The 114,152-nt window shown below is 58.6% G+C and overlaps 7 protein-coding genes and 1 long non-coding RNA gene across 37 annotated transcripts; 5 read left to right on the top strand and 3 right to left on the bottom strand.

Moving 5' to 3' along the window:
• The first annotated feature begins 315 nt into the window (after positions 1-315).
• NRBP2 (nuclear receptor binding protein 2) lies at positions 316-7,842 on the top strand. 3 transcript variants are annotated; one of them, XM_082434162.1, is made up of 18 exons: positions 316-777; positions 1,250-1,372; positions 1,438-1,539; positions 1,637-1,726; positions 1,901-1,941; positions 2,036-2,130; positions 2,274-2,297; positions 2,371-2,454; positions 2,525-2,580; positions 2,676-2,771; positions 3,841-3,973; positions 4,090-4,192; positions 4,301-4,351; positions 4,434-4,569; positions 5,513-5,566; positions 5,655-5,718; positions 5,812-5,867; positions 5,958-7,842. In XM_082434162.1, exons 1-18 carry the CDS (start codon positions 649-651, stop codon positions 6,024-6,026), a joined length of 1,506 nt encoding a protein of 501 aa, XP_082290288.1. In that variant the 5' UTR covers positions 316-648; the 3' UTR covers positions 6,027-7,842. The 3 variants fall into 3 exon arrangements, with proteins under 3 accessions (XP_082290288.1, XP_082290289.1, XP_082290290.1); XM_082434164.1 differs by lacking the exon at positions 316-777 and adding an exon at positions 784-956; XM_082434163.1 differs by lacking the exon at positions 1,637-1,726.
• Positions 7,843-11,352: 3,510 nt separating this feature from the next.
• PUF60 (poly(U) binding splicing factor 60) lies at positions 11,353-23,664 on the top strand. Of its 7 annotated transcripts, none has more exons than XM_082434155.1 (12): positions 11,353-11,507; positions 15,935-16,027; positions 18,271-18,366; positions 18,482-18,571; positions 19,418-19,468; positions 21,505-21,666; positions 21,739-21,831; positions 21,980-22,193; positions 22,272-22,462; positions 22,592-22,727; positions 22,923-23,158; positions 23,238-23,664. In XM_082434155.1, the coding sequence occupies exons 1-12, from the start codon at positions 11,484-11,486 to the stop codon at positions 23,535-23,537; spliced, it is 1,686 nt and encodes a 561-aa protein (XP_082290281.1). In that variant the 5' UTR covers positions 11,353-11,483; the 3' UTR covers positions 23,538-23,664. The 7 variants fall into 7 exon arrangements, with proteins under 7 accessions (XP_082290281.1, XP_082290283.1, XP_082290285.1 ...); XM_082434156.1 differs by having other exon boundaries at positions 11,365-11,507; positions 15,938-16,027; XM_082434161.1 differs by lacking the exon at positions 11,353-11,507 and adding an exon at positions 11,959-11,974.
• Positions 23,665-24,147: 483 nt separating this feature from the next.
• On the top strand, positions 24,148-45,391 carry SCRIB (scribble planar cell polarity protein). 19 transcript variants are annotated; one of them, XM_082434147.1, is made up of 39 exons: positions 24,155-24,830; positions 26,036-26,153; positions 26,262-26,340; positions 26,431-26,520; positions 26,622-26,678; positions 26,779-26,842; positions 26,934-27,008; positions 27,077-27,221; positions 27,625-27,743; positions 27,955-28,154; positions 28,261-28,427; positions 28,502-28,632; positions 28,727-28,861; positions 29,720-29,887; positions 30,378-30,770; positions 31,515-31,577; positions 32,061-32,150; positions 32,594-32,671; positions 33,559-33,882; positions 33,974-34,054; positions 34,138-34,392; positions 34,695-34,805; positions 34,905-35,198; positions 35,302-35,481; positions 41,093-41,203; positions 41,283-41,330; positions 41,492-41,566; positions 41,894-41,974; positions 42,365-42,427; positions 43,016-43,099; positions 43,231-43,338; positions 43,431-43,590; positions 43,683-43,827; positions 43,924-44,109; positions 44,198-44,340; positions 44,418-44,455; positions 44,580-44,654; positions 44,881-44,932; positions 45,011-45,391. In XM_082434147.1, the coding sequence occupies exons 1-39, from the start codon at positions 24,672-24,674 to the stop codon at positions 45,154-45,156; spliced, it is 5,091 nt and encodes a 1,696-aa protein (XP_082290273.1). In that variant the 5' UTR covers positions 24,155-24,671; the 3' UTR covers positions 45,157-45,391. The 19 variants fall into 19 exon arrangements, with proteins under 19 accessions (XP_082290268.1, XP_082290262.1, XP_082290270.1 ...); XM_082434144.1 differs by having other exon boundaries at positions 24,149-24,830; positions 33,974-34,033; positions 44,881-45,391; XM_082434133.1 differs by having other exon boundaries at positions 24,153-24,830; positions 44,881-45,391.
• On the bottom strand, positions 35,488-43,085 carry LOC309647138. Of its 2 annotated transcripts, none has more exons than XR_014255833.1 (3): positions 42,972-43,085; positions 39,609-39,685; positions 35,488-38,990 (listed from the first exon to the last, which is right to left on the bottom strand). It is a non-coding gene; the product is annotated as an uncharacterized lncRNA (long non-coding RNA). The 2 variants fall into 2 exon arrangements; XR_014255834.1 differs by lacking the exon at positions 42,972-43,085 and adding an exon at positions 41,614-41,887.
• Positions 45,363-80,522, bottom strand: IQANK1 (IQ motif and ankyrin repeat containing 1; the record flags this gene model as incomplete). Its single annotated transcript, XM_082433888.1, is given in 20 exon segments — positions 45,363-45,885; positions 45,950-46,029; positions 46,033-46,089; positions 46,092-46,097; positions 46,101-46,258; positions 46,351-46,417; positions 46,421-46,913; positions 46,998-47,137; positions 55,925-56,010; positions 56,013-56,049; positions 56,121-56,190; positions 56,192-56,286; positions 56,354-56,518; positions 57,129-57,264; positions 66,702-66,794; positions 71,232-71,286; positions 71,324-71,575; positions 76,636-76,724; positions 79,507-79,585; positions 80,516-80,522. Coding segments are annotated over 20 exon segments (2,688 nt in total).
• On the top strand, positions 75,198-88,891 carry FAM83H (family with sequence similarity 83 member H). Of its 3 annotated transcripts, XM_082434152.1 has the most exons (6): positions 75,198-75,215; positions 82,443-82,904; positions 83,847-84,011; positions 84,098-84,222; positions 84,444-87,184; positions 88,418-88,891. In XM_082434152.1, the coding sequence occupies exons 2-6, from the start codon at positions 82,458-82,460 to the stop codon at positions 88,420-88,422; spliced, it is 3,483 nt and encodes a 1,160-aa protein (XP_082290278.1). In that variant the 5' UTR covers positions 75,198-75,215; positions 82,443-82,457; the 3' UTR covers positions 88,423-88,891. The 3 variants fall into 3 exon arrangements, with proteins under 3 accessions (XP_082290278.1, XP_082290280.1, XP_082290279.1); XM_082434154.1 differs by lacking the exon at positions 75,198-75,215 and adding an exon at positions 78,519-78,760 and having other exon boundaries at positions 84,444-88,891; XM_082434153.1 differs by lacking the exon at positions 75,198-75,215 and adding an exon at positions 78,661-78,760 and having other exon boundaries at positions 81,799-82,904; positions 84,444-88,891.
• Positions 88,892-90,551: 1,660 nt separating this feature from the next.
• On the bottom strand, positions 90,552-96,803 carry MAPK15 (mitogen-activated protein kinase 15). The gene is given in 17 exon segments (XM_082433460.1): positions 90,552-90,739; positions 90,741-90,812; positions 90,959-91,087; positions 91,176-91,309; positions 91,425-91,602; positions 91,728-91,833; positions 91,999-92,051; positions 92,053-92,185; positions 93,136-93,144; positions 93,146-93,283; positions 93,469-93,591; positions 93,593-93,645; positions 93,647-93,864; positions 94,773-94,863; positions 94,969-94,998; positions 95,252-95,350; positions 96,623-96,803. Coding segments are annotated over 17 exon segments (1,746 nt in total). The 5' UTR covers positions 96,692-96,803; the 3' UTR covers positions 90,552-90,628.
• Positions 96,804-107,772: 10,969 nt separating this feature from the next.
• On the top strand, positions 107,773-109,680 carry CCDC166 (coiled-coil domain containing 166). The gene is given in 2 exon segments (XM_082433955.1): positions 107,773-108,865; positions 108,868-109,680. Coding segments are annotated over 2 exon segments (1,221 nt in total). The 5' UTR covers positions 107,773-108,360; the 3' UTR covers positions 109,584-109,680.
• The last annotated feature ends 4,472 nt before the right edge of the window (positions 109,681-114,152 follow it).

Here is a 114,152-nt window from a genome sequence, read left to right as displayed (position 1 = left end):
ACCAGCGGCTCCCAGGGCTGGGCAGGGCCGGTCGGCGCAGGCCTCTGCGCGCCCGGGGAGGCCCCGACGGACCCGGCTCCGGGCCGCCACGCAAACCCCTGCGCCCGGGCCGCTCGCCTCAAGCTGGTGCCGGGGCAGCCGAGAGCAGCGAGTCCCGGGAGGAGCCTGGCTGGGACCAGGCAGCTTCGCCGGGTGGGGGCCTCGGGAGGGGCGGGGCCTCGGGGCGGGGCCCTAGGCGGGGGCGGGGCCTCTGACGGGGCGGGGTCCGCGAGGCGGGGCCTTCGTGGGTGTGGGCGGGGATCGTGGGCGGGGCCTCGGCCGGGGTGGGACTCCACGCGGTGGGCCCCTGGGCGGGGGACAGGTGGGGTCTCCGCCGGGCGTCGCAAAGTCTCTACCTTCTACGGGGAATCTCCGCTCGGGCTCCGGCCAGGGGAGGCGGCTCCGGCGGGGCAGGCGGGCTTCACCCCCCGGCTGGCCGCGCGCCCGCGCCTCCCAGTTCCCGGAGCCCGACTAGGGGCTCGAGGTGGTGGCGGCGGCGGCTCCGCTCCCAGCTGGGCGTCTGGGCGCGGGGCCAGGACGGGAGGGAGCGGCGGCGGCGGCGCTGGGCGGCGGATAGCGCGGAGGGCGGTGGCCTGGACCCGCCGAGCCATGGCGGCCCCGGAGCCGGTGCCGAGGCGGGGCCGGGAGCGGGAGCGGGAGCGGGAGGACGAGAGTGAGGACGAGAGCGACATCCTGGAAGAGAGCCCGTGCGGCCGCTGGCAGAAGCGGCGGGAGCAGGTGGGCACGGCGGGGAGGGGCGGGTCGCCACCCACCTCCGGCGGAGGGGCCCTTGAGACCACGCGGGGCCGTGCGGACTCTCGGAGAGCCAGAAAGCCGGAAACCTCTCCGAAGCGTCGCGCAGGCGGCCCCCTTCTTGATGGGCCCTTGCACTCCTTTAGCCTGGCGTCCACGCCCTGGTGAGGAACCCCCGATTCCCTAAGTCTCCTCCCGAGACCACCTCCCCATGCCTCTGGGACCAGCTGTTAGTCCTCTGGGGACCAGCCTCAAAAACACCCGGAGCATGCCCCAGATCCCCTCAGCCCAGCCCAGGATACCAAGCCTCTGCTCCTGGGTGCCCAGCTTCCCCCCAGAGCAGGCCAGCGCCTGCCTCACATGCTCGGGCTGCTGGAAAGGAGTTGAGCGGAGACCTAGCCCGCACCCTCTTCCTCTCCCCCACGCACCAGCTCACTCGTGCCCCCCCCCCCACCAGGTGAACCAGGGGAACATGCCCGGCGTCCAGAGCACCTTCCTGGCCATGGACACGGAGGAGGGGGTGGAGGTGGTGTGGAACGAGCTGCACTTCGCTGACAGGAAGGCCTTTTCGGCCCACGAGGTAAGACCTGCTGCCCCCCACCCCGCCCACCCCTCCCCAGCCTGGTGACCGCCCCCCCTTCCCAGGAGAAGATCCAGATCATGTTTGAGCAGCTGGTGCTGGTGGACCACCCCAACATTGTCAAGCTGCACAAGTACTGGCTGGACGCCTCGGAGGCCCGAGCACGGGTGAGCCCTGGGCACACCACGGGGAGGGGGCCGCCAGTGGGTGGGGCGGCTGTGGGCACCCACCGTTGGTGGAGCCCGTGAGCCTGCCGCCTCGCAGGTCATCTTCATCACAGAGTACGTGTCATCGGGCAGCCTCAAGCAGTTCCTCAAAAAGACCAAGAAGAACCACAAGGCCATGAATGCCAGGGTACAGGGAGTGGGCTGGGTCAGCATCAGGGACAGGGTGGGGTCGGGGTGCACTGGGGACAGAGGTGGTGAGGGGGTGCTGGGCGGCCCTGGGCACAGGAGCGGGGCTGGGCCGGGGCACCTCGGGCCCAGCTGCCTTTCCTGCGCTCATCCCACGGAGTCCGTCCGCCGCCAGGCCTGGAAGCGCTGGTGCACGCAGATCCTGTCCGCGCTCAGGTGAGGGCCTGGGCTTGCCCGAGCACCTGCCCTCGGCGCCCCCACCTCCCTGGCACCCCTGACCCAGCTCCGCCTGCTCTCTCCTCCTCCCCAGCTTTCTGCATGCCTGCAGTCCCCCCATCATCCACGGGAACCTGACCAGCGACACCATCTTCATACAGCACAACGGCCTCATCAAGATCGGCTCTGGTGCTGGTGGAGCGGGGCTGGGCAGGGGCGGGGGGTGGGGGGCGGGGGGCGGGGCTGGGGGACCTGTCTGGGCCGGGGATGGACGACGCCCAGTGCCCCATCACGCTGACGCCTGCTCTTTCTCCCCGCGGTGACCGGCTCAGTGTGGCACCGGATCTTCTCCAATGGTGAGTGGGGACCCTGGGGGGGACGGAGCGTGGGAGAGAGGTCCGGTCTGCTCATCCCGCGCTCTCGCCATAGCGCTCCCAGACGATCTTCGAAGCCCCATCCGTGCTGAGCGGGAGGAACCTCGGAACCTGCACTTCTTCCCGCCAGAGTACGGAGGTGAGTCTGGGAGGTCCCCCCTCACCCCCGGCATCCGCCTTACCTGCCCTGACCTGCTCTCCCCTTTCAGAGGTTGCCGATGGCACTGCCGTGGACATCTTCTCTTTTGGGATGTGTGCACTGGAGGTACTAACCCCGTGGTCTCTGGGCCCCTCCCAGCTAACTCCTCCCATCCCACCTGCACTGTCCCTTCCCCATGCCTGACCTTGCCCTGCCCCCAGATGGCTGTGCTGGAGATCCAGGCCAACGGGGACACCCGGGTCACAGAGGAGGCCATCGCTCGCGCCAGGCATTCTCTGAGTGACCCCAACATGCGGGTAAGCAGCTGGCCCTGCCCCAACCGGCTGGCTCTCAGTGTTCCAAGGAGGGCCGGTGCGGTGATTTGGGCAGGCCTGGAGGTGCAGCAGGTCAGGGCCAGGCCCGCTGCGCAAGCCTCCACCCCACCACCCCCGCAAGGAGGGCTTTACTGGGCGTGCATGTTGAGTTGCAGACGTGAAGGCTCTGAGGGCACATTCTCAGCACAGAGAGACCGGAGAGATACTTCCCGTGTGGGCACAATTTTTATGCCTATTTTATAGATAAAGAAACAGGTTTAGAGAGGCTTTAGAGCGAGTGGTGGAGCCGATGTTTGCATCCAGGTCTGCCCGATTCCACATCCCCGCCTGTAAGCCTTCAGGAGACCAGTTAGAAAGGACGCGGTCCTAGCCTGTGTTGGGGGCAAGGTGGGTGGGGAGCCGGCAAAGGGCATGCGGACAGACGGAAGCTGCAGCCACAATCTCTCTGGCCAGAGTCTGGTGACTGTCTGGCTTCAGCGCATGACCTCTGGGGATGGGGGAGGGAAGTGACGGGGCCTGGACAGGACTGACGAGGAGGTGGAGCCAGGATGGACCGGAGAGGCAGTGGAGGGCATGGATGTGGGGCAGGGCAGGGACACTTCAAGGTCATCTCCGGAATCGGGCCTGACCTGAGGCAACCAGAAGAGGGGCAGGCTGTAGGTAGGCGGGCTCTGGCTGGGCTGCACTGACCTCGAGGCCCGCGCTGATCTTTCAGCACTCTGCCCAGCCCCAGGGCTGCGAGGCGGGGGCTGGTGTCCTCCCCGAGCAGTGCAGCTTCACCTGTGAATTGGGGACGACAGTGCCAACCCGCCACGAGTTTTGTGAGGGGAGCTGGAAGTAGAGCACGGGCAGTTCTGGGCCCGGGGCAGACTCAACTGCCCTGTTTGAAGAATCAGGTCCTGGCTTGGCTGCTAACGGGCTGCCTCTACTCTGTGCACGTTGCTCCATGAAGGCTCCCACGGGGTTGGACCCTGCAGGGGCCCCTTCTCCTCACACAGTGGGGCCAGAGTGGAGGGGCTCCACCGACTGCAGCCCCCTCTCCACACCCCAGGAGTTCATCCTCTCCTGCCTGGCCCGGGACCCTGCCCGCCGGCCCTCCGCCCACAGCCTCCTCTTCCACCGTGTGCTGTTTGAGGTGCACTCGCTGAAGCTCCTGGCCGCTCACTGCTTCATCCAGCACCAGTGTGAGGGGCAGGCCGGCCTGGGGGTGGGCCAGGGCCTGGGGTCGGGATGCAGAAGGAGGCCCCGCAGGACCTCGTGCTTCAGGGCCCACTGCCCTGTGTGCTCCCACGGCCCGCAGACCTCATGCCTGAGAACATGGTGGAGGAGAAGACCAAGGCGACGGACCCGCACACGGTCCTGGCAGAGATCCCCCGGCCGCCCCGGCCCCCGTTGCAGTGGCGGTGAGCGGCCTGCAGCCCGGAAGCCTCCCCTCTCCTCCCGGCCACGCCCCCCCAGCCCTGCCCCCCCGCAGGACCGCCGCCCTCATGTTCTCTTCACACCCATACTAGGTACTCAGAGGTCTCCTGCTTGGAGCTTGACAAGTTCCTGGAGGATGTCAGGTGAGGGCTGGAGTGAGGCTGGGGAGTGGGCAGCTGTCAGGCCTGAGCCCTCAGCTGCCACCACCCCGCACTGTGTCCCTAGAAATGGGATCTACCCACTGATGAACTTCGCTGCTGCTCGGCCCCTGGGGTTGCCCCGTGTGCTGGCCCCACCCCCCGAGGAAGCCCCAAAGGCCAAGACCCCGACGCCAGAACCCTTTGACTCAGAGACCAGAAGGGTAAGCCTCTGGCCTCCGCAGGCCTGCCCGCTGCCCAGACGGCTGCCCTTATCAGGGGTTTCAAGTCCCCCAGCCCGGCTCTCCTCCAGGCTGCCAGGAGAGACCAGGTCCTGGCTGACCCCCTTTGTGGGGCTTGGGGGGCAGTCGTACAAGCTGGGATACCCCCTTTCCCAGAGGCTCCACAGGGGAAGACCCCTGCAGGCCCCTGTCCCATACACGCTGCCTCTCGGATCCCACCTCCTTGGCTTGATGATTTGCTGACATCTGTGACCTGGTGTTTCCGCCAAGGCCCCCAGGCCCTGTATTTCCCCCGTCCCCTCCTCCTGCTAGGCTCCCCACTGGCCAGGGGCCTCCCCGGCCACCCTCTCCCTTTCCTTGTCCACACCCACTGGGCTCCAGAGCCTCCGGCTTTGGCCTTGGGTGTGTCTCCATGGTTACCTCCCTGATCTGGGCCCCCTCTGTTCCCCACTTGGATGCTGCACCAGCCCCCAGCCTGGCCGCCTTCCCCGGCTTCCCAACCAGAATTTATGTTCTAATAGCCACAGCTGGGGGTCCTCAGCGCACGCCCCCAACCCCCCCCTGCCCAGCACGCTGAGGCCTGGTTTTGCTGGCATCCTGTGCTTCTGCTGTCATATCCCTGCACACCTCGCTCCTCCCCCAACCCCTTCCCACAGCTCTCTCTTTGTTCAGGTGTTCTCTTCACCTGTGAAAACTCCTATTCATCCTTCAGTACCCAGCTTCAATGTCTACTCTGGAAGTTTCCTTCAACTCGCCAGGCTCCTAGCAGTGAGATGTGCTTCCTAGGCTCCCCTTGGAGACCGTCCTCATTTCCGGTCTTTACGACCCCTTTGTGTCTGGGCCCCTTCGACACAGCATCTGCTTTTGCTGCCCAGTTGCTGAGTTCCAGCCTTCGTGGGTGACCTTGGCCTCCCCCTTCCCCCAGGTGATCCAAATGCAGTGTAACCTGGAGAGAAGCGAGGACCAGGCGCGCTGGCATGTGAGGGGGGGCGCCGCCCACAGAGGCGCGGGGGCGCGGGAGGGGCGGGGCCGACTCCCGAGCCCACCTCGCCCTCCCGCCTCCCCAGCTCACTCTGCTCCTGGTGCTGGAGGACAGGCTGCACCGGCAGCTCACCTACGACCTGCTCCCAAGTAGGCCGCCGGGCGGGACCCTGGGCGGGCGCGCGGCGGGCACGAGCGGGCGGCGCTGCGGCCTCACGCCCGGTTCCCACGCCCCTGCCGCAGCCGACAGTGCCCAGGACCTGGCCGCCGAGCTGGTGCACTACGGCTTTGTCCACGAGGTGAGGTGCGCAGCCGGGTACGGCCAGCCTGGGAGGGCCGCAGGGTGGGCCGCGCCCCACCATGCCCCATGCCTCCCTCCCGCCCTGCAGGACGATCGGCCGAAGCTGGCCGCCTTCCTGGACAGCACCTTCCTCAAGTACCGTGGAGCTCAGCCGTGACCCTGATCCCGCCTCAGCGCTCCAGCTCCCCAGCCCCCCGGAACCAGACCTGGTGGCTCCCGTGGGGAAGCTCGGCATTGGCCCCGGCGTCTGGGTGGGGGACCAGGGGCCCCCTCGGCCTGTGTGCCTGCTAGTGAGGACCCTCCCCCTTCCACAGCTCCCAGCAACCCTGCGGTGGGGCTGAGGGTGGTGGGGCCAGGCCCGTCAGGGGCGAGGGAGCCAGGGCGGGGCTGGGGGGCTGGTTAGGCCCCGCATGTCCTCAGGGTCAGGATCCCCCCCCATCGGCCAGCTTCCACAACTCAGCATCCCTCCTGTACCCTTCATTTCCACCCCCGACGCCGTCTGGTCATGAGGGGCTGCCCTGCAGGGAAACGCGGCACAGTGCTGGGGGGCTGAGGGGCGGGGGTCGGCCCTGGACAGATGTGTGCCCAGGGAAGCGCTCCATTCCAAGTTGCTACCGCAGAGCCACACGAGGAACCGGAATCGCCGCCTTAAACCCATGGTAAACCACCTGCAGGTGTCAGGCGTGGTGCTGGGCACTGGGCAGGGCCACGGCCCTGCAGCTCCATGTGGCTCTCGCACCCCGCCCCCCGGCCAGTGCAGACCCTCCAAAGGGCTATTTTCTGTCCTTGTTCCCTGGCCTCGAGTGGTCAGGGTCAGGCACCCTCCCTGCTCCTCCCAAGCTCACCACCCCTCCTGCTACCTCTCTTACCTCCTCCTGTGGCAGCTGCCTTCCTGGGTCCTAAGGCTACCAGCCCTGGCTCCCTGTCTCCTCCACCCCTACCCCCCATAACCCTAGCCTCCGTTCACTTGGACCACCTCCCTTCATTTTCAAATGTAGTTGATCACTCTTAAAGATTTTAAAATGCATGTATAAATTTAGCACATTCAGGTTTCTAAGCATCTCAAATGTCAAACAAGAAAAGCTCACCACTGTGTTAGTTCTCTGTTGCTGCTGTCAGGGTTTACCACAAACTCAGTGGCTTAAACCAGCACACTTAGATAGTTCTGTAGCTCAGAAGTCTGGCACAGATCCCACCAGACTAAAATCAAGGTGTTAACAAGACTGCGTGTCTTTCTGGAGGTTCTAGGGCAGAATCCATTTCCTGCTTCTTCAGGTTGTTGGCCTGCAGGTGTCAGGCGCGGCGCTGGGCACAGGGCACGGATTCATTTCCTCGCAGTGATGGGGCCGAGGTCCCCACTTCCTTGCCTGCTGTAAACTGAAGGCCACTCTCAGCTTCTAGAGGCAGCCACCTCCATTGGCTCACGGCCCCGTCCTCTGTCTTCAAAGTCAGAAACTTCGGGGGGAGTCTGTCTCATGAACTGTGTGTCTGGTTTTCTGCAGCCGGGAAAGCTTCGTGTGACTAGGTTGGGTCCACCCGGATAATCCAGGATGATCTCCCCATCTCAAGGTCCTTCATCCTAATCACATGTGCAAAATACCTTTCACCAAGTAAAGTAATATTCACAGGTTCTGGGGGTTGGGACACGGACATCTTTGCAAGGGGCAGGGGGCGGGTGTCATTATCCCACCTACCACATCACCCTAGCCAAAACCCTAAACCAAAACACCTTACCAAGATGTATCAAATGAAATAAATGCACCAATACAGTGAATCTCAAGTTATCTTAAACATTCCAATACTCTTTACAAAATTATTCAAGTTCTCACACCTTTCAATTTAAAATTACAATCTAAAATAACTTACACATCTAGTTGGAAACGCTGATGCTGTCTGATTCTGCGTCATCTTAAACAGTTTGAGTGTCCAATGCATAACAGATTGTACCAGTGATTAAACTGAACTCAAAAGGATCAATACTATCATTGCTTCATTTAATGCCTATATTGAGGTTTTCATTTTAACTTTTATCTTTTCAAAGTTATATACACATTATTTTAAAAGTGGAATTTTTTTAGGCCAATAATAAATAATAAATACTGTCTCTAACCCTGACCCTTTCCAAATTCAACTCTCTTAGCTGTTTCTTCAGGCATTTAAAATGCATGTTTCACAAAATCGAACGCATGGTTTTACTGTCTTTTTATTGGTTTTTGACATCACATGTCACCTGCTGGTGTCCTCTGGAGGGAAGGGGACCACTGGCCTCAATCCCCTGACCCAGCATCATCCCCGTGTGATGGGTAGTATTACCACTTCATTCCCACAGGTCTCAGCAGAGAACAAGGTGTCCTAGGATTATATTTGCTTTCTTGCACAACTTTTTGTTTCCCCTGGAGTTAATCATTGCCTTTTGGGGGGCTTAGTTTTCTACGTGTCTCATTCATTCCTCCCTAGATTCTCCCGCAGAAGCGTGCACCTACTCTCAGTCTTGAGATTTGTTGCAGAGCTGGCTGCTGTGTCATCTTTTCCTGGAGCCCCCAGCCTGCCCACTCTCTGCCCCAGGCTACTTGTTCTTGGGTTTGTGACCCAGCTGTCAGCATGGGCTACGCCTTCACCAGCACCTCCCTCCTCTGGTCTCTGGAACCCATGCTTTCTTCTTCCTTCATTCACCCTCTGTTTGAGGAGGAACGTCCTGAGCGAGGATGCATGGAGAGTCACGGAGTCGTTCCTGTTTGCCCTCACTATTCTCACATCTGCTTGTTCGTGCAGCTAGGGACAGTGTTGGGCTGGTGGAAGATTACTTCTTGCCAGGACTTTGAGGGTATCCTGTCATTTTCTTCCAGTCCCAAGAACTCCCATGCCTTTCTGAGTTCTGACCCTTTGTGATTTCTTCTCTCTCTCTCTCAGGATCTTCTCTTTACCCAAGTGCTTTGGAAATTCTCAACGATGTGTCCTGATGTAGACCTCTTTCTTTTATTTTGTTATTTTTAATTGAAGTTAGTTGATTTACAATGTTGTGTTAATTACTGCTGTACAGCAATTTCCATTATGGTTTATCATAGTATATTGAATATAGTTCTCTGTGCTATACAGTAGGACCTTGTTGTTTTGTTTTTTAAATATTCATTTATTTATTTGGTTGCGCCAGGTGTTAGCTGCAGCTTGAGGGCTCCTTACTTGTGGCATGCGAACTCTTAGTTGCAGCATGCATGCAGGCTCTAGCTCCCTGACCAGGGATCGAACCCGGGCCCCCTGCATTGGGAGTGCAGAGCCTTACCCACTGTGCCACCAGGGAAGTCCCTGGACCTTGTTGTTTATGACCTCTTTCATCTATTGTCCAGAGATCCCAACCCTTCAGTTCTAGGAAATTTTCTTTGCTTTTCTGGTGATTTCTCCCCTCTCCTTTTCTGGAATGCTTACTTAGATGTTGGACTTATTTTTTGACAGGTGCAATATGTGCTGGTTAAGAGCATAGGCTCTGGAGCCATTCTGCTGCTTCCTGCTGTGTGACAGTGGTCTGTGACACCACTTTCTCACCTGTAAAGAAGGGGATAATAATGGTCCCCACTTCATGGGGTGGTTGTGAGATCGCACAAGTTAACTGTGAAAAGTAACGAGAACAGTGCCCAGCACGCAAGCACTCTGAACGCAGCAATGCCAGATTTTCACAGGGGAAGCTGCCACCAGGGGGTGGTGCTTTTGCCCCCCACAATGGTGGTGGCAAGTCCCAGCCCATCCACCCCTTTATCCACCCCCTCTGTTATGGAGGCCTCTAAGGCGCCCAGCCAGCTCTAGCACTGGGGAGCGCTGACAAGTGTGACAGTGACTCCATTGTCTGCTTTCTAGCTATATGGTTTTGTTGTTGTCATACATTCTGGAAAATTACAGCTTTATCTTTCAACCTTTCTGTTTAACTGTTCGTTTTCCTCTCATGCTTTTCATTTATAAGTGCTCTTTCTCGTTTGCTGAATGTTCTTTCTTTATGGCCTCTTGTTCATGTTTTCGGATGCAACAGCCTCTCTAATCTCCCTGAGGATACGGTTTTAGCTTTGCTTTTTTCCTCCTTCTTCTGCTCGCTTTATTGGCTGTGTTCCTTCTGAGTCCCTTTTCCTTTTGCTTTTTTGTTTTTTCCTCTCCCTCAGCTGTCTGGTGATCCTGGGTTGCCCAGTTGCATTTAATCTTAGTGGCTGGGGCTTATTGCCTGGTGAGCTTTGAGATCAAGGATCGAGCCAGGCCATTCTCCTGGCCACCTCCCAACTGCCAGGCTTTTCTTCTGTGTTGGGAGCTACTGCAGAGATGAGCTCTTCTCTCTGAGGATTGTGGGTGCCACGTGCTTGGGGCCGGACTCGGAGCCAGGGGTGGAGGTGGCAGAAAGGCGGGAATCTCACGTATTCCCCCACTTTCAGAACAGGACCCTGCCCCCGACGGCCAACCCAACGGAGAGCACCTCTGCTGGAGCTCACCTCCCAGCCACAGCCGGTAGGGGCTGAGCCCTGGAGTCTCTCTTCCTTTTCACAGTTGCACTTGCGTGAACGATCTCCTGGACCCCGACCTCCAAGATGTGAAAGCAGCTGCCGCTGTCCACCTTTCTTTAGCTCCACAACATTCCACCCCTTTGTCTTCATGGGTTGCTTCCTTTATAAAATCCTTTTCCTATCATTTTAGAGGGAAGGGAAATGAGGCAAATATTGTTGGGTTTAACCAGGGTGTCTGTATTTCATGTCAAACTCTCCCAGGATGGAGAAGAGACCTGCCTAGTTGGGGAAGACACCTTGCTGCCTCAGGCAGGCTGAAGTTGCTAAGCTGACAACCTCAGGGCCTGAGCCTCACTGAGTGAGGGTCTTGGGACCGGGTGGGCATGCAGCAAGCGTCCAGGGTAGTTCAGCACCAGGGATGGACACCAGGAGCCTTTAAGAAACAGTTCAGAACTAAGGGGACTCTGAGTGCATACCCTTCCCACGGGATTGGTTCAGAAGCCTGTCTCTTGGGTTGCAGTTCTACCGACTGTATGTCAGTGACTCTACGACGCCACCAGCGCAAAAGATGCACTGTTTCATGGATCAGTAGGAAAGAGAAAATGCGGCCATTAGGTGACAGCACACCATGCATTGGTAGGCGCATTCAGAGATGTTATGACGCAAAGATGCATCTCGAAATCTGAGTCCGAAATACAGCGATTCTTTGTCACTGCTTTCAACCGCAGCCCTGGAGAGGATCGGGCCGTCTGTGCCCTGCCTCGGGTTTTCCTGCAAAGCAGGCAGAAAACCGACCAGAGGCCGGAGGGCGGCAAAGGACGAAGCGAGCTGTGGACTGGGACACACAGAGGCCGGCGGAAGGCGGGGCTGGCGGCGAGCGGAGGCCGGGCGGCAGCGCGCGCGCCCCCAACACGCCCCCGGCCCCGCCCCTTCTGTCCGCCCCTCCCGGAGCGTTAACTGTTTCTCCCCTCACCGGAAGCGCACTCCTTTTTCCTTCCACGTCGCCGGGGGAAAGGGTCTTAATCGCGAGAGTTCCGTCCTCTTGAGAGTTCCTCCGCCGGCACCCAGATCGCGCGAGACCGCGGAAGGAGCCGAAGCGTGCGGCGCGCGCGCGCGGCGGCCGCGACGGGCGCAAGATGGCGACGGCGACCATAGCTCTAGTAAGTGAGCACCCCGTGACCGCGGGCCGCCGCTCAGATGGCGAGAGCGGGTTGTCGGCCCGGCCAGGGCGCCGAGGGTCCCCCGGGGATGTGGCGGTCGCTACGGGGCCCCGCGCGAGCTCCCGCGTCCTTTGGTCGCGCGAGGCGGGGGCGGGGCGGGCGCGAGGCGGGGGCCGGCCTGCGGCCGCAGCTTCCGGCCCGCAGATTGCAGCTTCCGGCGGCCGGCGCGGTAGGGCCTGGCGCGGTGGGGGCCCGGGGCGCAGCTGGGGGCCGTGCCGCGCGCCGAGCCGGGTCCCTTCGCGGTGAGGCCGGTCGGGCCCCGGCGGCGGTCATCCTTTTCTGTCGATGGGGTGCGCCTGTGTCCCCGACTTGAAGGCGGGGCTCCTGGGAACCGTGGCGTTTCTTCTCCCGCTAGTGTGAAAGGGGCCGCTGGGCGTGCGGGGGCCTGTAGGAAGCGATCGGGCCCGGTGAGGAGGGAGGCCTTGGCTTCTTGCGTACACAGCTGTGAATTTGCTCTCCGCTGATGCTCAGCGGGGAAGAGGTTTCCAGCCAACAGGGACTCCGTCTTGCTATCCCCACTCAGGAAGGGAAGACGGGGTCTCTCATTGCATGTTTCCTGAGCAATCACATTGTCCCAAGGGCTGTGCGAGGACTTGGGGGAACAGTGGGGAACCAGAGGCAGTCTTGCCCTTTTCCGGGGTCTGGTGGGCACTGGAGACCAGTACCCACCCAGGGTGCCTGAAGTGCTAGGGGGGTGCGGGCACCTAGACGAAGGAACTCCTCCTGCCCTGCTTAGTGCTCGCCTCCGTCAGCCACGTGGAGCAGTTAGCATAGATGGACAACCCCTCCTCACACAGCATTTCCGTGGTGAAGTCTCCCTTCACTCTTCTTCCTCCCAGGCGTGTGCGACTGACTCCCCTCCGGGACCCTTCACACTGCGCATCCCTTTCTTTACCTGCCACTCTCCCCCGACCTGTACTCAGACTGATGTGGTGAGGTCTGTCTAAGAAGGCAGCTTTTGCAGGTAGATGGAGGCTGGACTGATAGGGGAGATGTCTGAGGGTCAGGGGGTGTACTTAGACTGCCTTGGCCATGCTCTCAGCTGGGGGCTGATGCCCAGAGAGGGGACCGAACCTGTCGCACTGGGGAAGAAACTGACCCCTAGTGAGAGAGAGGCCCCAGGCTATGAAGGGGGCCCAGTGTGTGATTCTCAGGCCTAGCTAGCTTCACTGTCCTCTTTCTGCCATGTCCTGCTTCCTGTTGAAGCCATGAGAGCAACTACTTTTGTGAGAGGGACGTTAGAGAGAAAAGAGGTGAAGGTGGAGGCTTGGAGGCCACCAAAACTCCTGGGAAGGTGTAGGAGCAGGAGAGGCCAGTGAGAGTCATGTCCCCAAGCGTCCACAGACCTGCGTCAACACCATGCCCCAGCCTTGCTCAGGGGGACTCAGCTCTGCTGTGGCACAGGGCCAGACACAGGTGGTGTCATAGTAGAGGTGGGTGGGGGCACTGAGTCTAAACCCTGTAAGCTGAGGTTTTCGATAAGGGTCTTCACGGGCCGTCTGACTCCTTTCGAGAGGTTAATATATGTATGTTAATAGGTGTATGTAAACCGTAAAGGCCCAGGCTTACCTCATCAGCTTGTGGGAGTGAAGTCCAGCTTGTGGTCCAATACCTTCCTCTTCCTACCTTTTGAATGGATAGGTTTCTAGAAGGGTTACCTGTTTCCCTGCTGTCCTTTTGGGGCATATTGAGAGCTTGGTCTCTGTCTTCTGGTCCATGCATGCTGAGCAGTGCTGGTTTGCTGTCCTAAGCTGTGGCTTCAGCTCTTGTGGGAGGTGGAGTGGAGTGGCACAGTGATTTCGTGGGGAAGGACCCAGGAAGATACAGCAGTGCCTCTTCTGACTTGGGAGTGCCTTCCACCTGGTGGCTGCAGAAACGGGCCATAGCCCCTTCCTCTGACACTCGGACTCACTCCCACTTGGGACCAGCATCCTTGGGTTCCATCTGGCAGGAGCGCTGGGACCCTCTCCCCTCCCCGGGGCACAGTTGCGTTTTTTCTCCTTCTGTGGGTCCCAGCCTGCATGTCAGTTCACAGAGAGGCCTTTTCCCTGGATGCTATGGCCCAGTGTGCCTCATGGCCCCTCTCTTCCCGCCCTGTGCTTGGTGTTCTTCTTAGCACTTGTTAACTGCAGAAATAATCTCACGTAGGTGCTGGTTGGCATGTCTCTTGTCTTGTTTTGCTGCATCTGCAGTGCCCTGCACAGAGCCTGGCCATGCAGTGGACAGCATGGCACCATGTGAAGGGGACTGAGCGGAAGGCAGGCAGTGTCCTGCAGTGGCCCTGCTGTGGTGACTTGGCTCTGGATGTTGTAATAATACTAATGGTCATTGAAACCTGTGGATTGCTTGCCATGTGCAGATGGATTGCCTTAAGTACTTTATATGGAACCACTCACTGAATCTTCCTGCCAGCCCCAGGAGACAGGCCTGAAGAGCCTGAAGCCTGGAGATGTTAAGTAATTATGTAACTTTTTTTTTTCTAGTGGAAATAATCCTTTTGCCCTGGGCTGTTGATCACTGGCAGTGCTGGGGTTTGGGTCCCAGAATCATGGGGCAGCACTGCACCCCACCCCACCATACACACACACCTGCCAGAGGGGGATTTGCACCCCTCAAGGCACTGCTGCCTGGTGGGGGCGGGGTGGGGGGCTTTGTGAGCGCAGGGCGTGCTGCATTCATTGCCAGAGGATGACAGCATGGGACTGGCTGTAATGATAAATGACAGTTTCCTTTAAGCTCTCTTAGCATCGGCTTAGAACAGAACCCTAGGCTCCGTGGGACTGGAAACTTTGTTTCTGCCATGAATGGGGTAGGATGTGCTTCCTAGAGTTCCTGGTGAACTGACTTTTCCTGAGAAGTCTCTTCTGAGCTGTGCTCTGATCTCAGCCCTGTCCTGGTTCCTGTGCTGGCTATTACAGTGATTTGGGGGAGTGGTTTGTAAGTGTGCCCTCACGTCGACGCTGCTCACAGGGGTCTAAAGGTTGGCTTGTATCCCCAGACCTAAGTGGTCTCTTGCTGTGGGTCTTAAGAGGCAGCCTCTGCTCTGGGTGTGTTCTGGGGGCTGCCAGGGAACTTGGGGCAAAGCCAGACTCTAACCCTGTCCCCAGGTGCCATGTACCCACTGGGTGGGGCCTGTGTCAGCAGGTCCCCCCTTTCCTTTGTCTCTCTCTGGGGCACAGTTTCTAAGCAGCAGTGGTGCCGAGTTCAGAGGGTTTCCAGGGAGGCAGCAGGGCTGGGTCGGCCACAGCTTCTGTGCCCACTGGCCACGTCTCTAGTGCAGTCAGGTTTGGGCTGCTGTCTCTCCTTTGAGGCTGGAACTCCTGAGACATGCTCTGGCCAGGTCGGCCCAGCCTTTGGCTTTGTTTGTGCACGGACCCTCGAGGGTGGGCATGGCTGTCGCCTGTGTTCAAGATATCTGTGGGTCTCGTCCTTGATCTGGGAGCGGGTTCCTGCTGTGTGGCATCTGAGAAGGTGGGGAAGTCTCAGGGCCCTTCCACTAAGACCCTCACCCCTGTGACGTTGCCCACCTTCTGCCCTTGGCCTGCCACCCTTCTAAGCCTGGTCGGGAGCTTCTCCTTCCATTGGGCTGGCTCTGCACGGCAGTGCTTCTCGGCCCCTCTAGGCGTGGCCAAGCTCTCATCTGCCCCGAGTTAGACAGCCGTGGACAGTTTGCTGGGGGAGGGAGGCTTACACTTACACATGCAGACCCCCTGCCCGGCCCTGCCACTCAGAGGGCAGCCCTCCTCAGAGCTGTCTTCAGGAGGGGCCTGGGACCTGCCCCAGGGGCTTGGCCAGAGACTGTTGAAGGCATTGGGGCTGATGCTGAGCTGTGGGCTGGCCCAGGCATGTGTACAGGGTGCTAAAGAGGTGCCTCTGTTTGCCTCAGGAGGGAGACGGCCATCTGTGCTCCTTGTCGTCTTGTCCTGCGCGGCCTGGCCCAGCCTGCCAGTAGGAAAGGAAGTGATCTTTAGGACCTCAGCTGTGTGGCCAGAGGGCAGCTCTCGACCCACTCCTGCCTTTTGTTGGCCTGGGGCAGGAGCACAGCTCAGCTCTCTGCCGTGTCTCTTTCTGGGGACTCGTTGCCAGCTCGGGGCTGCCCCAGATTCTGCTCTGGTTTCTGCCAGGCCAGCACCTTGTGCTGGGCTCTGGGCAGCTGCAGGTGTGCTGGAGGAGTGGGCAGGGTGAGGTGCAGTGAGGCAGTGTCAGGGGTGTTCAGGGGTCATGTCACAGCTGGCTCCTTCCTGGGCCCCTGCCAGCCTCCCTTCCTGGTCCGTGCGGAGCTCAGCTCTTAACCAGGAAAGACGAGAGAGGGCCTGGGTGGCTGGGTCTTGTGAATGTCCGTCACATCGTCTCCTTCCTGCCTGCAGCAGGTCAATGGCCAGCAAGGAGGGGGGTCCGAGCCGGCGGCGGCGGCGGCGGCGGCAGTGGTGGCAGCGGGAGACAAATGGAAACCTTCACAGGTACTGACCTTAAGCATCCTCGCCCTCAGGCCCGCCTGCCCGCCCGCCCGCCCGCCTGCCTGCCTGCCTTCTCGTCCCTGGGCCCAGAGAGACCTGGCAGGGGGTGGGGCGGGAGGAGCCCGAGGGACTCTTCTCTGCCTTCTGGGCAGAGATGCCTGTCCTGCCCTCTCGCCACCCAGCCTCCAGCCTGGCTCTAGCCTCCTCCTCCCTGCCTCTACTTGGCGTCCTCCCTGCTTCTGTGGTGGGTTGAAGCCTCATGTGTCGTCAGACACCAGGCAGATGGTGGCTGTGGTCAGGTGGGGTGTGAACCTCAGCCGGTGGGAGCCCTTCGCCGTCGGGGTCATACAGAAGGGCAAACGTGTTGTTCCAGAACGTGCAGAGTATTCTTAAGAGCCAGAGATACAGAGTTTCACTTCAGATCTCTGATTTAAGTAAAACGTGAAAGCAGAACCACGTGTAAGTCAAAGTACAAGTCTGGGGGCCTCGGGCAGGGCTTCAGGGTAGGCGTGGGAGATCTGGCCAGTTCTGGTCGCCGAGCTGGTGGGAGTGTGGGAGGGGGAGCCGGGTAAGAAGTTTCTTCACGCTTCTCCACGGCAGCGCCTGCGTCCAGAGGGTTGGGGGGCTGTTCGGCTGGGCCCCCAGCACGCTCGGGGGAGGGCCATGGCACGCAGCCTGGACCCTAGGAAGTTACGGGGACTGAAGCTGGTGGGCCCCTCTAGCCAGCCCTCCCCGACCCTGGCTGGCTGTCTAGCCAGCCATTGGTTGGTAGGAGAAGGGCTTTTTGTTTATCAAGACAAAGAGGAGATTGAAAAGTTTCTAAGGGGCTGAAAGGGGGTAGCATTGGTTACCATGGTGACAGCCTGCTCTGGAGTCATAGCCCCAGGCTCTCGGTCCTCTCTCCCACTATGGAGAACTGGGCTTGGAGCCAGCGGGAAGGAGGACAGCCTCGCGGGGGCCAGACTCGGTCGCCAGGGGAGGGGCTTCCAGGGCTTCCTGCCCTTTGACCCTGTGCTGGAAACCCCGCATTCCAGCTGGTCAGGATGGTGGTTCTTGGGGTTTGGGTCATCCAGCCCCTTCCTGCCCCCTTTGTACCTCTGTCCTTGCTCGTCACTCCTGTGCTGGCGACCTGCCTCTCTTCTCTGCTGTCCCTCCCGAGGCTTCATGCTGGGGGCTGCAGAATACCCCCTCTGGAGCGGTTGCTGGCCACCCAGCAACTGGTGGATAGGCAGGTGTGTTCTAACTCCCGACACACATGCTCTTCTGGGTCTGGTGGCCGTGCTTCTCTTCCAGCTTACACAACTGTTTTCTTCCCCCTGCAAACAGCTTAGAAATGAGTTTTGATAGAGGGCATGTAAACAATCGTAGTAGCATCCACTGTGGTCTGCAGCAGGCTGGGACACCGCCACCGCCACCAAAGCGTCTCCTCGTCCCTGTGCTCGCCTAGGGTGCTGGTGGGTGTCCGCTTCTGTCCCCCTGTGGCTGGCCTGCTTCTGGCTTCTCTTGCCAGGGTGCTATGCACAGCCCAGGGAGGAGTTTGGTGGAGGCGGGTTGGAGCCCTCCTCGGGGCTGCGGTGGCCTGGGAGAACAACTCCGGGCTCTCCGGGCAGTGTGCACAGCGTGCAGGGATGGGTTACCGCCTGGAGCTGTGCTGGGAGGGAGCCCTTGCCCATACTTGCTCTTTGAGTGGCCCCTGGATCTCGTCCCGAGCAGGGAGGCCGAGTCTGTGGCCGTGGCTGGGGCCATGAGAAAGTGTGGGTGCCAGGCAGTCTGGGAGCGAGGAGTCCCAGGACCTCCAGAGAGCCCTGGTCCCTCCCCTTGTCTTAGAGGACAGCTGAGGCCGGCTCTCTTGTGCAGCATGGGACGGGGGTTCTGGGGTCAGGCTTGCCATGAGGGCTGGGCCCTTCTTACTACTTGCTACCTGTCTCGGTGACTCCTGCACGCCTGGGTCCTGCAGCTGCTCTGGGTTGGCCAAGGGCCCCCAAGGTGTCTGTCTGCCTCGGTGTGTGTCCTCCCGGTGGGTCCTGGAGGAGACCGGCCTGGGACAGGCATAGGGATATCAGGTGGGCAGACCCACGTCCAGGCCAGGCGGGAGACAGTCTGTGTGAGGACCTGTCTGCCCCTGGGAGCGGGCTGAGCTGCAGGCCACGTGCGGTTGTCGGAGCAGAAGGTGGGGTGGGCTCCTGGGGCCGTGTGAGGGAGGTCTTGAACTCGTTCTTAATGATTTCCCTGCTCCCCATCACCAGGGGACAGACTCCATCAAGATGGAGAACGGGCAGAGCACAGCCGCAAAGCTGGGACTGCCTCCCCTGACGCCTGAGCAGCAAGAGGCCCTCCAGAAGGTGAGCGTGTGCGTCCTTCCCCGGGGCGCTGCGGCAGGGGAAGCCGCTGGGCGGGGGAAGGCCCGTCTCCCCGCGGGCCGGGCGCCCCCGTGCTCCTCAGCACCTTCTCCCGCAGGCCAAGAAGTACGCCATGGAGCAGAGCATCAAGAGCGTGCTGGTGAAGCAGACCATCGCCCACCAGCAGCAGCAGCTCACCAACCTGCAGGTGAGCTGCCCCCCCTCCGCCGCCGCCTCTGCCTTCTCTTCCTCCTCTCGTGCCTGCGGCTGTCCCCGCAGGGTGGCGTGCTGCTCGGTTTCTCAAGGACTCCTTGGGACACCCAGGTTCCTCCCTGAGGCACGAGTGGCCCAGCCTGACCCACCTGTTGAGAGCCCAAGGCCCCCCCCCCGAACCCTCCTCTGCGCCCCACCGCCCTTCCCGAATCGGCTCCTCTTCTTGGACTTCAGACTGTGGCCCTGAGCCCGTGTGCCCCCAGGCGGCGTGGCTGGTGTTGCAGCCCCTAGGAATGTTCCTCCCGCCCCCATGGCCTCGGATGAGAGCAGTCAGGGCCCCCTGCAGGGAGTTCAGTCCTCGGCTTGGGGCCCAGGACTGAGAGGACAGGCTGGGGACGCCTCCACGGGGCCCTGCTCTAGGCCTGCGGCCAGAGGCTACCTCGGCTCTGGGGAAGAGGACAGGGTGAGGCTGACAGGTGCCTGGGCCTCGAGCCCCCCCCGCCCCCTCAGATGTTCACGCTGCCAGGAGACGCCCTGGCTCTTCACTGTGCGCCATCCGTTCCTCCCCTCCCCCCCCCCCTCCTCCTCCTCCTCCTCCTCCTTCTCCTCCTCCCCCCCTTCCTTCTGCCCCGCCAGCCAGGCTGCGGGGCGGGGCACCTGGGGCTCTGAGGCCCCCCTGGGCAGGTGCCGGCGGCTGGCCGCTTGGCCGGCAGTGTGGGAAGGCAGGCGGGCCTCCTGGCAGGGCGGGGACTCCGGGCCTTGCCGCTGTCTGCGTGAGGTGTGACGAGAGCGGAGACTGCTCGGCTCCAACAGACTGAACTCTGTCTTTACTGTCTTTCAGATGGCAGCAGTGACAATGGGCTTTGGAGATCCTCTCTCACCTTTGCAATCGGTCAATAGACATGCTCACTTCTTCCGGGGCTCATGTCCTTAGTCAGGGCTAGAGGGGGGCAGTGCGGCCTGCGTGCTGGGGACCTTGCTCCCCGTAGCCGGCCCTGCCCGCCAGCTCGGGACGAGCGCAACAGAGCGCCAGGCGTGGCGGGGCCAGTGGTGTGGGGGGCACCCACCCCGGGACCGCCCCTGGGGAGGCCTACATCTGCTCTGAGGGCCCGCCTTAAAACTAACCGGCCAGGTAACTGCGGAGGGCAGCCGGCCAGGAGGGTAGCTGCCCACGCCAGGCCCGCCTGTACCCATGCCGCCTGCACGCACGGGGTGCACCGCCGGGCCTCCAGCTCCGCCGGTCTCCAGGCTGCTCGGGCTCCTGGCTTGGGGTCAGGCCCCCGAGGAGAGAAGGCTCTTAACTCATGGCCCCATCAAACCCTGGAGGGAGGACGGATGGATGGGGTGGGGGGCTGGGGGGACCCAAGCGAATGAGAGAGGGAAGGACAAGGACCGGGCCTCGGGCCTGGCTGTCAGCAGGGGGCGGAGGCCACGCGGCCGGGTAGCAGGCAGAGGCGGTGGCCGTGGCCCTGGCTGCTATCAGCAGGAGTCTGGGAAGGAGAAGCCCCTCCATTGCCCAGAGGCAGGCTGAGGAGGAGGCCAGGCCCCTCTGGGGAGTCTGAGGGGGAAACGCGGCCTTCTCTGGGGGTCATCCCTGGGCGTGCCGCTCTCGCAGGGGAGACGCAGTCCTGAGCTCGGGGGCCAGACAGTCTCTGTGTCCTCTCTAGGAAGCGTCTGTCTGTGGGGACAGGTCAGGGAGAGGGCTCTTGGCACACCTGCTGTTGGGGAGCCCGCACTGAAGAGGAGACGTGCTCCTATCTTGGAGAACTTTGACCTGAGGGGCAGCTGGTTTCATGTCTGGGGCGCCTGGTGCGAGAGGGGACATAATTCTACTTTTTTGGGGGGGGGGGGTCCTTGGTCTCAGCAGGGAGCCTGAGGCCTGTTTGTTGAGAGCATAGTTTGAGGAGGGGAGTCCCATTTGGGGGGGGAATTCTAGTCTGGGGGAGATGTGGACCTCATTTGTAGGCCCCTTTCTGAGGGACGGGGGGTCTGGCCTGTTCTAGGCCAGTTGATGTATCTAAAAGAAGCTGGCCTCTGCTTATGGGGAACCTCGTGAAGGTGTGGGGCTCCCCTGTTGAGGGGCTAGAGCCAGGGCCCCGTCTCCTTTGCCTGCCCTGGGCCTGTGGTCTCCTCCCTGGGCCCAGCTCCTCCCAGTGGCCCATGGCGTGTGGCGCTAGGACCCTTCCTACCAGGCATGTCATATGTGAGGTGGCAGGGGGGGAGCTGTCTCCTTGCGGGAATGGGGAGGTCCCCCGGCACAACTGCCAGGCTCGCCCCAGCGTGGAGACGGTGTGTCTGCCCAAGCAGAGCCCAGGGGCTTCTCCTTTCGGCGGCTCTGCCACCTCTTGCTGTTCCCGGGGAGTAGCAGCCCTTTTTTGTGAGGGTTCAGGCCCTGGGGCCCTGCGCGAGCGGCTGCTGGTCGTCTTCTCTCCGGGGAGCCCCGTCTGGGCTCCTCACCTCCTCCCCGGGGGCTCTTCTGGGCGGTAGCTGCCCTGTCTTCTGTCCCCTCTCTCGCCTCCACACCAGTGGGTCCCTGCAGCCTGGCGGCTCCCCCTTCCCCCTCTGTCGGAGTGCACGGCCAGGACCCTGGGAGGACCTCTCAGCCCACCCGGGTGCCCGGCCCCAGACTGGAGGGCTTGCGGCCCTGCCTTGCGACCACCTGTCAGCTTCGCTGTCAGTCTGCCCGGGACCTGGGTGGGCCGGGGTGCGTCCGTTTCCTGCCTCCAGGCCTGCCTTTCCTTCCTGGGGGTGGGGTCCTGCTGACCCCCACCACCCTGACTGCAGGGGCTGAGCCTGCACCACGCTGCCGTGTGGGGAGCCCTCCCCAAGCGGAGCCGGGTGGGTGGACCAGGAGGGGAATGGGCTGCCTAGCCTCCCACCACCCCCTCACAAGCCAGTGGCTCTCTCTCCCCTTGTGTCCTGCTCCAGATGGCAGCTCAGCGACAGCGGGCACTGGCCATCATGTGCCGCGTCTACGTGGGCTCCATCTACTACGAGCTGGGGGAGGACACCATTCGCCAGGCCTTTGCCCCCTTCGGGCCCATCAAGAGCATTGACATGTCCTGGGACTCCGTCACCATGAAGCACAAGGTGAGGTTCCATCTGCCCTGCCTTGCCCCACCCCCGGGCTCTCCAGGCCTAACAGCGTGTTCCTGCGTCCAGGGCTTTGCATTTGTGGAGTACGAGGTCCCAGAGGCCGCCCAGCTGGCCTTGGAGCAGATGAACTCTGTGATGCTGGGAGGCAGGAACATCAAGGTGAGGCCGGGGGTGGACCCTGGGGTCAGCGTGTGGCACGGGTGTGCTCTGTGCTCAGTCCCCCTGAGATGCAGAGCAGCCCCTCCAGGAGCCTGCAGCGACCCGGCCTAGGCTGACTGGGCACTCTTCATCCCTGCCTCTCCCCCAGGTGGGCAGACCCAGCAACATAGGGCAGGCCCAGCCTATCATAGACCAGCTGGCCGAGGAGGCGCGAGCCTTCAACCGCATCTACGTGGCTTCTGTGCACCAGGACCTCTCGGATGACGACATCAAGAGTGTGTTTGAGGCCTTCGGCAAGATCAAATCTTGCACACTGGCTCGGGACCCCACGACTGGCAAGCACAAGGGCTATGGCTTCATTGGTGAGCTTGGGGAGGCGGGGTGGTGGTGAAGCCCACCCGACACCGTGGCTGGCCCTCACTGCCGCTCCTGCTCTGCAGAATATGAGAAGGCCCAGTCGTCCCAGGATGCCGTGTCTTCCATGAACCTTTTTGACCTGGGTGGCCAGTACTTGCGGGTGGGCAAGGCTGTCACACCCCCTATGCCCCTGCTTACACCTGCCACACCTGGAGGCCTCCCGCCTGCTGCTGCTGTGGCCGCAGCTGCAGCCACAGCCAAGATTACGGCTCAGGTAAGGGCTGGTGGAATTGTGTGGGTTTGGTGGTGGGCACCAGGCCCCCCTGATCCTGTGCGGACTGGCTCTTTGGTCTTGAGTGGAGGCAGCCAGACCGGGGACTAAGCACAGTGGCCTTGGTTGCAGGAAGCAGTGGCTGGAGCAGCGGTACTGGGTACTCTAGCCACACCTGGACTGGTGTCCCCTGCCCTGACTCTGGCCCAGCCCCTGGGGGCGCTACCCCAGGCTGTCATGGCCGCCCAGGCCCCGGGAGTTATCACAGGTGAGCCTGGGTGGGTCGAGGTTTCCCTCCTTCCCCTGCCCCCTCCTCTGGGCTTGATGCCTTCAGCTGCCCTTAATGAGCTTCCTTAGTCCCCTGTGCCCCGGGCAGTTCAGCCATGCTCAGCGGTGCTGTGCTCCTTCCTGGGAATGGTGGAGGTGGGGGGAGTGACTGCTGGACCTGGTGGGTTTGCTGCAGGTGTGACCCCGGCCCGGCCTCCCATTCCGGTCACCATCCCCTCTGTGGGAGTGGTGAACCCCATCCTGGCCAGCCCTCCGACACTCGGTCTCCTGGAGCCCAAGAAAGAGAAGGAGGAGGAGGAGCTGTTTCCCGAGTCGGAGCGGCCAGAGATGCTGAGCGAGCAGGAGCACATGAGCATCTCTGGCAGCAGCGCCCGCCACATGGTGATGCAGAAGCTGCTCCGCAAACAGGAGGTGGGCAGCCGGGACCGGCGGGGCGGGGCGGGGCGGGGCGGGCCAGCCAGCCACAGCTCTCAGCTGTCCCCCCCCACAGTCCACAGTGATGGTTCTGCGCAACATGGTGGACCCCAAGGACATCGATGACGACCTGGAGGGGGAGGTGACCGAGGAGTGTGGCAAGTTTGGTGCTGTCAACCGTGTCATCATCTACCAGGAGAAGCAGGGCGAGGAGGAGGATGCGGAGATCATTGTCAAGATTTTTGTGGAGTTTTCCGTAGCCTCAGAGACTCACAAGGCCATCCAGGCCCTCAATGGGCGCTGGTTTGCTGGCCGCAAGGTGGTGGCTGAAGTGTATGACCAGGAGCGTTTTGATAACAGTGACCTCTCCGCGTGACCTTAGACCCACTCCCTGGACTTGCACTTTCTCCTTGTTTCCTCTGGGTTTTATAGAGTGATTCGGTGGTATCTTGGGCCCAGCCGCCCAGCCTGTGGATAAAGGTGCAGATGCTGCTGGCCCTGAACGTTCCCGTCTGACAGTGGTCTTGTGCTTATTGGCTCCCGTTGGGGCGCGGGCGCGGGCGCGGCTCAGGGCAAGCACCTGGGCCGTGCGGAGGCACTGGGCCTTGACGGCCGAGACCTGAGTGTCGGGAGGAGGGCATTCGCCGGGGTCAGCAGGGGCTGCTTGGTTACTTGGTGCCCGCATGGGGCCGCGGAGGAACGTGGGGGTGGCTTTCCTGCTCTGTGGGGCTTCAGTGTCACCTGCGCAGGCAGTGCTACGAGAAGGCTGGCCCAGAGCCCCTGAAGTCCCGGGACACGTTTAGTCTGTCAGGCAAATGAGCGCCGCCTTGGCCCGGCGCCCTACCCTGCGGGAGCCCACGTCCCTGTGAGAGGGGCGGCGGGCAGGATCGTGGGGTCTTGAAGCCAAGCCCGGGGAGGGGGCCTGGCGGGCGGGAGGGGCGGCAGGGAGCCTCGGTCCCGGGAACGGTTGGGGCGCTGGCGTGCGGGAGCTCAGGCTTTGAACGGACTTCAGCTCCCACCATGCCTTGCGACAGGGGGAGGGACCCGAGCTTCCCGACAGACCGTGCGTGGTGTCGCTACGAGTCTTCGAAGGCACCGGCGCCGCGAGGCCTTGTGGGGGTTGCAGTTCGGGGCGGCGAGGAGCGGTGAGGGCGGGCCTCGGCTTCCCGGCGGGCTGCGCGGCTGCCGGCGGTTGTCGGCGGGGCAGTCCGGCGGGTAGTGGCGGCGGTTCCGGCTGCGGCACAGCGGCGGGCAAGCGGACGGGTCGGGTCAAGTGGGCCGGGCGGGATGCGGGGCCGCCGCCGCCTCCTGAGAGTCTGAGCGTCGGCCGGGCCGCGCCCCCCGCCCAGGCCGCCGCGGTCCGAGCGTTCCGAGCGCGGGCCGGGCCCAGCGCCGCCGCCGCCGCCGCCCCGGGCCGCCCCCGGCTCCTCCCCCGCCCGGGCCGGCCCGGCGCTCATGCGGGCCGAGCCCCGCCCCCCGCCCGCCGCCTGAGCCCGCGCCCGCCCGCACCATGCTCAAGTGCATCCCGCTGTGGCGCTGCAACCGGCACGTGGAGTCGGTGGACAAGCGGCACTGCTCGCTGCAGGCCGTGCCCGAGGAGATCTACCGCTACAGCCGCAGCCTGGAGGAGCTGCTCCTCGACGCCAACCAACTGCGTGAGCTGCCCAAGGTGAGTGGCCGCTGGACCTGCCGCCGGCCCAGCCCTCGCATCGGGTCGGCGGGGTCGGCTTGGCTGCGACAGCCCGCTCCTCTGAGCCCTCAGCAGGCGCTGGCCCGGGCGGGACACCGCAGTCTCCAGTCGGCCCTGATGGTTCTTACTGGCCAGAGCCCCACCCCGGCCAGCCCCACCCTCCTCACCCACCGCCGGCGCTGGCACCAGGTGGCAGCGGTCATCAGGTGCCTGCCTGGGGGCGGGGATGGTCACAGCCTAGAGGAGGAGCTGCAGATTGAAAGCCGTGGGGGAAGGTGGATGGGGTTGGAGTGCATCAGGGTGGAAGGTGAACCCGGCGTGACTGACGGATAGGAACTTGCTGGACTGCTCTGGAGGTGGGGAGGCCAACTTTCTGTCCGGACTGCTCTTCTCTTCCTCCTGGGTGCTGGGGTGGGGTCGGGGGCAGTCGTCTTGAGGTGCTTGTTCCTGGCAGGTCTGTAGTGCGTCTACTTCCCGCTGCCTTGTTCTTTCTGGACAACTTATTTTTCTCCTCTTAAGGCCACTTGGGAGAGGAGGTTAAAGGAAGCAGGCCACAGAAGGATTTCCGTTTTGGAGATGGGGTGCAAAGTGGCCTAATGCTTGGGGGCTGCGTGCCACAAAGGGTGTGGCTCCACTCTGGGCTTGGACCAGGGCTCCTCACGGTCATCTCCAGGTCCCACCACACGTTGCCTACAGCCCCTGCACGCATGCGACCCGTATCTGTGGCCCTCTCCTATTTTCATTATACTTTGTTTTGGTAGTTGCCAAATTCTTGTCACGGGCTCAGGCTGGGGTGGTTGCTGGGGTGCAGTAGCAGAAACCACCACAGGCCTTGGAGGGCCCACTTGCTGGGTGGGTGGAAGAGGTGATTCAGGTGGTGGGTGGAGCCTTGAGGGAACACAGGGAACAGGGACTCATCAGGTCAGAAAAAAAAAGTGACTTTCCACCTAAGACTTGAACGCGTAAGGTAAGTCACGTGGCGGCGTTGTATGGGGGAGGATGACTGTGAGGTGACACAAGTCAGAAGTGCGGGAAGATGTGTGTGTATCTGTTTTTGTTTCCTTGCATTTCTCACTGCAGACCAGGGTGATGGGACAGGACCCGGGGTTCCTGTGTGGCCTGGAGCAGGGAGGGGTCTTCTGCTACAGGGCCCATCACCCCTGACCCTACCCCCTTGCCCACAGCCCTTTTTTCGGCTGCTGAACCTGCGCAAGCTGGGCCTGAGTGACAACGAGATCCAGCGGTTGCCCCCTGAGGTGGCCAACTTCATGCAACTGGTGGAGCTGGACGTGTCTCGGAATGGTGTGGAGCCTGGGGCGGGTCTGGGGTGGAATCTGAGGGTGGCAGGAAGGGCTTTGAGCTCCTGGAGACTGTGGGCATCTCTCCATGGTGACGCCTCTCTCCTCACAGACATCCCTGAGATCCCCGAGAGCATCAAGTTCTGCAAAGCCCTGGAGATTGCAGACTTCAGTGGGAATCCTTTGTCCAGGTGGGTGGTGGCCGTGGCAGGGGTGGTAGTGGGGCTTGGGAGGTCCTGCAGCCTCTGCCTGGGCATCTGAGGACCCCTTGCTCCACTTAGGCTCCCCGAAGGTTTCACTCAGCTGCGCAGCCTGGCTCATCTGGCCCTGAATGATGTGTCCTTGCAGGCGCTACCTGGGGACGTGGGCAAGTGAGTGCATTCTTGGGGGGTGGGGGGGCTCAGTAGAGCCCTGTTCCTGCACCTCTCCCCACCGTCCTGCCTTTCTCATGTCCCGCCCTGATCTTTTTCAGTCTCGCCAACCTGGTGACCTTGGAGCTCCGGGAGAATCTGCTCAAGTCCTTGCCTGCGTGAGTGGGCTTGGCCCTGCCAGCGGCCGGCCTAGGCCTCTTGGCCCCAGGGACCACGGGCCGTGTGGCCACGACAGAACTTGCTCTGTTTTCTCTGCAGGTCCTTGTCTTTCCTGGTCAAGCTGGAACAGCTGGATCTGGGAGGCAACGATCTGGAAGTGCTGGTGTGGAGAGGGCGGGGCTGTCGTGGGTGGGGCGGGGCCAGGCAGGGTAAGTGAGCCTTGGCCGTCACTCTGTCCCTGTCTCTTCTTGCAGCCTGACACCCTGGGGGCCCTGCCCAACCTGCGTGAGCTGTGGCTGGACCGGAACCAGCTGTCGGCCCTGCCCCCGGTGAGTGAGGGTGTGGCTGCGCCCGCATCACGCTTGTCCGTCCCCTGACTCTCTGCACCTCCCTCCAGGAACTCGGGAATCTGCGGCGCCTGGTGTGCCTGGATGTGTCAGAGAACCGGCTGGAGGAGCTGCCTGCGGAACTCGGGGGGCTGGTGCTGCTCACCGACCTGCTGCTCTCCCAGAACTTGCTGCAGCGGCTTCCTGACGGCATTGGTTAGTGCTGGGAGGGGTGTGGCTGGTGGTGAACCCAGGTCTAGAGAGGGGTCCTGGGGTAAGGACCCTGATTTTGCTGGGTCTTGGGACACAGCCCTGAGGAGGGGGAGACTGGCCTGAGGCCGGAGTGGGATGGCTGGTGCTGTTCCTGAGAAGCCGAGGCAGTTTGTGGTGGCAAGTGGGGATGGTGAGCTCGTGAGGGCACGATGGCAGGTCGGGGGCAGCGGGTGCGTGGGAGCTGGTGGGCGTGGTCAGGTTGGCAGCAGGATGGCAAGGGTTGGGGGGTGAGCTCTCAGTGTTCTCGAGGCACAGGAGGCAGGGTGAGGGGCAGGCTGTTTCAGTCGTGTGGGTGGCTGGGCTCCCTGCCTCACTGAGCCCCGTCACCGTGTTTTCCTAATGCCAGGTCAGCTGAAGCAGCTGTCCATCTTGAAGGTAGACCAGAATCGCCTCTGCGAGGTGACGGAGGCCATTGGGGACTGTGAGAACTTGTCAGAGCTGATCCTCACGGAGAACCTGCTGACGGTGGGGCCCAGCCCCGCTGGTGGCTGGTTTCAGAGTTAGCATGGGATGCAGAGGCGGGGACGTCTGGAGGCGTGCAGAGTGGCGGAGACCAGCGGCTGGAGGGGTCGGGGCCCCAGAGCAGGGGCAGAGACCGCCCCGTGAGAGCATTCATCTCCCTCCTCACGCTACCTGGGGGCTTCTGCTATCTCTGACCCTCCCTCCTCCCGGCCAGGCCCTGCCCCGCTCCTTGGGGAAGCTGAGCAAGCTGACCAACCTCAACGTGGACCGGAACCGCCTGGAGGCACTGCCGCCTGAGATTGGGGGCTGCGTGGCACTCAGCGTCCTCTCTTTGAGGGATAACCGCCTGGCTGTCCTGCCGCCGGAGCTCGCCCACACGGCCGAGCTGCATGTGCTGGATGTGGCCGGGAACCGGTGAGTAGCCCCCATGCCCGCCCGGCCTGGCTCCCACTGAGCTGACCGTGCCCGCTGTGCCCCCCCACCTCCCCCACCCGGAGCTAACCGTGCCCCCGGCCCCCAGTCTGCAGAGTCTGCCGTTCGCACTCACGCACCTCAACCTGAAGGCCCTGTGGCTGGCGGAGAACCAGGCGCAGCCCATGCTTCGGTTCCAGACTGAGGACGATGCCCAGACGGGCGAGAAGGTGCTCACCTGCTACCTGCTGCCCCAGCAGCCCCTGCCCAGCCTCGGTAGGTTGCTGGGGGGCGGGATGGGGCGTGGCTTCGGGCGGGGCGGGGCTTCCCCTTGATGCGCGCTTCCGCAGAGGACCCGGGGCCTCGGAGCAGCCCTTCGGAGAGCTGGGGTGACGCCCCGCTCAGCCGCGTCAGCGTCATCCAGTTCCTGGAGGCCCCCGCGGGCGACGAGGACGCAGAGGAAGCCGCTGCCGAGAAACGGGTATGGGGGGGGTGGGGTCCCCGGGGGGCTCCCTCCTCCCCACCCCCGCCTGACCCCGGCCCCGCCCCGCCCCTCACCCCTGTGCCCACTGCAGGGCCTGCAGCGTCGGGCTACGCCTCACCCCAGCGAGCTCAAGGTGATGAAGAGGGGTGTGGAGCGTCGAAGCGAAGCCGCCTCCTGCAGGCCCGACTCCGCACAGCGCTCACCCTCACCCCCGCCCTCGGAGGAGGTGCCTGGGGGGACCCGCGGGGCGCGGGAGGGATGCCCGCCTTACGGGCTTTCCTGCTCGGGAGCCCCAGGCTGGGTGCAGGGTTCCGGGTCCCGGTGTGGGCATGGGGAACCGGCCAGGAGAGGCTCCAGGTTGCAGTGGGGCGGCTCAGGGCCAAGCGCCCACACCCTCCCGCAGAGCAGGCCGCCTCCACCGAGGGCTGCCGGGCAGACACGGGGGGTCGTGTGGCGTGGACGTGCGGGCAGCTACAAGAGAGGAGCCAGAGGCAGCTGGGTCCTTGGCAGAGGGGACCGAGTAGTGGGCCCATTCCCTGTGGCGTCTTTCTTGGGCGCCTATGTTGTCAGCTTTTGTGAAGGAGGCTGGGGCCAGAACCAGGCAGGCCTAACTCCACTCATTCAGGAGTTTTGGTAGCAGGGTCAGGGGAGGCTTCAGGGCCCCTGGGGTACAGCAGGGCAGCTGGTGCCTGGGGGACAAGTGGCAGGGCCTGTGTCTGTGACACAGAGCCTTCCCCCCTGGGAAGCTGCCGCGGCTCGTCTGCAGAGGCGCGCTCACGTGGGGGTGCCTGCCCTTCCCCGTGCTGGTGTCATCGTGGGTACTCGCAAGACCTTCGAGGGTCCGCAACACAGAACAGTGCCTTTGTGTGCCCATAGCTGTTTGGTGGAGCTTGGCTTCCCTGGGGGTGGGACAGTGGGCACCCCAGAGGGCTGAGCACAGATTCCACTCCCTGCAGGGTAGGGGCAGCTGGGAGGGGGAGCCCACGAGGTGCTGTGGTCAGGCAGCAGGGAGCCCCGGGGTGAGTGGCCTGCACTGTGGAGTCCCCCGGTAGGCGGCCTGACCCACCACCTGACCCCGCCACAGGAGAAGAGGCTGAGCACCGAGTCTGGCCTGAGTGCGGACTCGCACCTGTCTGCCAGCACAGCCTCCCAGGGTGAGCCCGAGGGCCCGCTGGCCGAGGTGGAGGGGCCGAGCCAGCAGGAATCCACGCCAACCACCCAGGAGGAGGTCGTAGAGGAGATCTATGAGGAGGTGAGACTGGTCTTGGAGACTGCTTGCCCAGGGGTGGGCCTGCCTCCCCCTGCCCCTCCTCCTTCCCAAGCAGGTTGCTGTCAGGACCAGTCAAGGTGCAGGTGGGTCCCGCAGGTGTGCTCTTTCCTATGTGGAGCCCAGCAGGAGCCATGCTACCCCAGGCAGGGTGAGGGCCTGGGGATGAGGGCCTCCACCCCATGGCCAAGTTTGGCATGGGCCCTGCCCTCCCACATCCGTCACCGCCTCACATCCCCCTTTTGGGTTGTTCCCAGACCCCCGAGGGACCTTTATCGTGGCCCTGACGGGAACCCCAGCATCAGGCTGCTGAGAGCACAGTGCACGGGGTGGGCAGAGCCTCCTGGCGCCCCGATCCCCATCCTTCTCTGATCCGAGCGGCGGGGAGCCTCTCAGAGCCCCTGTCTGCTGCCACCTTCCCTGGGCCCGAGTGGGGTTGGGCCAGACCGACGTCCTCTCGCTCGGCCTCTCGCAGCCCACAGTGCGCTTCGCGGAGGACACGCTGCTCCTGCCCAGGGAGGATGGCGAGAGCGAGGAGGGGCAGCTGGAGGCCCCCTGGCCCCTGCCGGGTGAGAGACAGAGGCTTATCCGCAAGGACACGCCCCACTACAAGAAGCACTTCAAGATCTCCAAGCTGCCCCAGCCCGAGGCCGTGGTGGCCCTGCTGCAGGGGACACAGCCAGATAGTGAGGGCCCAGTAGGGTCTGGGGGCTGGCACAATGGCCCCCACGTGCCCTGGGCTCCTCGAGCCGAGGAGGAGGAGGAAGAGGAAGACGAGGAGGAGGAGGAAGCAGCGGCAGGAGCCGAGGAGGCGGACGAGGAGGAGGAGGAGAGGGAGGAGGCCGTGGCCTCTGCACCCTCTGTCAAGGTGGGTCTAACCCCATGCGCCAGCCCAAGCCGGGCCGGCCAGGCCCCTCGGTCCACGCTGGCGGGATCTCAGGTGACACTCGAGGCCCGTGTCTTGAAACCAGCTGGTGAGGGAGGTGCCTGTCCCCACCTGCCCGCCCTCCTCCCCAGGCTGGCTGCTGACTCCACCCAGAGCTCCCTGCTGGCCTCGCAGCCCCATCCCAGGGCTCTGGAGGCCACTCCTTCTCTGCCCGGGCTCCTCTGCCTTCCCTGGCTCTCCTGAGGGCTGGCCTTCAGGCCAGCCGTGGGGCCCTCACCCGCCTCCTTGTCCTGGTCCTCAGGTGGCTCTCACGGGGCTCCTGGGGTCCGGTCTCCTCCGTGGGCTGCCCCTCTCCCGCAGCGCCCCTGTGTCTGCGGCGTCAGCGATTCTGCCCTGAGCACGGCGGCACGATGCCGTGACAGCCGAGGGGGCCTTGGACAGTCAAAACCGGGACAGCCAGGCCTAGGCTCAGCCCGCGGTGGTGCCCCCCTGTGACCCCGTTTGGCAGGTTGGCAGAAGCAGCCAGGCCTCCAGACTGGAGGGGACCCCGCGCCTGGGGGCAGCGCCAGGCACAGGCACAGGCACAGGCAGGAAGGGCCCGGCACTCAGGCTGTGGGAGCTTGGTGTGGTCTTTTCTCTCTTTCCTGCTCGTGGTGGGGCCGGGCGAGGCGGTGGCGGGGCTGGGCGTGGCTGACCTGCATGCCCTTGCTGGTCCTGTCCTGACAGGGGGTGTCGTTTGACCAGGCCAATAACCTGCTGATAGAGCCCGCTCGCGTTGAGGAAGAAGAGGTCTGTACTCGCTTGCCGCTCTGTGCTCTGTACCCCAGGCTGCCGCTGGCCTCGCTTCCCGGGCTGCGGGCTCTGCGTCTCCTTGCCCCGCTCCTGCGCAGGCCTCCTCCTGCCACCTCAGAGCCAGGGCCTGGGGCGCCTGACGGCCCTCTGGCACAGATGGGGGGGACAGGGCGCTGGCCTCCAGGTGAGGGTGGCCGATCTCGGGGGGGTGCTGGGCGTCTCCCACCTCCCTGCCTGCGGCACCCCGGCCCTGGCACTGTTAGGCAGCCTCGTCACCCTCAGGCGAGGGCTCTCTCCGGGTTGTACTCCCTCAAGCCCCGGCATCACCCGCCCCGTCCAGCTCCTCTGTGGCCCGAGCCAGCCCTGGGAGAGGTGGTCGGTGGCCGGAGGGGACTGGGCCCTCCCCGCCTCCCGCTGAGTCCACCGGCAGCCCCGCTCCCTCGGCCCTCTTTGGACACCGTGTGTCTGTTCTGCTTCCAGCTGACGCTCACCATTGTGCGGCAGACGGGGGGCCTGGGCATCAGCATCGCGGGCGGCAAGGGCTCCACCCCCTACAAGGGCGACGACGAGGTGAGGAGCCGCTGCTGCCCTGCCCACTCCGTCCTGCTTGCGCCGCTTGGTGGTCCTGAGGACTCTGGGGTCCCCGTCCCCCAGAGAACGAACGGGGATCTGGAGGTCGGGGCTGCCCCGTCTGCCCGCAGTCTTCTTCAGCCTTGCCTTCTTTCGCTAGTTGCCGCTGTGCTAGGCATGGGGTCAAAATTGTCTGGAAGCTTTTGACCGGCACCTTCTCGCTCCCTGACACCCGGGACCTCGCGACGGCCCGCGCCCAGCCCCTCTGACCACCCCAGGCCCACTTCTGCTTCTCCCGCACCCTTGGGCGTCTCTGCAGCCCAGATTGGGGGGCCTCTGGGCCTCGCAAAGCTGCCAAGGGCCCCTCCCCCAGAAGGGCAGGGTGGAGGCCCCTCCGTGGTCTCTGCCTATGCGCTCGGGCTCAGTTCTTGTTTATTCTCCAGGGCATATTCATCTCCCGGGTATCTGAGGAGGGCCCTGCGGCTCAGGCTGGGGTCCGAGTAGGCGACAAGCTCCTCGAGGTGAGTTGGCAGCCCCCGGCCCCTGTCTGAGTGAAGCACTGGGCTCTCGGGGCCTCACATCCTGGCTGTCGGGTGCTCGGCTGCTTCTCCCGCAGCCAGCTCTTCTCCTGAGAGCCCCAAGCACAGGACCCTTGGTGAGGCGTGCAGCTCATTAGCCAGAGCTTCAGGGGGCCCAGATGCCAGCCCCTGAGGCAGAGACCCCCGTCTGGGCGGGAGGCCTGGTGGGGTGGGGCTCTGGCCATGCCAGGAGCAGAGATCTCAAGGAGGAATCCGCTCCTGAGGGCTGGTCTAGGAGGGGCTCAGACTTCTAACACGTCTGGGTGGCGGGTTGGTTCCTGCCCTGGAGCCCCTGCCTGTGCACCTGGCCACCCAGCCCTGGCAGGTGAGCTCATCATGGGAGGCCACGTGCCGGTGCTCACAGCTGCCACGACAGGGCAGGGTCTGGGGGCAGCGTGCCTGGCCCACGGGGCAGGGGGGCCAGTGGACAGAAGGCTGCAGGGCCAGGCGGGGCTGCTCCTACACCCGAATTTTATGGAGGAACTGCTGTACCCCGATGTCTGGGAGAGCCTGAGTCAGGGTCAGGGTGGAAGCAAGGGGCCAGAAGCCCAGAAAGCACGGGCACGCTTGGCTGTGGGATTGCTCAGATGAGAACGTGGCAGGGGTTTCCAGATCTGGGAAGCCAGGTGTGGACCAGCAGGAGGGGCCTCCGCCTGCTCTTCTCGGCCTGCTGGTGCCCTGGCCCTGGGCTTGCACAGGTGGTGGGCTCGTAGATAGCCAGTGCCCGCAAGCAGGGGCAGTGACGGCCCACCACTTGCCTTGTGGCCTGTCCCCTGCTCTGCCTGCCCACCCGTAGAGGGGCCTGCCCTGACGAGCGCTGTGGCCTGCAGGTGAACGGCGTGGCCTTGCAGGACGCCGAGCACCAGCAGGCCGTGGAGGCGCTGCGTGGGGCGGGCACCACGGTGCACATGCGGCTGTGGCGGGAGCGTATGGTGGAGCCCGAGAACGCGGTCACCGTCACGCCTCTGCGGCCTGAGGACGACTACAGCCCCCGGGAGCGGTGGGGAGGCGGCCTGCGCCTGCCCCTGCTCCAGCCCGAGCCCCCCGGGCCCCTCCGCCAGCGCCACGTGGCCTGCCTCGTGCGCAGCGAGAAGGGGTTGGGCTTCAGCATCGCTGGGGGGAAAGGCTCCACACCCTACCGGGCTGGAGACCCGGTGAGGCGGGTGGGCGGGGCCAGGGAGGGGTGCTGGGGGGCAGGACCAGGCCAGACTGCGGTAAAGAGCTCTCCTTCCCTCTCTCCTGCAGGGTATCTTCATCTCCCGAATTGCTGAGGGGGGCGCCGCCCACCGGGCGGGCACCCTGCAGGTCGGCGATCGCGTCCTCTCCGTGAGTGGGGGCAGAGGGGCCCTCCCATTACCCAGCTGCCTCACTCACCCCATGGGGCCCCCTGACTGGCCACACTCTTGCAGATCAACGGGGTGGACATGACGGAGGCCAGGCACGACCACGCTGTCTCCCTGCTGACCGCTGCCTCTCCCACCATCGCCCTGCTGCTGGAACGGGAGGCCGGGGGGCCACTTGCCCCCGGTCCTCCACCACACTCCCCCCCACCCCCTGCTGCTACCACCACCACCGTGGCCACTGCCACCCCTGGGGAGCCTGGGCCGCTAAGGCTGGCCCCCAGTTTGCTGGCCGCTGCCCTGGAGGGGCCGTACCCAGTGGAGGTGAGACCCCAGTCCCCACCCTTAACCACCCCCCGGCCCCCTCCTCCACGTCCACACGGCTTTAGGTATGGGGTGCTAGCCGCACCGGTGGGAAAGCAAGTACTTACACCCTCTGCGGCTCCAGGACACCGGGGCATCGTTCAGTAGCGGGTCTCCTCATCCTGTGGTCTCTTGTGCACCGCAAAACGGCCTCCCTGCAGTGGAGCGCCCTGATCCCACACACTCTCTGGGCTTGGAAAGCGCCCCTTTGGTACTTTGCCAGGCCTGTTCCAGCCACTCCTCCCACCCCTCCATGTCCCCAGGAGATCTGTCTGCCGAGAGCTGGGGGCCCCTTGGGGCTCAGCATTGTCGGGGGCTCTGACCACTCCAGCCACCCATTTGGTGTCCAGGAGCCCGGCGTGTTCATCTCTAAGGTAGAGCGGATCCCGCAGGCATCTTTGTGCACAGGGGGCCCAGCCCAAGCACAGGGCAGCCAGAGCCCCAGCCCACTGCGCACCACCCTCCCCCAACAGGTGCTCCCCCGGGGCCTGGCTGCACGCAGTGGCCTGCGGGTTGGGGACCGCATCCTGGGAGTGAATGGGCAGGATGTGCGGGACGCCACCCACCAGGAAGCGGTCAGCGCCCTGCTCCGGCCCTGCCTGGAGCTGGTCCTGCTCGTGCGGAGGGACCCGCCGCCCCCGGGCATGCGGGAGCTCTGTATCCAGAAGGCCCCTGGAGAGAAGCTGGGCATCAGCATCCGTGGGGGCGCCAAGGGCCACGCAGGGAACCCCTATGACCCCACGGACGAGGGCATCTTCATCTCCAAGGTGAGCGCCCCGCCTCGTCGGCCCCGCTCCACTGCATTCCTCGGGGCAGAAGGGGGCTCCGGCATGGGCTGGTCCTGAGCTCTGGGGCCGGGTCTCCCCACAGGTGAGCCCCACAGGAGCAGCCGGGCGAGATGGCCGCCTGCGGGTGGGGCTGCGGCTGCTGGAGGTGAACCAGCAGAGCTTGCTGGGCCTGACGCACGGCGAAGCCGTGCAGCTGCTACGCAGCGTGGGCGACACCCTGACTGTGCTTGTCTGTGATGGCTTCGACACCAGCGCCCCCGAGGTCAGTGCCCCCGCCCGGCCGGTGCTCTGCCACGGGGACTGGGTCCTTCCCTGGAGGGGTCCTGGTGACCTGACCCTGTGCGGGCCGGGAGAGCTGACCCTTTCCGCCTCCAAGCCTGGGAAGCGCTCGGCCATCGTGAGTCAGCCCCAGGGGTGACCAGGGCGGTGCCGGGCCCTGGTCTTGGCCACCGCTCATGGCCTGTGGAGGCTCTGGCCCAGGTTGGACGAAGCATGTGCACAGACGGCCTGGTCGTGTCTTGAAAGAAAAGGCTGAGTCACCTGCCTCCAGGTGAGCAGTACCTGTACCGTGTGGCCGCTGGGCCAGGGCAGGATGGCGCAGAGCCGGGCACACGGCCTCCCTGCAGACTCGCACAGGACCCCATCCTGCTGGCCCAGGCGCCGTCCTGCTCTTCCTGGCAGCGCCTCAGCAGGGAGCTCGGCGCCCAGGATCCCCCCATCCCAGGTGGGCCTGTGGCGGAACCCAGCTGTCCTCCCTCCTAGCCCCCTGGAGAGTGTCTGGGCTCTGGAGGCCTGGTGCCTGGCCCGGTCTGTGTCCTGGACAGGCCTGGCTTCCGAGCCTCAGCGTCCCCTCTGCTCGGGAGGGTCCCGCTGTCCTGCTCTTTTCCGTTTTGTTTTCTCCACGTCTGTCCCCGGGCCCCCGGCATAAGCTGATGCCCGCCCGGGCCTCCGAAGGCTCGTCACCTGCAGTGGCTGCCAGCTCCACCCTGAGGGTGCCCTTGCTGGCACAACCTCTGCGATGGGGCAGTCACCTTGGTTTGGCCTGCAGTGGATCTTTGGGATGGTGACTTACTGCCCCACTTTCCCTGCGCTGCCGGGGAGGGGTCACCCTCGTTCTGTGTGTTGTCTCCTGCACGGGGAAGGACTCTGCATTCGTGTTCTTTGCTCCAGGGCTGGATGCTGGGCTGGAGGCCCCACTCCCGGGGTTCTGGGGCTACCCTCTGCTGGCTTCCGTGCCCACATCTCTTGTGTAGTCACTGGAACCCTGTCGTTTCTGGGGAGCAGTCTCTCTCAGGTTTCCAGAGAAGGCTTTGCCTTCCATTTACTTAATTAAAACGTGTATTTAAGTGTTTTAGTCCATACGTTTACTTATTTTAAAGCTTTTTGTACAAAGAAAGAGAATAAATACAGCTTCATGGTAAAGGGTAGGGGCTGGTGTGTTCCAGACTTTACAGGGGGCCTTCACTGTGTTCTGCTGGTTGTTCTTTGACTTCCTGCATCTGGCCTTCTCTCCAGTGTTGCTGTATCTGTGCTGTGTTACCAGCCAGAGCGCCCAGGAGCCCATCTTTATGCTTCGGGGGGAGTTTCTGCAGGAAAGAGTCCTGGAAGAGTGGGTGCTGGGCCAGAGGCCACAGGCTTGCCCTGTCTCCCACCCCCTCCCAGCCTCAGGCAGCACCAGCTTCTGTTTCTGTGGGATCTGGCAGGCAGTGCCATCTCGTTTTCTCGTCCTTTTCCTTTTGGGAGTTTGTCTTTAGTCACTAATTCATGTAACTCCTGTAACTTGCAGTTGCTCCTTTGTGTTGTAAGTTTCAGTCTTTTATTACATAGGGCATGAGTGGTTTTGTCTTTTGCTGTTTAGGAATGGCCTCTCTGGGGTTACAGAAATGGAGACTTCTATGAATTAAGTCTTCCAAACTTCTTTATGATCTCTGGGTTTGGTTTTTGCTTAGGAAAATCTTCTCTGTTGCAAGATTGTCAAAGCACTTTTTTAGGAAACATACAGCTCTGTAATCCACCTGGAATTGCTTTTCAAGCAAATAGATCTTTTGTCCCAATGGTATGCACTAAAACGTCTGTCATTCTCCCACTGATTTGGGGAAATCTGACTTCCTTGTGGGTCAGATCCGCATTCCTGTGGCCCAGGATGGGGCCCTGGGGAGCCGGACGCGCTCTTGGGCCAATGCTGCTGTCCTCAGTATAGCCACTTTAGACTGTGTTTCAAGACCTAACCGGTGAAGTCACCCACTTTTTTTTCTTCTTTTGAAAAGTTTTAGTCTGTTTTCATGTGTTTCCTAAATGGACCTGCCAAGTTCCCTAACAAAAGTTGGTTGGAACTCAGGGATTAGCTTTGATCTCTGACTGTGTAAGTTTTCCCCAAGCACATTCATAGGTTGCTCGTTTCCTTATTCTCGTCAGTGACTTTCTTTCATCCCCTAGCGGAAGCCCTGCGTGCGGCCCGATTGGTGGCTGCGGGTCCCCTTTTCCTGGGAGGTCAGGCCCCTCCGTCCCCCCGGGACCCGGTGGTGGTGGTGGCCAGTGGCCTTCCCTTGTGCCGACTTCCAGGCTGTAGTTTATATAACATTTTTTTTTAATATGGAGGGCTGTTTCCATTTATAACCTGTAAGAATTATTCTCTGAAGTGGGTGTTGAGTTTTCTGAAGTCCCTTCATTGATGGTTTTTACAGCCCTGTGCCAACTGGGGTTGAGGCTCAGCGCACAGGTTTCCTCTGGCTGGCTTGGTGCATGAAAGGAAAAGGGGTAACACCATTCGTCCCCCCACCCCCATTTCTCTTAACCTCGGCCCACCTGACTCATCTGCATTGACCCGTTCGACCCCTGTAGGAATCAGAGTTTGCAGCCATTTCCCCGAACTTTGATTGGATTCTGCAGACCCACCTTCGTGCCAGCCCGCGCCCTGCCCCTCCTCCGCGGCGCTCTGCACGGTGTGGGGCGGACTCTCGTCAGTACCTGCCTGTCTTGCTCTTGGGCCGCAGCCCCTGGGGGCTCCTGTACAGCGGACAGCCCTGGTGGCCGGTCTCCGGCTGCAGGGCCTCGGGGGCCGCTGTGCGCTTTCCAGGACGCCTCCTCGCTGTAGTGCTCGGCACGTTGGTGCAGGGTCGGGGATGTTCTCTCTCCTCCGCCTCTTCTCTTCTGTGGTCCTGTCACCTTTTTGATCTGATTTCTGTTGCCTCTTCCTTTTCATCATACTCACCAAAGTCCTGTGTATTTGAACGGACTTTTCAAGTAACCAGCTTTAGGATTTTGATCAAGACTGTCTTTCTTTTTCAGTATTTCCTCGATTACTGCTCTAAGGAAGAATGCTTCAGTTACTCCTTCTATGTCTGTTGCTTTTAGTTATTCTACTGACCTTTCTGTAAGGAAGAAATTTTCTTTATCAGCTATTTTTTTAATCCTAAAATAAGATTTTATACAGGAGAGGTGTGATAAATACTTTGATTCTTTCCTTTCATTTGTTGATTTTTTAAATAACAAGCTGGTGCCTTGGAAAACCCCAAAGATGCCTACAGAGGTGTTTTTCTGTCTTTGTTTTTAGGGTCTGTGTATTCTCGGTGTGCCGTCCTCGTTGGGCAGTGTGGCTCCCGTGTCCTTTGAGTGTGACACCTGTCGTTCGTTAGCGTCCTGCTCTCTGGTGTGACCAGGTGTCCATGTATTTCCTGCCCCAGCCCTGGGCGTGGGGTTCAGAGCTGTCACTGGCCTGGTGCTTGTGGCTCTGAGCTGTCGTTGCTTCTGGGCCTCTGCGGCACATGAATCCTGGGAAGTGGATATTTTTGGAAGGAGAAAAATCATGAATTTGTACTGTTACTTTCAATTCATATTTAAGGTTACAGCGTTTTGACTTTTTTGATTTTATATTTGTATTTTTCTCATCTTAAAAACTGTTTCAGTAAATTAAATAACATTACCATAATTATAATTTCAAAAAGCAATATCAATATTATTGCTAATAATGAAACCATTAATAGCATCTTTTTTTTTAAAATTTATTTGGCTACACCGGGTCTCAGTTGAAGTTGCATGTGGGATCTTCATTGTGGAACGCAGGCTCTTAGTTGCAGCATGCGGGATCTAGTTCCCTGACCAGGGGTGGAACCTGGGCCCCCTGCATTAGGAGCATGGAGTCCCAACCACTGGACCGCCAGGGAAGTCCCCATTAATAGCATCTTACATTTCTTCATGTCCTTAGGGTTTATCCACCGAGGAGGCACAGTCAAAATACTGTGTGTTTAAGTCACTTTAAATAATTCTCTGAATTGTTCTACTGCCAACTTGACATACAGTTAGGCTTACTTGTTTTCCGTTTTTAGAGATGACTTTAAAAGATGTTTCTAAGTCTTATGTGGCCCCAAAGCCAAAACTATGGACACGCACCTTGAGGAATCAGTCCCGTCTCCGCCCCACAGGCCATCATCTGCCTTAGTGTTGCTTTCTCCTGCCATTCTTTATTTCTGAAAGATAAGCAAGTATATAAAATAATTTTAAAGTTGTAGGAAAGCGTCAAGAACACTCACTCAGAGGCCCCATGTGCGTCCCACCAGCGGTCTTGGGGCAACGCCAAAGGCCACGGTCGGGGGCATGCGGGTGTCTGGTTGCCACGCCTGCTCACGTCTCCCTGACTCTGGCCTTGAACTTCGGACGAGCACAGGCCACCACTGTGTGGAACAGCCCTCGCTGTGGGTCTGTCCAGTGTTTCCTCAGGACGGGCTTCAGTGGATGCCTTTTTGGCAGGGTTATCACAGAGGTGACACTGTCTTCAAGGGCCTCCCACCAGGACGCATGGATGGTGGTGTCCCGTCAGTGACCCTCTCCACGGGGGCGTCTCCGGGTTGCTCCACCGCAAAGTGACTCTTTCCCCTTGAAATTAACAGGTGCTTTGTGGGGAGGCGCTGTGAGACTGTGTAACTGCCCTGCTCTTCGCTGGGCCCCCCCCAAGTATCAGCCCCGCTGCTGTCCATGCCTCGGTCCCTGGTGGTAGCTCGTGCGCCGTCCCCGTTGTTCCTTCCACATGTATTGGGCGGCTTCCTGCCCTGACGAGGGGTTTTCCCTTCTTCCTTAGCATAGATTTGCCAGTTTCCATTTTACTTCACGGGTGATAGTTTGTCACTACTGCTGTTGATTTTGCTGCTCAAGCCACCCCAGACTTGGCTGATGAGAGAGGCTTCTGGCTGGCCCTGGCCCTGTTAGCATGACCCACCTTCCTTTAAGCAGCTTACTTTCTGGCACAAGATGTCTGGGGTCATTTCATACTTTCCCACCCAGGAGCACTGGCTCCTTTAGTGGGAAGTGATACTTAGAAGCCAGAATCTGGGCCCTGGGCATGCCCACGGCTGTCGGGGTGTCATGGTCTCAGGACCTCTCAGTGGCTGGAATCACACCTGTGAATGTAGGCACGTTTGCATCCGCGATTATCTCTGTAGTTCTGGAAAAGCGTGTGTTCCCATCATGCCTTTATCACTCATTCCAGTCAACACCACGGATCAGCTCTTCCATATTCGAACAGACTTTTCTGGTGTGAGAACCAGTGTTGGCCTCCTTGCCGCCTGGACTTCCGCCTCAGTCCCTCTCTGTGCCGTCAGCCACACCCCCGCCATCTTGTTGTCGGTTCTTTGCTCCCCGGGCTGATTGTTACGTGGCCAGCCTTTTCCGCCCCATGGCCCAGCGTCACCGCCTGGGAATCCTGCCCCGCATCAGAACATCCTCTGGTGCACGCAGTGTACAGACGTGACCTGTGGGTGCCCCGAGTCACAGACAGGATGATGGCATGGCGTCCTGAGTGGGCGGCGGCGCTGCTCACAGAGCCCGCCCCCAGAGGCCACCTCAGGTACGTGTGGTCACTCAGCCCGCTCCTCCCGCAGGTGTCCCCAGGCGTCATCGCCAACCCCTTTGCAGCGGGCATTGGCCGCCGGAACAGCCTGGAAAGCATCTCCTCCATCGACCGGGAGCTGAGCCCCGAGGGCCCCGGCAAGGTCAGAACCGCCTGCAGCCAGCAGCCCCAGGGCTCGGGAGCCTAAGGCCGTCAGTGCTGACCACTGTCTCTGCTCACAGGAGAAGGAGCTGCCTGGACAGACCCCACAGAGGGGGCCGGAGGCCGTGGTGAGTGTCCGGGTTGTCCCTGCCCTGCACGGTGGGCTTCTCCGCACGTGGGCCCGTGGCTCCGAGCTCTGGCTGCCCACCCCGCCCCCCTCGCAGCTGCGCGTCCCACACTCGGCGGCAGGCACAGCCCCTGGTAGCCCTGTGTCCACTCTGCTCCCCAGGGTCGGAGCCTGGAGAGCCTGAAGCTGGACTGCCGTGCCCTGGCCGCCACACCCAGCGCCGGCAATGTGCAGAGGGTCAGTCCCTGATTGTCACACCCCTGTCCTGGCCTCTGTCTGCTTACCTGTCCGTCAGTCCTGCCCCCGTCTTAACCTCCTTCCCTCCGCCTGAGACCCTTGCAGGGCAGGGGCAGCTTGAGGCCACCGGAGTGGTCAGGGTGGGATCGGGCCCCAGCCACGGTGGGGAGGACGGGCTGGAGCAGCTGCCGGAGCCCCGGAGACCGTGGCTGGCGAGGAGGCCCAGCGCTCCCAGCTGGGGGTGGGGACGCCGGACGGGAGGCGTGTGCTTCTCATTCCTCTCCCAAAAGCTAGAAATAACCCCTCCCGGAGGGTGTGCCCCACCAGCTGCTGCTGGGAGACCCCGCAGGACCGACCGTGAGTGGTCGGGAGGAGGCTCCAGGAGTTGCAGTGGGGAGGCTGCGCTGGGTGAGAGGCCGGGTGGGGCCTGGGGGCTGAGGGAGCCCGCTCAGGGGCTTTGTGAAGACCCTCCCTCCCTTGGCCACAAACAGGCAAGAGCAGGAAGTCCCCAGGATGGGTGGGAGCCCAGTGTCCTCTGACCAAGAAGGGGCACAGCTGCAGGGGCGGCTGGCAGCAGTCGGGGCCTCCCTGGCTCATGGATCTCTGCGGCTCACGGGGAGGGTGGGTGGCCCCGCCGTGGGGAAAGCCCGCCTGTCTCGGGATGTTCCCTGGGCTGGTCAGGTCAGGGAGCTGAGGACCAGCCTCTGCTGCCAAAGCAAGCACCCCACCCCCCAGGTCCTCCTTGTGGGGCCCCAGCCCTGCCCAGCCCTCATCCCACCCACCACTCGGCTCCTCCAGGTGCCGTCTGGGGCAAGCGGCGGGAAGATGACTGAGGCCCCCTGTTCCCCTGGCCACCAGCAGGTGAGTGCACACGGGGTGGGAGGGTGGAGGACTCCAGAGGGGTGCTGCCTGCAGAGCCCCCTCCTCTGGGAAGGGGGTTGCCAGGGGACAGCGCCTCCCCCCAGCTGCCATCCGTCACTCTTGAGGACACAACCTGTGGGCCCCTTCCTGGCAGAGCTGGGTGGCGTGGGGCTGGGGAGCTCCTGTGGCTTCCCTGGGCAGATGGGCTGTGGGTGGTCAGGGTGGCCTCACCCCCATCCGTCCTCCCGTCTGGGAGCCCCTGGGGGCCAGCTTGGCCCTGCCCCCATCCCCACCTGCTTGCAGAGGCTCCCCGGTTCTGCTGTATGGGGAGGGCCAGGCCGTGGGCACCCCCCTCTCGCCTGGTGGCAGGGTCGGGGTGGGGACTGGAAGTGCCAGCTTGGAGCCCAGCTCCCAGCCTCTGCCCCTTCCCGACACGGCAGATGGGTGAGTGTTGGCCTCACACCCTGGACACCCACCCAGCCGCCCACCTTGGCTCCATCTCTCTTTTTTCCCCGCCCTCCCCTCCATCCTCACATCCCCTCACCTGAACCGATTCCTCCTTCTGGCCCCTGCATCTGCCCTTTGCAGACAAAGCCTGGGGTGATCCAGCCAGTGGCTCAGGCCTGGCCAAGGGGCTCCCCAGCCCTCAGGGGCAGAGGTGATCCCCAATCCGTGAGTGCCCTGACCCCTGGGGGCGGGGGGCGGGAGGGGAGGCAGTCAGCAAGGACAGCTGGTGGTGGGACGGGTGGTGGCTGCAGCCGGGACAGCTGCCACCACACAGCTCACTGTGCCCCGTCCGCCAGCCCCCCTCCCCGCCCTCCCCTGACGAGCTGCCCGCCAACGTGAAGCAGGCGTACAGGACCTTCGCTGCCGTGCCCGGCCTGCACCCGCCCCTGGAGGCCCCTGCCCAGGTAGGTGGTGAGCGGCCCACCGGTCCCCTGCTGCATGTTCCTGCCGGGGTGCGAGACCCGAGGGACCGGCTCTCAGGGCGCGCTCTCCCCAGCCCCCCACGCCTGGGCCCACGGCCTCCCCGGAGCAGCTGTCCTTCCGCGAGCGGCAGAAGTACTTCGAGCTGGAGGTGCGGGTGCCCCACACGGGGGGTCCCCCTAAGCGCGTGTCGCTGGTGGGTGCCGACGACCTGCGGAAGATGCAGGAGGAGGAAGGTGAGCAGCCGACTGGGTGGGGGGGGGGGTCGGGGAGGGGAGCACCGGCTCGCGGCCTGACCCGCCCCTCCCCTACCCCCCCCCCCCCCAAGCCCGAAAGCTGCAACAGAAGAGGACGCAGATGCTGCGCGAGGCGGCGGGGGACGCGGCGGACGCGGGGCGCACGGAAGGCGAGGCCCCCGAGGACGAGGAGCCCGAGGAGGAGCTGCCCTGGGCCGGCCGGGGCCCCGCCGCAGGGTGAGCGGGGGGAGGGGCCGCCCCCCAGCGTCGCCCCCTCCCCGCTCTCCGCCCGCGCGGCGCCCCTCCACCCGGCTCTCCTGTCGCCCGGCCCAGGCTTGGCCCCGCGTCCCCCCCGCCGCAGGGAGGCGGCGCTCCGGTGCGGACGGCCAAGGCCGAGCGGCGCCACCAGGAGCGGCTGCGCGTGCAGAGCCCGGAGCTGCCGGCGCCTGAGCGGACCCTGTCCCCGGCGGAGCGCCGCGCCCTGGAGGCCGAGAAGCGCGCGCTGTGGAGGGCGGCCAGGTGAGGCCCCGCCCCGCGCTGCTCCCGCCCCGCCCCCTTCCCCGCCCTCCGACCCTGCCCAGCCCGCCCTCCGCTCCCCTGCCTGCAGGATGAAGTCTCTGGAACAGGACGCCCTCCGCGCACAGATGGTCCTCAGCAAGTCTCAGGAGGGCCGAAGCAAGCGGGGGCCTCTGGAGCGCCTGGCCGAGGCCCCCTCGCCCGCGCCCACCCCGTCACCCACCCCCTTGGAAGGTCTGTGCGTCGTGGGGAGGCGGGGGGCTCAGCCTGCGGCGCGGACCTCTCCCGACGTCCACTTCTTGTCCCTCCAGACCTCGGCCTCCAGACCGGCACCTCCCCGGGACGCTTGGTGAGGAACCAATGGCTGTCACCCTTCCCTGCACTCCTCCCCTGGTGGGGGGCAGGGACCCAGACTCCCCCACCCCTCTTTCTTCTGACGCTCTGTACCTCTCTCCGCACGCTGTCCTTTCAAGGCCTTGTCTGGGAGGAAGTTTGACTACAGGGTGTTTGCAGCCCTCCCCTCTTCCAGACCTGTCTTTGACATGCAGGTACCGGGCCCTCCTGGCCCTTCTGCAAGACAGCCCAACCAGCTCCTGCCACCTTTCTGCTGTGCCTGTCACCCAGCCCTGTCCCCTCCTCTGGCACCCTCCCTGTCTCTCTGTGGCCCACCCCCCATCCTCCAGCCAGGGCTCAGCAGGGACCCACCCAGGCTCAGGTGGGTGGTTTCAGGCAGGTCCGGGGCGGAGCCCTGAGCAGCCCTTCTCCCCATGACAGTCCCCAGATTTTGCTGAGGAGCTGAGGTCCTTGGAACCGTCTCCGAGCCCTGGTGAGTCGGCAGGCGCGGCCCCGGGTGCTCCCAGGGTGCCCAGGGCCCATCAGCTCACTCCCTGCCCCCGTCGGCCAGGTCTGCCAGAGGAGGACGGAGAGGTGGCCATGGTGCTTCTGGGCAGGCCTTCTCCAGGCGCCGCGGGCCCCGAGGAGGTGGCCCTGTGCAGCAGCCGCCGCGCCGTCCGGCCGGGGCGCCGGGGCCTGGGCCCGGTGCCCTCCTAGAGGGTCAGGGTACTTCCCCCGACTTGGGGTGGGGGCCCTGCCAGCTCCAACACCACCCTTGCCTCGAGTCTTTTAACCTGGCCATTAGCATTTTAAAGAGGTCCCCCTCAGGAGTTCTGGCCGCTAACTGCCCCCTCCCCAGCCGGGACCTCCTGGCGAGACTGTAACTAGTGATGTTTGTACAACCAAAGACTCTATTTTGTGGTTTAAGGAGAATAAAATTGACTACGTTTTACCTCTAGTCTGTCTGTCTGTCCACCCGCCGGCACAACCAACGCCCACCCCTTCTGCTCCTCCAAATGTGGGGCCGGTGCGGGGACCACGAACGCCCACGTCGCCCCGACTGTGCACTGCCTCACAGCGGGAGGAACTGATTGGGCCCGCCGGCCGGGTACCCCAGCTGGGGCTCCCGGCCGGCCCCCTCCCCTGCACGGCGCACGCCCAGAGCCCTGATGCGGACGCGTGCACGTTCGCGGACCCGGCGCCCTGGGGCGCAGCGGCCACCGAACCTTGGTGCCAGAGAAGAGGCGGAAGTGCCCCAGGCGCGCCTCCTGGCACTGGCTGGGGCTGTACTCGGGCCGGTCGGTCGGCGACAGGTTCCTCTCCCGCTCCAGCAGCCCGAGGCCCAGCAGCTCCTGCGCCAGGCCCAGCTGCACCGCCTCCAGCTGCCGCTGCGCCGCCGGGAACAGGTCCACTTCACGCAGGTCGGACACCCGCGGCTTCCCGAACCTGCGGGGAGGGCGGGGGGCGGGGGCGGGGAGGGCCGGGGCGCCCCGCCTTCCGCCAGCCTCACCCGAGCGCCCCGAGCAGCGCCAGCCTGATCCTCTCCGGCCTCAGGTGGTCTGGGTTCACGGTGTCCACATAGTTGGTGTCCTAGTAGCGCAGGAAGGTGGCCGCCTGGCCCGAAGGGTCGATGACAAGAGGCCACCTGGGGGTGGCCGCTAGGTCACCGCCGTCGGCCCGAAGCCTCGGCTCACCCTTCGCCCCTCGCCGACCGGGACCAATGCCCTGCCGTCAGCGCGGATGCGATCACCCACGTCCTTCAACAGCACGTCGTGGAGCTCGGTGACCTGACACTTCAGCCCGGGCACCTCCTCCTCCCCTGTGGGGATGTAAGTGGGGGGCCAACCGGAGGGCTCGGCGCCCAATCCCCCTCCCCGGGCCCCTCTGGCCCCCAGCCCGAGCCCCGCCCACCCTCCTGGGCCCGCCCCCCGCACTCCAGCCTGGCCAGGGCCGGGGTCTCCTCCGCCTTTTGGGACTCCTACCGGAGCCTGTCCACTCGGGCCTCCGCGTCCTTGACGGCCTGGAGGAGGGGCCCTACGCTCCGCTCAGGGCAAGGCCGGACCCCCACCCCCGCCTGCCGGGCGCAGCCGGGACCCCTAAGGAAGGGGCTGGGAGGGGGGCCGCCCCGCCCCCGCCACGCGGCTGCGGGAAGGTGACACCCTGGGTTTGGGAGTCTGGGCCGAGGGGGAGTAGCCAACCTGCCGAGTGAGCTCAGCCATGCCCGCGCCCCTCCGTTAACCCTTGTTGTGCTCCTCGATCCTCGATCCTCGATCCTCGGGTTGAGCTCGCGGTAGGCCTGCTGCTGGTTGGGGGGGGGGGGGGGGGGGCGGGGCCGGCTGAAGCCCTCCGGACAAGGTTGGGGGCTCGAGGGGCGCCTCTCAGCACCCAGCTCTCCCTCCTCCCACCGGCTCCTTCCGGGGGGCTGGCTGCACACGTGTTGGTGACACTTGCTGCTCCTTGGGCAGCTGTTGCACTTTGAGGTTCATGCTGGGGTGGGGGGAGGCGGGTCAGAGGAGCTCCTGGCCGCCTCCCCCCACCCCCACCCCCCTCTTCAGCACCACTTGGCCTCCGCCCCCCTGTGCTGCTTGGTCTCCTGGCCCCGGCGCTGCCGCTGGGCCTCCATGTTCTGGAGCATGGCATCTGTGAGGCTCGGGTCCCAGCACTGCAGCATGCTGACCACCGCGTCCAGCGAGGCCACCTAGCGACAGAGGACAGTGGTCAAAAGCCCAGGGTGTGTTCTGTGTCCTGCCTGACCTGGGGAGATGCTGTCACACTCCCATTTCAGAGAAAAGGACACGGACTCACAGAAACGTGGCCCTCACAGCTGGCCAGGGATGAGCCCCGAGGCGCTGACCATCATGGCGCCGCGCCCCCCAAAGCCAAGCCCCCGAGGTCCTTGCAGTCCCCCTGCCAAGGCCACACAGGCCTCCACCTTCCTCTCCTGCCCTCCTCCCTCCACACCCCTGCCACCGGCCCCCGGGGCTCCCTGCTTGTGTCCACTGCATGCAGGTCCCGGGCTGCAGTTCCCTGCCTTCGCGGTCTCCCTACAGACCTCAATCTGCAGGACACAGCCCTTGGGGCCACACTTATCTCAAATCTCACCACTCCTGTTCCTCTGAAGTCCCCCCACCCCGGAGTGATAAAGGGGCCACAGGAAGCAGGGTTCTCAGCAGGGAGGGGATAGGGTTCTCCAATATTTTATTTCTTGACTCAGGAGGTTAATCCAGGAGTATTTCCTTTGTCATTTAATCGAGCCACACAACTTTGATTTGTACAATGTTCAGTATGTGGTTTGTATTTTAGAAAGGAAAGTTCAAAGATGTGTAAAATCAAGGATGAGAGAGGAATGGATGGATGGAGCAGATAAATGAATGGAAGAGTGAACATAGGAATGGGTCCATGAATTATTAACTTAAGGAACTGTGAATACCTACTTAAAAGAATAACAGCTACCATTTATTGAGCACTGTGTGCCAGGAATTGTGCTAAAGAATTCCATTCATTGTTTCATTCGTCTTCAAAATATAGGAACTGTTATTAGCCCCATTTATGAATATATGGAAGCTGATATTCAAATAAGTTTAAAAACCTGCCAAAGGTTAGTTTGCAAGTAGAAGAACTGGAATAAATGGAAAACTAAATGAGTGAACAGATAAAATAATAATGTAATGGGTGAATTTATGAATGAGTTAATGAATGGACAAATAATGAGTAGATGAATAAGTTGATGAATGAATTAAATGATAAAAGAATGAAGGATTCTTGGATTAATTGAATGAATGGATGAAATATGAATTGATACATGAAAAATTAATAGATGAAGGGATTTAATGGATGAATAACTTAGATAAGTAGATGGTTGGTTGAGCAAATGGATAGATGAATTGATGGGTGAGTTCAATCATTCACAACTTTTGAGTGCCTTTCATGTGACAACCAAAATGTATGACATTGGAGAATACAACTGTGGAGTGAACTAACATAGTCCCTGCTTTCTCAAAATTTTTTCTCAAGTAAACAGCATGAAATGTGTGTATGAATGCACGGATGAAGAGATGTGTGAATTAACAGTAGTTAAATAAATGAATACATGAGGATGACTTAAGATGGTAGTAAGGCTAAAGTGGATACAGTAATGAGGGGATAGACTGGCAAGTTTATCAATAAATGATTCATAAGTTAATGAGAAAATGTGTGAACTGATGAAACAGTAAGTCAAGTACTGGGAAAAAAGATTGTATTCAATGGATAAACTTATGAAAACAATGATAGATGGGTAGATGAACGATAAAGGGATGATGGAGGGAGGGACAGATAATGATTGGTAGTTATTTAATTCTTCTACATCATTTCTGATTTTTCTGTCTACTTGTTTCACCAATTATTGAGATAGGGATGTTGAAATCTGCTACTATCATTGTGGGGTTAGTTCTCTTTGTAGTTCTATCAGTTTTTGCTTCATGTATTTGGAAGCTCTGTTAGTAGCTGCAAAAACATTTAGGATTCTTACGTCCTCTTGATGAAATGATCCCTTTGTCCTTATGAAATGATTCTTTTATTCTCAGTAATATTCTTTGTTCTGAAGTCTACTTTTTCAGATGTTAATATAGTCATTTCAGCTTTCTTATATTTAGTATTATACTGGCATATTTGTTCTATCCTTTTAATTTTCACCTATCTGCATCTATTTTATTTTTTTTTAACTTTTTGGCCACATTGCACGGCACGTGGGATCTTAGTTCTCCGACCAGGGATCGAACCCATGCCCCCTGCAGTGGAAGCACAGAGTCTTAGCTGCTGGACCGCCAGGGAAGTCCCATATTTTAAGTTTGTTTCTTATAGGCAGAATATAGTTGGATTTTTAAAAAATTTATCTTTATTTTTTTTGGCTGCGTCGGGTCTTAGTTGCAGCACGCAGGATCTTTCATTGAGGCACGTGGGATCTTTTTCATTGTGGTGCATGGGCTCTTTGCTGCAGCACTCGGGCTTCCCTCTAGTTGTGGCCTGCAGGTTTTCTCTCTCTAGTTGTGGCATGCAGGCTCCAAGGTGCATGGGCTCTGTAGTTTGCGGCTCTGCGGGCTCTCTTGTTGAGGCGCGTGGGCTTAGTTGCCCTGCGGCCTGTGGGATCTTAGTTCCCCAACCAGGGATGGAACCTGCGTCCCCTGCACTGGAAGGTGGATTCTTTACCACTGGACCACCGAGTAAGTCCCTATAGTTGGACTTTTTAAATCCGAATGACAATCTCTGCCTTTTAATTGGGGTGTTTAGACCATCTACATTTAATGAGATTATTGATATAGTTGAGTTAAAAATTACCCTTTGCTATTGTTTTCTACTGGTTCCATCTGTTCTTTTTTTCTTTTCTTTTTTTTTTAAAATATTTATTTATTTATTTATTTGGCTGTGCCAGGTCTTAGTTGCAGCACGTGGGATCTTCGTTGCCATGTTCGGGATCTCTGTTGTGGCATGCAGGATCTTTAGTTGCAGCATACAGGATCTTTAGTTGTAGCATGCAGGATCTTTAGTTGTGGCATGTGGGATCTTTTAGCTGTGGCATGCAGGATCTTTAGTTGTGGCATGTGGGATCTTTTAGCTGTGGCATGCAGGATCTAGTTCCCTGACCACGGATCAATCTGGGGCCCCCTGCACTGGGAGCATGGAGTCTTAACCACTGGACCACCAGGGAAGTCCCTGTTCTTTATTTTCCTTTTCTTCTTTTTTTGCCTCCTTTCTGACTGCATATTTTTTAGAATTCCATTGTATCTTCTTTATTATCTTATTAACTGTAACTGTTGATATTTAGTGCTTACTTTAGGGTTTACAGTACATATACACCTATAACTTATTACAATCTACTTTCAGATGATATTGTACCACTTCACATATAGTATAAGAACCTTCCATAGTATATTTCCATTTCCCCCTGCCAACCTTTATAATATTTTTGTCACACATTTGAGCCAAACAACTATAATTTGTGCAGTTTTCAGTATGTGTATCTACATGTGTTATAAAATCCCATGACATATTGCCATTATTTTTGTTTCTTCAATTACCTTTTCAATAAATTTAAGTAATAAGTCCCTATCTCATATATTTACCTAGGTAGTTACCCTTTCTGGTGGTCCTCACGTCTTTTGAGTGGATCCATATTTACATCTGGCTTCCCTTTCCTTCTATCGGTAGGGCTTCCATTAACATTTCTTATAGTGTGAGTCTGCTGGTGGTTGATTCAGCTTTTGTATGTCTGGAAGGGTATGTCTTTATTTTGCCTTCAGTTATGAAAGATATATGCACTGGGTATAGAACTCAAGGTTGACAAGATTTTTTTCCCCCTTCAGTACCATTAAAGGTGCTCTCCACTGTCTCCTCACTTGCATTGTTTCCAACAGGAAATCTGCCATAATCCTTATCTTTGTTCTTCTGTCTGTAACATGTCTTTTTTTCCTCTGGCTGCTCTTAAGATTTTCTCTTTATCACTGGCTTTGAGAAATTTTATCAAATTGTGCCTTAGCCTGATATTTCTTCCTGCTTCTTGCTGAAATTTGATGTTTGTTGAGATTTTGGGAATGTGGTTTATACTTTTCATCAAATTTGGAAACCTTAAGGTTATTATTTCTTCAAATATATATTTTTTCTGTTTCCTTTTTTTAAAAAATAAATTTTATTTTCAGCTGCATTGGGCCTTCATTGCGGTGCACGGGCTTCTCATCGCGGTGGTTTCTCTTGCTGCGGAGCACGGGCTCTAGGCGCACAGGCTTCAGTAGTTGTGGTGCATGGGCTCAGTAGTTGTGGTTCACAGGCTCTAGAGCACAGGCTCAGTAGTTGTGGTGCATAGGCTTGGTTGTTCCACGGCATGTGGGATCTTCCCGGACCAGAGCTCGAACCCGTGTCCCCTGCATTGGCAGGCAGATTCTTAACCACAGCACCACCAGGGAAGTCCGTCCTTTCTTTCTTCTCTCCTTTGGAGACTCCAATTACATATATATGAGGCCTCTTGAAATTGTCCCACAGCTCGTTGATCCTCTTTTCGTTTGGAGGAATTCCTTTTTCTCTGTGTAGTTTTATTTGGAGTAGTTTCTATTGTTTAGCCTTCAAATTCACTAATCTTTACCTCTGTTCTGTCTAATCTGACATTAATCCCATCCATAGTTTTGTTTGTTTTTCGTCTCAGACACTGTCATTTTTACCTCTAGAATTTAAGTTTTTTATACCTTCCATGTCTCTATTCAATTTTTCAAGCATCTGGAATACAGTTATAATAGCTGTTTAAATGTCTTTTATGCTAATTCTAATATCCACATCAGTTCTGGGTTTGTCTTGATTGGTTGAGTATCTCGTTATGGTCATATTTGTATACATCTTTGTATGTCTGGTAATATTTAATTGGATGCCAGACAATGTACATTTTGCCTTGTTAGGAGCTGTATATTTTGTATCTCTATATGTATTCTTGAATTTTGTTTTGGGATACAGTTAAATTACTTGGAAAGTTTTATCCTTTGGGTCTTGCTTTAAGGTGAGGCTGTACCAGAGTGGCATTTACTCTAGGACTAATTATTCCTCTGAGGCAAGGTCCTTCTAAGTGCCCTACCCAGTGCCACACGGATTGTGAGGTTTCCTGCTTGGGCTGGTGGGAAAAGGCTAGGCACTGCTTCCTTCCCTCCTGACGGATGGCTCTGTCCCCAACCTTGAGACATTCCGTCACACACATGAGCCATTGAGTACTCACCTGAATCCCCAAAGGGGTCCCTACACACCTCTGGAATGCTCTTTATCTTTTTTTTTTTTTTTTAATTTTATTGGAGTATAGTTGATTTACAATGTTGTGTTACTTTTATGTGTATAGCAAAGTACATCAGTTATACATATACATATAACCACTCTTTTCCATTACAGAGTATTGAGTAGAGTTCCCTGTGCTATACAGCAGGTCCTTATTAGTTATCTATTTTATATATAGCAGTGTGTATATGTCCATCCCAATCTCCCACTTTATTCCTCCCCCCATTTCCTCGCTGGTAACCATAAGAAGTTCGTTGAATACATCTGTGACTCTATTTCTGTGTTGTAAATAAGTTCATTTGTACTATTTTTTTAGATTCCACATATCATATATTTGTCTTTCTCTGTCTGACTTACTTCACTCTGTGACAATCTCTAGGTCCATCCATGTTGCTGCAAATGGCATTATTTCTGAAACGGTTTCCCTTTGCAGCTCTCTTCTCTCTGGCACTTGCAGTCTGACTGCCTTGGAATCCCTGGACTCTGAACCCTGTCTCCTTAACTCAGGGAATTGACCAGGCTCTGCCTGGATTCCCCCTTCCTGCACCACAGCCTGGAAGTGCTCTCAAGGTGGTTAGCTGGGCAATCAAAGGGCTCACGTAGTTTATTTCCAGCCTCTTGGGGATCACTGATTATTCCCTGATGCCCAGTGTCTTGACAACCATTGTTTCATGTATTCTGTCTGGGTTTTGTTGTCGTATTTCAGGTGGAAGGATAAATCAGGTTGCATTTACTCCATCCTAGAAGCAGAAATCTCTGTTCATTTTTTTTCAACCTTCTTTCTGTGTTTCATTTTGGGTAATTTCTATTTCTATGTCTTCTAATTAACTAATTTTTCTTTCAATGTCTAATCAGCCATTAATCACATCCAGTGTGTTTTTCACCTCCAACACTGCAGTTTTCAGTTTAAGAGTATGTACAAAAAAATAGAGACAGATGGATGTAGAGGTGTGCTGTGTGAGATACAGCTGTAAGTTTTAATGCCCTTGTCCACTTATTCTGTGATCTGTGTCATTTCTGAGTCAGTTTTGATTGATTTTGCTCTTCACTATGGGTTATATTTTCCTGTTTCCTTGCATGACTGGTAATTTTATTAAACTTTTATTTGCAAACAATTACAGATTTACAGGAATTTGCACGTACCCTTAACAAGTTTTCCCCAATGATGGCATCTTATACAACTATAGTGCAATATACAAAGCAGGATATGGACATAGTACAATCCACAGACCCCACTTACTTTGTTTCAACAATTTTACATGTATCCCTTTGTATGTCTACAGTTACATGCAGTTTTATCGTACGTGTAGATTTGTGTACCCGCCACCACAGTCAAGATGCGACCTGTTCCATCACCACAACGCTCCTCTGTGTCACCACTTCTAGTCACATCACCTCTCTCCCCTTTCCTTCCCTGCCCCTATTCCCACCCCGCAAAGCACTGATCTGGCCTCCGTCTCCATAATTTCATCGTTTTGAAAATGTTATGTGAATGGAATCAGAGAGTTTGTAACCCTGTGAGATGCGCTCTTTTTTCACTTGGCAAAAGGCCCTTGAGACCCGTCCAGGTGTTGCTGTATCACTAGTTCCTTCCTTCTCACAGCTGAGGAGTGTTCTGAGGTGTGGACTGGCCTGAGTTGGCTTAACCTTTCACCTACTGAAGAACATCCAGGCTGCTTCCAGTTTGGGGCTGTTACAAGCAGAGCTGCTGTGAACATGCGTGTGCACACTTTTATGTGGACACAGTCCTCATTTTGCTGGAACAGAATGCCCAGCAGTGTGTGCTGAGTCCCATGGGAAATGTATGTGCAGTTTCTTAAGACACAGCCCCACTGTGTTCCAGGGCAGCTGCACGCCTTTACGTTCCCACGAGCACTGGGTGAGATCTGGCTTCTCTGCACCCTGTGCCATCCTCGGTGGTTTCCATTTCAGCATTTCTACCAGGTGTGATGGTGTTGAACAGCTTGTGTTTATTGGCATCATTATATCCTCTTCAGTGAAATTTCTCTCCATGCCCATTGCTCACTTTATAACTGGATCGTATCACTTACCATTGAGTTTTGAGAGTTGTTTGTATATTATAAATATGGGTCCTCTGTCAGATATGTGGTCTGCAAGGATTTTCTCCCTCTCTGTGGCTTGTCTTTTCATCCTGTTAACAGGGGCTTCAGCAGAGCAAAAGTTTTACATTTTTAGGAAGTTCAATTTGTTGGGTTTCTTTTTTTTTCTTTTATCGATTGATTGTGCTTTTTGTCTAAGAACCCTTTACCAAGCCATAGGTCCCAAAGATTTTCTCCTGTGTTCTTCTAAAGGTGTTACAGTTTACATTTTGCATTTAAATCCTAATCCATTTTGAGTTCGTTTTTTATAGGGTGTGAGGTTTAGGTGAAGGTTCATTCCTTCGCCTGTGGACGTCCAATTGCTCCAGCACCAGACTGTCCCTCCTGCAGCCAGTGGCCTCCCGCCCCCCCCGCCCCGCCATCAGTTGCTGTCCTCTCAGTGCCCCCTGCCCCCTGCCCCACCCTCAGGCACCGGCGGGCTGGACATCCTCCTCAGCACCCCTCAGAAGGCCACCTGCATGCTTCTCCAGCCTCCATGCCCCGTGCCCACCGCCCGGGCCTGCCCCAACACGACCCGCGGAGAGGTGGGCCTCCCTGTGCCCCATCCTCGCTCCAGCCCCTCTGAGGCCATGGCCAGGCCCTTTGGTCCTCCTAGCCTCACATTTTGCTCCTTTGAGGAGGAAGCAGGAGGAGTTTGAAGCCAAAGGCTCTGCTGGTCTTTTAAAACTTGCCCTGTTGCTTATTAAAGAGGAGAAGCCAAGAAGAGCAGAGGGGATGCCTTCCAGGACAAGGGGGCAGCACCCTGAGGAGGCAGCTGGGGGTGAAGGTGGCGCCCGGGACACGGGGTCCCCAGGTGGCAAAGGCCCTGGCACCCCACAGGTGGAAGCAGGGGCTCAGCAGCAGACCTGGGCCAGTCCCACATGTTCCAGCCAACACCTCGGCTCTACAGGCTGGGGTGGAAGGACACACGGCTGAGATGGGCGAGGGCCTGAGATTCCAGCCAGACTCATTTAAAGAAATTAAGGCCGTGGCATTAGGTGATCCAGCTCCATGGCTGCTCCCACAGGCCCTGGGTCAGCCTCATCTGACCTGGCCTCCTGCGCCGGGGAGAAGGCCAAGCGCCCGTGTCCCCAGCCTGGCCCAGGACCTGGGAAAAGGCCCCTTGACATCGTTCCCAGGCGCCACGGAGGAGCTGCCAGGCCGAGCCGCCTTGCAGGGTCATGGCTCCGAGCCCTAGGGCTCAATTTTCTCAGAGACGTGGAAATTCTGAGTGAGGGGCCAGGTGGGCGGGCCTAGTGCTGCCCTCAATGCCCCAGAGCTCCCGCGCTGGCTCCGGAGGAGCCAGTCTGTTTCTCCACCTCCCATGGTAACACTGCTTCCAAGGTGGGCTGAGGGTCCAGGGACGTGAGTAGAACCCCGGCCACAGGAGGCCCCCAGAAACCGGGAGCTGTGGTCTTGATCGCATGTGCCCGGTAAGGCTCATAGCGAGGACTTCGGGAAGGGAAGGGCCTGCAAAGGCCTTGCAGGTGGTTCTGGGTCGTGGAAGGTTCGGGATCAGCCGGGGCGGGGCCCCCAGGCTCCTGACAGCTTTGGGGGTGAGGGAGCAAGCGCCCCGGGGGCTTCTGCCCACGCCCGCGCACCTGCTCGGGGGTGCTTCCGTCGTCCGCATACACCCGGGGGTCAGCTCCGAGCTTCAGAAGCACCTCCACGGCTTCCAGGTGGCCCCGAAGGCCGCTCGGTACAGCGGCGTCCGGCCGAAGGCGCCCTGCTGGACGCGCTCACTGAGCACGGCCCGCCCGGGCGAGGCGCGGCCCCCAGTCCTCGCCCGGCGCCCACCTTGCTGTTGCGACTGGCGCCCTGCTCGGCTAGCAGCTGGATGGCCAGGGACTGCCCGCCCGCCGCCGCTGTCCTCGAAGTCCACCAGGGCCAGGCGCCGCTGCAGCCGCCGCGCCGCCCGCGCCGCGTCGCAGTTCACGCCCTCGCGGTTCAGCAGCGCGTCCACCTGCGTCGGGCGGCAGTCAGCGGCGCCGCGAGCTCAGGGCCCACCGCCCCGCCGCCCCGCCGCCCACCTCCCGCAGGATCGCCTGGATCTCGCCCAGGTTCCCGTCGAAGGCCGCCTCCAGCAGGCGCGCCCCGCGCTGCCGCTCCTCCTGCCGCCGCCGCTCGGCCGCCGCCGCTTCTTCCCACTGCCGCCGGGCCGCCTCCTGCTCCCGCCGCAACAGGGCCACGAAGGCCTAAGGGCGGCCCAATGCGGTCACCGCCCCAGCCCTGAGCCCCCAGCCCCGGTCCAGACCCGGGAGCCCTGCAGTTCCCGCCCCCGAGCCCTCCTTCCCCGCCCCCAGCCCTGCGTCCCCCCGCCCTAACCCTCCGTCCCCGCCCCCAGCTCTGCGTCCCCGCCCCCAAACCTGCAGTTCCCGCCCCCGAGCCCTGCAGTTTCCGCCCCCAGCCCTGAGTCCCCGCCCCCAACCCTGCAGTTCCCGCCCCCGAGCCCTCCTTCCCCGCCCCCAGCCCTGCGTCCCCGCCCACAGCCTTGCGTCCCCCACAGCGCTGCGTCCCCCCCCCGCCCTAGCCCTGCGTCCCCGCCCACAGCCCTACGTCCCCGCCCACAGCCTTGCAGTTTCCGCCCCCCAGCCCTCCTTCCTCGCTCCCAGCCCTGAGTCCCCGCCCCCAACTCTGCAGTTTCCGCCCCCGAGTCCTCCTTCCCCGCCCCCAGCCCTGCGTCCCCGCCCCCAGCCTTGCGTCCCCCCCAGCGCTGCGTCCCCTCCTCCCCGCCCTAGCCCTGCGTCCCCGCCCCCAGCCCTGCAGTCCTGACCCCACTCCGACACCCACCCCCGTAGACCTCACCTCCCTCTGCAGCTTCTCCATCAGCTCCAGGTAGTCCTGGTGGTCCTGATCACGTGGGCCTGCTCCTTTCTCGCCAGGAGCTTCGGGATGGCTCACTGGATGGTGGTGGCTGCTTGGTCCCCCGCGGCTGGCCCTGCTAGTGGGGAGAGGGCTAATGGATCACAGCGCTCCCCTCCACGCTGCGGTCCACGCGGCTGCAGGACCAACACCAGGTGTGCCCGAGCTCCAGGTTAACAAGGCGAGCGGAGCAGGCGCACTCCCTCCTGACCTGACGAAAGGATCAAAAATGTTCTAAAATCCACAAACACGACTAAACCAGAGTAATCCACCGGCGGAGAGCAAGTGAGGAGGTACAAGGAGTGGCAGCCGAGAGCGGAGAGAGGAGCTGGGTCTCGGCACAAAGTCTCCTGCCCTTCCCCACCCCAGATACAGCTGGGACCCTGCGAATACCTTCTGAGCCCCCAGCCTGGGAAGATGGTCTGGAGATGTTGGTGGGAAACCCGAGGAAGTCTGAGAAAAAAGGCTTCTGGCAGAGAAGCCCCTTGTGGATCCCCACAAGACCCCTTCCCTCTGAAAGCCAGAAGGACCTCTTCCGAATTCAGGCACCCTCATCCATAGGCGGGGCTGACTGGGCTGAAGTGGGGGTGTCTCAACCCACAAGCCCACAGGAACTCAGAATAGGGAGCCCAAGGCCCCTGAGAGCTGTGATCCACTGGCGGCACACGCGGCCTCGCTCCAGCAGCGCCCTTGGCTACAGGGAGGGTCCGAACGCCTGCCCTAGGAGAGACGTCCACACCCACCTGCCACTCTCTGCCCACGTGATGAGGCGACCAGTTAGCCTCTCTGGGCCTCAGTGTCCCTTTCTCTAAAATGGGGTGATGGTAGGTACACCCCACAGGGATTTCCAACACTCCAATAATAGAACACTGTGAGTCCTGAAAGTAACTGCTCAACCTATGTTTCCGTAATTGAGACTCCAAGCAGAGGAGAGCCAGACCCAGTGGCCATGCTCACCGTGAAAGAACTGGCAGGCGAGAAGGTGCAGACATGCCATAGGGAAGGGATGACACGGCTTTCAGAAGACGCTGGAAGAAAACAAGCAGAAAAGCCAGCTGTCCAAAAGCACCGCAAGCTAGGGAGGAACTTAATAAAAACAGAAATTCAGTAGAACAAGGGATCAAAGACAAGATGGGAAAAACAGAATGAGGAGGTAAAAGAGTCATCACAGAAAAGAAGACAAATGGAAAACAATACTCAGTTCTGCAGACCAACAACTAAAGCAGGACCAGCTGAAAATAGAGCCGATGTGGTGCAGAGTGGAGCTCGGGGCAGGAGAGAAGGGTTTGGGAGGGTCACAGTGAATGCTAGCAAGGAGATGGAAACCGGAAGGAGGAGACACAGATGATGACGATAAAACGTGACAATAATTAGTGTCTCTAGAATGCGGAGACTAGTGATGCGGAAAGTATTTAGAGATAAAATACAAAAAAATTTTCCTGAAATGAATCTTAAGACAAAAGGGACAAAGAATATACCAGGAAACAAAACAACTGGCAGGTTGTTTTTAAGGTTGCTGACTCTTAAAAAAAAAAAGTTTTGGGGATTTCCCTGGTGGTCCAGTGGTTAAGACTCTGTGCTCCCAATGCAGGGGGCCCGGGTTCAATCCCTGGTCAGGGAACTAGATCCGGCATGCCACAACTAAGAACCTGCTTGCCACAACTAAAAAAGATCCCACATGCGGAAACGAAGATCTCACATGAAGCAATGAAGACCCCGCGTGCTGCAGCTAAGACTCGGCACAGCCAAATAAATAAATAAATATTATATATATATATATAAAGTTACTCGAGGACCCAAGCAGAAAAGAAATCAAACTATGCTCTCCTAGGACTTGTTTTTTTTTGATAAATTTATTTATTTATTTATTGGCTGTGTGGGGTCTTCGTTGCTGCGCGCGGGCTTTCTCTAGTTGTGGCGAGCAGGGGCTACTCTTCGTTGTAGCATGTGGGCTTCTCATTGTGGTGGCTTCTCTTATTGTGGAGCACGGACTCTAGGCATGTGGGCTTCAGTAGTTGTGGCACACAGGCTCAGTAGTTGTGCCTCGCGGGCTCTAGAGCGCAGGCTCAATAGTTGTGGCGCACGGGCTTAGTTGCTCCGTGGCATGTGGGATCTTCCTGGACCAGGGCTGGAACCTGTGTCCCCGGCATTGGCAGGTGGATTCTTAACAACTGCACCACCAGGGAAGTCCCTCTCCTAGGGCTTTTTATAGCAGCATCAAATGTAGAAGTCGATGAATCAGTACTCACAGAATTCCAAAGGGAAAAGAGTAGCTCCAGAAGTTCCTGCACGTGGTTCTGCTTCTGCCATGTCAATGAAGGAGGTTAGGACCAGTCTTCCCAATGACAGCAATAGAAAAGACGGACAGAATGAATATGCTGTAAAACGTGTCTGAAGGCACTGCAAAGACGAAGGAGGTGAGCTCAGGGCAGGAGAGCGCAGGAGTGGCCCCAGACCAGCAGACAGGCTTCCCCTGGCAGCAGCCACCAGCACCAGAAGCACAGCGCCAGGGGGAGGGCAGGGGCACAATGTGAGCAGGGCTTCTGCAGGTCTCAGCAACAAGGGGACAAAATCTGTATTCCAGAGCACTGGGTAAGGGCTTAGGGTTGCCAGGTTTAGCTAATAAAAATACAGAACATAATCCTGAGGACATACAGTAAGAAAGGATTTATTGTTTATCTGAAATTCAAATTTAAATGAGTGTCCTGTATTTTATCTGGCAATTCTATTGAGTAAGAATCCTGAAGAACTCCATCCTTTTGGAAATAAAGCAACCCTCGTGGGAACGGAATCCTCAGCTTCAAATCACTCAACCCCCTGACTAGATTAAGGTAATCTGAGTTGCCTCTAGCCTTGGTGCCTAACAGAAACTAAATAAGTCTCCTCTGGAGGAAGATGTCATTGTCCAGGACTTTAGCATACCTCCAACATTTTTAATAGGCAATGTACAGCAACCAAAAAATATCAGGCTAATGAGGAACCAAGATATGAGTGAAAAACAAGAAAAATGATGAACAATAGAAACAGACCCAGATGCAGCCAATAATGGAGTTCTTGGACATAGACTTTAAAATAATTATGAGTGATATATTCAAGGAATTAAAAGACAAGACTGAAAAGTTTGGGCAGAGAACTGGAAACAATAATAAAGAACCAAATGGAAATTCTAGAATGTAAAAATACAAAACATAAATTGAGAGTTCAATGGCTAAGTTCAACAGCATAATAGACATAGCTGGAAATAGAATTAGTAACCTGGAATACAGTACAAATGAAAATATCCAGATTAAAGACAGAGAGACAAAAGGAAAGGTCTGACGCCGATGTCATGGGAGTTGCAGGCATGAGGGAAAGAGGATGGTAGCAACGTTCAAAGAGAATTTTTCAGAACAAACAAGAGATCAAGTCAGAGCTTTGATACGCATGAAGAATCCCAAGCAGGATGAGTACAAAAACAAGCAAGCACACACAAACACCAGAGCACACCATAGTATAATTGCCAAAACCTAATGAAATGAGAACAATCTTCTTTACCCCTTCAAAGGGGTAAAAAAACAGTTTTTAATGCAAAATAAACACACCTTTGGACAAACAAAACTTTAGGAGGATTCAGTAGCAGCAGACCAACAATGAAGAGAAAGACAAAAGAGAAAGAAAAAAGGCAGAAGAGACAAAGCCAAATGGGACATGGAGGTGCAGGTAGGGAGGGTGCATTGGAAAGAATACACATAAGAGTTGTGCAGAACAGTAGCACCAACATCACAGATATATGAGCTAAAACACACACAAAATAATAGCATATCTATTGGAAGAGGGTAAGTGTAGTTAAAAGGGCTAAGATTCTTGCATTGTCAGAAAAGTAGAGAGTTATAGTAGACTTGAGAATTCGAAGATATGTTGTAAACTCTAGGGTAACTACTAAAGATTAGTAAGAGAACGTTGTGGCAGACACACACTAAGGTAATGCCCTGTGGCTTATGCCCTGTGTGAGCCCTCTCCTTGAGTGTGGGTAGAATCTGTGAAGTAGCTTTAATCAGGCAAAGGTGATAGGCTGTCACTCCCATGGTTATGTTACATTCTGGAAGATTCCATCTTAGCAACTGACTCTCCTGCTGGCCTTAAAGAAGCAAATGGCTGTGTTGAGAGCTGGCTGCAGAGGGGCCATGTTATGGGGAGCTGTGGGCGGCCTCCAGGCCTGCAGAGCACCTCCAGCCAATGGCCAGAGAGAAGCCAGGACCCAGTCCTCCAAGTAGACAGATACTGCCAACAACCCAAATGAACTTGGAGGTGGAGTCTTCCCCACTCAAGCCTCCAGTGAGACCACAGCCCCAGCTGACACCTCGACTGCAGCCTGTGAGGTCCTGAGGGGCACCAGGTGGGTCACCCTTAGATGCCCGACCCATGGAAACAGTGAGATAGTAAATATGTGTTGTTTTAAGGTGCTAAGTTTGTGGTAATTTGTTATGCAGCACAGAAAATACAAATTTATACCTAACTGCTAAGAGTAGAAAAAATTGGAATAATAAAACATTTTAACAGATTAAAAGAAGTCCAAGAAGGAGAGTAAAAAGGGACACCAAGTAAATTGAAAATTATGAAGTAAACACTAAGATGAGATTTAAACACACATATGTAATTGATTACATTACATGTATTGGGTTGGCCAAAAAGTTTGTTCTGGTTCAATATCTGCAAAGCAATCAATGTGCTACACCACATTAACAAATTGAAGAATAAAGATCATATGCTCATCTCAATAATGCAGAAAAAGCTTTTGACAAAATTCAACATACATTTATGACAAAAACTCTCCACAAAGTGGGTATAGAGGGAAGATACCTCGACATAATAAAGGCCACATATGATAAGCCCACATCATACTCAATGGTGAAAAATTGAAAGTGTTTCCTCTAAGATCAGGATCAAGACAAGGATGCCCACTCTCACCACTTCTATTTAACATAGTTTTGGAAGTCCTAGCCACAGTAATCAGATAAGAAAAAGAAATAAAAGGAATCTAAATTGGAAAGGAAGAACTATCACTATTTGCAGATGACATGGTAATGTATGACTTTAGGATAGAAAATCCTAAAGATGCCACCAGAAAACTACTAGAGCTCATCATTGAATTTGGTAAAGTTGCAGGATATGAAATCAATATACAGAAATCCATTGCATTTCTATACATTAACAATGAACTACTGGAAAAAGAAATTAAGGAAACAATCCCATTTACCATTGCATCAAAAATAATAAAATACCTAGGAATAAACTTACTAAGGAATTAAAAGAACTGTACTAGGAAAACGATAAGACACTGATAAAAAAAAAATTGAAGATGACACAAACAGATGGAAAGATATACTGTGTTCCTGAATTGGAAGAACTGAAATTATTAAAATGACCATACTACCCAAAGCAATCTGTAGATTCAATGTAATGCCTATCAAAATACCATGGATATTTTTCACCAAACTAGAACAAATAATTTTAAAATTTGTATGGAAACACAAAAGACCCCAAATAGCCAAAGCAATCTTGAGAAAGAAGAACAAAATTGGAAGAATCACACTCCCTGACTTCAGACTATACTACAAAGCTACAGTAATCAAAACAGTATGGTACTGACACAAAAACAGAAGTGGAGATCAATGGAACAGGATAGAAAGCCCAGAAATAAACCCATGCACCTGCAGTTAATTAATCTATGACAAAGGAGGCAAGAATATACAATGGAGACAAGACAGTTTCTTTAATAAGTGGTGTGGGAAAACTGGACAGCTACATGTAAAACAATGAAATTAGAACATTCTCTAACACCATCTACAAAAATAAACTCAAATGGATTAAAGACCTAAATGTAAGACCGGATACCATAAAACTCCTAGAGGAAAACATAAGCAGAACACTCTTTGACATAAATCACAGCAATATCTTTTTTGAATCTGTCTCCTAAAGCAAAGGAAATAAAAGCAAAAATAAATAAATGGGACCTAATTAGACTTAGAAGCTTTTGCACAGCAAAGGAAACCATCAACAAAACATAAAAACAGCTTACAGAATGGGAGAAAGTATTTGCTAATGATATGACCAATAAGGGGTTAATATCCAAAATATAATAAACAGGTCATACAACATCAAAAAAATTTTAAAATGGGCAGAGAACCTGAATAGACATTTTTCCAAAGAAGATATACAGATAGCCAAGAGGCACATGAAAAGATGCACACTATTGTTAATCATCAGAGAAATGCAAATTAAAACCACAATGAGATATCACCTAACACCTGTCAGAATGGCTATCATCAAAAAGACCACAAATAACAAATGTTGGTGAGCATGTGGAGAAAAGGGAACCCTGGTCCACTGTTAGTGGGAATGTAAGTTGGTGCAGCCACTGTGGAAAACATTATGGCAGTTTCTCAAATAACTAAAAACAGAACTACCACATGACCCAGCAATTTCACTCCTGGGTATATATCTGAAAAAAATGAAAACACTAATTGGAAAAGATACATGCACCCCTATCTTCAGAGCAGCATTATTTACGATTGCCAAGATATGGAAACAACCTAAGTGTCTATCAACAGATGAATGGATAAAGAAGATGTTCATCTATATATATAACAATGGAGCAATACTTAGCCATTAAAAAAGAATGAAACTTCATAATTTACCACAAAAAGGTTGGACATGTCCAGTATTATGCTTAGTGAAATAAATCAGAGAGAGAAAGACAAATGCTCTATGTTATCACTCATATTCAGGATCAAAAAAAATAAAACAAAGAAATGAATATAGCAAAACAGAAAAAGATGAACAGATATAGAGAACTAGTAGTTACCAGTGGGGAGAGAGAAGGGGAGGAACAAGATAGGAGTAGGGAATTAAGAGGTAAAAACTACTGTGTATAAAATAAATAAGCTACAAGGCTATATTGTACAACACAGGGAATACGGTCAACATTTTATAACTATAAATGTTTTACGGGACTTCCCTGGTGGTGCAGTGGTTAAGAATCCGCCTGCCAATGAAGGGGACACGGGTTCCAGCCCTGGTCCAGGAAGATCCCACATGCCGCGGAGCAACTAAGCCCGTGTGCCACAACTACTGAGCCTGCGCTGTAGAGCCCGCAAGCCACAACTACTGAGCCCACGTGCCACAACTACCGAGCCTGCTCGCCTAGAGCCCGTGCTCCGCAACAAGAGAAGCGACCGCAATGAGAAGCCTGCGCACCGCAACGAAGAGTAGCTCCCACTCGCCGCAACTAAAGAAAGCCCGTGCGCAGCGACAAAGAGCCAACACAGCCAAAAATAAAAATAATTAATTAATTAAAATAAATCAATAAATAAAAATAAATGTTTTATAATCTATAAAAATTGTGGGGCTTCCCTGGTGGCGCAGTGGTTGAGAGTCTGCCTGCTAATGCAGGGGACACGGGTTCGAGCCCTGGTCTGGGAAGATCCCACATGCCAAGGAGCAAATGGGCCCGTGAGCCACAACTACTGAGCCTGCGCATCTGGAGCTTGTGCTCCGCAACGGGGGAGGCCGCGATAGTGAGAGGCCCGCGCACCGCGATGAAGAGTGGCCCCCGCTTGCTGCAACTGGAGAAGGCCCTTGCACAGAAACGAAGACCCAACACAGCCAAAAATAAATAAATAAATAAATAAATAAATAAATAAATAAATAATAAAAATAAAGGAATTCCTTTAAAAAAAAAATTGTGAATCACTGTTATACACTTGAAAGTAATATAAATATTGTAAATCAACTATACCTCAATTAATTTTTTAATTAATTAAATTTTTTAATTTAAAAATAAATAAAATAAAAATGCAAAACTATGTACCTCCTACAAATGTTATTTATTTATTTATTGCCATGCCCCACGGCATGTGGGATCTTAGTTCCCTGGCCAAGGATCAAACCCAGGCCCCCAGCAGTGGAGGCGGGGAGTCTTAACCACTGGACCACCAGGGAAGTCCCCCTCCTTGCAAAATTTAAAGTTGACATCTAAGATTTTTCATAATAAGTTTAAATAGTTGCAAAAGATCAAATTTGTGGTATATGATAAAAATTTAAAATAAAACTCTTACTTTGTCAATGGATTACATATACCATAACCATTTCATACCCCTCATCACCCTTTTTAAAATATACACAAGCAACTTCTTTTATAATTAGAAATGGCACCTAGTGACTTTCTCCTTGAAATTTTATATCTATCCCACTTTCTTCAAAGATTTATATCCTAATATATTTCATGCCTTTTACTGATAATCCTGTAATATTTCCTATAATATATAGCCATAATAAATTCTTTTGAAATTCAGTTTTAAAGTTTTCCCTGTAAGTACAAGGCTCTACATTAAAAAAAAAAAAAAATTCTCCTGTACTGAGTTGTCATTACTGTTAGTGTTAGCACACAATTGTTCAAAATGACTAATATATTACAAAATTTGGCTGTGTAATCATTGAACATAAAGAATGAAAGCTGTGCAGGAAAGGCATACTGTAGTGAAACGGGGGGGATTTGTATCCGACGCACCTAGCAGCCCGGCCGCCCCCTCGCTCCTGCCTGCGCCCCTCTGCGCCCCCTTCCTGCTCCCTGACTCCCCGCTTGGCGCGGACACCTGTCAATCACGCTCGGACTGCTGAGCCCACGTGGCTCCGGGCAGCTCCCACGGCCGTGACGTCCACCTGCCCTCTGGCTCTGCGCGACCCCACCTCTGCGCTCTGCTCGTGCGCCCACCGCCCCTTCACCGTCAGGCACCTGCCCTTCTGGACCGTGCCCGGACGGCTCAGGAGAGGTCAGGCCCCCGGCGACCCGTCCTCTCTGCCCGCTCGGAGGTCAGAACAGCCGGGTGAAGTCCCAGCAGCCCGGGCTGCGCTGAGCTGACCGCCCTTCAGAGCACGTTCCCGGCCCCCACGGGCTCCCCGACAAGCTTCTGGATTCTGATCTCCCCAACAGCTTCTCTTTCTTCCCGTGGTAAAGGAGATAGCTGTTTCTGCAAGGGTCCCTGTGCCTCTGTGTCCCCTTCTTGGTTTTTTTAGACTTCCAACAGCTGTTCAGCCAACTTTCATATTAAAATCCGTCTTTTAAATTTCGTTAGTCTCTTGTTTTCCTGACTGCACTCTGACAGGTACCAGAAGGTGCCAGGAAACAGACCCTAAGAGGTATTAGCATGCAATCTACTCAGTCATGTTTTTGTCCTTGACCTGGCGCCGAGCTCCCTACCAATGGGAAATGAGATGCCCGTAATCCAGGCGAGAAGTGGTAGATGTCACAGCAAACCAAATTCGCACCTGCATCCTTCCGGGAGGGAGCCCACAACCCACCCCGGTGTGAACAGATCTGCCTCCCAGCCTCCCACAGGGCCCTGTCCACTTGCTAGAGTGACCATGCCCTGGAGGAAGGGCAACAGCCAGACTTCTCAGGGACTAACCTCCGGTTCTGAATCAATTCCAGGGGCCCCCAAACACCACTGTGGTCCACTGGTCAAAGTGGGGACTTACCATGCACAGGAGAAAATGGAATTTGGCTCCAAGTTCACATTGTATTGGTCCTGGTAGTTCTGCAGACCCACCCTATGGTTGTTTCCCCGGTTCCTAAATGTGTAAGTAAAAGATACATTGTCAGATGCCCTCTGGAGAGGCCCACGTAACAAGACCGAAAGCCAGCAAGAAACTGAGTCCCTCATCCAAGGTCCCCAAGGGAGCGAACCCTTCCCCAGTCAAGCCCCGAGGTGAGACCACAGCCCCAGCCAACGCCTGGTAGCAGCCTGTGAGACACTGAACAGAGGGCCCCGCTGAGCTGTGCCTGGATTCCTGACCCACAGAGACCACGCGGTAACACAACAGCCACTAAATCTGTGATCTGTGAAGCAGCGCTAGGTAACTGACACTGGTGCTCCCCCAGCCGAAGGACTTGCCAGGAGCCAGCAGGCAGAGCAGAAGCGGCTTCTCTCGCTGTTACGTCTAATGACCCACTGAAGGTATTTTTGTTTCCTCTGTCCATGACTCTGAGGTCTGCTGGTTGAGAAGTCTTAGTTCCCAGGATAGGAACACTTCCACCAGGTGACATGAGGATGGTTTGAATTGAACACTGAGACCTCTGCCTGACCACTAAATTAGCAAAGAAGGGAGTCACTGCGCTGACTGGGGTAATAGATTCTGACTACGCAGGAAGGTCAGTTCACTGCCCCTCACGCGGGTAAGGAGGACTGTCTGGAACCCAAGGTATTCCCTGGGGAGCCTGTCACTCACACATCTGATAGTAGACGTCAACGCAAAACTAAAGCAACTGAAAACAAACAAACAAATAAGCACCGATGACGATTCAAATCCTTCAGGTAAAGAGCCCAGACCAGCAGGTGTCCTAGCTGAGGGCAAAGGGCACATGGAATGGGCAGTGGAGGGAGGGAGCCCATGGTCAGTTACGGAGATGAGAACAGCAGTGGCTGTGTCTGTTTGTTCCATGTATTTGTATATATTGACTAATTTCCTTTTCCACTCTGTTTTATTCTCCTATATTTTATGTCAGGTTTGTTGGTGTTGGTAAGCTTTACAATTTTGTGTTTAAGTTTCAGGAAATCCAGGTTCCAGGTGAGACGTGAATGAATTTAAGGCGCAATTAATATCACCCAGGGATGTAGAGGCCCCAGGGACACTGTTTTCACTTTTTGAAAAGACAGTGAGACCATCTTCATCCACACCCAGGACAGTTGCACCCTGTCAGGCAGAAGCACACGCTGCCGCATGGAAGCTCACACGCGTGGGAAGGGCGTGTGTGGAGGTCACAGCCCAGGGCCGAGAGCGTCGGTCAGCTCGCCTTCCCTCTCAGCATCAAGCCCACCCTTCCATGGTCCGCTTTGTGCTGCTGGGGCCACAGCAAACCACGCAGCTCCTGTGCCAGCAGGGGGCACGAGAGGGGACCTGCAGGCAGGAGGTAGCAGAAGGACTCCGCTCTTCTGTCTCCTTGACGCTCTCATGCTGCCCCGGCAGTGGCCACGCTCGCCAGCGTTAGCTGCTGGCTCCGCACCAGAAAACATCTCCTGACCCTTTGCCAGAGGAGAGAGGTCTTTGTGAACCACGATGACCTTGCCTGAAGTCCCTAGGTCCCCCTTTGCTGCACGCAGGCCAGCAGTCAGTCAGGGGTCGGAGCAGGTGGAGTGGGGAAGTGCAGGTCGGCTGCAGAAAGAGGTGGACTACTTCCAAACAACGTTTGTTTGTTTGTTCTTACAGGAAATGGCTAATGTTAGCCTTGAAGCTTCCACCTGACTAGGACCCCTGGGAAGGTTCAGAGGGCACCCCTTCATCAAAACAATGAAAAAACACACCCGTGAGCTCAGTGGTGGCTCTCCTCTGGAGGCTGGGCTGGTACTGGGGAGGCCAGATTCACTGCCCGAACATCAATGGGGTGACGGGATTCCAGAACAGAAGAGGCTAAGCAGCAGCACTGAACTCTCGGAGGTAAGATGGTATCGCGATAGGCAGCAGGCAGGGTGGCAGTCAGGAGGCCTTGACCCGGGGCGAGATGCAGGGCAGTCTACGGGATATTGCTCAGTTTGTGTAGTCAGAGAAACACCAGGCTCTGCCAACCAGAAATCTGACATCAGCCACTAGTGTCTAGTTCCCAGACATAAGTCAAGGTTAAAGATTCACAGCTCCTAGATTGAAGAAGATGCCAGATGCCCTTGGAGAAGGACCGTGCGATGCTTCTACAAGTGCTCTCCCAATGATGACTATTCTCCCAAGCCTTCCCTGGAGGGGTCGGTGGCCTCTGCCAGCATTCACTGTGCACTGGGAGATTGGGATTGACATATATACACTATTGATACTATGTATAAAATAGATAACTAATGAAAACCTGCTGTATGGCACGGCGAACTCTACTCAATGCTCTGTGGTGACCTAAATGGGAAGGAAAGACAAAAAAGAGGGGGTATATGTATTCATATAACCGATTCACTTTGCTGTCCAGTAGAAACTAACACAACGTTGTAAAGCAACTACACTCCAATAAAAATAAAAATAAAAAGTCCATTAGAAGTATTAAAGAACAAATAAAAATAGTAAGGAATTCCTGGGACAACATCTAGGATAAGGCAGAACCCAAAGAGATAAGCCCAACATTCAAAGTTGCTTAATCCTAAGGGCATTTGCCAAATATCAAGCAAAAGCTATAAATCCAAAAAAAAAAAAAAAAAGAAGAAACAATTGATAAGCGGGACTTCATTAAAATTAAAAGTTTCAGGACTTCCCTGGTGGCGCAGTGGTTAAGAATCCGCCTGCCAATGCAGGGGACACGGGTTCGAGCCCTGGTCCGGGAAGATCCCACATGCCGCGGAGCAACTAAGCCCGTGCGCCACAACTACTGAGCCTGCACTCTAGAGCCCGGGAGCCACAACTACCGAAGCCCGCGTGCCTAGAGCCCGTGCTCCGCAACAAGAGAAGCCACCGAAATGAGAAGCCCGCGCACCACAACGAAGAGTAGCCCCCGCTTGCTGCAACTAGAGAAAGCCCACGAGCAGCAACGAAGACCCAACGCGGCCATAAATAAATAAATAAATAAATTTATTTAAAAAAAAAATTAAAAATTTCTGCTCCGCGAAAAGACTGGGAGAAAACATTTGCAAAAGATACAAATGATAAAGGACTGTTATCTGAAATATACAAAGAACTCTTAAAGCCCAACAGGAAGAAAACAACCTGATTTTAAAACGGGACAAACACCTGAACAGACACCTCACCAGAGAACATACACCGATGGCACATAAGCATATGAAAGCTGCTCCATGTCATCTGTCATCAGGGAAATGCAAATTAAATCAACAGCGAGACACCACTCCACACCTATTCCAGACACTTAGGACGCCAGATGCAGGTGAGGGTGTGGAGCCGCAGGAACTTGCATTCATTGCTGGCGGGAACGCAGGGTGGTGCAGCCACTTTGGAAGACAGGCAGTTTCTTACAAAACTTAATATACTCTAATGATTCGGCAGTTGTGCTCCTTGGTATTTACCGAAAGGAGCTGAAATTTTATGTTCACATCAAATCCAACACACGGATGTTTATAGCAGCTTTATTCATAATTGCCAAAACTTGGAAGCGACCAAGATGTCCTTCAGTAGGTGAATGGATAAATAAACTGTAGTCCATCCAGACAATGGAATGTTATTTAGCACTAAAAAGAAATGAGCTATCAAGACACAAAAAGACATGGAGGAACCTTAAATGCAGATTACTAAGTGAAAGAAGCCAATTTGAGAAGGCTATAATACTGTATGATTCCAACTATTTCACATTCTGGAAAAGGCAAAACTATGGAGACAATAAAAAGATTGGTGGGGACTTCCCTGGTGGTGCAGTGGTTAAGAATCCGCCTGCCAGTGCAGGGGACACAGGTTCGATCCCTGGTCCGGGAAGATCCCACATGCCACGGAGCAACTAAGCCCGTGTGCCACAACTACTGAGCCTGCGTTGTAGAGCCTGCGAGCCACAACTACTGAAGCCCACGCGCCTAGAGCCCGTGCTCCGCAACAAGAGAAGCCACTGCAATGAGAAGCCCACACACAGCAACAAAGACCCAACACAGCCATAAATAAATTAATTAATTAATTAAAAAAAAAAAGATTGGTGGTTGTGAGGGATTGAAGTGGGTAGGAGGAATAGACAGAACACGGGGGAATTTTAGGGCAGTGAAAATACTCTGATACCACAGTGAGGGATACATGTCATTATACATTTGTCCAGATCCACAGAATGTACGACACCGAGAGCCCTAATGTAAACTATGGACTCTGGGTGATGACGGTGTGTCTGTGTAGGCTCATTACTTGTCACCAGTGTCCCACTCTGGTGAGGGATGTTGATAATGGGGGAGGCTATGCATGTGTGGGGACTGGGTATCTATGGGAAAGCTCTGTGCCTTCCCCTCAATTTTGCTCTAAAAAAATAAAGCCTAAATTTAAAAAAACGAAGAAAAAAAAAAGATTTGAGGAAAACAGGTGTGGTGGGGCCCATCACATCTCCATTAAACTCACCTGTCTGGCCTTCGTGAGAAACAAATAACCGTGGAAGATGGTGGATGACAGGAAACTTACACAGGCAGCAGAAGCAATCAGGGCTGCCAGGCTGGAAGTGGCGTCTCCACTGCAGCAGATCCACACAGCCTCTGGCACTGTGGCGTGTAACGGCTGACTGGCCATGGCTTTCTCCTCCTGTCCGTGCCTGCAGAGCGTCCAAGCAGCGGGCCTTCCCTGTCCTGTCTCAGGACCACGGTTACTCTCTGGCTTCCTGTCACAATATAGTTCATAGGGACCGCGGTGGGCAGAATGGCAGCCCCCCGACGACATCCTTGTCCTGTTCCTGGGAGCCGGTGAATCCACTGTGTTACATGGCAAAAGGCAATCAAGATTGGAGATGGAACTAAGGTTGCCAATCAGCTGACCTTAAGATAGGGAAACCCCCCGGGATTATCTGAGTAGGTGCAATGTGATCACAAGGGACCTTACAAGTGGAAGAGGGGGACGGGGGAGACGCAGAGGGAGCTGTGACTTTGGAAGAAGGTTGCTGACTTTGAAGGTGGTGGAAGAAGCCACCAGCCAAGGAATGCGGGCGCCTCTAGGAGCTTGCAAAGACACAGATGGTCCTCTAGAGCCTGCAGGAAGCATGGCCGGCTTGCTGAGACCTCGATTTTAGCCCACTGAAGCCCACGTCGGACTTCTAACCCACAGACCCGCAAGATAATACATTTGTGCTCTTATAAGACACAAAATGTGCGTTCATTGTTCTTATAGCAGCTACAGGAACTAATACAGGAACCTGGGCCATCCTGACAGTTCACTGATCCGGAAGTTCCAGAGGGTGGGAGATAAAGCCACGCTAATGAAGTTTTTAGGGTTCATAGATCTGGGACATGCCAGGGCACCTTAAAGGAAAAGATAAATTGCTACGCCTTGGACCTCCTTCTGTCAAGAAAGAGGCCCAGCGCTTGGCAGGCCTCTCAAGACTCTGGAGCAGCAAGTGCCGTATTTGGGAATAGCACCCCACCCACATCCTGGGAGACCCAGAAGGCTAACGCTCAAGCCCAGAGGTCATGGCAGAGGCGTGGGCTGCCAGGCTGCCGGGCCAAGTGGCCAGCAGGTCTGATAAGCTGGAGGTATTTGTGGGGAGAAGGATGCCGTGTGGGACCTCCGGCCAACCCGGTTGGAGGGCCGCGGTGCAGACTTCAGGCTCCAGAGCAAAGCTGTGCCTTCCCTGGTAGAACCCAGTTCTGGGTCTGGAGAACAGCTCCCGGGATGCCATCGGCCCCAGTGGAGCCTGGAAGTCCAAGGGAGGCACCGGAGGCGGTTCGGAGCCAGGGTCAGCGGCCAGCAAGGCGGGAGGGAGAGAAGGAAGCCGGAGCACAGAGAGCCGTCCCTGGGGGTGGGGGCTTGGGCACAGGCTCAGCAGGGAGCAGTCGCGGGAGACTAGGCACGCGAGAGGAAGGCCGCGACGGGTGTGCGCTTTGGATGCGCTGTGGAGCTTGAGGACACCCAGGGGAGGGCTGGGATGCGCCTGAATGTGGGTCTGAGCCGCAGGAGGAAAGACTTGGGTAAAGATTTTTGGGTAAAGATTCGGCTCTGGAGGCCGCTGCCGAGAGGCCACAGCGGAGGCTGCGCGCTGAGAGGACAGGGCCTGGGACGGAGGGTGCCCACCGCCGTCCCCGGGGTGCCCGCGCCCCGAGGTTGGCTCCCGCCACGGCACGCAGAGCGGCCGGCGGGGCGGACCGGGCGATCACCCGGAGCTGGAGGCGTCGGGGAGAGGGGCTCCGCACACACGGCCCGGGCGCCCCCTCCCGCCGGCCGGCCCGAGAGCGCAGCCGGGGCCCGCGGGCTCTCACCTGTCGGGGCCTCGGGGCGCTCCTGGGGTGCGGGCCCCGTCGCCAGCTGGCGCCTCTCTCCCGGCTTCCCGGGGGCAGGGGGGCGGTCAGCGCGGCCGAGGTGCGGACGTGTACGGGCCACCGGAAGAGGGGCCGCGTCCCGGCTGTGCAGGAGCGGCCGCCCGCAGCCGCATCGCGAAGCCACCCCGACGGGGCCACGGCCTCCGCAGCAAACACGGCCTCCGCGGGGCGCCGCAGGGGGCGCCCGCGAGCGCCCGCGGGCAGGACCGCCCCTCACCTGGGGCCCGAAGCCCAGGCTCGCGAGCTGAGGTGTGGAGAGGCCTCCGGTGGGCGGACCCTCTGCCCCCCCCACGTGCCACTCCCTTGCGGGGCGCCCACCCTGCTCCCCGGGGATGCTGGCTGTCGACCTCCCCGCCAAGCCTCTGGGGAAAGGGCTGAGCGGGAGGGGCTGCAGCAGGCAGGGCTGGGCCAGGCAAACCAGTCGAGCCAGTGTGACAGAGCTGGCTGGGATGGGGCCCTGGGCGTGGGTGTGAGTCAGCGGCCCCGGGCTGGGGAAATGCTGGGGAGGAGTCGGTCCCAAGCCTCCCTCCCACCAGGAAGCGGGAGGTGGGGGGCACCAGCACTCAGGCTGGCCCTGCCCCTCCTCCCCCACTTGCGTCCCCAGGGCTCCAAAGGCTGGCCGGGTGGGGTCTCCTTGGGCCCCTGCGGGCTGAGCAGCCGGACCCCCCAACCAGGGCGTCCCCACGAGCCCTGCCCCACCTCAGGGCAGGCCGGCTCTTCCTACCCCCCCATCTCAGTCCACAAAATGCCACCTGGGCCTTTCAGGGTCCAGTTTCTTCCACCAGCCCCCGGCGCAGCCTGGCCCCCAGCAGGAGTCCACCACGAGGGGGCGAGGGGGTCCATCAACACCACAGAACGCCCCAGACTAGCTTGGGCGCCCCAGGCTCCTCCGAGCACGCTGGCTGGGGGCTGAGGTGCTCAGTGTGGGCTGGGCCAGGGGCTCCTGTGGTAGTTGGGTTAGGATTGTCTGTGGCTGGTGAGCGTCTTGTCTGGATGGCCAGTGAGGCTGGGAGGCGGCTCCTAGCCCTGTGGGCTGCAGTTGGAGTTTCCTGCGACCGGGGGTGGACGGGGTGGGACAGGGGTGGTGGGGCACTGGTGCCCGCCCAGGGCAAGACCAGACTCGTCGCTACACACAGCCGGCGGTCTGGCTGCCGAGAGTCACCTCCTCCAGTTTCTCGCAGTCTCCCTCCCAGTCTGGCCAAAGAGGCCCGTGCCCATACAGTCCTGCGCTGTGTCAGCCCATCAGTCAGCCTTCACGCCGGGTGAGCCACCGCGACGCTGAGTCCCTATAAACTGTCTGGCGTGGCCCAGCCTGCGTGCAGAGTGGGGCTGTGAGGCCCACAGACAGATCCCAGGCCAGAGCCTCGGCGCTGTGGGCACCAGCCAAGGGGAAGGGCAGACACGAGGGGCTGCAGGAGCAGAGGGCCCACCGTCGTGGCCTCCCAGGGATGCCCTCTGAGCCCGCCTGATTGAGGCCAGCCAGCCGATGAGCCTGGGCCCCCGGGGAGCAGACACCTGGTAACACAGGCGCCAGATCAGGGCCATGTCTGGCAGACGAAGTCGAGCTCGCAAACCCCGGGCCAGGAGGACGGGCAGGGCACAGAAGACCACGGGCCAGCAGGGCCCTGAGGCCAAGCCGCCACCCCCTGCCCCAAGGGGCCCTCGGGACGAGGCAGGGGTGGCCCCTGCGGGGCACATGACCGGCAGCAAGCTGGCTCCCCAGGGACACACCAGAGTGGCCAGACCAGAGCGGCCACAGGTAGCCAAGAGGCCGGAGAAGGCCACCGCTCTGGGGTCCGAGCTGGTGCCGGTCCCCGCTGCGGACGTGGAAGGCTGCAGGGCGGGCGGCCTCACACCGGGCTGGGGCCCCGAGCCGCTGAGGCTCCGCGAGGTCCAGCTGTGCCTGGCCCAGGAGCAGCTGCTGCTGGAGGACCGGCGGCGGCGGGTCCAGCTGCAGATGCAGCTGTGGCCGCAGCAGCTCCGGGAGGAGCAGGCCTGGGTGCAAGTGGAGGGGCTGGAGCTGGCCATGGCCTTGGAGCAACTGCGGAGCGAGGGCCTTGAGGCGCTTCGGACCCAGGACCGGGTAAGGCCTGGAGGGGGTGTGAAGGTGCGGGAGGCTCCGGACAAGCCCCAGGGGCGTGGTGACCCTGAGGGCCACCTACAGGTCCTGCAGGGCTCCAGGAGGCCGCAGCCCAGTGGATGTGTGCCGCGGCACACCTGTGGGCCCGCTTTCACGTCTGCGCCGTGAGGCTGGTGCCCACCACACAGGGCATGGCAAAGACCACTGCACGGGAAGCCCTCTCGGGCTGGCCCAATGCTTGACAGGTAGAGGGAGCCCAAGGAGGGAGCTTGTTTAGGGAAACTGAGGCAGAGGTGTCTCTGTAGAGAACCCAGGCATCCTGGCCAGGTGGGCCGGGGCGGGAGCTACCCAGCACAGTGCTCGGAATGTGTGGGGTGAGGGCTGGGTCCAGGGCCCAGGTGGACAGTCAGCAGGTAGCAGAACTGAGGTCCGTCATCCCCCCTCCCTCCCCGACACAGTTTCCTGGCCCACCGGCCCGGCCTCCTGTCTACTGCAGAGCCTGTTCCTAGGGCTTGAGATGGCGGAAGCCGCACGTGGCGCCTGAGCCTGTCATATTCGTTCCTGGACAGCTGCCGCCTCAGATGCGGCTGGGGCTATTTTGGGGAGCTAGGGGCTAATCTGGCTTGGTGTGAAGAGCAGTCGCCACCCTCCCTCCAGATCTTGGGATCTGGGAGGCCTCTGGGGTCCAGGCCCACTCCAAGCAGAGGGGCTGCAGCAGAGCAACAGGGTGTGGGGCTCTCTTAGCAAGCACAGACCCCAGTACAGGCCTGGGCGCTGGGAGGACCTGGAGCCGCAGCCTGGAAGGTGCTGGCAGCTTAGCAAAGAACTCAGATGAGTGTCGTGATGGAGAAGAAATGGGACTCAGAGAAGAAGAGTAACAATGGGTAGGAATGGACATGGGACAAGATGCCCTTCCTGGCCCATAGCAGGACCAGGAGGCCAAGGACAAGCTGTCACGTTTCAGCCTGGAAGTGGCTAAAGAAAGGATGGCCTGAGGGAGCGGCAGCAGACAAGAAAAAGCACAGGATAGCCTAGGTGGAGCAGAGGGTCAGAGTGGACCACATGCTTAGTCTGAGAATTCCCAACATGAACTCAAGCCCTGCCCTGTTTCAGAACCTATATTCAGTCCACACGGGCCTGCTTCCCATCTCCATGTGTCCTAAAGCCACGTTCCTCTGAACACTGTCCCTGGGACCCCAACCCCAGTCCCAGCCCCAGGGGTACAAGACTCAGGGTCAGGGTCTGGAATGGACATCTGAGCTCTGAATTCTCAGTCCACCACACTCAAGCCTGACTCAGAGATCCCCTGAAGGCCATTCTCAGAGAGAAAGGTCTTCCCGGAAGGACTGTCCCTGGGTGGCTGATAGCATGTGTCACAAGTCAGAGTTTGAGCAGGGTTGGACGTTAGAGGGCTCACACTCACCAGCAGCGGCTCTTGGCTTGGCTCTGTGGAGGGACGTCTGCCACTTCCCTGACGCAGCTTTGGGTCCCCGCTTCTTACTGCTCCTTCTCCTGGGGGTGAGTAGGAAAGGTCAGGGAGGGGGTGGTCAGAGTGGCAGCGGCTGTAGGGCCAGCATCACACACTGGCTTGGACCTGTGTGGACGGACAGCAGGTGCCGAACTGGGGAACACAGGATCACCCCGACAACACAGCTTCCTGCCGGCTTCCTGGCCCACCCGCCTGCCCCTGGTTCTTGGGGTGTGTGTGCCCAGCAGCCTGAGTGGGAATGCCTGGCAAGAACATCTGGCCACAGCTTGTCCCCCTTGCCCTCATTCCCCTGGCCCCTCCACCCTGGCTCACCCATCCTCACCCCAGGGTCGATGTCGGGTACCCATCTCCCTGCTCCAAACTACTGGGCTGCCAGCTGGACCAGCTTCATCCTAAACACAAGCCTGAGCCAACCCTGCCTTGCTGAAGCCTCCATGCCCCCACTGTCCCCAGCACCGCCGCCAGACACTGACAAACACCCCCCCCCCCCCCGCCCACACCGGGCATGCCCAACCCTCTCTCGTCTTGGCCTCAGCAGGTGGTGTTGTCAGGGCCTGGAAGCAACACCCCTCTCCCTAGTCCACTCAGTTGACCCCAGAATTCATTTCCTCGGGAGGCCAGCCCCAGGCGGTGGGTTCTGAGTAGGGATCTGAAGTGTTTGCGGGGGACGCTGGGGGGACCGAGGCACCTAGGGGCAGCTGAGGGCTTCCGTGTGTGTCTGTGCATGTGTGTGCACACATGCACACGGAAGGAGCATGTGGGGCTCAGAGTGCTTGCAGGGTCCCACGTCTGTGTGGGGGTCGGTAATGCAGGGTCCCCGGTTCGTGAAGGACTCTCAGTGCTCATGTAGTGTCCTGTATGTTGCAGGGTTCTGTGGGGGTCAGTGCATGAGGGACGCCCCGTGCATGCAGAGCGTCCTGTATGTGTGGAAACTGGCATGTGCCCGAGTATGGCAGGCGCAGGACTTGGTGTGCTTGTAGGGTCCTGTATGGATGCAGGGTTCTATGTGCACGGGGGGTCCTATGTATGTAGGCGCTCAGTGTGCGTGTGGCATCCCTTGTGTGTGCAGGTCACTGTGTGCCTGTAGAGTCCCCTGCCCACAGGTGTGTGCAGAGGACCCCGTGCAGTCAGTGTCTGTTACGCGTGAGCGTGGGCGTGCCAGTGGGGTCCAATTATGTGGAGGGGGCTCGGTGCCGGGACTGGTCTGGGAGGGGACTGGTGTGGGGTGGTGTCCACACGTGTGGGAAGGAAGGTCCCTTGGGTGCAGTGCTTTTCCTATACGTGTGTGAGGTCGGCGTGTGTCGGGGATCTGCGGTCAGGGTCCCTTTGTGCCCGGGGCGGGTCCCAGGTACTTATGGGCATCCGAGTATGGGGGCGTGTCTGCGCGGGCGTCGGGGTGGGGGACGTCCGGGTATGGTGCGGGGCCCCTGTGCTCACAGGTCCCCAGGCCCTGCCCTGCCCGGGGCTCGGCGCCGCCTCCACCGTCTCACCTGCTTCACCTGCCTTCCGCAGCCAGTAGGCGAGGCCAGAAGCGCCGCCCCCCGCGTGGGGCTGGCCCGTTTCCTAGCGACGGAGCCGGAACTTCCGAGTCACCCTGACTTCCGGGGCGAGGGTTCAGGGGTCGGGCTCAGGGACCTTAAGCCTTCGGCGAACAGATGGGCGCCTGGGGGCGCGGGGCCCTGGAAGTCGGGGCCTTAGCGGTCGCCGGGGGTAGCGGGCCGGGGTGCCGGGGTGCGCCGCCGGGGGGCACGGCCAGGTCCGGGGCGCGGGCGGGGGTCCGGGGGAGCCGGGGCGCGGGCGGGGGTCCCGGGGACGGCGGCGGGCGGGCGGCCGGCGGAGGAATGCGGGCGCGCCGCGGGTGGGGCCGCTCCGCCCCCAGGTGCTGCCCGGGCAGGCAGACAGCAGGGACGGCGGGCGGGGCGGGGGCGGGAGCGTGAATCAGGCCGCGCGGCGGGCGGACCGCGGCAGGGAGTGGCTGCCGGACCGACCGGACCGCGAGGCCGCTGGGCGGCGGTCGGCTCCTGCTGCCCTTGTCCCGAGACCCCGCGCACCTGGCCAGGTAGGGCCCCCTCCCCGGGCTCCAGCCGGGCGGGGCGCGCGGGAGGGGGAGGCCGCGGCCGGGCCGGCAGGGTGGGGCGGGGTCGGCGCCACCGGCGCCCCCCCGCGCGGCCTCACCTGGGCGGCCCGCCGGCCCGCACCTGGGCCGGGTCCTCACAACCCAGAGCGGGGCGGTGGGAGCGCAAGCGCGGCTGTGTGCACGGGGGTCGGGCGGGTCTGCCCGAGCTGGGGGCGAGGGGGCGCCGCGGCCGCGTGTGCCGGTGTGGACGCGGGCGCTCTCGCTCGACGCCGGCCCAGGAGGAGCTGAGCGGGGAAGAGGCGCCGGGCCCCGGTCGAGCCAGCCCCGGCTGTCCCGACTTGCTCCCGCCCTCGCGGCCTAGCTGGAGTCTGGAGAGTCTGCCGGGCCTGGCCTGGACCCTTCCCTGGGGCGCCCCTTCTAGGCCGCCATGGCCTGTGGGTGGCCCGAGTGGCCAGGGCTCGGTCTGGTTCACACCGTAGGGTGCAGGGGAGAGCGGAAGGCCCCGATTCCCTGGCGCCCAAGTCCCTGGACTGGGGTGGGTGGATGGGACACCCGGCCCAGTCAGCCTAACTCCCTGGGGTTCAGTAACCCCCTTTGGCCCTGCAGTGTGCACCGGAAAACTGCAGCTCTCCCACTTCCAGACCATGAGCCTCCCCTGCCAGGATCTCACCCGCATCCTCCTCCCCTCAGCCTAATGCCTCTGTCTCCCTGGCGCAGGGTCCGTTCACCTTGTGCGCTCGCCCCAGATCCTTCCCTCCGGATGAAACCCCAGGCCTGCCCTGTGGGAAAGACTTCCGGTGGAGGCCCCTGGTAAGGGAGCCCACTAGAGCCCTGAGGGCCGTGCCTGGAGGCTTTGACGCTGTGTCAGAGGTCAGAGGTCAGCTGCCAAAGCGCGGGATTCCTGCTGAGTCATCGGCCTGGGTGGGATAAGCGCCCCTCCCTCCCTTAGGGCAGGCATTTGGTAGGCAAATGTGAGGGGAGGCACGCTGGTGGCTTCTCCACAGCTGGCTGGGAGTGGCCACTGCCCGGTCCACAGTTCAGGGGTGTGCAGACCCATGAAAGGAAACAGGCAAAGGAATAAAGTCTTCGGGATCATGGGTATAGCTGTGTGGGCCAGGGCAGGGCCACCTGGCGGGCTCACTCACGACGGGCGCCCCTTCCTGACCAGTCCTGTCGGATGAGAAGGTTCCTTGCCCACCCTGGGATCCCCTGTCCCCCCACTGCATGCAGCCTGGGCAGTTCGTGTTGATTCCCTTCCCCAGTGAAGTAGGAGGGGATGACCTCCCTTCTAGCAGGTCTCCCCGGCTTGGGAAGCGGCACCCTCAAAGGCTGTCAGCGGGATAGCGCCTCCCCCGCCAGTCACATACAGTTGGAGATCACACGCACACCCTGCTGTCAGATACGGGGGTCCCCCGCAGTGTGGGGGGGGGTGGGAGGAATTGGGAGTTTGGGATTGACACATATACACTACTGATGCTATGTATAAAATAGAAAACTGATGGGAACATATCTATAGCACAGGGAGCGCTGCCTAACGCACTGTAGTGTCCTAAATGGAGGGGATATATGTATACGTGTGGCTGGTTCATTTTGCTGTGCAGTAGAAGCTAACACAACATAGTAAAGCAACTATACTCCAATAAAAATTAAATTTTAAAAAAAGACAGTGTAAGACACCCCCCCCCCCGAAAAAGTGTCATCAGGTACAGGGTGAAAACCTAGTACAAACAGGCCCACACCTCATACCCGCGTGTGCTCAGCCGCAGTCTGGTCCTGGTACAATGAGGCCGTGTGTAACCAGATACAGTCAGGGGACGGTGCCCCCTCTTAAGAATGGCAGAGCAGCTTTTCCTCAGACAGTCAGACCAAGTAGCATCTCCGCCAGGTGTGACTGAATGACACACGGGTATGCCCCATCCCCACCTCCATGTCACATGCAGTAGCCTGTCACCTCCCAGGGAAGGCAGGCAGGAGAGGTTCCCCAGGTCATCCTGACCCCCCAACTTTATCAGGCAACAGTTTCCAGTGGGCTATGGACCCCATCCAGTCAGCTTCGTCCAGCGGCACCTGCAGGGCGCGGGGGGGCGGGGGGCACTCTGGGTTGTCTGGCAGAACCGCCTCCCCAGCCAGGACCGACGTTCAGGGAGCCACAGGCTAGGCAGGATCGGCTGCCCGCGGACCCTCCTTCCGGGCCAGGGGGAGGAGCATCCGGGTAGTTCAGGGATCCTGGGGAGATGGGCCCTGGGGGCCAAATAAAGACACGCACCTGGCCTTCCAGGACCGATGACCGCTTTTACCCAGGCCAGGGCCCCATGCAGGCCCTTTGGAGGCAGGTGGGCTGGAGTGGAGCCAGTGGGGCGTGGCTGATGTGAAGTTGAGGTGAGCGGTGAAGGTGGAAAGGCACCTTTGGAGCCCAGGACGAGCCCAGTGGCCACAGCAAAGGGCTCTGACTTCCTCCGGAGTGCAGCAGGGAGCCAGGCAGTGACCAGAAACTTGGAAAGGTTGCTGCTGCCACACAGGGCCGGGCTTGGCAGGGACAGGCCTCTAAGCTCCTGCCAGGATTACAGGCCTCGGGGAGGGCTGGTCCCTGGGGTGTGGCCCAGGGAGGTGTCTGAGATGGGATGGTGGACAGGGGCAGAGAGCAGGGGTCAGGGTTCGGAGGGCTGAGAGGTCAGCAAGTGGATTGTGGGGCTCAGAGTGTGTGACCCTGTAGGGCAGGTGCAGGAGTGGCCAGGGTCTGTGGATGGGGCTTAACGCTGCGTCCCAGGACAAGCTCTGTGTCCTGGGCCAGGTGTGCTATCAGGTCAACCCTGACAGCTGCATTGAAAAAAAAATGTTTTAATACAATTTTTAAAGGTTACACTCCACTTACAGTTACTACAAAATATTGGCTCTATTCCCCCTGTTGTACGAGGCATCCTTGGGCCCATCTTACACCCAATACTTTGTACCTCCCCCTCCCCCACATCTGAGTCTGCTTCTTTTTTATTATATTCACTAGTGTGTTGTATTTCTTTTAGGTTCTACATACAAGTGATATCATACAGTATTTGTTTTTCTCTGACTTGCATTTTACAGTGGAGGTAGCAGGCCAGAGAGGCACAGGGCGCAGCCCAGGTTCCCCCGGCACTGGGGGCAGAGACACACAGGCAGCGGCCCAGCTTGTCCAGCACTCACAGTGCCAGGGGCCACGAAAATGCATTCAGGTCATAAAATCAGAAGAAAAAAGTAAATTTAACAGTAAAGCCTGGATTATATTTTCTTTATTCCAACTATCATTACTGTTTTCTTTTTTTTTAATGGAGGAAGGGGTCCACAGAGGCCATAAAGTGACCTGAGTGGGGTTTGTGTGGAGCCAGAGCCCCTGGCAGGAAGCTGGGGCACCAGATGCTCCCCGGCTCCTGGTGAAAGCAGGGGCCTGGCCAGTACAGCCCGAGCGACGAGACAGCTGGAATGCCTGTGTCGGGGCGTTCTTCTGATGTTCCCCCAGCTAGGGGGCATGCTAGGTTCTGGGGGTGCCCTGGAAGACCTCCAGGCACGGGCTGAACTCCACAGCCCACGCAAGGTCACTGACAGCCCCTTCTATGATGCGTATCCACGTGTGTGTGTGTGGGGGGGCCCAGAGCCCCTGCCCCTGTAACGCGTCTCCCTGCCCTTCCCCCAGCTCCCTGGCCCCGACATGGCCCGTCGCTCCCAGAGCTCCTCGCAGGGGGATAACCCCCTGGCACCCGGGTACCTGCCACCCCACTACAAAGAATATTACCGCCTGGCAGTGGACGCACTGGCTGAGGGCGGGCCAGAGGCCTATAGCCGCTTCCTAGCGTCCGAGGGAGCACCTGCCTTCCTGTGCCCTGAGGAGCTGGAGCACGTGAGCCGCCACCTGCGGGCCCCGCAGCACGTTGCCCTCGAGCCCCCCGAAGGCAGCCCTCCCAACATGGACTTCGATGGCTCCTCGGGCACCTACTGGCCTGTGAACTCAGACCAGGCAGTGCCTGAACTCGACCTGGGCTGGCCCCTGACCTTCGGCTTCCAGGGCACTGAGGTTACCACACTGGTGCAGCCGCCGCCACCTGACAGCCCCTGCATCAAGGATGAGGCTCGAAGGATGATCCGCTCTGCCCAGCAGGTGTGCTGTCAGGCTCCGCGGGCAGTGGGGAAGGGCAGCCTGAGCTGGACCTTGAAGCATGAGTAGGAGTGTGAGGGTGAAGGAGAAATAGCATGCCCAGCTTAGGAGGCAAGGGTGGGGCCAGGGCTGGCTGGCCAGGCCTCTCCAGGCTTCACGCTGCAATGAGGGCTCCCTGGCAGACTTCCCGGGTCACCAGGGGTTTGATTATTGCAAGCTGCAGACTGCACAGGTTTGGTTGCCCAGGGTCATGGCCAGTGCCCAGAAACTCAGGGGCTCTGGGGTGGTTGGGGTCCCTCCTTGCCTGGCTTTACTGTTCAGAGAATTCTCTCTAGTTCTGCCCTTGACCTAGCTGATGGCTTCTTACCCCTGTGCCCTCAGCACCCCAAACAGTTGGCAAATAGCAATGGGAGCCTGTTAAACCATGGACCCTAAGGCAGCAGGTTTAGATGCTAAAGACCCCTGCCTCTGCCCACTGCCCCCCGCCCCCCCCGTGGGAACCCTCTCCCAGGGGCAGAAATGGATCCTGGGGCTCAGCCCCGATACCTGCCCTGGGATCCTGGGAGCTCAGCCGTCTGTAAGGCAGGGGGGTTTTGGGGGCCTCATCTGCCTTGCCCCCTGCGCCATCAGGGCTCTCTGCCCTGGGCTGAACACGCACCCCTAGCTGAAGGACAGCCCACCCCTAATAAGCTGCAGGCCCTGTGCCTGCCTCAGGCTCCATCATGGGCCACCTAGCAGACCAGCAGCCCCATATCACCTCTGACAGCCCCCTTCCTTCTGACCCCCAGTCCATGACAGGGCCCCACTCTCCCCTGGGATGGGCTAGTGGCCATTGTTGACATCCAGAGACAACCTGCCCTGGGGGCGGGGGCGTGGAGGTATGGCTAGAGAATGGTGGGGACCGTGGAGGGGTCTGTCCTCCGTCCCTGATTCAACCCCCCGCAGGTGGTGGCCGTGGTGATGGACATGTTCACCGACGTGGACCTTCTCAGTGAAGTGCTGGAGGCCGCTGCGCGCCGCGTCCCGGTCTACATCCTCCTAGATGAGATGAACGCACAGCACTTCCTGGACATGGCCGACAAGTGCCACATCAACCTGCACCACGTGGACGTGAGTGACCGGAGGGCGGGGAGGGGATGGCTGGGAGGGAAGGGGTAAAATCCCTCTTCAGAGACGTAACGCCTCTCCTGCCCCAGTTCCTACGCGTGCGCACTGTGGCGGGCCCCACCTACTACTGCCGTACTGGGAAGTCCTTCAAGGGCCACGTGAAGGAGAAGTTCCTCCTAGTGGATTGTGCCGTGGTGATGAGTGGGAGCTACAGGTGCGCCCAGCCCCGTTGCCCCCCCCCCCCAGCCCCAGCACCTCCCCATTAAAGGGCCTCCTCTCCAGAAGTCCTCCTCCTGGAGCCCCTGACACAGCTCCACCCGGTCCTGCCGGGCCTGGGTCATTACTCGGCCCCGCCCCTTCCCCCTAACCCTGGCCCCGCCCTTTCCCCTGACTGGTCACGCCCCCTCCCTCTGACTGGCCCCACCCTACTCCCAGCTTTATGTGGTCCTTCGAGAAGATCCACCGGAGCCTGGCACACGTGTTCCAGGGCGAGCTGGTCTCCAGCTTCGATGAGGAATTCCGCATCCTCTTCGCACAGTCCGAGCCGCTGGTACCCTCCGCCGGGGCCCTAGCCCGCATGGACGCCTACGCCCTGGCTCCATACGCGGGGGCTGGGCCCCTCATGGGTGGCCACGTGACCGGGGCGTCGACCCCTTTCTCCTTACCCAAACGAACCCACCTCCTGTTCCCACCGCCTCGGGAAGAAGGCCTGGGCTTCCCCTCATTCCTCGACCCCGACCGCCACTTCCTGTCGGCTCTCCGTCGAGAGGAGTCACCGCGGATGCCAGGGGGCGCCCTGGAGCCGCACGCGGGGCTGTGGCCACTGTCGCGGCATCTGGACGCCGAGGCCGGACCAGGCGGGGAGCTCTTGGGCCCGCGGGGCTTCTTTCAGGCGCGGCACCCAGAGATGGACGCCTTCAAAAGGCACAGCTACGCGGCCGCCGACGGCGCGGGAGCCGTGGAGAATTTCGCCGCTGCGCGACAGGTGTCGCGGCAGACGTTCCTCAGCCACGGCGATGACTTCCGCTTGCAGACCAGCCACTTCCACCGCGACCAGCTCTACCAGCAGCGCTACCAGTGGGATCCGCAGCTTGCACCGGCGCGCCCACAGGGCCTGTTCGAGAAGCTGCGCGCCGGCCGCCCTGGCTTCGCGGACCATGACGACTTCGCGCCGGGCGCCGGGCAACGCTTTCCGGAGCTCGGCCCGGACGGACACCAGCGGCTGGACTACGTGCCATCCAGTGCCTCACGGGAGGTGCGCCATGGCTCGGACCCTGCCCTCGGGCCCGGGCCCCGCGCTCTGGAACCGGCCGGGGCCCCACGCCCCAACCTGGGCCAGCGCTTCCCTTGCCAAGCGGTGACGAGGCTAGGCCCAGAGACTGTGCCCAAGCCAGAGCCCGAGCGCAGAGGCCGGCCCGAGGGGCGGGCGGGACTGCGGCACTGGCGCCTCGCCTCCTACCTGAGCGGCTGTCACGGTGAGGACGCTGGCGACGAGGGCCTGCCCGCACCCATGGAGGCCGAGGCCTATGAAGACGATGTGTTGGTTTCTGGGGGCCGGGTGGCCGCCGGGGACCTGCTGACCTCGAGCTTCCGTGCGCCCGCGTCCTTCCCGAGCTCCGGCAGCGGTGGTGGCGACGGCCCCGAGCCCGAGGGCCTGGAGGCAGGCCTGGCCAAGCAGGACTCTTTCCGCTTGCGCCCGAACCCGTTGATCCAGCGCAGCTCGCGGTTGCGCTCCTCGCTCATCTTCAGCGCGTCCCAGGCGGAGGGCACGGGCGGAGCCGCTGCGGCCACCACGGAGAAGGGGCAGCTGCCGCCCAAGGAGCAGGTGGCGAGCGAGATGCCGGCGTCCGGTGGCGAGGCCGTGCGCTCTGCTGTCTCCACCAAGGTGGCCGAGCTCCTGGAGAAATACAAGGGCCCGACTCGAGACGCTGGCGGCGTGGGGGCAGCAGTCACGGTCGCCAGCCACAGCAAGGCTGTCCTGTCCCAGGCGTGGCGGGAGGAGGTGTCGGCCCCTGGGGGCGGTGGCAGCGAGCGCCGCAGCCTCGAAAGCTGCCTGCTAGACCTGCGCGACTCCTTCACGCAGCAGCTGCACCAGGAGGTGGAGCGGCAGCCGGGAGCCGCCGCTCTCACCGCCACGCAGCTGCTGGACACACTGGGCGCGAGCAGCGGCGGCGCTGAGCGGCTGCCCTCCCTCTTCCCCTCCGCCCGGGGCCGCTCCGCCTCCCCGCGAGGGCGGGACAGCCCCCCACCCGAGCGGCCCGGGGCGCACCAGACGCCCCACTCTGAGCCAAAAGGGAACCCCACCTCAGCTTATCCCGAGCGGAAGGGAAGTCCCACGGCTGGGCTTCCCGGCCGCAGAGACAGGCCCACCACGGGATTCACCGAGCAGAAGGGAAGTCCCGCTTCCGCCTGCCCTGAGCGCAGGGGGAGCCCGGGGCCCCCGGGGCCCCCTGTGCCGGAGCGCATGGGCAGCCTCACCCTCCCCTTCTCCGGGGAGTCTCCAAAGACCGGGCCCACGGAGGAGGCACCTGGTGGCCCCATGGAGATCCTACGCAAGGGCTCTGCGCGGCTGCGGCAGCTGCTGAGCCCCAAGGGTGAGCGGCGCACAGAGGATGAGGGCAGCTTCCCGGTGCCACAGGAGAACGGGCAACCTGAGAGCCCCCGGCGGCCATCGCCAAGCCGGGCTGACAGCACCGAGGCTGCCACAGGAGATGAGCGGGGCCCGCAGGCGCGTGTGGCCTCGGCCACGGCCAATGCCTTGTATAGCAGCAACCTGCGGGATGATACGAAAGCCATTCTGGAGCAGATCAGCGCCCACGGCCAGAAGCATCGCGGAGTCCCCGCGCCAACCCTGACCCAGAGCAGCCCTGAGCTGGGCCACCCACCAGCTGCCGGCGGCCTGGCCCCTGACATGTCCGAGAAGAACAAATGTTCTGCCATCATCCTTTCAGACAGCCTGGAGACCCAAGGCCGGCTGAACCGCGCGCTGCCAGCCAGCGCGGAGGAGCGCGACCGACTGCTGCGCCGCATGGAGAGCATGCGCAAAGAGAAGCGCGTCTACAGCCGCTTCGAGGTCTTCTGCAAAAAGGAGGAGCCCGGGGGCCCGGGGGCCGGGGAGGGCCCGGCAGAGGACACCAGGGACAGCAAGGTGGGCAAGTTCATGCCCAAGCTCCTGGGTACGTTCAAAAGCAAGAAGTGAGTCTCCTGGCCCACCAGCCCGGGTCGGGGTGCTGGCATCACGGTCAGGCAGAACACCTGGTCCTCAGCCAAAGCCTTCGGAACCTGGCTGAGCACAGCCAGAGCTTGGCTCCACTTGAGGCTCACCTGGTGGTCCTCCCTGCCTCTTGCCCCTTGGCCTCTCCTCCCCAGGGGCTCCAGCCCCTAGCTGCCCCCTGCCCTACTTCCCCAGTTCCCGCTCTTCTCACACCTCAGTCTCTGGACCCTCAGCGCCACCCGCCCTTCTTCTGCATCTGACTCCACCATTTCTTTGGGCTTCAGGTCCCCTTTGGATCACCTCAGGGACCCATCTCTCTGTGCCTCAGTCCCCCAACTTTCTGGGGGCCCGCCTCTGTGCCTCAGTCCCCCATCTTTCAGGGGGCCCTCCTCTGTGCCTCAGTCCCCCGTTCTCTGGGGTCCTTGTGTCTCAGGGTGTCTGTGTCTCAGGGGTCCCTTCTGCTCATGGCCTTCTGGCTGTGCTGCGGCCTCTCCTCTGTGCCTGGCAGCCCCATCCTCTCTCAAGGCCTCCCACCTTCTCAGGACCTGTCTTCCCCACCTGCATCCTAGGTCGCCGGGTTCACTTCCTGCCCTGCCCCTCTCCACCCTCCTGGCACCTTTCCTGGCGGCCCATCCCTTCAGCGTGGGGAGGGGGGCCCCTGAGGGGCTGCCCTGTCGAGGACCATGGCGCTGCTCCCACAGGGCGCCGGCGAGGAGCAAGCGCGCCAGGCTTTGCGGCACAGTAGTCAGGTGGGTGCTACCCTCACAAAAGGTGCCTGGCAGACGCGTGTTCACAGGTGCCATCCCCAGCCGTGCCGCAGAAAGGGGCTGGATGCGGAGCTCTTGTTCTATGAGGGCAGAGGACAAGGTGCAGTGGCACCTGAGCCCCAGCCCACCGCTCCGAGGGGTCTCCATGCCACGTGAGGTGGGAGTGGTCCTTGCCCTGCAGGTGCCCAGCAGACCCAAACTCCACCTTGTTCTGCATTCTTTCCACCTTTGTCACCAACCCCCCAAAAATCTGTCCAAGGTTCCCCACTTAGCTTTCTTGTATCTTTTTTTTTATCTCCGGACAGTAGATCTGGAATGACACATTTGGGCACCAAATGCTTAGAAAGACTCCCACAGTAGGTGCTAGTACTGTTAAATTAGTGTTTGCGCTATTTCTTTTTAAATAGTTTTTTTTTTTTTTTTTTAAGTATAAGGAACCCCAATTGCTCTGGCTGGGAAAGGATTTAAGAAACAAGACTGCTGAATGAGGCAGCAGTTCTGACTGAGCAGCTGGAAAAGGGAGGGGAGGTGGGGTAGGGGGACACCTGCTCCCTGGCGGCTCGCAGTCCGGTTACCAAAGCCACCACCCAGGAACCACAGCAGAGACTTTGGTTCGAATGGAAAAGGTCACTGGGGAGCCGGACAAGCTGGAGCATTTCTGGGCCTTGACGTGCTTGTTGACGAGTTTGGTTTTACCTGGCCTGGTGCACAGCTGTTCTCAGCAGACCTGGCCGGGCCTATCGCTGAGGGAGAACCTCGCAGGAAGTGGAGGTTCTGCCCAGGGAGAGGCCAGAGGCCTTCAGAGCCTCCCGTCTGCATCCTCCACATCGTGCTCAATAAGACATCTCCTCAAATGTGATTCTGCACATTTTGGTGTTAATAATAAAACAATGCACAAAATATTCCAGCATGTTCCCAAATATATGTGTGTGTGTGTGTATGTATATAATTATATGTATACAATCACCCAGTTATATATTGCCAACTTTAGCCTTATGAACTTCTCAGATTCCCTCTGGACACCACCACCCATCCCTGTGGAGTGTACTAAAGACCCCTCCCCCTCTATACTGCCATACCTCTACCCGCATCTTCTAACCAACACAGACCCCTTCCACCTCTCAGCCCCTTCCTGTGCAGGCCTCACTTCACTGCCACACTTAGCTGCCTACTGCCCATCCTCGCCGCCGCCTGGCCCTCTGTGTAGGCACAGCCCCTGGTTGCCTAGCCCAGTAGACACTTCCCAGCCTCGTCTCGAAGCTCCCGTTGACCTGGGGCTTCCGCTGGCCTGGGTGCCAAGCAGCCACTTGCCCAGCTGTTTGGGCCTCCCTAGCGCTCCAGTCCCAGCAGCATGGCCTCTGCGCTCAGGGCTGGACTTCTTGGGCCCCCTGCCCCTTTCTGGGCAGTGGCACTCATCCTACAGTCTCATTTGTCCCCCTTGTTTATCACTTGGGGCTATGCCTCAGGCTCTAGAAATGCAAACAACTGCCCCTTGGGCAGTCCCCATCTCGTGAATAGCTCACCTCCAAGCCAGAACTGTGGTGGCCCCATCCTTGGCCTTCCCCCAAGCCCTGTTCTCTCTGCCTTTGAATCTCTCTTGTAGCTGCCAGGTCTGGGTCCACCCTCTGCCCAGCTCTCCTTGCCCAAGCCTCGCCCTTCCTCCTCAGCAGCCCGTGTCTTTTACAGTAGGGCAGAGCTTCCTGCTCCTGGCTTCACCGCACAGGCCAAAACCCTTAGGCTGTGAGCTCCTCCTGCCAGGCAGCCGAGAAGTGGCCTCCCTGTGTCCTGACCGCTACCCAGGGTCAGATGCGGTGTGAGGCATGCATGGGACCAGGAGACACCTCAGCGCCCGCTGGGCCCCTCTCACCTCCTTGCCCCCCACCCCCACCCCCTCCCCGGCCTGGGCTCACACCAGGCCCTTTGCCTGGTGATGACCAGAGGAGGGAGCCTTGAGCCCCGCAAGACATTTCCAGCTGTTCTTCCCCTCCCCCAACCAAGGCCTGGAGACAAACTGGGTGCCAGTCACTGTGTTGCTGGGGCACGGGCTGGGCTCGCTGACAGTGACTCCAGTCAGGGCCGCTGCCCCATCTTGTCCCTTTTCCCGCTCTGGCTCAAGGCCACAAATGTGGTCACACGGTAGCTTGCACCCAGGCAACAGATGCACTGCACAAGACCCTCTCCTGCCAGGACCACCCTGGGCACAGCCTGCAGCAGCCCCAGCTGGGATCTGATGTGCTCAAGCACCAGGCAGGCCTGCTGGGGACAAAGGTGACCAGACAGGAGCCCAGGGTGACAGCATACGGTGCCCACAAAGCTTCTCAAGGGCTCTGTCCTCGGAAAGGGGTGGGCTGCAGGGAGCCGAGGAGGAGAGTTGGGTAGGCAGGCTGGCACAGACCATACTTTATCGGAGAAGGTGATTGAGGTTGGAGTGCGAGCCTCATCTACTTCCCCAGAGGCCTGGACAAGCTCCAGAACTCAAACGTGGCCAGGAGAGGGCGGGTTGGGGAAAAGGTGGGTGGAGAGCACTGGGGTCTCGGGCGGGTTGGGGGCGGCGGCCTGGAGGAGGGGCAATCCAGGGACTGGGGGAGGGGCGCGAGGCTGGGCTCCGGGGATGGCCAGTTGAAGACCCGTAAGGCGGCTCAGGCGCGGGGTCCGGGGAGCAGAGGCAGGCAGCCCAGCGCCGAGTGGCAGACGGTCCCGTAGGCTTGGGAGTAGCCCCCGAGCACGGCCCGCGCGGCCCCCTGGCCCCCTGGCCCCCTGCGAGGCCGAGGCGCTGAACATCCTCCGGCCGGGCCGGGCCTCCCAGGGAGGCCGGGTAGGAACCTGCAAGCAGACGAGGATCCTCGTAGGAGGCGTGGAGGGAGCGCCCTGAGGCGAGGGAAGCGGACGGGGGAGGGGGAAGGAAGGGGGAAGGGGGAAGGGGGGGAAGGGAGGGAAGGGAGGGGAGGGCGGGAGGGGCGCGGGCTCACCGGTCGCGCGCCGGCCGCGTTGCCACCACGGCCCGGGTTCCGGTCACTCCGGATCAAGGCCTGGACGGCCACCTGGGCGGCGGCCTGCGAGGTCAAGGAGGGCGCCGCCCCCCTCCCGCTGGGCTTCACCTGGGAAGGGGCGTGTCGCAGGATCACTGGCACCGTCGCGAAGGATCTGCGGGAGGGGTCCTCCCGTGCCCCCCTTCCCACGACCTACCCAGCAGGATGCCGAGGGGAGCCCTGCCGTCGCCCAGCGGGGCCCTTTCCCTCTCCCAAGACCTCCTGGGGGCGGAGGCTGGTGCAGGCGGGCCGAGCTCTGCCTGGGAGGGTCCTTGGCTCCGCCGGGGACATCTGTGGGGTCGGAAGATCAAGTCCCGGAGTTAGGGGTCCCGCGCTGCTGACGGTTGGTGGTTCCACACAGCAGGGACCCCAGCAGCTCCGCGCGGGCGGCCGCCAGACCACACACCGTGCGCGGGGCCGTGACCGGGGTTACTTCGAGGCCGGCGTCCGGGCTTCCGCGCAGGCGAGCCCGAGGGCAGCTTGGCCGCGGCTCTGTGTTTGAGCGGGGCCGCCGGGGGCGGGGGGACGCCGCCCAGGCCCGTCTCCCTCGGGACGCGGCCGTTACCCCTGCGCTCCAGGATCATCTGCGAGAGGCGAGGGGGCGCTCGGAGGTGCGCGGGGTGGGCGTCAGGGGGTTGGGGGTCACTGGGGCAGGGGAGGCTTCGAGGGTGCGTGCACGGGGGATGATGGGGGTCGCGGGCCGGAGCACCTGACAGAGGCGGCTGCGATACTCGGTGGCCGAGACCTGGGCTCCTTCGTGCACCGGGGGCCGCACGTCCGCCTCCAGGGCGCACTCCCGGGCCGGGCAGTGGAACCTAAGGGGGGCCGGCTCCAGGGCGCACTCCCGGGCCGGGCAGTGGAACCTAAGGGGGGCCGGCGAGGCGGGTGCTGGGGAGGTGAGACCTGGGCTGCCGGCGGGCGAGCCCCTGCGACCTCTCCGGCCCACGGCAACCCCTGCCCGGCCGCCGGGCCTCCCCTACCTCTGCACGTAGGGGTGCTGCCGGGCCTGGGCCGCGCTGAGCCGCTTGTCGGGGGGCAAACACCAGGAGTCGCTTGCGGAGGTCCAGGGCCTCCGCGGGGGTGTCGGGCGGCAGGAGGGCGTCCAGTGTCTGCCCCGGCCTGTGGGCAGCCGGCCTATCCGCCGCTCCAGGGTCCGCCCCCCCCTTCCTGCTCCGTGCTCCCTCCCAAGCACCACCCTCAGGCAGCGGGCAGGTTCGTCAGACCCCTGCTTCCCTTCAGGTCCCCTCCTCTCCAAGGCCTGGTGCAGCTCCTGCCGCCGGCCCAGGGCGAGCTGCGCCCACACTGGGGCCTCCTCGTTTTTAGCCTGACCAACAGCTTCTGGGCTGGGGAGCCTGAAGGTTGCGGGAAGGGCGCTGGGGCCGGCTCCGAAGTCCCCGCACTCACCGGGACCCCAGGCGCTGCACAGCCTCGGCTCTCTGGCAGGGCTCAAACCCCGAATACCGGGTCGTGCGCCGCCACTCGTGCATAAGCACACCCACACGTGCGCCAGTCCTTACACACTCCTGCACCCTCCGTAGGCTGCACGCTCACACGTGCACACGCGTCCCCCATACCCTGTGCTCCCACCTCCACAGGGGAGCCCCTTGCCTTCTCCATCAGCGCAGAAACCCGGGGAGAGGACAGGGCTCCTTCAACGCTGTCCTTCGTCCCCCTCCCCCAGGGAGAAGGAAGGACCCCTGCGGCGCCCCCCCCCCAGCCGCCTCCCTCCACCTCTTTGCCAACATCCCTGTCTGGCTTCCAGCACAGTGTGGGTCGCCCCTGTCACCCCTCCGCAGAGCTAGTGCCCTTGTCCTGACCCGGATGGACCCTTCATGAGCACTCTTTGACCCTCGTGGACCCTGTGGCCCTGGTGGACTCTGTCCAGTTGCTCCCCGAAGCCCCCAGCAGCTCCTCTCTGGGCCCACCCTCGGCAGGGCCTGCCCTTTCCATTCTTCCCAAGGCTTCCGGACGCTCCCCGTCCCTCCACCTTCACGTTCCCACCCCCATCCCCTCCCGGCTGTCCTGCATTCTCAGTCCTGGTCCGGCAGGTGCTGTCCCTCCCACAGCTGTGTGCTCTGACCCTCAGTGTCCCTGGTGCCCGGCGGACCCCCGCACACATGCTAACCCTCCTTGGAGGGTGGTGGGATGGCCTCCAGAATCAGCTCCAGCTGGTGGAGCGTGGAGGCGCCGGGGAACAGGGGCCGCCCCGCTAGCATCTCCCCCGGGATGCAGCCCAGACTCCACATGTCCACCCCGGGGGTGTACCTGGGGCAGGGAGGGGTGGAGCTGTGGGGGGAGCCCCAGAGGCAGAGGTGGGGGTGGGAGGAGGTACTTCTGGGGGGTCTCGGACACTGGGGGCATAAGAAGGCCCAAGGGCCCTGGCGGGGCAGGAGAGCACAGGGGGACTTGCAGGGGGAGGTGGCGGCGGGGTGGGGGTAGGTCACCGTTACCAGCTCGAAGACAGCAACACCTCCAGAGCCCGGTACCATCGCGTGGCCACGTACTCCATCAGGTCATGGCCCTCGGGCCCCTCAGGGAGGCCGCTGAGGGAGTGGGCGAGGCCAAGGTCACAGCTTCACCAAACAGCTGGCGTCCAGGAGAACGTTGGATGGCTGGGGAAAAGAGGTGGGCTGAGGGCTGACATGGGTGGCGGCTTGAGGACCCTGGAGTAGGGGTGCGGGCCGTGGAGCTCAGTGGACGGGGCTTGGGCGGCACCTTCTGGTCCCGGTGGATAACTCGTCCTGAATGAATGAACTTGGTGGCCCGCAGGAGCTGGTAGAAGATGTAGCGCTTGTGGGTGTCCTTTAGCAATGTGCCCTTGCAGATGATGGCATTCAGGTCAGTGTCTGGGGGTGTGTGCAGGTCAGTCTGGTGGGCCTGGGGAGAGCGGGCCAGTCTGGCCCACTTTGAGCCCTCATGGGGGCGCCTCAGCCTGACCAATGCCCACAGACCCCAGGTCCCACTGGCCAACCTCAGAGCCGTGTCCTGGATGTGTGCACTGCCCAGGAGCCCCTGATGGCTTCTCAAGCTTGCCCACTGTCTTTGTTGGCACAGCAATAAAAGTTTGTGGAATTATTTTTATACTTTATTTCATGTTGCCTTTGCTTTATCAAATGAGTAGAAAAAAGAAAATGCAGGGCTTCCCTGGTGGTGCAGTGGTTAAGAATCCGCCTGCCAATGCAGGGGACACGGGTTCGAGCCCTGGTCCGGGAAGATCCCTCATGCCGCGGAGCAACTAAGCCCGTGCGCCACAACTACTGACCCAGCGCTCTAGAGCCCACGAGCCACAACTACTGAGCCCGTGTGCCACAACTACTGAAGCCCGCACGCCTAGAGCCCGTGCTCTGCAACAAGAGAAGCCACCGCGATGAGAAGCCCGCGCACCGCAACAAAGGGTAGCCCCCGCTCGCCGCAACTAGAGAAAGCCCGCGTGCAGCAGCAAAGACCCGATGCGGCCAGAAGTTAAATAAATGAATAAAAATTTTTTTTGATTAAAAAAAGAAAAGAAAATGTAGCTGCAAACAGTGGACAAAGCAGAAGCCTCATAGACAGGGTTCAAGATATTTGCCACCAGGCCTTGGGGGCTGACACTCCCCAGCTCCACAGGGACATTGCCCAAGCTGAGTGCACTGGCTACCGCAGGGACCCAAGCAGCAAAGGAACACACAGAGGGAGCCAGGCCACTGGGATGTGGGTGGGGGGATCCTGGGCCAGGACAAAGGTGGGGCTGGGGTCTGAGGGAGGCCTCACTCACCCATAGACTCAAACAGCAGGTAAATGTCCCTGCCATTCTCTGCCCGGATCACATCCAGGAGGTGGACGATGTTGGGATGGTCCCCAAATTCCTGGGGAGAGAGCGGGGGCTGTGCCCTGGGGGTCAAGGGGCCAGACTTCCCCTTATTTGGAGAGACTACACCTGGAGAAGCAGGCAGACGGCCTTGGCCACTCACCTGGAGCAGCATGATTTCCCGGAACGTCCTCTGGAAGGAGACAGAAACGTGAGTGTGGGTGCAGAGCAAGAAGGAAGCCCGTGTCTGGAGAGGATGTGAAGGGACTGACGCTCGCCACCTGCACACCCGCTGGACCATGAGGTCGCAGGGGGCGGTGCTCTGAGAAATGCCAGAAACCTGCTGTGATTGGGCTTCAAGTTGTGCCTTCCAGACACAAGGCAGCAGGGGGGCCACCCCACAACCCTGCCTCATCCTTTCCCACACCGCTTTCCTACTCACTTACTTGGGCATCCATCTTATCCTTGAAGGCATCAAAGATTTTCTTGATGGCCACAACCTCGCCACTCCTCTGACCCACCGCCTTCCACACGATGCCGTAGGCCTGGGGAGGAGGGCGGTCAGCCTGCTGGGCACAGGGCCATCCCCTGCCCGCCAGACCGCCCCCTGCAGGCATGAGCCTCCTCCTTCCTGCTCTGGTTCGGGGGAAGGGATGCTGTGTGGTGAGGGGCGAGGCCCCCGAAGCTGCAGGCCTCCAGAGGAGGCTGATAGGAACAAAGGGCGGTTGGAGGCCAGAGAGCATCTGGGGAGGCCCCAGGAGGATATGAGGCCACAGATGGGAGGGAGCTCCTGGGCAGGATCTGAAGCCTGTCCCTTCTCCGACAGTCTTTCATCCTTTCAGTCACCCTGAGCCCTCTCTCGTATACCCCATCCAGCCTGTCAGCAAATCCTGTTGGTTCCACCTTCAGGATTCATCAGAATCCGAAGACTTTCTACCATCTCTGCTGCCCCCGCCCTGGTCTGAGCCCCTCGCACCTCCAGCCTGTATCACTACACTGACCTCTTAACTACTCTCTCTCACCCACTCCCACTGTTCGTCCTCAACAGAGTGGGCAGGGTGAGCCTTGTAAAGTGGTACCAATGGCTGCTACCCTCCCTGTGTCACTCACAGTAAGAGCCAAAGTCCTTGCAGTTCCCCAAAGCCCCACCTGATAAGACTGTCCCCCCAGAACTCCTATCCAGTTACCTCAACTCTGCTGTTTCCCAACAGCCCAGCAGGTCCTTGCCTCAGGGCCTTTGCACGGCTGCTTGCACTGTCTGCAACTTTCTTTTCTCCCCTCCCTCATCACACACTTGCACACACCCAGTGACACACCTTCACACATACACTCTCACACAGTCCCACATGCTCACACAATCACAATCACAAATGCACATGGGCTCACACAAGGTTCTGGCCTCCACTCTGCCCACTCCATTTACTGGGATAGTAAATGGAGTGGGCAGAGCCCTTCTTGGGCAGAGCCTGGGATCTGCCCTTCCCCCTCAGCGACTGGATGACGTGTGCCCGGTCTCCCTAGAGCATTCTGTGGGCACGGGAGAGGCAGCCCGGGAGCCGGGGGTGGTGGGTGGGGACGGTGGGTGGATGGGGCACCAGGGTCCGAACTGAGGCCTTAGGGGTCCTGGCTGTCACCTGTCTCCCAGAGCCAGGTGACAAGTTCCCTGGGAACAGGCCACACCTCCAGCTCCTGGGGGAGGCAGGACCCAAGCCCAGGAGTCCCTGGCAGAGTGGAAGGCCACAGTCCTCCGACTGGCCCTGCCCACGCCCTGCAGGTGGCCTGGTCCGGCGGACGCCCGGGCGCCTCCCCGAGCTCACCCCGTTCCCGAGCCGCCGCTTGAGCAGGTATCGCTGAGCAACGTGACGGTCCATCTCGGCGGCACACATGCCGGCTGGTGAGCGCCAGGAGGCCTCCAGACACGCGCTGGGCTCGAACTGTTGAAACCGGTTGCCTTGGGAACCGACGGCGAAGCCCTCCCTGCGCCTGCGCCGGGGCGGGGCAGAGCGGGGTCTGCAGCCCAAGCCCCGCCCAATCCGGGGCTGCCGTGGAGCCCCACCCCGCAGTCCCGCCCCCTCGGCACCGCCCCCGGACCCTCGCCGCCTTGGCGACTGCACTTCCGCGTGGCGCAGGCCAGAGCCCAGAAGGTGCCCCTCTCCGCCCTCCACCCCCCGCCCCACCTGCGCCCAAGGAACCTGCTGCAGCCTGCAGAACCTCTCCACCTATCCGGGCCTTTGCACGTGCAGTGCCCACCGCCCGGGACGCTCTTTCCTCCCTCCGCCTTGCTTCTCCGGTCTCTGCTAAGGGGGTGCCGACGGTTAGGGTGTCATTCGCAGACAGCCCTCCACTCCTTGGGTATTTGGCGGCAGGGGCCGGGCCATCCCCAGCGGGTGCGGGCGCTTGAACTGGGCAGGTGCTGAGGCACCGCCAGGAAACTGGGGGTCAGTTCCAGGGCGGGGGTCCCGGCAAGCGGCTGGGAGAGCAAAGCTGGAGGGGGTGAGAGTCTATGAGACTGGCTGAGAGGGGGCTGCAGTGCGCAGAGGTCAAGCGCCAGACGGTGACCAGAGCCTTGCAGAAAAAGGAAGCCACGTAAGGGGGCTGACGGGCGGGGGTAGCCAGGGAAGGAAGTGGGAGCACAGCCCCTTGGACGCTGGAAGAAGAGCACCGAGGGGACAGCTAGGCAAAGGCCCTGAGTGGGAGTGTGCCTGGCGCGTTGGAACCACAAGGAGGCCCCGTGTGGCTGGAGCCCTGGGATGGAGACCAAGGTATCAGCAGAGGGCGGTGGGCAAAGCTGGAGGGGAGGGCCGTGATTGTGAATGAGACCCGGGCTGTGGCAGGGTCTGATCACGCCGGGGCGGGGAGGAAAAAGGGGAGAGGAGGACACGGTGGAGGTGAGAAAGAGCGGTTCTGGCTGCAGTGGAGCCCCTGGATTTGCTGTGGTGGGGGGCTGTGGGTGTGAGAGAAAGAGGAATCGCAGATGACAGCCAAGTTCATGGTGGGGGGAGTTGTCTGCAAGAACAGGGCTGAGATGGGAAGGCAGCTGATAGACCAGGTTTAGAGAGACGAGGAATTGGGACACTTTAAGAGGCTGATAGGACATCCAAGTGAAAATCATAGAAAGACCTGACTGTGGAGTTGAAGGATGAAGTGACATGCACTGGGGGTGTGGATGCAGGAGGTGCTGATGATTTAAAGCAGTGGCGAGGCAAGACCGCTGGGCCGAGCCCTGGGCCCTCCAGCACTCAGGGTGAGCTCCCAAACTGTCTGGGGACCAGAAGTTTTAAAATCTTTCAATCTGTTGTGGACCCATAATTTTGTAAAATACAATAAAAATGAATTACTAGAAAAAATTTTAACCATAGTTATACATAAAAGTCCAACATTTTTATTAGGTTCAACAGTCATAAAATTACTCTGTCCTATAGCTAGCTATGTTTCTCAACTCTTCCTTGTTATTTCTGAGTTACTTCATTGTAGACCTGTCACAGTTTGTGAGATGACGCTATAGACCGAGGAGGCATCTGGGCGGTGGGATGAAGGCCAGGGACACGTGTGCTGTCGAGTGGCCACGTGAGGACATAATGTCTGAAATGGAAAGAGAATGCAAATTAGGACTTGAGATACACTACATCCTAACGGAATGGCTGCCCTTAAGAAGACTGGCCCCACCAAATGTTGGTGAGGGTGTGTAGAGACTGGAACACTCATACTCTGTCGATGGGCGTATAAAATGCTACAGCCACTTTGGGAAACCATTTGGTAGTTTCTTAAAATGTTTAACAGAAATTTACTGTGACCCAGGCATTCTACCCCGAAGTAGCGCAGGCTCAGTAGTTGTGGCGCACGGGCTTAGTTGCTCCGTGGCATATGGGATCTTCCCGGACCAGGGCTCGAACCCGTGTCCCCTGCATTGGCAGGTGGATTCTTGACTGCTGTGCCACCAGGGAAGCCCAATAAGCATTTGTTAAGTTAATGAATATTATGTGCAGAACTAAATTCGCAAGTTCTTTGAAGGAAAAAACTACTTTCTGTATCTTTCAGCATCTCCTATAGCATTCATAGAGTGCCCTATTCTTAGGTCCCAATAAATATTTTTGATAGATATAGGGAAGAAAATGCTTCGTCATATGATTTTATATAGCATGCTGAATGATCTTTCTAGAGGATATAATTTTTTACAAGAATAATTTCCCAGTGATATGTAATAGAGCACTGAGTCAACAACTAGTAGTCAAGAAATGGAGCCTCTAATGCCAATTCTGGAACGGTGTCACTGTGTGACAATGGACAAGTGACATAACTTTGCAACTCGGCAGCATCCTCATCTGTAAACAGGAATACGAAAAAAATCAGAGCTAGAAGGACCTGAAAGCTTTTAGTCACATAGAAATACTAGCACATTGTCCAAAATGTACAAGAAAGTTCATGGCAGTATTGCTTGCAATAGTGAAAAACTGGAAACAACCTATGAGTACATCAAGAGGAGACTATATAAATGAGGTCATGAAAAACAAAGGAAGACAGAAATTGTCACAGACCAGAGAACGCTAAGGAGATACGATAACTAAAGGCACCGTGGATTGGATTCTGGAACTGAAAAAGGACAGCAGTGGGAAAACTGGTGAAATTTGAATCAAGTCTGGAGTTTAGTTTATACACAGGCTATACAATGTCCCGAGAGGACTTATGATGAGAAAAATGTCAATCACAGCTTTAAGCCCTTGGTTTGGAAGGAGCCAATGAGAAAGCGGATTGGAAGGGGATGTATGTACAATTTCATTCACAGGAAATCGGTAAAGGATGATACTTTCCTTGCACTATGCACCCCAACAATAACTTTGTGCTCCTGGTGCTTGAAGAGTCTCCATATCGTGGTGAAGAGAATTCCCATGCTTGGGCAACTGACCCCCTTTCCAGCCACCTGGGTGACCTGGACACCCCCAGCTCAGGCTGAAGCGGGGGAGGAAGACGTGCTGGAGCCGACACCCCTGCTCTGCTGCTCCTGCACTGGCTGCTGGCCAGCCTCCTAGGAACCAGAGGGAGGCGAAAGGCCAGGCCTCCCTGCCACACGCGTGGCCCCGACGCTGCCTCTGGGGCGCCCTTCTGGCTTGCGGACGTTGCCTCCATGTTATCTGCAATGAGCCTCATGGACCACTGTCCTCCTCTAGCTCAAGTGACTTGGCTTGAAATTCAGTAATTCATTTTTCTGATTGATCAAGTCTGCTGTTGAAGTTCTCCACTGGGTTTTTAATTCTTCATTTCTATTGTATACTTCAGCACCACAATTTCTGTTTGGTTCTTTTTTATGATTTCTGTCTCATTGTTGAAATTCTTGTTTTGTTCATGTGTTGTTTTCTTGGTATTGTTATCTATCTTTGTTCTCTTGTAGCTCACTAACAATTTGGCAATCTCTATAAAAAATGTATAATGCATGTATCATTTGATTCAATAGGAATTTGTCATACAAAAATCTCACAAGCAGGCAAAAATAGTTTTCAGTAGCATTGTCTTAGTAGGGAAAAGTTGGTGACAAGGTAAGTGTTCATCAGTATCAGACTGGTTAAATTAATCATACTTCAATTATGCTATATAGCTATTATTATATATAGAATACCACATAGCTAGTAATGTGTTTTATAATATTATATCTATATATACTGCCCTGAAAAAGTTACTGAAGATATATTGTTAAGCAAATAAAACATTTACAACAAAAAAATAAATAAAATTATGGACAAAGGATTTGAATAGACATATCTCCAAAGAAGATATACAAATGGTCAGCACCACAGGAAAAGATGCTCAACATCATTAGCAATCAGGGAAATGCAATCAAGACACATGAGGTCACACTCAGTCACTAGGATAACTTTAAAAAAAAAGTCTTGGCAAGGATGGAGAGAAATCAGAACTCTCATACAGTGCTGGTGGGATGTAAAATGGTGCAGCTGCTGTGGAAAACTGTTTGGCAATTCCTCGAAAAGTTAAAGATAGAATTACCATAAGATCCGGCAATTCCACTTCTGGGTATATATCCAAAATAACTGAAAACAGATATTCAAACAAACACTCGTACACAAGTGTTCACAACAGCCTATTCACAAAAGCCAAAAGGTGAAAACAACCCAAATGTCCATCAACTGATGAATGGATAAAGAAAATATTATCTATGCAGACAATGGAATATAATTCAGCCATAAAAAGGAATGAAGTACTGATATGTGCTACAATGTGGATGAGCCTTGGAAACATGCTAAGTGAAATAAGTCAGATACAAGAAGTCGCATATTATATGAGTCCACTTAAATGGAATATTCAGAATAAGTACCTCCATAGACACAGAAAGCAGGTTGGTGGTTCCCAGGGGTTGGGGGGAGGGGAGATGGGTAGTGACTGCTTAATGGGTACAGGGTTCCTTTTTGGGCTGATGAAAATGTTTTGTAACTACATAGAAGTGATGGTTACACAACATTGTGAAAGTACCAAATGCCACTAATGTGTATACTTCAATATGGTTAATTTTATGTTATGTGATTTCACCTAAAAAATAAAAAAGTTACAAGGCTTGGGAGGAAGCAGGAAAATGGAAGCCGTATCCAGGAGAAAAATAAGCTGATAGAACCAGACCCATAAATGGCAGAGATGATGGAATTGGCAATGACTTTAAAAACAGCTACTATAAATATGCTCATGGATATAAAGAAAGCATGAATATAGTGAAATAAGAAAGGCAAATTATTAAAAAGAACCAAATGGAATTTCTAGAGCTGAAAAATAAAATATCTGAAATGAAAAACTAATTGGATGGACACAGCATAAAAAATGATCAGTGAACTCAAATACACAGCAATAAAAACTATCCAAATTGAAACCCACAGGAAAAAAAAAAACCTCACTGACCTGTGGGACAGTGTCAACAAAAGGGGGGTGCAGAAAGTATGTTTGAGAAAGTAATGGCTGAAATTTTTGCAAATTTAAAGAAAAAATGATACATTCACAGATGCAGGAATTTAAATGAAGCCCAAGTAGGAAAAACACAAAGGAACTCATAACTAAATTGCTGAAAAACAGTGATAAAGAAAAAATACTAAAAGTAACCAAAGAAATTTACATGCAGAGGAACAAAAATAAGCATAACTGCAGAGTTTTTATCAGAAAAAAATTTCAAGCCAGAAGAAAAAGCAATGACATCATTAATGTACTCAAAGGGAAAAAAATGTGAATCTAGAGTTCTTGAACCAGTCCCTAAAAATGTAGTGTATAGAAAGCATACAGAACAGATTACAAATGAGAAGCTGGGTACGGTTAAAGTGGAACCCAGTGTTAAAAAATTAGAAGCGTGGCCAAACAGAAGAGGCGATTCTTCAGGCTGGAAATGAACTAAATCTGGTGAGAAACATGGTCCCGTGGAAACCACTGGAGCCTTTAGTGGAAAAGCCTCCTGCCAATGGAAATGGCTGATATAATCATCATTAAATGACTCGTGCATTGATGGGAAGAGGATGTAATTAAACGTTCTGTTATATTAAAAATGTTTTCATATCATTGACATCTTGTAATCAAGAAGACTGATACAGAACATAAAAAATAAACATAAAATTAGAAAACTAACACAGGAATTACTAGTGTCAGGAATGAAAGACTACATTCCTACCAAATCCTTCAAACATTGAAAATAAGGGTTTATTGTCAACAACCTCCCACCAATACATTTGATAACTTAGATGAGATGGCAAGTCCATTGAATGAGTGGGAGTATTCCCCAAATATAATCAATAATAAACATGAAGATAAACTGAAAAGCTCTATGCCCACAAGGATGGAGAGAACAGAAGGCCCACCGATGGAAATGGAGGAAGGACTGATAACCACTTGGGCCGAAAGGGATGAAAGCTGGACTCACTACGGAGGGTCCGAGGTGAGGAGCGGGGCTGAGAGGCCAGGAAGGTCGGCACACTTGACTCGGAAGGCACAGCTGGGCGTTCCCCCAGCTGCAGGCAGCAGCAACGGCAAGTGGGAGCCTTCGTAAACTCAGTCGACAAGAGCGGGGCCTGGAGAGGGGGGCGCGGAGCAGTCCAACGCAGCGGCTGAGGGCAGTGGGACCTCTGGCCTCTGGAGCAGCAGGGACGAGTGACAGCTAGCAGGCCAGCCCCTCTTCTCCCTGCCTTCCCCCAGGAACCCGCAGCCAAAGGAGGTCTCAACCCTGCCATTCTGCCACCAAGAACGTGGCCCTAAGCAGAATTATCCCCAAATCAGTGAATTTCAGCAAAAAAGGAATTCTGCAGCATGAACTTCATTACATTTACTTAATTATTAAATCAAATTTTCAGTGGACATTTGATTCATCCATTAGTTATTTCTAAATCTGCTATTATGTGTTTTCTCTTGGGGCCGTTATTTCTACCCAGTCCAACTTTCCCTTGTCCAAATATCCTTGCAGATATAAATTTTGTCAAGAGGTTTTTATTTTCTCATCAGTTGTCAGTTGACAGTCAGTTTTATTGCGTGCAGCTGTAACCTTCCCCTTAGTTTTGAGTGCATTATTGACTCGGGGTATTTATTATGCATTGAGAAGAAGTGAACTGTGCCTTTTATTTTTAGCTGACCCATGGGGAGATCATGTGCAGTTTGGGGGGCCTCATCCAGGAGGCCCAGAGTTAGGGGGAGCGGGCATGTGGCAGGTCAAACCCCCCAGGTTGAAACGATTTGGCCTAAACCTCCTGCTTCATCCATCACCAGCCTCCTTATGACCAGGAAGACCAACTCACAGGGATCCCACCTCCCAGACTGCAGAGTGTCACAGTCTGAGTGTGGGCCCTGCCCCTCCCTGTGTGTCACAGTCTGAGTGTGGGCCCTGCCCCTCCCTGTGTGTCACAGTCTGAGTGTGGGCCCCACCCCTCCCTTCCCCTCAGTGTCCAAGTCTGAGTAGATATCAGCTGTGTCCCCATGTGTGTCACAGTGTAGCCCACCGCCCACCCTGTTTCCGGTGCAGCCCCCGACCCTGTGGGGTGGACCTGCTGTGCTCCCCTGCACCTGGGTCTCCGAAGTTGGGCTCTCCTCTCTCCTGCTCCCAGCGTGGGCTATGGACCCAGGTACCCCAGGTCACTCCGGGCACCTGCCTGCGCCCCTCCCAGGAGAGCACCTTGGGGCTGTGGCTGTGGTTGTCTCTGGATCATGTGCCCAGACTTGGAAACAGGGGCCCCCGAGGAGGCGCGCCCCCCCGCTGGGCGCCTCGTCGTGGCTGTCTCTCAGGGGCATCTCTGAGCCAGCCCGTGGAGGGGGGCGCTGGCATCGCCCCCGGGGCCTGCGCAGGGCTCTGGACTCTGGGCGTCCTTCTGTTTGTCATCCTCGTCCTCACGAACAGAGGTAGGTGAGCACCTCTGGGAGGGGGGGGGCATGCAGACCAACCTGGACCACACCCCGAGGCCCAGCTGCCCCAGTCTGGCCACTCAGGGAGGACCAGGGAGCCGAACCCACAGGCCCTGAGCGCCAACGAAGCCTCTCCCGGAAGCTGCGGCCCCGCTGACCCTGAGCAGGCCAGGGCCCGGGTCACCACGGCAGCATCACCGCAGAGCCCCAGCCGGCCTTCACGTGCTCCGCACATAACACGCACCCCGGGGCTCCCGCCGGCTCCCACCTGCCTTGGCTCATGGGACTCGGGTGGTGGTGCCGCCGTGTCCCTCGCTGCACCGCGTGTCTGGAGAGGGCATTTCCTCCAGGGGCAGCCATGGCTGTGGGAACTGACGCACATCGTGGTCTGGATCTGGTCCTTCCACCTGGGGCTGACCGTGAGCCTGGTGTGGGTCTGGCACCGATTCCAAGGTACTTGGCTGTGGAGGGGCCGCCACTTGAGGAAGGGTCCTCTCTGAATGCCCAGCCCAGGGCCAGCTTAGGTTGGGGTGAGGGGAGGGGGTGGGGCAGGTCTGCAGGCAGCACACAAGCTGGGATATAGGGGAGGGGACAGACTTGGGTCCTGCCCAGGGCACAGAGAACAGCCAGGTCTGGGCTTTCCAGGGCTTGACCTCAGCCAGAGGACGCACTGGATAGACAGGCTCTCCTGGACCTCACTCACATTCCTGCCCATCCTCCCCTTTGCCATGGTGATCGCCATCAGCGCTGCGCTTCTGATCAAGGGACAAGGTACCGGGGTGGGGCTGAGGCAGTCCTACTGCCAGGCCCCCAGGGTACCTTTGTCTGACCTCTGTTCAGCATCTGGCCGCCTCTGTGGGTCTCAGGCTCCCACCAGGGCTGAGCTCCAAGGACAGGGTCTCTGGCATCACCTGAACCCACCCCCACCTCCACAGGTCCACTTGGCCTTGGCAGGTGGAAGGGTCATAGGCACTGGCCATGTGGCCTCAGGCTGCCAGTGGAGTGGGATCCAATGAACGCAGCTGGCTCCTCCCTTTGCCCCAGGGCACAGGGCAGGGACAGGAGAGGACTCAGCCAGAGAGGCAGCGGACACGGTGGGAAGAGCCCACCAAGGTCCAAGTCACAGACCCAGTGATTTCAGGAGTCCTTGGGCAACTCACTCTCTGCCTGTTTCTCCGTCTGTGAAATGGGAGCAGAGGCCGCTGAAGTGCTCACCCCCCGGGGTCAGACACACAGCCCAACCCCACTGGGACTCCTGAGAAGGGGCGCAAACCCCAAGTCTCCGGAGCTCAGCAGGGAGGGCTCCGAGGTAGAAGGAACCGCAAGCGAGGGCGGCAAGGTGTGCCCTCCGGCGGCCTGCCCAGGGCTGGGGGCAGGGCTGAGTGGTGAGAGCAGCATCCCAGGAACAAGCCGGTGCGACATTCCGCCTCAGCCTTCAAGGTCCTCGCAGGCCCCTAGCGGAGCCCACTGCGGGGAAGGGGCCGGGGTGGGAGGAGAAGGGGGACGGGAGGGGGGCAGGCTTGCCAGAAGCTGAGCAGACTGCTGGCCCTCTCCCTGCCGGTGTCTTTCCAGCTCGGTGTCCCTGCCAAGAGATGAGTGACCCTCCAGACGCCTCCCTGCCGGAGTCTGAGGGAAACGTAGCCTTGGCCCCGGGAGGGACAAAGACCCCCACGCCATTCACGAAGGGAGGGGGAAGGACCCCAAGGGTGGGGAGAAGCATCAAGAGTAACACTTGGCTTTGAATCTGGGCCCTTGGGGGTGAGTTCCGTCTCCCGTGGGCGGCGGTGGGACCTGGTGGACACCAGGCACCGCTTTCCCAACACAGAGAAAGCCACCAGACGTCCGGAGTGGCGGGCATCTCAGCCCGCTTGCAGGCCGGGCGCCCCCCTCTTCCCGGAGACACCCACGCGCCCCGTGGCTGTCGGCGGGGAGCGAGCCCGAGGAAACGGAGGGGACAAGGTCCCGTTCTGCCCCTCATCGCCGCGGGGCAGAGGCAAAGCGCAGCCTCTGCGGCCGGGCTGGGCTGGGAGCGCAGAGGCGGACGCTTGCGGCTGGTGGCGGGGGTGGGGGGTGGGGGGTGGGGCGGACCGGGCCGGGGGCGAGGGGCCGGGAGGGAGCGGAGCCCGGGTTGGGCGTGGTTTGGAGGTCTTCCGGGCAGGACCGGGGCTGGGGGCGGGGCGGCGGCGCGGCTTCCCTCAGGGCTCCACCTTCGAGTCCATCCGGATTGCGTAATCGGGAATTGCAGCGCCGGGAAGAACCCGGTCTCGAGGAATCCGGAGACAGAGGAGAACGAAACGCTCGCCACACCTCTTCTGGGAGGAGGCGTTTATGAGCTTTAACGCGAGGACACATCGCCGGGGAATCGGGAGGCCCGGACGACTTAAAATTTAAAAATCTCTGCGCATCGGTTGCCTTGCTTCGAAACAGAAATTAAAAGACCCAGGTCGACCTAGACACTCCCGCGACAGATGTGTGCGGCGCAGAAGCCCGGGAGGGGCAGGGGCGGCCCACGGTGCGGTGTGGTCTGGGAAGGAACAGGGTCCGAGACTGCGGAGGACCGGCCGGGCCTTGAGAGCAGGCCCCGACCTCTCGCAGTCTGTTTCGCAATCTGTCAGATAGGGACAGTGGCCCCAGGAGGGCCTGAGGGTGGCGAGGTGGAGAGCGTTGGTGGCTGCCCCGGCAGGCAGAGAGACCCTGTCTGGAATGCCAGGCCAGGAGAAGGAGCGGTACCACATGGTCCCAAATGGGACTACGGGATCATGGTTGATTCTTCCCCTGCTTCTACTTGGGCTTTGCCCTGTTTTCTGTAAGAAGCCCACATCATTTAAGGCCAACACTCAGATGCTGTTTTAGGAGTTTATGATTCAGCGTTTCTTTAAAAATGTTTAATGTGAAAACAAATGGAAATTCTGCATTGTCTTGAAGCTTATGTCCTTTTATTTTTATTTACAAAATACATTTTTATAAGGAGGAAAATGCCTCAAATGTGTTCCTAATTTTAAGAGGCTCTGCCACATCTTCGGTGCAGGTGTAGCTAGCCAGACCAAGTCCAGCCAGACCTCCTAAGATAGATTTCAACACAAGCCTTCCCACACATGTGGTTTCCTAAACCGTGCTCCTCACAAAGTTACAAGTCAACAATTCTTGAATCTGTCCATATTGCAGCAAATGTGGACAGACCTGGATAGAAACCCAACTATATGATGACAGGACCGAAATAGGTATAGATTTAAGTTACTTGTCAAAGGCATCAGACAGGATGGGAGGCTGGACCAGCCATACTGGCCGGCTGGGAAGCAAAGCCCATCAAGCCCAGGTCGCTGGGGTGAACTGAACAGGTGCCTCACGGGCGGGCTTAGAAGCCTCAGAGAGGAAATCCCAGAGAGAAACTCGCTGGACTAGGGGATGGCATCCGAATGGGCTTGACCTTCCCAGTCGCCCTAACTCCCATGAGGGCTCCAGAAGGGGAAAAAGGAATCACAAAGTGCTTCGAGGAAAACTAGGGTTCCCGGAGCGATGAAAAGCTGTGGGGAAGCGCTCTGTCCTGACAAGATATACGGGGATTTCACACGTGTGTGTGTGTGTGTGTGTGTTTGCACGTGTGGTGGAGGAGGCCAGGAACTTGGCGAAGCCTCTCCCCATATGGGGACACCTGGGGGAAAAGCCCGCCGGTGGAGAGGCTTCAAAGGGCCCAAGTCTGGCACGTGGAGAGTGGGGGCTACTCCGGCTGCTGCTGGGTGTGTTAGATTCGGAAGCCAGCCCAGCATCGTCCTCCGGGGAAAGCCGAAGTGCTGCCCGTCTGCGGTCCGACCTCTGCCGGACGCGCACACACGCCGTCACGCACAGACTTCGAGTGAGGGAGTTGTGGGGAACGGAGGAAGGGGAGTCGGGCCGTTGCGCAAGCAACGGGGCGGGAGTTGCGGAGGGCGACTAAGTTCTGTTTCCAGGGAGACCGTTCGGGCTTACCGCCAACACAGCTAAAGGTGGACAAACCCCGACGCACGGCCAAGGTCTGAAAGGAGCCCCCTAGTAAAGGTTGGCGACGATGCCCTGACCCTTGATTGACCCCAAACTCCTGATTCTGCCTCTCCCAACCTCGTGACCCTGAGACGCGTCGAACCCCGCCAGAATCTTCGGGCTGGTCGACGGGAAGGGCTGAGCTGGAGGTGCGGGCTGGCGGCCTCGACCCATGGTGCCCAAGAGGAAGCGCGGGCCGAGCGCCGGGCGCCGGTCTGGCGCGGCGGGAGAGGGCACCGAGCCGCCGCTGTCGGAGAGCGCTCAGTACTTGCAGCGAAAATACAAACTGCTCTCGGAGCAGCTGGACGCCTGCGAGGAGCGCGTCGACCAGGCGCTGCAGGAGAACGCCTTCCTGGAGTGCGAGGCGCAGCGCCTGCGCGAGGAGAGCCGGCTCTACGCCAGCTACGTGAGCACGCGCGCGCAGCGCTGCGCCAACGCCACCGTCCGGCTGGAGGAGCAGAACCGCGCGGACCTGACGCAGATCCACCTGCAGCGCGCAGAGCTAGCGTCGCTCTACCGCGGGCGTGAGGAGGGGGTGCGCGCGCAGCTGTTGGAGATGGAGGCGCGCGCGGCGCAGGTGGCGCGACAGGTGCAGGAGCTGCAGCCCTACAAGGCCAGTGCGCGCCCCCGCGGGAGGGCCGGGCGCGGGCAGGGCGAGGTGGGTGCACGCCGCGGCCCGGCGCTAACCCGCGGCCCCGCCGCAGGAGCTGCAGCTGGAGCAGCTGGCCCGGATCCGGGCGCTGGAGCGCGAGCTGCTGCGTATGCGCGTGGAGCACATGCAGCTGCTCCACCGCGAGAAGCGGCGTTTCCTGGAGGACAAAGCAGCTTTCGAGCGCGAGGCGCGCCAGCGCGTGCAGTCCCTGGCGCGGCGCGCGGAGCGGGAGGCGGCGCGCGCGCTCACCGCGCACACACAGGCCATCAGAGGGGACAATGGGCGCCTGCGGCAGGAGCTGCTGCGGCTGCTCCGCCGGGCCCAGGTGCTGCACGAAACGCGGCGCCAGTTGCTGGAGCAGCGTGAGCAGCTGCGGCGCGAGCACGAGGACATGCGGGACCTGGCGCGCGTGCACAACTGGCTGCGCCGGGGCCCCGAGGGCCCGCCGCTTTGGCAACCGCCGCTGGCCTCCTCGCACCCCGAGTCCTTCGCCTCCACCACGATCCAGTCGCGCGCGACCTCCCGGGTCGCATCAGTCTCGGCCTCCCGGAACCCGTCTCAGGTCTCGTGGCGCGCGGCCTCTTGGGCCCCATCGTTGCTGTCGAAGCTCGCGGTTCCCTGGGTCCCGTCATTGGTCCCGTCGGGTGTTGGCTCCAGGGTCCTGTCGCTGGCCCCTTCGAAGGCGGGATCACGGGTCCCATGCCAGGACCCATCGCGCGGGAGCTCCAGGGTCCCGTCCTTGACCCTCTCGCGCCCAGGCTCCCGAGTCCCGTCCCTGACCCCGTCACGCCTGGATTCCTGGGCCCCTTCTCGGTCCTCACTGCGTGCCGCCTCACAGAACACCACCCTCTCTGGGAAGTCCGTCCCCGGGTCGGGCTCTTCCCGTCTCCCAGTCGAAGGAGACCGTGAATGTGACGCTGCAGGCGAAGGCGCCTTGGGGAGATCCTGAACCTACCTGGAGGAAGGCCAATGAGGCCAGACGGTGCGGGGGAGACGGGGGTGCGCAGGACGCGGATTTGGTGAGTGGATTATCAATAAAGGTGTGACCCCCTCCACCCCTCTCTGCTCTGGCGCCGCCTGCTTCGCTGTCTAGCATTTCCGGCCGGCGCAGGGACCACTCATTATGGCTCCCAGTTTCCAAGCTGCAAGGTAGCTTGATCGTCCTGTGCCCCGTGTGTCTGCCAGGGTTGAGCATCCCTCAACCCCACAGCTGACCTCTGGCTCCTCTGGCAGGGGCAGAGGGAGTCGGCCACGCCATCGTCCTGCCCATGAGGGCTGACAGTCTGGTGGCGGAGATGGACATCACGGGCATAGACAGGTAGTATGAGAGCAGGAAGGGAGTCTGGCGGGCCAGGGAGGAGGTGGTCCACTGCGTGTGGCGGCCGGGAGGGCCAGCGTGGTTTGAGCTGCTCAAGAGAGCCATTGGGGGGGGGCGTGGGCTTTGTTCTGGCGCCATGGGGAGCCACGGCCGTTTTTATGTTTAACCTATTGGCTTTTTGTGTTTTTGTTTGTTTGTTTTTGCCACGCCCTGCGGCTTGTGGGATCCTAGTTCCCCGACCAGGGATTGAACCCGGGCCCTGGCAGTGAAAGTCCTAACCACTGGACCTCCAGGGAGTTCCGGGGGGGAGGGTAATTTTAAATTTTGATTTAGCTGTCAGTCCAAGCGCACGGAGGCCGGTTAGTACGCTCTCCCTCACCTGTGGTTTGCATTCATCAACGGCTGCATTGGGGAGGTGGAGCGTGGGGGAGACCAGGGTGGACGCGCCACCGTGGCCCATGGACCTGGGCCCTGTGGAGTGAGGAGTTCAGACCACAGCTTTCAAACAGAGCCCCCCCAGCCCCCACCAACTTTGCCGTGGAAATTTAGTTAAATGTTCTGGTTCTGGGTTGGAAGTGCTGGTGGGCGGCTGGCAGCATCAAACACAAATTCTCTGAGAAGAGTTCACTTGAGGGACTTCCCTGGTGGCGCAGTGGTTAAGAATCCGCCTGCCAATGGAGGGGACACCGGTCAGAGCCCTGGTCCGGGAAGATCCCACATGCCGCGGAGCAACTAAGCCTGTGCGCCACAACTACTGAGCCCGTGTGCCACAACTACTGAAGTCTGCGTGCCTAGAGCCTGTGCTCCGCAACAAGGGAAGCCACCGTAACAAGAAGCCTGCGCACTGCAACGAAGAGTAGCCCCACTCGCCCCAACTAGAGAAAGCCCATGCGCAGCAACGAAGACCTAACGCAGCCAAAAAATAAATAAATAAATCTATTAAAAAAAAATGAAATCTTGTTAGCAATAGGTTCTTTTTTTTTTTTTTTTTTACTCCATTGCGGTGTGTGGGCTTCTCATTGCAGTGGCTTCTCTTGTTGCGGAGCACAGGCTGTAGGCGCTCGGGCTTCAGTAGTTGTGGCACGTGGGCTCAGTAGTTGTGGCTCGCGGGCTCTAGAGCGCACGCTCAGTAGTTGTGGCGCACAGGCTTAGTTGCTCCGCGGCATGTGGGATCTTCCCAGACCAGGGCTCAAACCCGTGTCCCCTGCATTGACAGGTGGATTCTTAACCACTGCACCACCAGGGAAGGCTTATAACAACATTTTAGTTTTGCCTGGACTTTTGTTAAGCCACAAATTAGACATTGTTACTCTTTGTGAAAATTCATCCACTTGCATACTTACCATTTGGGACATATCTGTATGTACATTATGCTTTGGTAAAAAGTTCACTTTAAGAATCCTGTTGGGCTAGTTCTGGTAGTTCCTTCTTCCTTGCACAGCTTTCCAGCATCTCCCTCTTAACAAGCTGCTCAAACTCAGCCCTGGTCTGCCCGGCAGGCTGCCACCTGACGGTGCCTGTGGGGATGGAGGAGAGCGCCACCCCTTAGGCCCCGAGGAGGTGGAGCGACAGGAACTCCCCATTCATTGCTGGAGGGGATGCAGACTGGTGCAGCCACTCTAAGAGACAGTTTGGTGGTTTCTCACAAAATTAACACACTTGTATAAGATGATCCAGCAATGACACTCCAACCCAAAGGAACGGAGAACTTATGTCCACACAAAAACCTGCACACAGACGTTTATAGCAGCTTTGTTCATAATTGCCAAAACTTGGGAGCAACCCAGATGTCCTTCAGTAGGTGAGTAGATAAATACATGGTGGTCCATCCAGAAAATGAAATATTAATCAGCACTAAAAAGAAATGAGCTATCAGCCATGGAAAGACTTGGAGGAACCTTAAATGCAAATCACTAAATGAAAGAAGCCAACCTCAAGAGGCTGCACATTGCATGATTCCGACTCTGTGACATTCTGGGAAAGGCAGAACCATGGCGACAGTTAAAAGATCAGTGGTTGGGCTTCCCTAGTGGCGCAGTGGTTAAGAATCTGCCTGCCAATGCAGGGGACATGGGTTCCAGCCTTGGTCTGGGAAGATCCCACATGCCGTGGAGCAACTAACCCCGTGCGCTGCAACTACTGAGCCTGCGAGCCACAACTACTGAAGCCCACGGGCCTAGAGCCCATGCTCCACAACAAGACAAGCCACTGCAATGAGAAGCCCACACACCGCAACGAGGAGTAGCCCCCGCTCGCCACAACTAGAGAAAGCCTGCACGCAGCAACGGAGACCCAGTGCAGCCCAAAATAAATTTATTTTTAAAAAAAATTATTTCAAAAAAAAAAGAAAGAAGACAGAGACACAGAGGACCACACCTGTGTCAGCAGAGCCGGGGCTGGAGCCCTCTGGCCACAAGCCAAGGGGCACCAAGGATGGCCGGCGCCACGGGAAGCTGGAGAGAGGGAGGCTTCAGAGGGAGCACGGCCCGGCTGGTGCCTTGACCTCACACTCTGGCCTGTAGAGCTGAGACAGTAAGTTCTGTTGTCTTCAGCCACCCAGGTTGTGGCGCGTTGTTACGGCCGTCCCAGGAGACCGATAGAGCCCATGCATGCACAGACATCAGGGCAGGAGGTGGCCTCCCATGGGACACGTGTCACGACGCTGTTAGAAGACTAGGGACGCGGAAGGGCCACAAGAGATGGACAAAAGCACCCGTAGAAGGACGTGGAGAGTACGAGTCCATTATTTTGAGGACAAGAAACCAAAACCATGTGCTTATTTTCACAGCACAGGACAGGCGCTTGAGGACACACTCTGCCATCAGCAGACTATCCCTCGGGCCAGGCGAGGGGGTCTTTCGCTCTTTGCTGTTTCCCAAAGGGATATACTTCATTTAGTGTGAGGCTCATGTTGACCCCTAACTTGGAATAAATCTCACTAAAACCATACGACTTGGCTCCCTTTTCTAGACAAAAGTTGCCTGATTTATCGGTCAAGGGAGCCAGGACCTCACCCCTCTCCCCAGGGTGAACGTCCACAGGAACTCCTGGGGAGGGGGTGCAGCGGGTCATGAAGGACAGGGACGAAGCAGCAACGGCCCAGCAGCGGGTCATGAAGGACAGGGACGAAGCAGCAACGGCCCACCAGCGGGTCATGAAGGACAGGGACGAAGCAGCAACGGCCCACCAGCGGGTCATGAAGGACAGGGACGAAGCAGCAACGGCCCACCAGCGGGTCATGAAGGACAGGGACGAAGCAGCAACGGCCCACCAGCGGGTCATGAAGGACAGGGACGAAGCAGCAACGGCCCAGCAGCGGGTCATGAAGGACAGGGACGAAGCAGCAACGGCCCAGCAGCGGGTCATGAAGGACAGGGACGAAGCAGCAACGGCCCAGCAGCGGGTCATGAAGGACAGGGACGAAGCAGCAACGGCCCACCAGCGGGTCATGAAGGACAGGGACGAAGCAGCAACGGCCCACCAGCGGGTCATGAAGGACAGGGACGAAGCAGCAACGGCCCAGCAGCGGGTCATGAAGGACAGGGACGAAGCAGCAACGGCCCAGCAGCGGGTCATGAAGGACAGGGACGAAGCAGCAACGGCCCACCAGCGGGTCATGAAGGACAGGGACGAAGCAGCAACGGCCCACCAGCTTGGGTTTTCTGGGCCCGAATGGGAGGTGTGGGGTGCTCTGCTCTGCGGGCCAGGTCCCGCGGCAGCTGCTCAGGGACAGATGGCACGTGGTGGGCGCATCCGGGGAGAAGGTGTGCGGAGAGGGTGGACGCCTCGGGCACCAGGGGCACACCCGTCCCTTTCCACCAGCCATGGGACAGCCCGCTGCTGAGAAGGCTGGTGCTTCCTAAGGACACCTGCCCCTGGGGACGTGGGGACAGGGAGCTGAGGTGCAGACCTTACTGTGCCTTCACGTTACTTCACCACCACGCTTCTCCCCCCAGGGTGCCGCATCCAGCAAAGGGTTCTCAGGGAGCCGCGC

The sequence above is a fragment of the Balaenoptera physalus genome, assembly GCF_965194825.1.
Source record: "Balaenoptera physalus genome assembly, chromosome: 17".
Taxonomy (NCBI): domain Eukaryota; kingdom Metazoa; phylum Chordata; class Mammalia; order Artiodactyla; family Balaenopteridae; genus Balaenoptera; species Balaenoptera physalus.
Note: the sequence above shows the minus strand (reverse complement) of the source record. Positions and strands in the feature narration are given on the sequence as shown.

Bases quoted from the DNA above. Each gene is read 5' to 3' on its own strand.
- NRBP2 (XM_082434162.1), top strand. From the start codon at position 649: ATGGCGGCCCCGGAGCCGGTGCCGAGGCGGGGCCGGGAGCGGGAGCGG. The intron at 2,131-2,273 runs GTGCTGGTGGAG...TGACCGGCTCAG, and splicing joins CCTCATCAAGATCGGCTCTG to TGTGGCACCGGATCTTCTCC. The intron at 2,455-2,524 runs GTGAGTCTGGGA...CTCCCCTTTCAG, and splicing joins CTTCCCGCCAGAGTACGGAG to AGGTTGCCGATGGCACTGCC.
- PUF60 (XM_082434155.1), top strand. From the start codon at position 11,484: ATGGCGACGGCGACCATAGCTCTA. The intron at 19,469-21,504 runs GTCAATAGACAT...GTCCTGCTCCAG, and splicing joins CTCTCTCACCTTTGCAATCG to ATGGCAGCTCAGCGACAGCG. The intron at 22,463-22,591 runs GTAAGGGCTGGT...CCTTGGTTGCAG, and splicing joins CAGCCAAGATTACGGCTCAG to GAAGCAGTGGCTGGAGCAGC.
- SCRIB (XM_082434133.1), top strand. From the start codon at position 24,672: ATGCTCAAGTGCATCCCGCTGTGGCGCTGCAACCGGCACGTGGAGTCG. The intron at 32,151-32,593 runs GTGAGGAGCCGC...TTTATTCTCCAG, and splicing joins CCTACAAGGGCGACGACGAG to GGCATATTCATCTCCCGGGT. The intron at 43,828-43,923 runs GTGAGCGGGGGG...CGCCCGGCCCAG, and splicing joins GGCCGGGGCCCCGCCGCAGG to GCTTGGCCCCGCGTCCCCCC.
- FAM83H (XM_082434154.1), top strand. From the start codon at position 82,458: ATGGCCCGTCGCTCCCAGAGCTCCTCGCAGGGGGATAACCCCCTGGCA. The intron at 84,012-84,097 runs GTGAGTGACCGG...CTCCTGCCCCAG, and splicing joins TCAACCTGCACCACGTGGAC to TTCCTACGCGTGCGCACTGT. The intron at 84,223-84,443 runs GTGCGCCCAGCC...CCCTACTCCCAG, and splicing joins GTGATGAGTGGGAGCTACAG to CTTTATGTGGTCCTTCGAGA.